This window comes from Chiroxiphia lanceolata, chromosome 1 (assembly GCF_009829145.1).
Source record: "Chiroxiphia lanceolata isolate bChiLan1 chromosome 1, bChiLan1.pri, whole genome shotgun sequence".
Lineage (NCBI taxonomy): Eukaryota > Metazoa > Chordata > Aves > Passeriformes > Pipridae > Chiroxiphia > Chiroxiphia lanceolata.
This window is the reverse complement of record NC_045637.1, coordinates 24,342,957-24,465,200: the sequence shown is the minus strand read 5'-3', so window position 1 is coordinate 24,465,200 and position 122,244 is coordinate 24,342,957. Positions and strand designations below refer to the sequence as shown.

The 122,244-nt window shown below is 42.5% G+C and overlaps 5 protein-coding genes across 15 annotated transcripts; 3 read left to right on the top strand and 2 right to left on the bottom strand.

Moving 5' to 3' along the window:
* Nucleotides 1–3,586: 3,586 nt before the first annotated feature.
* On the top strand, nt 3,587–4,696 carry LOC116779907 (protocadherin-8-like). The gene has a single exon (XM_032674428.1). It carries the CDS (start codon nt 3,587–3,589, stop codon nt 4,694–4,696), a length of 1,110 nt encoding a protein of 369 aa, XP_032530319.1.
* A 12,744-nt stretch (nt 4,697–17,440) lies between these two features.
* On the top strand, nt 17,441–59,952 carry LOC116799488 (neural-cadherin-like). Its single transcript, XM_032712676.1, has 32 exons — nt 17,441–17,610; nt 18,071–18,296; nt 19,587–19,791; nt 20,189–20,300; nt 24,401–24,650; nt 25,518–25,660; nt 26,008–26,180; nt 26,526–26,694; nt 28,403–28,573; nt 31,804–31,976; nt 32,105–32,272; nt 33,171–33,420; nt 35,899–36,026; nt 37,215–37,401; nt 37,558–37,701; nt 39,379–39,662; nt 40,589–42,206; nt 43,565–43,658; nt 45,219–45,403; nt 45,985–46,217; nt 47,247–47,524; nt 49,137–49,351; nt 50,299–50,426; nt 51,254–51,381; nt 51,540–51,663; nt 51,746–51,926; nt 53,717–53,883; nt 54,550–54,814; nt 55,691–55,871; nt 57,342–57,595; nt 58,503–58,657; nt 59,082–59,952. The coding sequence occupies exons 1-32, from the start codon at nt 17,481–17,483 to the stop codon at nt 59,481–59,483; spliced, it is 7,521 nt and encodes a 2,506-aa protein (XP_032568567.1). The 5' UTR covers nt 17,441–17,480; the 3' UTR covers nt 59,484–59,952.
* Nucleotides 59,953–61,407: 1,455 nt separating this feature from the next.
* INTS8 (integrator complex subunit 8) lies at nt 61,408–85,915 on the top strand. Its single transcript, XM_032692490.1, is given in 28 exon segments — nt 61,408–61,624; nt 62,887–63,061; nt 67,146–67,286; nt 67,710–67,781; nt 68,886–68,937; nt 69,166–69,348; nt 69,880–69,987; nt 70,620–70,775; nt 71,265–71,365; nt 71,709–71,850; nt 73,344–73,414; nt 73,553–73,707; nt 73,710–73,727; nt 74,580–74,713; nt 75,345–75,455; nt 76,084–76,285; nt 76,840–76,961; nt 77,516–77,700; nt 79,055–79,088; nt 79,744–79,800; nt 79,883–79,944; nt 81,002–81,120; nt 82,941–83,044; nt 84,234–84,284; nt 84,920–84,993; nt 85,075–85,139; nt 85,233–85,276; nt 85,564–85,915. Coding segments are annotated over 28 exon segments (2,985 nt in total). The 5' UTR covers nt 61,408–61,494; the 3' UTR covers nt 85,681–85,915.
* CCNE2 (cyclin E2) lies at nt 85,720–99,977 on the bottom strand. 8 transcript variants are annotated; one of them, XM_032692505.1, is made up of 12 exons: nt 99,900–99,977; nt 98,149–98,187; nt 97,957–98,065; nt 97,719–97,778; nt 95,641–95,792; nt 93,717–93,852; nt 91,171–91,317; nt 89,875–89,970; nt 89,023–89,157; nt 88,280–88,391; nt 87,475–87,629; nt 85,720–87,107 (listed from the first exon to the last, which is right to left on the bottom strand). In XM_032692505.1, the coding sequence occupies exons 2-12, from the start codon at nt 98,160–98,162 to the stop codon at nt 87,006–87,008; spliced, it is 1,218 nt and encodes a 405-aa protein (XP_032548396.1). In that variant the 5' UTR covers nt 98,163–98,187; nt 99,900–99,977; the 3' UTR covers nt 85,720–87,005. The 8 variants fall into 8 exon arrangements, with proteins under 8 accessions (XP_032548396.1, XP_032548423.1, XP_032548414.1 ...); XM_032692532.1 differs by having other exon boundaries at nt 97,957–98,062; nt 99,900–99,945; XM_032692523.1 differs by lacking the exon at nt 99,900–99,977 and adding an exon at nt 99,591–99,645 and having other exon boundaries at nt 97,957–98,062.
* An 8,848-nt stretch (nt 99,978–108,825) lies between these two features.
* Nucleotides 108,826–120,859, bottom strand: TP53INP1 (tumor protein p53 inducible nuclear protein 1). 4 transcript variants are annotated; one of them, XM_032701519.1, is made up of 5 exons: nt 120,759–120,859; nt 117,351–117,633; nt 116,496–116,847; nt 114,808–114,841; nt 112,198–112,273 (listed from the first exon to the last, which is right to left on the bottom strand). In XM_032701519.1, the coding sequence occupies exons 2-5, from the start codon at nt 117,460–117,462 to the stop codon at nt 112,256–112,258; spliced, it is 516 nt and encodes a 171-aa protein (XP_032557410.1). In that variant the 5' UTR covers nt 117,463–117,633; nt 120,759–120,859; the 3' UTR covers nt 112,198–112,255. The 4 variants fall into 4 exon arrangements, with proteins under 4 accessions (XP_032557399.1, XP_032557403.1, XP_032557410.1 ...); XM_032701528.1 differs by having other exon boundaries at nt 116,496–116,844; XM_032701508.1 differs by lacking the exon at nt 114,808–114,841 and having other exon boundaries at nt 108,826–112,273.
* Between the last annotated feature and the right edge of the window lie 1,385 nt (nt 120,860–122,244).

Below are 122,244 nucleotides of genomic sequence, written 5' to 3'. Positions count from 1 at the left end.
GTTAGGTAAAACTTGTTGGTTTGGGTTGTTACATAGCTCCTTAAGTGGTAGCTCTGTAATCTATTTGTAGGATCAAGTTTCCTAGATTTTTCCATTTTTGCTGTGACTCAGACTATCATATTTCAATCCCTCTATGCTTTCAGGTTGCTTAGATAACAAATGTGATCAATATTTTTTAACAGTGATGAGATGCATCTCATTATGAATTAAATTGCATGTGTGTAATATGCAAATGTAAAGCAATCCTGAGTACTACACAACTATTCAGTATGTTATAACCCACCATCAGTATATACGTTTACTTTCAGAATTTTGAGCAGCTTTGCAATGCCTTGGAATTTCTTCCTGTTTCAAAGTTACAACTGTACTGTCTGCCATCGAGCCTTGACTCCTGCAGTTACTGTACTGACTGGTTATAGAAAGACCCAAAACATACTAAGACTGATTTTTTTTTTACACTGTTGCAATAAATACCAGAATAGTCTTAAAATGAGGTGAATATGAAGTGATGCCTTAAGCCATTCTCCCCTCTGAAATAAGTTGACAAAGGATGGGTAAGAATGCAGCTGCCTTCTCCTCACTGCACCATGTTACGCTCTCAATGAGACCCCAAGCACAGAAGCTGTGGTCTCCCTGGAGTAATTGCTGGATGCTGTAAAGAGTGCCTGTGGTTTCCATGGCTGATCTGACTTCAGCTCCAGGCAATAATACAAAATCAGTGCGGCAGAAGTGATTAAACCATTTATGCAATTTTAGAAAGGTGCATTAAGTCTGTTTTTCATTTCATCATGAAAACTTATTTCTGAAACTACATACACTGTCATTTGCATCTATTTCAGCATTGTTAGCACCCAGATAAATGCTGCTGCTTTTTTTTCTTTATTTCTGGTTGGTTTTTTCCTCCTCCCAGGTTGACCCATTTTATGACAATCTGAGCTGTAGTCCAAACTGCTGGTTGCGTTCTAGGGACTTGTCCCAGCTGCAAGGGCGGGACAGAGGAAGGCTGTTGGGCTTGCTGATAGTTTGGCCTCTGAATAGCAGTTCTTAGCTTTAATGGTTACATTTCACAGTCCTTGGTTCACTAGGTAAGGTTTGATAGAGAAAAATCCCAAAACTTAATTTTGATTCTTTGGCAATAGAAGCTGGCAGTGTCCTGAAGATACCTAGGGAGTTTATTTTAAATAATAATATGTATTTATTTCCTCTCTGTGTTGTTTCCTATCAAAGTCGAGAGCCATCTCTGCTGTCCTTACTGAGATCACCTCTTGGATTAACCCTCTATCAATCTCTGTGGATTCTGCTTCAGTTTTGCAGGAACAGTCCTTTGGAAAATCTGGCTACACTCAAGTGTGTTTGTATCTCTTTAAATTGTAGGGTAGGATCTGCTAGGATCTGCCTCCACAAATATATATACATTTGTTTTGTCATAGCACTGGTTTTGTGTAACTGAATGTTGCAAATAACAGAGTTGTGTTACTGAGTGTCTGCAGTGGCAAGGTTTTTGCTGGTTCTGCTCTGGTTAATACATCTTAGTTGGGGCAATGGGAGTGACATGCAGCAGAAGCCGGAATTTGCATCACCGAAATGCTGTGTTAACGTATTAACAATATATGGGTGTGAGGGAAGAGTGTGAATAAAATCCAGTTTATAACTTCACAGGCTGTAGGCAAAACTGGATGTTTCTAAATGCTTGAATATAAGAGAATAGAAAGGGTAGTGGAAAGTGTAGTGTAGGATAAAAATGGGTACTTGATTTTGAGAGGATTTAATTTGCTTGTTGGAAGTTTTTATAAGGATGCATCACACTTAGAAGAGGGAATGCTGCACTGTGTCTCCATACTGATCTAAGCTTGTCCTAAACTGAACATTTGTTTGCATGGTCTGGCTGGCTCATTAAGTGTTGTAAGTTAATGAGGTTTCTAGTGCCTTTGTGAAGGAAGGAATTATGGCACAAAGAGCAAAGATAACACACTCAAAGCTTGCTACAGCACATTAACCATGGATGGATCTTGATGGTTACTTTCCTGTTGCTACTGGTAAACCATTCCGTAAAACCATTCAGTTTTACTTTGCGGTCCCAGTCTGAGATTTCACATGATGCTGAATTTTAGAAACTATCATCCCTTCCCCTTGCTGCGGTAAAAATAAAGGCCAACAGCTTGTAATAACAGGATGTGATCTCCCAACGATTACCTCTCCTTACACTGGTAATTGCCCGAATGGCAGAGGTGCAGATCTAGCAGCTGGTTGTCACCTTTGACTGTTGCCTGTAATATTTGACTAAAGCTGAGTGAAGTGGGTTCTGGCTTTCTGAGCAGAGCTTCACTTCCAGCCTAGATATGTCATCACTGAAGTCACAACACAGCTGGGAACAAACACCTCTCCCTCCTAACAACCTTCTAGTAAAACTAGCAAACCCGTGTTCAAAACAGGAAGAGGGGATGTTTCTGTTGGAACAACACTGACACAGTTTGGCCAGCTGGGTGCAGAGGCTCAGCAAAAGGCTGTTCCTGAGCTTTTACTGTCATTGTGTGAAGGGAGATACTGTTGATCTTGTTTATTAGTAGAAAGATGGTTTGATGAGTAGCAGGGAGTGATTGACATTGCGGTGGTCTGGCTTGGATTCATGCTTCCATTGATCACAGATTAACCAATGCAATGATTCCCATGCCCAGACTGTTTTATGCATGTTTAGCAGAACTGATACATTTGCTTGCTGAGTTTAGAAAGGACCATTTTAGTGTTGCTCTCAACAGTACACACTGTTCTTGTTCCAAAAATATTTTGCCCAAAGACTGACATGTTAAAAGTGATAATTGGTGGTGGTGTTCGTATTGTATGCTGAGACATGGTTTGTTCTTCCTCCTTCTGCTAAAATTGCATCTTTCCTTCCGGAGCAGCAACCTAAATGTGCACTTCTAAGAGGCCAAGCTTCCAAGACAAGCTCAGCTTACATCAGAGAAGCACTTCTGCTGGGTCACAACTATTCTTCAATGATTCAAATATCCCAAGACCCACTATCCTTTATGCAAGTGTTTTTTCCTGTGTTTCTCCTACTGGTCACTCTTGTAGCTTGACTGGGGCTTTTTTTAAACACAGGCTCAGGAGAGCAGGAGGCTGCCGTTTTACACGAAATTGCCCCCTCCCCCCTTAGAAGGCACAGTTCCTTATCCTGTGCCCCCTCCTGTGGAGGAGCGGGAGCAAGCAGCTGGATGCATGTGGCATGTTTGACGTCGGCTGAATGCCAGGCACCCACCAAAGCTGCTCCATCACTCCCCTTCGAAACTGGACAAGAGAGAGAACATATAACAGAAGGTTCATGAGCTGAGACAAGGACAGGGAGGGATTACTCACCGATTACCGTCACGGGCAATGGGGAAAGGGGGAAGATAAGCGATTGACCCGGCAGTGTTGTAGGCTTTGCCACGGGCGGGCGCCCCCCTCGACCACACGGGGCGGGCTCGCCCCGTCCCGCCCATGGCCGTCACTGGCCGGGGCTGCTCGTGCCGTGGGTGCCCGCGGCGAGAGCGGCGCAGAGAGGCTTCGTGGGGTGCTGGACTCCGCTCGGTTCGGCGGGAGCGGCGGAATGGGCCGGGTGCGGCGGGGCGGCTGCGGGCTGCTCCCGGTCCTGCTGCTGCTGCCGCTGCTCGGCGGGGCGGCGGGGCCGGGCTGCGGGGGCTCCCCCCGCCTGCTCCGCTTCTCCGGGCAGGTGCCCGAGAACAGCCCGGCGGGGACCCGGGTGCGGGGCTTGCGGGTGCCGCTGCGGAGGCTGCTGGGCCCCGGTGAGCCGGCTGGGGAGTGGGCGCTGGAAGGAGACGGCGCTTCGCGCTTCTCTGTCCAGCGGTGGCCGGGCAGCGGGCCGGGGCTGCTGCTGCTCCTCACGGCCGAGCGCCTGGACCGGGAGGCGCAGCCCGAGTACGGGCTCTGGCTGCGGCGGCGGGCGGGACGGTCCCCCCGGGAGGCGCTACTGCGGGTCCGGGTCTTGGACCGCAACGATCACCGGCCGCGGCTGCCGCCGGCGCGGCCGCTGGAGGTGGACGAGCTGGCCCCGCTGGGCACGGAGGTGGCCCGGCTCCGCGCCTCGGACGGTGATGAAGGCGCCAACGCGCGCCTCACCTACCGCCCCTGGCCGCCGGGCGCCGGCAGCCGCCTGCTCTTCGTGGTGCCCCGCAGCGGGCAGGTGCTGACCGTGGGCTCGCTGCTGGGGCTGCGCCGGCTCCGCCTCTGCGTGGCCGCTCTCGATCACGGGCGGCCGCGGCCGCTGCGCAGCCCCGCGCGGTGCCTGCGCTTGGCTGTGCGCGGGCGGGGGGCGGCGGGGGGCGCGGGGCGGCAGCGGGGGCCGCGCTCGCTGCAGCCGCCGGGACCCGGAACCCGGCGCTACACGGCCCGACTGCCCCGCGGGACCAAGGTGGGCGACACCGTCTTCACCGTCCCGCGGAGCGGAGACCGGGCGACCGGCGGCTGGTTCGAGCTGGTCTCTCCCGGCAACACCCCTGTGGCCGTCGACAGGACATCGGGGCGGCTCTACCTGCGGCGGGAGCTGAGAGCGGGCGGCCGGGCGGAGGTGCTGGTCAAGGTGCACCGCGGCGGCGAAGCAGGTAGCGGTCTGGGACGGGCGGCGGGGACGGGGTCGCTTTTCCCTGCGGGTCTGACCCCGGTGGATTGGGATGGCCGCGAAAGGGATGGGTGGGGATGAACGGTCGCTCCGAGGGAGGGGGATGCTGATCAGGCACGGCCGTGCCGGGCACTTGTCACTTGAGGAGACGCGGCCGCAGTGATGCTGCGCTCCTGGGACGCGGGAAGCCGCAGGCAGCTGTGGGAGCTGCCCCCCCCGGGCTTGGTAGGAGGTGTGTAAATGTGCCGGCTCTTTCCCGGTACCTCCCTCAGAGCTTTTGCGTCCTGCCTTTGAAGGAACAGCTGAAAACGTAGGGAATGGTGTTTTAGTTATGTTGTTTTGTAAGGAATTCTTGTCACAGCAGGTTCACTTTAGTAGGACCGGAGGCGTCCGGTCAGGGGTTAACAAATGGTTAAAGCCTGTTAAAAAAGGGGGCACATCAGGATAGATAGTTTGTCTATTGTGGGAGCAGTTAGCAGAAAACCTTTTCTGCCGCTGTGGTCCTCGGTGACCTGGGAAGGGAGAGGTGACACTGCCCTGGGTGTGGACGCTTTCAGACCTGCAGCTGCAGCCCCCTGCGCTGGAAGAGCCCTCTGCGCCTGGTCGCTGAACTGCACCGAATGATGCTGGGGGTCAGCTACAACTCTGGCAGAGCAGTACATGGGAGGGGAAAGGAGTTGCTGCAAAATAAATGTCAATGATCTTAGGACAAGCAAAACCCAAAAATTATCTTAATCTAGAATCCTAGGAGTTGGCGTGCAGAACTAAATGGAGATACCTTTATACAACTGTTTAGGTCCTCTATATATCAACAGCTTGTATACCGTGTATGGTTTTACTAACACAGCAAGGAGAATGGTTAGATTTGATAAACTTCTTAAACTGTGTTAAACTCGAGATATGTTGTGGGTTCACAAGCCATCCTTTCCATGTGTTACTTTTGTATTATTCAGAGCAAGTTTTATAGTGTATTTGATCAGGTCTCTGATAACATTATTGATTATCATTTGCTTGGGGTTTGTTTTGTATTATTTGCTTGGGTTTTTTCTTAGATATTTGCAAATTTACTATAGAGGGAATATTTGCTGTTTTCTATACATGGATTTTACAGCCTAGTGCTCAGAAAATGTGAAACATAGAGCTGGGAGGAAAATAAACGTGCTGAAACATGCTGGGGGCTGTGACCTTTACCATCACGTGCTGTGTGTGGTCTCAGAATCCTGGAGTCACCTGCCTGAGAAACTTATTCTTTCAGGAATGTGATGAGTTGTGCAAGTGACAAACATTTAACATTAGAAAAACTCTGCACAGTATTTCTAGCTACTAGCTTTAAACAAATCACCCAATATTTAAAGAAGAACTTCTCATTCAAGTTAAAGATGGAGTTGGAAAGGGGACACGTTTCTTGACCATCTTGCTTATTTATAATGAAAGCAAATAACCTTGTGAGCAGTGTTCAACAAATGATTAATTGTGTTGTCCTCTCCAATCTGGTGGTGTACAGCATGTTTTTACCACTGTCTGTGCACTGATAATGTATTGATGAGAGATGAGCCCCAGGGAGAAAGGAATTCGATGATCAAGTGGGACAAGGTCATTTAGACACTCCTTTAAGCTACTTTGAAAATCAAAACTATCTCATAACTTTGTACAGTAACAAACTTGGGATCTTTTTCTGGCTGCTTATTTTACAGAATTATGATGAAATGCTGAGAGGATTTGAGCATCCATTTTTTTTATCTGAAGAGACCTGGTGAACTGTCAAAAGTCAAATGGAATTAACTTTGGTCTGCTCCTCATTTCTCCTCATGCCTCTTACTAAATGTAATTAACAGTGAATCACATAGTAATCAATATTATGGAGCATGTGCCAAAATTTTAATCGTCTCTTTAATTGAAAAACAAAGCTATTGGACCCTTATTAATTGCCATTTCTTATGTAAGTCATGAATGCACTTAGGCATTTCAAAGTTGCTGCTTCTCCAGGGGAGCATGTCTTGGGGTTTTGGAAGTCTTGGGGTTTTTTTGGGGGGTGGTTGTTTTGGTTTTTTGTTGTTTGTTTTGGGGTTTTTGTGGGGGTTTTTGGGGTGTGGGGTTTTTTTTAGTTTTTTGGGGGTGTTTTGGGAGGTTTTTTGGTTGGTTGGTTGGTTTTGGTTTTGGTTTGGTTTGGCTTGGCTTGGGGTTTTTTTGTTGGTTTTTTTTTTTTTTTCCCCAGAAAAGCAAGGCTTTTTGGCTCTTAAAAAAATAACAAAACAGGAGGTCAGATAGTATCTTAGTGCACTGTTTCTTGCAACTGTAGTCCTAGGAAGAGAGGGTATTTATGTGAACAGTTGAGACACTGAAATAAATTGAATGTAGACTACAATAACTTTCTGAATCTTCCCTGCTGCTCAGTGGCACTTATAGCAGTGATAGGTAGGGGGCTATTATCTCTTTTGTGGGTACACTATAGCAGGCACTGTGAAAACACAATTCTTCTCCCGTTGAATATACACTCGGTACATGGACCGTGCATTGCAAAGAGGTTTGCACAACTTTTTTGGCTTGTCTTACCTACATGGAGCAGTTTGCGTCTTCTTTAGGAACCTGGCAGCAGGTTGCCTTTGTCTGCCTCTCAAAGCCTTGCTGTTCTGGGTTCTGTGCATGAGTGTAGTTATGAATCGGACCCGGAGTTCAGAACAGTGTGTAGTCTGTGGAAAGGCTGGGGGTGGTGAGGAAGAGTTGAAAGGGCTGAAGGTCCATTCCTCTTCTAAGTCTTCCTCTGTTCATGCACACCTGCAAGTACCTACCTAAGTCCTCATACTTTTTACCAGCTTACACAGGGTGTGACGTGTGTGGCTGCACAACTATTTCCTCCTCTGCCCCCACAGCTGTCCTTTCTGAAGCTGGCCATAGGTACTGGTGCACACTGTGTAGAAGCTTTACGTTTAGAACTTTGTCTATCATGCTTCAAAAAGGGAAGGAACACAATTTCTTAGCCCTGTTCTTCAACTCTACTAGACTTTTAGCTCAGCAACTGGGGGCTTTTTTGTTTGGTTTGGGGTTTTTGTTGGTTTGTTGTTTGTTTTTTTTTTTAACCTTGAGAGCCTGCTACAAAGGGCTTGTAGAGTGCACACCTTGGCTCGGAATAGTGAGACTCAGTGGGTGATATCCATATTCCTGCACACACCAACACTGCAGTCTCATCCCACATGATATTAAAGTGAAGACAACTGTGTAAGAAGTCACTCCATAATCTACAAAGGTTATTTTTATTTGACAATAGGGGAGACTCAAAAAAAGCATGGTGAGACAAATCTCTTCCCCTCCCCTACTGCTGCATTGTCTGAAGAGTTAAGGGATTGAGCTCTGGGATGCCTCAAGACATCAAAGTGATGTCACAGCAGGTAGTTTATGACTGAAATGAATAAAGCAGTTGCAAGGCTGTTAAGTATTTTCTTGTTTTGGAAATGAGATGAATATCTTATTCCCTGTTCTCTTTCAGGTGAGATAATTATTTACTACTGTAACTGAATTCCAAGGAGATAAATCTTAAATCTGACTGAGGAGGCTGTAGCAAAATGCCATTCCTTCAGTGTAGTGTCTTATGGTAGAATATGATCAGTGTTGAACCCTTATGACTCACTGGAACCAAACTATATTTTAAAGAAACAACTGTCAGACCTGCTCCTATAACTGTATGCTTCTCCCTGACCTGTAAGTTACTGATGGAATGACCTAAAGGTAGTGCTTGGTGGCAGCAAAGTAAGGACTCATTCGTTCCTAGAACTATGGATGTGCTTGCATTGCATCAGTTGGGGTGCTGAGCTTTTGCCTGAGTAAAGAAACACTGTGTATAGAACAGACACTGCTTTGTGAGAGAGAAGCAGCAAAGTGTCAGGGGCTACTTCTGTGGAAGGGGAAGAGGATCTGTCTAGAAATTTAGTATATAAGGAGAACTGGAAGGTAATCTAGCAGCTCTGTCTTTTCTGTGACACAGCATAGCAGCCAGCACACCACTCCTTTGGAGGCTGCAACCCCAAACACACCTCTGAATGCTGCTGCCCACCTTTACCAAAGGGGCATCTGCATCTGAGGTGCTTCTCACAACTGCATCAAATGATGTTAAAGTGAAATATTGCTACAATGTTTTTTGGCACCTTTTTGTACAGATTGAACACATTTGCTATTCCAAAACTATTTGTATTTTGCTGGTGATAATAACTTTTTAAGTGTTTGGGAAAAGTTAATACACTCACAATATGGTCACAGGAACAGCTCTTACTGCATAAAGCCTCAGCAAGCAACTTTTTATTTTAAAAACATTTAAACAAACCTCAGGGAGTAGAGACTTAATTATGTTAAAGAATAACACTGATAAATGCCTGTAGTTTTTCCACAGAAACACTGGGGATGGAAGTGAGGTGATTACTAACCACTGGGGCAATCAGATTCTGCTACAGCCTCTCAGGAATAAGATTTTTTTATGTCCCACACAAACTACTTTAAACTTAATAAGTTTAGCCACTTTAATAGTCACTTTAATGAGGAAGAAAAGGTGCTGTGTTGGGTGGGATGACAGGAAGACAGAGGCAGCAACTGGGAGCTTGTCCAGTTATAGTCTCCTCAAAAAATTTGGTTTCTTAAGTGATGCTTCCCTTATAAAAATGTTTAGAACTAGTTTATGACTAGACATTTTATGCCCTTTTTTGGCACCCAAAAAAAAGAGATCTTGCAGGTAATTTCACTTCAGTGATGTAAGTACAGCCTTGTATCTGTTACTGGGGTGTTCTGTAGCACACAAATGTCAATTTTGTCTGTGTCATTTCATCTGCCATCTGAAATACTGACTGAAGAGTGGAAGGCAGAAGTTGTGGAGGATGGAAACAAACCTAAAAAAATTGCTTCTCCTTCCTCTCAACAGTAAAAGCTGAATGATCTGCAAAGAGCGCAAACTTTTGAATGCCACAATTGTAGCTGTGTCTTGCTGCACTTTCCTTCTTTAAAAAACATAAAAATTCCCCAAAACCCCTCTGTGTTGCTGACTCCTCAGCTATTCTTACTATGTCAATGTGATCTGACTTCGTCACCAACTGATGGGCCTGCAAATAATTATGTGTTGTACAGTATTAAATAACATTTATAATGGGAATTGGTGGGATGTTAACGTGGAAAACTGTAATAAAAAACTTGTTTTGTGAATCACAGAATCATAGAATCAGCTGGGTTGGAAGGGACCTTCAAGATCATCAAGTCCAACCCTTGATCCGCTACCGCTGCGGTTACTAGGCCATGGCACTGAGTGCCACATCCAGTCTCTTTTGAAAAATCTCCAGGGACGGAGAATCCACTACTTCCCTGGGCAGCCCATTCCAATGCCTGATTACCCTCTCTGTAAAGAAATTCTTTCTAATATCTAACCTAAACCTCCCCTGGCACAACTTGAGACCATGCCCTCTTGTCTTGCTGATAGCTACCTGGGAGAAGAGACCAACCCCCACCCGGCTACAACCTCCTTTCAGGTAGTTGGAGAGAGTGATGAGGTCTCCCCTGAGCCTCCTCTTCTCCAGGTTGAACAGCCCCAGCTTCTTCAGCCTCTCCTCATAGGACTTGTGCTTGAATCCCTTCACCAGTTGCCTAGTTGCCTAGTGAAGAATCCTATCATATGGAAGCTTTCGAGATCCTGTAAATACTTGTACTTCCCATCTTCTCTGTGATGCTGTGTGTTTCTAATTCTCCTGGTTGAGTGGTAACAAGGGGCTGTTGGCAGATACAGTAGATTTAAGGGTTGAGGTAGAGGTGCCACTTCCATGATCACAGGTCTGAGAGTGCTTCAGAGCTTTCCTCTGGAAACAAGCAACAAAATTAAAACATTTTAAAAACTAGAGGATGACACCACAATCAGGCTTTAAAGGCTAGGGATGTGGCAGCAGTAAAGAAAAGATGGATTTTGAAGTCCTGTTCCCCACATCTGTCTGAAGCTTTTCCTGTGATGTACAGATATCTGCCTGCAGTGATGTCTTTGCTACCCAACAAATGTCATGGGTGTCTCAAACACCCAATGTGGTGGAGGTACCCGCAGTAGCTGTGCATCCACACAGAAAGTGAAAAATTGGCTGAAGATTTATCTTTGTTACTCATGTGTGCAGTAGCATCTGCAATTGCCTTTTAGCTCCATGGTCCCACTGGATGAGTCTACAGGTAGTATTGAGAAAAGCAAGACCTTGCCTCCTAAAATTATTGAGGTGATGTATGAGTAGAAAACGTGCCCAGGGGCTGGCGTATTTTAAGAAATAGGTCATGAAAATAATGCAAAGTGATCTCTGCATGCTGCTCTGTCAAGCTTGCTGGTTGTGGTTAACCAAGAAGGGAAAATTGAAACCCACTCTTATAGCTTTAGACGAGGCAGTTGGTATAATCACATTGCCCAGGTGTACTGTGGCTGTGGGCTCTTCATCCACAAGTTGATGTAGTTGTTTGTGGACTGCCAAGGGAATAAACAGGCCTATTGCCATAACTGTGATAGTAAGGGTATTGCTTTGCCTTCAAGATACAGCACTCTGTACTTGGTCAACATGAGTCCAATCAGTACCACAGTGTGTTGCAAGAGGATATGATACTCCTGAGCATTGTATCCAAACCTTATGTGTATTTGTGAGACCAGATCTGTTATTTAACAGAAACGTCACCCTCTGGAATCTCATCAGTGTTTGAGGTGGAGCTGACATATCATGTTCATGACAGAGTAGCTATACTAAAGGTGCTTCCCATGCCAATTTTTGTACGAATTGGAGAAAAGAAATTCATAAAATTAAGCCTTTAATTTTGAAGGGGTGATCTGTATCATGAAGGCTTTCCCTGCTGTGAGAGCTCCTTCATGCCCCTACACTTCCGCCACTGGGAGGGACAGCTCATGCTGGGGCAGAAGCGTGAGCATCATAGGTGTTGCTGACTGGACTACTCCTTGAGACCTAGGAAAAGATGCTTTCTCTTTTCCTTTTCCTCAGTGAACACCTTTATTTGGGATGCCCATCTTCTGGCCAGCTGCTGATGTTCAAGTTTGTAAGAATGAATTTGCCATGAGACTCAAAAGCTTGGGCAGGAGAGAGAGGCACAGTGGACAGCATGATTGTGTAAATATCACTAGAAGTATCACTAAAATGCTAAAAAGCATTTCTAAGAGTAATAATGAACTCTGTTTAAAGATTAATTACTGCCTTCTTTTTTAAGTTTAAATATCCTTAAGTAGATTGTTCCCATCTATACTGTCTTACAAAATCTGAGTGAGAAAAGTGAAAAGTGCTTGAAAGAAAAAAATAATTTAAAAATTAAAGAGAATTGACTGTCTATAGCTTTAAAGGAGCATATAAGCTGCCTCTCAGTGCCTAAGCCTAAACCATCACACCTGTGGTTTATATAACTCTGCTTGGTGTTCCAACCCTTTTCTAGCCCCGTTGACTTGCAGAAATGTCAGTGATGGTAGCCAGAGGCCTTTTCTCTGCTCCCCAGAAGAGCAGGTGGTCTTGTCTCCTTGTCCTCTTCACTGGAGCCTCTTCAAGGGGATAGGGCTGCTACCTAAGGGAAGGGAAATATTCATCGTTGTCAGTGGCTTATCTTTAAATTATTCTGTGTTGGGGAGGAGGTGTGAAATGTAGTATCTTTAAATTCAAAGGATTGTGGTTTCCAATTTGTCTCATGTTTTCTCTTGCTTTTGCGCACAAATCCCCTTTGTTTTCCTTCCCTTGATCTTTCTTGAGGCTCCTCAGATCTGTCATATCTTTAGGAGACTGGAGCATGAGCTGCACGTTTTAACCTCTGATGACTATAATATTAAACATAAAAAAAAAAAATCCAATTTCTTGTGGCAAGCAGACAGTCTGATTTCTGCTACAGATCTTGGAAATAGGGGGTGGATCCGCCTATTTCACGTCCAAGTGCAGTGTTAATGCATCATGCTCTGGCTGCAATTTTTAATTTGAGGAAATACAGCTCATTTGAAACTAATTTTGTGTTTCAATCCTGAAGATGACAAGGGTCTTTTAGCATTATAGTAACCATTTGTCGGGTGTAGATTTACTGGTTGTGATTCAATAATGAGCCAAACTCCTGGTATCTCGCCCTACCACTGAAGACTAATGGTGTAGCCTGACACCACAATGAGGGGCTTTGTAGACATCCCACCTTGGTGTCCTGTCAAGCCTGGTACTTCAGAAACTTCTTCAAATACCACGATGTCTCTTTTAAATTCAAATGATTCATTTTGACAGAGGGAACAGAAGCACATTTTTTACTTCTCAACTTCCCAACATTAGTCCCATCAAACCCACATCGGTCAGTGCAGCTCTAATCCTCATCTCAGGAAAAGAAAATTACTTCTATCAAGTTTCCTCCTTTTGTTAAGGGAGAAAACTACATGATTAAAGGAATGAGGAATTGATACAGACTTGCAAGAATAGCCACTTGAAGTTTCAAAACCTTTTCCAGTTCTTTCTTTGCTTTCATGCTCTTGTCTAAGGATGGTGCAGGTATATCTGCTCTGATCTGGTGAAGTGTGTTTAGCCCTCAAAGGCAGAAACCTCGCAGCTCATCACTGCTTGGGTGGCTGTGTGGTGAGTTGCCCCATTCTTGCACTTTCTACATCCTAACCTTTTTACTTAGGTTCCTCTTAACTGGTGACTGGTTGATATCCTTTTGTTAACATGCCTTTCCTAAATGTTAGCACAAGTTAAAGCTGAGGCCTTGGGGATACACCAATACCTCCAGGGAAATCAGCCCTCCTTAATATTATCTTCTGGACTGATCATACCAAGACTCTTTCCAATGTGTGGTGCCAGGTGTTTTATCCTGTTGATTGTCTTGTTTCACAGGCTATAGAGCCTGGTTTCCTGATTATTTCCTTCCTTTCAGCGGGTGATTCATATTGACAAAATGGGTGAGCTGCAACATAGTGATGTTGCATTTTGATTTAATCGGATGTTGTGGTTGTGTCAGGAACAAAATAAAACATTATTGATTTGTTGGCTTGATCTGTTAACGTCTTTCCAGTTATGGCAGCTGAAAAAATAGTGCACTGCTGGGGAAAAAATCTACTTTATCCAGACTGGTTTTGTTTCACTGATTTGTTTCAAGTCAATGTGGTAATTTTCCATAGTATTTGATTGTCATGTGTCTGTAACATCTTAAAATCCTTGAGTTTCTCACATCTGATGTGTGCGTAAAGGGGAGCTACCAGAACAGAAATGTCCATACTCGTAGTGCTGCTTCTGAACAGCTCTTTCTGTGTGATAGGGGAACTTCGTGCTGTTTGACTGACCCCGTCTTAGTCTCCAGACCATGTTCAACACTGCTTTTTTAGGGTTTTGGACTTGCTTCAACTACGATCTGCTCTTTGTAACTATCTTTTCTTCCATTTATTCCCTGCTAGAATTAGAGCTCTGATCTGTGTGCATATAACCCAGGCTGTTTTGTCAGCATGCTTGCAGGTTGCTTCAATTTAAATTTTGTTTACTTGTATGGAGGAAACAGCTTCAAGCCTGAAAATCTGAAATAAATGCTGAGGGTATGAAGGAGTGAGCCAGGTCTCAGCTGCAGAAAGACATTCCTCCTTGCTGCTGTACCACAGCCCTCCAGGTTTGGCCTCATCCCATGTCTTTCCTTTCATGTGTGGTACTGGATGTTTCTAGAGTGGTGTTTGCTCCTTCCCTCACTTCTTACCCTTAAGCAAACAGCAAAATAAAACACATGGTCCAAAGAATGTTTATGCTGTGAGTTCCCTCAAGCTGCAAGCGAATGAGTGGCATGTGGACACGTATGCCTCAGAAATCAATGAGATGCAAAAGCTGAAAGGCAGGGAAATTAATGTATGATGGAAAGGATTTAACAGTCTTGCTGGTACTGTGCCCCTGCCTAGAGGCAGGCTTTGCAACAACAAAATGATTGCCAGAAGATATTTGTTTAGTCAGGTCTTAAAGATCTCAATGATGGATGCTGTCTCACCTCTCCGGACACTATCAAATGCTCCATTATCCTTATAATGAAAAACATGCTCCAAGATCCCACTCACAACATCTAATGCCGATGAGAATGAGAGTTTGTTACTTTTTGGTTTGCAGATTGGGGAACAACTGACTGACTTCATACATCAGTCTTTCAGCACTTTATAGCAATGTTGGCATACTTCTTGTAGTCTCCTGAAAATCTCCATGTCTTTCCACCTCTCCTGATGTTTTCTGTTTGTGCTCTTGGCTCTTCTCTGGACACTTGGCAGCTGGTCCACATCTTTCTTGAAATCCAGTCCTCAGAACTTTAGTTCACTGGGTTGCTCAGGGAGGTTTTGGAGTCTCCCTCCTTGGAGATATTTAAAAGCCATATGGACATGGTCCTGAGCAGCCAGGTCTAGGTAGCCTGGCTTGAGAGTGGTTGGACCAGAATGACCTCCAGAAGTACCTGCCAACCTCAGCCACCCCATGAGAAGGTGATCCGAGGCTTTCCTAAGTGTCACAATTTTACCAAGGTTCGTAGAGGGCTGAACATGAGCCAGCAGTGTGCCCAGGTGGCCAAGAAGACCAAGAGCATCCTGGTCTATATCAAAAATACCATAGCCAGCAGGATCAGAGCAGTGATTCTTCCCCTGTACTTGGCACTGGTGAGTCCGCAACTCAAGTTCTGTGTCCAGTTCTGGGCTCTTCACTACAAGAAAGACATTGAGATGCTGGAGTGACTCCAGAGAAGGGCAACGGAGCTGATAAAGAGTCTGGAGCACAAGTCCTGTGAGGAGAGGCTGAGGGAGCTTCGGTTGTTCAGCCTGGAGAAGAAGAGGCTCAGGGGGGACCTTATCACTCTCTACAACTCCATGAAAGGAAGTTGTAGCAAGGGAGTGGTCACTCTCCTCTCAAGTAACAAGTGACAGGACAAGAGGAAATGGCCTCAAGTTGTGCCAGGGGAGGTTTAGATTGGATGTTAGGGAAAAAATTCTTCATGGAAAGGGTGGTCAAGCATTGGAACAGGCTGCCCAGGGAAGTGGTTGAGTCACCCTCCCTGGAGTTATCTAAAAGGGATATGGCACTTAGGGACATGGTTTCATAGAATCACAGAATCATTAAGGTTGGAAAAGACCTTTAAAATCATCAAGACCAGCTGTCAACCCAACACCACCGCCATGTTCACCAATAAACCATGTCCTCGAGTGCCATATCAACTTCCAGGGATGGGATTCCCAGGCTTAGTTGTGGACTTGGCAGTACCAGGTTAATAGTGGGACTCGATGATCTTAGAGGTCTTTTCCAACCTAAACTCTTCTATGTTTCTACTTAAATACACATTTCAGAGAGAAGGAGGGTGAATTTTTTTTAAAAGCCCAGAAAATCATGGTTAATTTGAACCACACACATATTTCCCCTGATTTGGTGTCCTGAACTCAGTGAAATTTTTTCCCTTGTCTGTCTTTTTTGAAACAAAAAGCTCTGTTTTAGGGCAGACTTTAACTGGGTTTTACAATTCTTACAGCAGGATTAGGACCTCCTTATTAAATTGCATTTAACACTTGGATCACCTACATGAAGAAATATTAAGGAATAATCTGTATAATTATAATTTTTGAAATAATTCTCTAGGTTTGACTAAATTGGAAAAATGCTTGACTAGATGTTCATCTCTGCAGAAATTAGAACTGCCTGAATTAGACCAATGAATGAACAAAAATATCTTTAAATGCTCTGTGCCTAAAAGCTTTCATTCTGTTATTTGGCTGTACCGAAAGGATGCTGTCTGTAGCTGGCTTAATTAAGACGTGTTTCTCAGCCCCATCTCTCAGCTATAGAAAAAATACTGACTGCTACAGCTGCTCTCATGAGCCACTGGCTCGTGCTGTGGGTTGTGCCTTGTCTTACACAACAATACAGAGAAAAAAAAAATTAACCAATGTTCCTGTGTAAGCAGTGTTGGCACATTAGGAAACCAGAAACCATGTAATCTAAGAATTTCCTTTAGCTGAAGAAACCATGTCTTAAATGATTTTATATGTTTTTAAAACCCCACAAAACTTCAATTAAGTCCTTTCCTTCCTGAGAATGATGACCTCTGGGAAATTTGCCCAGCATATATTTTTACTGTGGGGTAAGGCTGCTCATCAATACGGGTCTTGCCTATTAGCAGATGTCTCTGTCTGTGGGTAGTCTTTTATTTAGTATCAGATCCCTGAGGTCTACAGTTAAAATTATTTGGAATTTCTGGCTTATTTCTTGCTTTGATGCTGTTTTTGCCCATGTGGTCCTGTCTTCTTCCATTGTGTGTGAAATGTGGCTTTGGCTGAAGGCAGAGATCAAGGATTTCCTGTATGAGACACAAGTACACCGGTGGGTGTTTCTTTTGATAGTGGTATAGTCCTTAACAGACCTGCAACCTCAATGCAGTTTGTTCAAGTATGTGATGATATTTTTTCAGACAGAAGACATGCATTTCTCATATGTATTTCCTACTCCCCCCTTCCTACATTTAGTTTATTTTTTCATTCAAATTTATTTTATATATTCGGTAATATATTCATTTTGATTTGAAGTCAAATCCCAAAGCCTCTTTTGGAACACAAATGTGCTCAGGAAAATTTCTTCAAGAAGCACATATAAACCTTTAGCATCTATTGGCGACTTGATGTGAGTCCAAAAGGTTTGAACTTAGGTCTCCCTAGAGGTAAAAATACTGTAATTAATTATCCATGGGTTCTTTGCAGTGGAAGATTTTTACAGATACTAATGAATAAGATCAGAAAATTCCTGACTAAAGTTTGTGAACAAGCTGTCCAGAAATCCATGCATCTTTTGCAGATAATGACTGGTACCTCTGCCATGTGACACTCTTTGCCCCAGAAGATGAACTCCTGTCCTGGGCCATGTACCCATACCCCTACCTGGCACGTGTGGATCCAGATGCACGAAAGGGCACTCTCATCTACCAGCTTGTCGCACGCCACAGTAACAATGAAAATGCCAGTGCTGGGATAACTTACACACTCATTGCAGGTAGGTCTATTCTGAAGAAAAAGGTAAAATTCTGTTAAGTTGCAGATGTTTCTTAGCAAGTTCCCATTTTACAATTTAATTGATAGATTTTTCCCTTGGGGAATCCTTAAAGATACAGTAGGTACAGAAAGTAGAAGCTGCAAGTGCTTTAAGTAAGAGTTACATGGATGGGAATCTTTCTTGTTGCCATTTTCTTTGCTTTACTTGTATTTTTAAATTGATTGCAGCCTTACTGTTAGCTTAAGGCTTCATTTCTTACATGTTCTTTTCTCTTTTACACTGCACTGGTCACCAGAACACAGTGTGGGTGACAGATAAGGTACACAACTGGAGAGGAAAAAAGAAATGCATGCAGGGACACAGGCAGATGATTTGAGGATAGTTTACCTTAAAATGGTGAAGATGGAAATGTTCTTGCTGTGGGGCATTTCTCAGACCAGCTTTGTAAATGTATTGACAGGTGGTGAAGAACGATTCCAAGTGGATAAGGGTACTGGCATCATCATGACGACTGGCTTGCCTTTGGCGTGGAACAAGGAGTATGTGGTTACTGTGGAAGCCACCGATGAGTACGGCAACAAAAGCCCCTATGCCTCCATTTCTATCCTGGCAGGCTCCCGACCTCCACAGTTCACTAACATGTCCTACAGTGTGTTCGTGCCTGAAAATACTCCAGCAGGAGAAAAGTAAGTTGTACTTTGTTAGGTGAGCTCCCTCCCTGCAGTCTCAGAGGAGCTTCAATTTAGAGAGAGCACAGTAGAGTGAAACTTGTAGTTTTGCTACTCAGGGCTACAAGTATGCATTTGCCTATTACACTTTTGAAATAACATTGTGTTTTCTAAAAGTTATGCCTGTTCTGGTGTTCCAGAGTCTCCAGTGTGGAACATGGGATGTAGTCTGGGATGCTGGAATTATTTTAATGTTTCTGGGATCTTAGCACATTGCATTGTGAATTAGAACAGCCAACCTACTGGCTATGCATCTCCTGGAGATATAAATGAATGTTTGAAAAGTAGACTTTTAATTAACTAGATTTGGAGTTGTTCCTGTCCCATTTGACTTGAATTTTTAGAAAGACAAGTTGTTGCCAGACTCTTGAGATAACAGCACCAGTGTGAAGTGCAAATAGATAAAGCTGAGTCTTCAAGGGGCTCTGCTGTTGCGTGAAGAGTAGCTACGCCAGTTCACAGTGGGGAGATGCTCCTGAGCTGGCTCTGGCTTTATTGTCACTATTCAGCTGCTTGAGAGCAGAATAGGCTTTAAGGCACCAAGTAGCAGGTGGAGCAGTGCCATAGGGCCTTTAAGGAGTAGAAAACCTCAAAATAAGCTGATGAAGTAGGAAAAATTGCTGGAGATGCCCCACTTAAAAGGGACTGAATGGGGAGGAGGAGGGAAATTTTTCTCCTTCCCTGGAGCTTCCAGTGAGACGAGCTGAAAGTGTATTGCCATGACGGTCAGAGACTGGTATGAGAGGTGGAGCTTCAAAACCTAAGTCACTGTATGGAGGCAAACATATCTTTCATGTCCTGCCAAGGTGGACAGCAGGATCTGAAAAGCTCTGTGCTTCATGGGTTTCCCATCCATCTCTGAACCTGTTCCTTTTCTGAATATACAACTTCAGAAAAACTCAGAAGTATAGTGGGTCACTTATCTCTGAAACTGAAGGTAAATTAGTTACTACTGTCAAGTATTTAGAAGGGTACAATAGGAAAGAAAAAGACGTTTTAATGTTAGTGGGGGTTAAAATGGGCTGTTATCCCAGCCCTGCTATGTCAGCGGATAAGTTTGGTGAGAGAAGAGAGGGTAGGTCAACTCTCTGTAGCATAGGGATTTCCAGTCTGAATGCAAGCTGAGGCAAGCATCAACAGAGAGGGAGCAAGACACCTTTCCTCCTCCTCATCTTCCTCCTCTAGGTGCTCAGGAGACAGCTATTGTTGTTGTCTGGAAGCAAAGAGTTGTTCTCTCATTCTTTACAGAGTAGCAGTTGTTGAGGCTGTTTCTTTCCAGAGCCAGCCTCTTTCGTACACTCTGCTGACAAATCCCTCTGGGCTCTTCAGGGTGAGGCAAGAGAGCGGAGAGCTCAGCCTGACCCACCCTGTGGACTACGAAAGTGAACATCATCTCTATCATCTCTTACTGAAAGCCATGGAAGTTGAGAGCACTCTCAGCAGTGTGACTGAGGTACATGAATCACTTGGCATCCTACCCACTGTCCCTGCAATCTTTGTTAGTTTACTAGTGGAACCAGTTACACTGGTGGATAGCCTAGGACACTTGAGAGGATGTTGGGGAGGAAGGGGACCTTATAGAACAGGAAGAAAGCTGGGGTTTGACCTAGGTTCAGATCTATGCTCTGCAAATACCTTTTGTTATTTCTTTTTGGCTTTGCCTCCCATCTGCTTGGAACTGGAGAAGAAAGTAATTCTTTGTGATACAGGAGTAATGTAAGAAAAATAGTATTGGAGGTGTAAGGATGGGAGAGCAAAACACTAACTGCCACGGCAGTGTCTAGAACAAGGTGCCCATTTTCTGAAGTGTAGAAGCTAAAATCTCCTCTCAGCATGTCCTTTTGTCTCAGGTCATGGTCCATATCACCGATGAAAATGACTGTTCTCCTGAATTCCAGCGCTCCATTTACAGCAGAGACAATGTTCCCGAAACCATTCCTGTTGGCACATCTCTACTGCAAGGTGAGGACCATTCCACTGCCTTTCATTTCAGTCTTGCCACAGACCTGTTAGTTTGTTCCGTTTTCATGTTCTTGCCACGAGTAAGTGCTCACTGCCTTTGTAAGATGTGGATGGCAGCTTTCCTGGAGGTAATAGATGGCTTTTAGATATCCTGGAAGTAGAGTTGTGAGTGTCTTCATGTGAGGATCACTGTGCTGTGCCCAAGGAAGGTTCTTGTGGTACCCAAGAGACATTAAAGCAGCTGATAGGCAGTGACTTAGTGGATTGCCATAGCTTGTTTCCTTTAAATGTTGTAGCTGTCTTTCAACTAATCTTGGTAATCTTTTTGTGTCCCAGACACAGCTGCAACTAGTTAAGAAAAAAAGTGTTGAGGAAAAGAATTTTTTTTTAAATAGGCAGATAGTTTTATCAAATAGGTATTAATGCTGTATGACTGACTTGCAAAGTGTTAAAAGAGAAAACTTTGGAAAGCCTGTGAACTTTTACTTATGATTGTGGCTTAACAGTCATCATCCCACATTTGCTGCGTTTAGCACAGCTGAGTGATACTTGCACATAAAACCTGAGTACACAGATGACACTTTAGAGGCTAGAATAGTATCCTGCTGAAAGATTAGAGCTGTTGGAAATAACTTTAGCTCCAAGGTCCAACAAAGTCTTCAAGGAAATACCATGGTTGCGCAAATAAAGAGTGAACTTGGGTGATGTTGCATCTCTTCTGTCAGTCCCGAGAGACCAACAGGCAGGGAACAAAAGCCCATTCTCCAGCCTGTTTTACTGGTGTCAGTTAAATGCCTTCAAGATGTCTAAAGATCTGAGGTAGTCTGATGTGTTGTGATACATACCATAGCTGTATTCTGCCTGAAACAGGGAGAACACTTACAGGTTCACTGTCAGCGTTCAAACTGAAAGGAGGGGCAGGTACTGGGGTAGTAATGGGAAGAGAGGCTGAGACCTTGAGGGTTATGAACTGTGTGAAAATGGATATGTGTCAAAGCAAGACTTAGCAAAAATTTACGTCTAACATGTCTTCTGAAGCCAGTAATGTAAATTTCTTAAATTTGGAGCTTAAGTCTGCAGGTTGTAGTGGTGATAAGAAACTTAGCTTCCTTGTATAAGGGGGCTACAGGGTCTGATTTCTCTAATGCTTACCAAGAGAGTTCAGAGCTTCTTGTACTTCATTTTTTGGTTTAATGGCTCTTGGGAAACAAGAAGTTGATCAGGATGATCAACTCCTAATTCCTAAGCATGTGATTTTCCTTAAAGAGATGAATGCTCTTCTCTTCAGGAAACTTGTAAAGCTGATCAAAATACTCTTAGTTGCGGGGAGAAAATGTGTGCACGATGTCCAAAGCAAGCAGAATGGCAAAGCTGTGCATTTGCATCCCATTTTGTTGTCTTGCCACATGTGCAAGTTTTCAAGAGAAAGAGCCATCTTAAAAAAGAAAATGTGAGGTGGAAGTATAGTGATGCTATTTTCACTGTGGAAATGAGTGGAAATGAGCGTGTGAACATTCACTTGCCGTTGAAAGGCTGGACAGGGTTGTTAGTGGCTGCAAGGAAGCTGTATGGGCAGTCACCTGTACCCTGTGCTGGATGAGATCTGTGCCACTAACTCTGACTGCCAAAAAAAGTATTATCTCAGGGGGGGAAAAAAAGACAAACAGCTCTTACCCTGGATGTAGTTCCTTGAGGGGTGGGATTTTGCAACCTCAGAATGTTCCACAAACAAAAATAAATACAAATATGAGACAGCCTTTGCCATTCTGGGCATTTGTGAGTTGCTGTTGATGGCAGTGAAGAAGGTAGTGTGATATGTGGCATTTGTTAAAACTGTTAGTAATGTAAATGTAGGTTTTAATTGTCAACCATTTTTATTTTAGCACACTTGAAGTCTGGCTTGTATCATGTTTGTAGTGCAGATGCTATGCTGAGTCAATCCATCTACTTAGTCATTATGGGCAGGTTTGTGCTCACTGTGTGTGCTTTAAGATTTCTGGATGCAAACATGCTATGATGAGAAAAGTATGGAAGGGTGTTCTCAGCAGGGATTAGTGTACTCCTTCAGCCTCATCACTATGCCAGCAAAACAAGGCTTAGAGTTGGAGCTGGCAACTTTGTACTAACACATGAGGCTTTGAGCTGGAGCTAGCTTGCACTAAACTAGCTCAGAACACAGGCAAAGCCAGCACAGACCTGCTTGTGGCTGCTATATGATCCTCAAAATATCTTTGCAATGTACATCAGTTTGCAGGATGGAATTAAATGGAATGGGAATAGAATTCCCAGTTGCTATTTGGAAGTAAGGCTTGTTCCTGTAATGTACAAGTAAGTATCACATTCCCTATTTCCCAGAAAACATCTGGGTGAAAGGAAGTATGATAGTTAAGCACATAAAATATATTTTTGTGAATGGTTACAATGGCTCACTAATGACTGTAGACTAAATCAGAACTTTTCAACTCAAATATGTCTTTCTAAAAACAATACTTAACCAGATTTAAGTCACAGTCATTTCAAACTTTCTTGAATTTTTAATATATTTTGTCTTTCAGTACAGCAAGAGAGTGATCAACTCTAAAGCCCCTGATTTTGTAATCTGTAACACACACAAACGTTTACACAGCAGGATTTGGAGAGATTTTAAACAAAGTGTTACAACCCCCCTAAATGTCCTTGTACACAAAGATGAGTAACTTTCCACAGGCAGATGTTGCTGAGGTTTTTTGCAAATAAGTAGAATAGTATTTGTGTACTTTTGAAATCTTTCTCTCTCCATTTCCTATTTTGAGTTAATATTCTGATAGAGACAGGTTGTTGTTTCATCTGTGGATGACACTGCAGCTCCCTGCCAGGGTGTCCACACACTGCAGTCACTGGTCCACTTCCAGAAATCTGTGTGCTACTGCGGTGGCTGCATCCTCCTGGTAGAATAAGGAGTGGGGGTATGATGTGAAGCCTCCTGTTTGGCTAGAAAAATTGCAGGGTAATTGGAGATGTCTGGATCCCTTTCCCCCCGTGGCGTGGGGCGGCCCAGTTCTAGTTCCATTTCCATCTGAGGAACCATTCTGACGTCTTGAAGGATAGGGAAAGGGAACTCCAGCATCAGGGATTTCTTCAGGTCCTGCGCCTGGAGGGGAGAGGTGCCCTCCCCTCCTTCCACCACCCGCGTGGTTCCATGGCCGGCACAGAGACAGCACACCGGTGTGGAGAGGAGGCAAGAGGGAGTTTATTGTTGGGGGTGTTACATTTATAGGCTTAGGAGGATTCACAGAGTAACCAATTACAGGTTGCAGGAAGGGGTTAACAACCAACAGGAAGGGTTAAAAGGGGCCAATGAGAACACCTCAGGATATCTTCTCAGGACATTCTTGCATGGGATAACACTTGTCATGGGGGGTGTTGGGAAGAAGAAGCATGTGTTTGCAAAGAGACCACCAAAAGCCATTTTAAGACATGTTTAAACAACAGTTTTTCCATATAATGTAGATTTACTGCCACAGAGATGTGAGCTCCCACTCTTAAAAATCACATTTGATGCCATGCTGTGAGCCCTAGCTCTTTGTTGTGCTGATTTGCTGCTTCTGAGCAGATGGGACACCCAACATACTGAATAAACACTTACTGGGGAGGAATGTTTAATCACTCTTTGTACCTTGAAGCACCAGGTAATTAAAAAGTACTTTATCTGTAACATAGCTGGAAGCTAATTAAATTTGAACGGCATCCCCAGAGACAGTGACTACACAGTTTATGACTGATAATATTCAACCAACGTGCATATTGATTGTGTGGTAATTACCAGTGTTGACTGCTGTTTGTACAAAACATGTTGTGCAGTATTGGGATCACAGCTCTTTTGCAAACTCACCTAGCTGTGATCACTCAGGCTGTGTTGAAGGGGATGGAAGAATTGTTTTGATTTTTTACTCCCAGCCTCCTGCTAAGCTTCCAGACTCTAATCATTAAAAAGAGACTTTTATGGATGAAACAGATTTAGGTGATGCCTGTTCTCAAAAACAAAGAGTTGACTTTATAGGAAATAGCATAACCAAACCTCTTTTACAGTATGACTAGTCTGTTAAATGTGTTCTCTTTAGTACTTGCAACAGACTGCGACTCTGGTTCCAACTCTGAGATCACTTACTTCATCCAGAGCACTGATTTTTCCATCACGCATCACGGGGTCATCAATTCTAACCAGAGGCTGAACTTTGAGCGAGCAAACCATATGTATGAGTTTGTGGTGATAGCTGTTGATAAAGGACACCCTCCTCGGACAGGGACGGCGTCCGTGCGGATTCGAATGGCCAACGTGAATGATGAGGCTCCCGTCTTCTCCCAGCCTGTGTAAGGCTTCGTGAACTCCTGCTTTGCGTTTAAAAGATGCTGTTCATATGCGTAACCTTAATAATACTTGGCTAAACAATCACTTGTTGTTTTGTGCAACTATAAGTACCACTGAAATTGGAGGGTAATTTCTATATAGAGAGGCTTTAGTAGTTGGACTTTCATTTCCAGATTGTATTAAAAAAAAATACACCAGTTGTGATACCAGTATATTCACTTTATACTTACAGAGGGAGAACAGAATAAATCAGAGACCTGATTATGCAGGGAATGATTTTGATGACGTTGACTTCTAGATCTCTAAATGATTATCCATGTATGAATAGATGACAGATAACAATGGTAGTTAGCAAACACTAAAACTTAATTTTACCATCAACAGATTGTATTGTAAGCTAATTTCATGAGGCCTTGCTTGTTTAAGATTCCTCTTTCTTTCCTGTCGATAATACGTATATTTAATTACAAAACATCAATTTACATTCACCTCTGTAGTATCTGATGCTTTCCATTAATATATAGGGACATAAGAAACACATTATGACAGATGTCCTTTTTCTCAGCTTTAGGAGGTATGTGATCCTGATTTGCAGTACAGTGTAGTATGGTGCATATTGATATCTTCCAAAAGATCTTTGGAATTTATGTATACTAAAAGTGTAGGATTGCAATCCTAAAGTAAGTACCCTATGCTGAACAAAGAAGACCAAAGTTGCATCTTAAGCCAATTAAAGATTTCATGAATGCATGTCCAAAGCTTGAAAAAAAACCACATTCATAATGAATGTATAATTTTGTCTAATGCTTACCATGGCAATGGTTCATCTGATACTGTACATGCTGCCATTGCTCCTGTATGTCCATCAGTTACAGAACCTTCCTTTCGGAAGATGCTGGTCCCAGCACCTTGGTGGCTACTGTTCGGGCAGAGGACCCTGATGGAGATGGGCTGCTGTATCTGATTACAGGAGGCAATGAGGAGGGCAACTTTGAACTGGATAGCCAGAAAGGTAAGGAAAGAGGTTTTAGAAAACAGTTATTTACCATCTAATCTCTGTTGACTCTGCTTCTCCTGTATGTCAAAAACCATAAGAAAGCACCATATTCGTATAATCTGCAATTGGGAATGCTTCGTATCAGTGAGGATTAGTTCTTTGATATGATGGTTGTTATACAACTATCACCCAAAACCTAGGATCCTGGCCCAAGGCTGTGCAGACTAGGATGATGGATTCCCATGCTTTGCAACCAAAATACAAACTGAACCAACAATACAGTGGCAGAGAAATGTGATGCTCGCTTCATTTTGTTTGTTTACTGCCTAAATTAAAATGACGCTTTATGCTTCCAAATTTAGGTATCATTAAGCTCCGCAGAAACCCACCACCCAACCTGAAAGGGCCACAATACACCCTGAACATCACTGCGATAGATGACAACGCCTCAGGGGGACCCACCCCTCTCAGCAGTTTTGCTGAGGTTATTGTAGGAGTTAACGACATTAATAACAACAAGCCTGTCTTCAGAGAGGTAAGACGTTTTTCTGCAGATACTCTTTTCCCATCCGTAACTGGAGTTCTAGACTTTCCTTAGCTACTGGTGATTTCTGGCAGGCTGAAGGGACTGTGTGTGCAGAGCAGAATGAACTTCTAAGTGAACAGCAGTCAACTTTCTTCATACAGAAAATGTAAAGTCTCCATTCTCCTTTTTTCCTTCCTCTCCCTTAGAGATTTATTTCTTTGTAAGCATAAGTAATAATAGTGATTTTCTTCTGAGTTTTCCTCAGGCCTGCTGGAAAAAAAACATTGACACTGTGCAGCAATTTCATGTGGCTCTGTGTAATATTTAGGGTCAGATGTTTGGGTGTGTTTTTAGTGCGCTTACTACAGTGACAGCACCTGGGTTTTGGAGAATCAGCCTCCAGGCACATACGTGCTACAGGTAGAAGCCTATGATGCAGACCTTGGCGTCAATGGAGAGGTGAAGTATGGGCTAATGCACCGAGATGGAGCTTCCCTAGGCTTCAGCATTGACCCAGACACAGGTCAGTAGCTTCGGGTTGCTGAGATAAAATGAAAATGACATTTTTTTGTAATGAAAATGCCACTGTATGAGTGTGTTCATGTGGGCTCATGCTTTAGCAGTGTAACTGCAGGGTTAGCTGTAACAGTTTATAGGATAAACCCTTGATAATGTTCAGAGTATAAGGTTAGCCATGCACACAGATTAGATTAAATTAAGGTTGTAATGATTCAAATCATTAGAAGCATAGAATGGTTTGGCTTGGAAGAGATCTGAAAGATCATCTAGTTCCAATGCCCCCGCCATGGGCAAGGACACCTTCCACTAGACCAGATTGCTCAAAGCACCATCCAACCTGGCCTGGAACACTTCCAGGGGTGGGGCACCTACAGCGTCTCTGGGCAAACTGTGCCAGTGCCTCACCATTCTCGCAGTAAAGAATTTCATCCTATTCTCCCTCAGTTGAAAGCCATTACCCCTTGTCCTATCACTACATGCCCACAGAACCTCTCCAGCTCTCATGTATGTTCCCTTTAGGTACTGAAAGGTTGCTATAAGGTCTCCATGGAGCCTTCTCCAGGCTGAAAAATCACAACTCAGTCTGTTTTCATAGGAGAGATACTCCAGCCCTCTGATCATCTTCATGTCCCTCTTCTAGACTCATTCCAACAGGTCCACTTCCTTCTTATGTTGGGGGCCCCAAATGCAAATTAAGTAGGGAAACAAACCCCAGTTCAATAAGCAGATAAAAACCTGTCACTTACCTTCCTATTGGATCAAGTGTAGCTATGAAAGTGCAGAGCAGAAAGTGTGATTTAAACAGTCCGAGTTTGTTCTTCCCTTCCATATGGCCACAGTTTATTTCTCATCTCATGCACAAATAGGAGATCCAGTGCAGTGGAGGCAAAACCCTCATACCAAAACACGGCAGTGATGTCTTGATGTATGATGTATTTCAAATGACAAAGTCATAAATTTCGTTGAAGTTTCTACAGTTAAAACAGTAAAATTTGGTACTGGCATGTCCAGTACTGTACAGGACACTGAAAGGGCCTACAATAGAGCTGCAGACCTCTGGACCTGAGCATAGTAGACATGTAAGTCTGGAAGTGATCTCAAGAAGGCCAGTTTGAAGTCTGTTAACCAGAAGAAAATAGTAGAGACAAGGAGAGACTTGATTAGTAGGGAGAAAAAGTGGAAAATTTGGAGAAAATTGTTTGATTTATCCATGGAACTATGTGATTGATGGAGCTGCCTAATTTTAATTTGTTTAATGAGACAGCCTCCAACTCCTGTAGTAGAGATGACTTTGGCCACATCACTTGTGCCTTCTGTGGTGCGATTCTTCCTCAAAGCAGTAATGAGTTGATTCAGTTACTTGACTATCATTGGAATAAACCTAAGAGAGACCTTTTGATGAGAAGGAGAAAGCCCTTCTGTGCTCCAAGAGCCATGAGATCACAAGGTGCTCATACTGAAGCTCCTTATCAGGGCAGCAGGAAAGAAAGCTGTTGACTGCTGGCAGCAGGTGACATATGAGGAGAGGAGAGATGGGAGAATTGGATTTGGTCTTGTCCAAGATGTGCATTGCAGGGTTGGTGTGGATTAAGCTTGTCAGTTCTGTTGCGTGCAGTCAGAGCTTCCTCTTGTGCAGGAGATGTGCAGATCCCTCTCTGCAAATTCAGTCCCAAGGCTGTGACATGCAGAACAGGGAGTGTCTGTGTTCCCAGGAGTCATCAGAACCATGCAGAGTTTTGACCGGGAGAAGCAGAGGGAGTATATGCTGTCTGTTACTGCTACTGACCAGGCACAGGAGCCGCTGATTGGCGTGTGTCAGATCACCGTCCTCATCGCTGACATCAACGACAACGATCCCAAGTTTGAGAACAGTCGCTATCAATGTGAGTGTTGCTTAACTACCTGTCCCAGTACTGCCGCGTGAGCCTGGTTAGTAGTTCCTTATAGCAGTGGTCAGTTTTTTAGGTGACCAGTCTTCCTCTGTTACCCACTAAGCCGGTCACTGCTTAAACCATCACCAGTGCAAATGCACAGAATTGATCAGTCCTCTTTATTCATTGCAGTTCTCAAAAACATTGACTGTCTTCACTCCTAGAGATGAAGCAGATCTGATCCCTTCCCTTTGCAGCTTTTCCCAGCCCAGCTTTTCTCCATGCTGAATCTTTATTTTATGTTCCAAAACAAAACATGACATCCTAGCTGGGAATTCATCAAACCTGACTAGAAGTACAATTGTCATCTGTGTCTCTTTAGCAGAGCACCTCTGCTTGAATAGGGTGAAGTGGCATTTATCTCTTGTCAAACAGCCTGAAATCCTTGCTTTCTAGGCTGCCTTTGGTTGGGAGCCCCTTATGCCTCCTGTAACTGTACTGCTGAGCTAGCCTCTCCCGTTTACCCTGGTGACATTCCCTTCTTCATCCCCACACAATGTGCTTTTCGTTTGTCTTTCATTTAATTTGACTTGATGTTTCTCCAGTAGAATCCTGCACTTCATTACACTCGGACCCTCTAATGTCATCTACAAATTATGGGCATACTCTCTAGCTGTTGGACTAGAACAGGCCCTTTCTTGCATAATTGCCTCAAAATGGCAAAAAATTGATGATGAATGTGACAACTCCATTTTGTAGATGTTTGCAAGTTGCATGAAAATGTCATGGAGGGCAAAGTGGTGACCAATACCTTACTAAAATGAAGGTGGCTCACAAGTAAGTTGTCTTCAGCATCACAGAGGCCAGCATCTTAGCGGGGTTCAAAAACAGATTGGATGTTTGACAAGGAGGAGAAGTGACCTGCTAGGAAATAGGTAAAATATACATCCACACTTCAGAGTTATGCAGAAGGACAGAAAGAATATTGTGTTGCATTTTTTAGAGTATTTTGCAGAGACTAACTCCAAGTGCCAAACTGGTTAAAATGTGCAGATTGGGAATAGCCATTTCTACATTCCTACCAGTGTTTTCTGCAAGCCTGGCCAAAGCAGCACTGAGAAATTAAGTAGAAATGATCTCTGAGAAATATTTTTGAGCAGAGCAGACAAGTCACTGAGGTAAAGACAATGTTTGTGCAAAGATCAACCTTTTTCTTCTACTGTCAAATGTCCTTCGGGTGAAACTGCCCAGTATTTTTACTTCAAAAGCTGTAAAGCTGAGAGGTTGCATTTGGTAACTATGATCGATTCAGCACTTCTGAGGAATGGGCAGTTTTTCTTTCTTTTTCCATGAACACAGGGTACCAGCAAAGGTCCTGAAGCAAAGGCAGCACTTTGAGATGGCGAAACTGCAGATAATGAGGTCACTTTATGCATAGCATTTTGCCAGCATCTATACATAAGTAATCAATACTTGTACGTCACAGAATTAAAAATAGCTCCTTCTCTAACAAGATCAAATGCCATTAGTCAGAGGTTTGTATTCATTCTGGAAACTGCTGGTTCTTTATTCCTCAGCACTAGGATGTTGGTCAAATCCCTGATTTAGCCATGCATCTTATCATCTGCCTGCAAAACAGACATTAAAGAAATGCTTAACTCCCTGCAGTAGGGATGGTGTAGTAAATGTTAGTTATGCCAGCAGCAAGCAAAGCACATGAAATGAGAGAGTACAGCCCTTTCAAGTAATTTTGTATTTTTTCTTACAGTGCAATTTAACAGAATTTGACTGTTAAACACAGCATAAACACACAAAGAGTGGTATTTTACAGTGTTTCTTAGCAATTAATTCAATTTTCATGAATCTATTTTAGTGCTGGTAATCTCTTCTGAGATTAGCTTTAGCTGTTACTGACATACCAGGGACAAGAATCCTAGGACAATTAAATGACACAGGGGCTAAGAGAAGTTAATTTTTGTTCGTGAAGAAAGTAGTTGTTGTGGTTTAAAGTTTTACTGCTCCACTGCCACAGACTGCAGATATTAAGGGAGAAAGCCAAAACAGAAAACGTGACCGCTCCACTTTAAGTAGTATGCAGCTCTGATTGTCCCACCTCAAAAATGCTAAAGGAGACGCATACAAGGGAGATCAAAGATATGAAACAGTTTCTGAGCAAGCCATGATTAAATAGACTGACTGGGTTGTCTAAACCCAACTGCATGAGCCTTCACCCTGTCAGGACCATTTCAATACACTGAGCTGATGGAACCTTAGTACATGGAAACGGCTCAAAACCATGACCAGGCAAGCACCCATAGCTGCTTGGACAAGGAATTGGGACTGGATGGCTGAGAATGGAGGGAAGAACAAGACCAAAGTCAGATGAGAACAGTGTAAAAATGTGAGTGTGGAAGAAAGACAGCCAGCAGGGATGCAATAGCTTCATATAAAGTTGTGCCTTGCAGAGTGGAGTAGGAACTGACTGCTCATGAATTCCCATCATTTTGTTGATGTCCCTTACAGGAATCAGGCTTTAGGAAGACAAACTTAATTACTCTTTTGTGCAATGAACACTTCAAATGTGTGACTCTTTGCCACCAGATTTTTAGATACAAGCAAGTCCAAAGAAGGAACGGTATGCCTAGAACTCTGGGCACAAAGACATGATCTCTGTGTCAGCTGTATTGCTAGGAATAGGGAGTGAGACCTAAAGAAAGAGACAGGTATAAAATGATCATTGCCCTTGCCCTGGGGGGCTTCTCCAAAACACTGGGGTGTTGGAGGCCTCTTTGGCATGACCTGAGTCTTCATGCTTTGTGGTTACCTACTGCCTCCCACTGGCAGTGCTGCTGCCACCACTGATATTCAGGATTAATTCAATTCACACAGAGTTCCCTTTGATGCCAACCTGCCTTTATCATCAGCTGGGCACAGCAGCCTGGGCTGTGATCCGAAGCAGCAGGCATGCAGCCAGCTGTGGAGACGCACAAGTGCTGGCAGCAGCAGTGTCAGTAAATCTGCATCACTAGCAGCTCGCTTAACAACCCAGCATGGCTGGGGAGAGGGAATTTAAAAGAGGACTTCAGACACTCTATTGGTGACAATACTTTGTAACCTGCCTCATTACAGAAACATTTAATCTGCCATGAATGGGACTATGACGTTTTACAAGGGTATTTCTTTACGCACACAGCCTGGTAAACTAGATCAGACCTGCTGACACTACCTTTGTCTTTTCAAAGACTTCCTTAGTGAAGACACTCCAGTGGGGATGAGTTTCCTCCGTGTTGCAGCTCATGACAGTGACCAGGGTGTGAATGCTGCTGTCACATACTCAATGTTAGAGCATCAAGTGGAATACTTCCAGATCAACCCCAGCACAGGTTGGGTGTACGTGAACTGCCCACTACCCCAGGTAATATGAGACTCTGCTTGGAACATAGCAACCTCCAACCCCTCAAATCCACTGCAAATCCACTAATTGCAATCTCCTGTTTTGTACAAAATGGTTTGCAGATATTGTCTGATTTCTTTGTTTCGTAGACAACTCGCATTAGCCGCTATATTGTAGCGACAGATGGCGGGAACAGGAGCAGCACCGTGGAGCTGACGGTCACTGTCACTAATGCACTCAGCCAGCCACCACGGTGGGAGCAGAACAGATACTGGGTAACCATCCCTGAAAACACCGTTCGTGACACCAAGATAGTGGTATGTTAAAAATGTGATTACTTCCCTCCCTCTTCATTTCAACTTCTTCCTCTGTTTTGTTCTGCCCACTCTTCAACCTTACTCAATCGCAGTTCCTTTATCCGCCTTCACTGCTGTGTGTCCTGTTAGAGTTTGTGAGGAGCACCTGTTGCAGAATAGGCTGGCATTTCAGCTGGCAGCAGTTTTCCCAGTGATTTACTTACACCAATGGCCACCAGGGTGTGCTCCCACAGAAGCAAAACCTGTGCCCTGCCAGTGTGGGAAATCCTTGGGTGTTCCCACCGAGGGCCAGCTCCTCCATCCTCCATCCTCAGTGGCCTGTGCTACCTGCCTGCCTCTTTCCTGCAGCTTTTCTCATTCAGCACTAGAGCATAGAATGACTGTAATTTGCTTTGGGCTTTTTTTAACTCAAATCAATTCCTTTTTAACCCATACAGACTTACTCTTTAAGGACAGTGTCTTCCATAAATTGCCAGATAATTCCTGCCTTCCTCCTCCTGCATGTAATATCCAAGCAGTTGCAAACAATTTAGGTTCTTTTCCTGTAACGTGATGGGTAATATGTACAACTCGATGGAGAAATGGTCTCCTTTTGGATCGCTTTTTCTTTGGAAGGAGGAGAAAGAAGGGATTTCCTTTAGCCAGTGGTGCAATTCTTGCTTGGCGCACTTACAGGCAGGTAAATTTCTTGTTGATTAAAGACCTGCATCGAACCTAAATGTTGTAAAATGAAACTCAGCTCTGTAAACTCTTTCTCTTTTGTCTGTTATCCAAGTCATATAGGCGTGTATGTTCTTGGAGGACATATGTGCATGTGTGTTCTTGCCATCAAACTGAACATGTAACATTTGCAATCCTGTGCTTCATGAACATATGTCGTGGCTCTTTTCTTCTTCAGACCATCAAAGCCACATCCCCTCTTGGTGATCCCAGGGTTACGTATAATCTGGAGGAGGGTCAAGTTCCAGAGACTAACATGCCAGTTCGTTTCTATCTGAAGCCAAACAGAGCTGATGGATCTGCTTCTCTTCTAGTCGCTGAACCACTTGACTTTGAGACAACTAAGTTTTTCACCCTGACAGTCCGGGCACAAAATGTAGCAATGACTCCTTTAGCTTCCTTTGCCACTGTTTGTGTGAACATAACAGGTAAGCTTTGCTGTTATTAGAACAGCTTATTCAGAACAATATTCTTGTAATTTTTAGTATAATGTCATGAATTAAGGTAACATCTATGAAATGCCAAGCCACCTAAGAAGGCTTTGTACATTTCTGTACTGTAAAAGGTTGTGCAGTAATCTGAAAGGTGTATTTAAGATGATTTCTAAGTACCACTATCAAATGTGGAAATGTGATAGTGCAAAAATGGACTGTCTGAATGTTTAGACAACTGATTCTATAAATCTAATTAGAAAGAATTTCTTTTGATAGGAGGAGAAATCTAATAGTTGTTCCCAAGCTATTGAAAGGAAATGAATATTATTGGAAATAGTCTGTGCTATTGAAACAGCATAGATAGGCTGGGCTTGTGTTGGATGTCTGTTTAGGGTTTTTTGTTACATACAGAATTTTCTATTGCACACTGAGATTAAAGCTCTAGAAATAAAATTGTGAGGGTTCTTACGATAGGTGCAATATTCAAAAATTTAATCCTTATAGTAGCATCTTTTGGTAAGGCTCTACTCCTGTAGATCCACATAAAACTATAAATCTGATATTAATCCCTGCTTTTTGAAGGATTAGTGGAGTTACTTTTGATAGTAGACATTCAGATGAAAATTTGAATAAGTGAAGTCCCCCTGGTCAGTGCCTCTTCGTAGTTTATGGATCCTATCTCAAAAAGTTTTTCCTACAGTGCAGTTATCGGTATCAGAATTTTTCAGAAAATTCATTTTATTTACAAGTAAAAATCCTTTTTGAGTAACCTAGTATTTTGTACAAAAAAGTGTTTACACATACACATATACATTAGTGGGAGAACAAAGTAAGGTAAACAACTTTGAGAGAAATAACCAGCAGAAAATTTCATATGCAGAATTGTCCTTTATTTATGCACAAGAACACAGAAAAGGAAGTTTTTTATATCATCTTATTTTTCTTATCTTGCTCAGTGAATTTGCTGAAGCATTTCTCTAACAAGACATATTCTCTTCTGTAAAATAGGGGAAAATAAATAGACTTTTAGAATAGAAGTTTCCACAGGCAATTATGCACATAAGAGAGAAAGAAAATTGGGATTTATGGGAGCCCACACTGACAACTTAAAAAAAATTAACTTAAGACACTCATTCTGCAAATAGATGTTAGAATCAATGGAATCATGTGGCAGTAGTAAAACAAAATGTGTGCTTTAGGGTTTGCAGCATGAGATGTTAAATTTTTTGTCTGCCCTTGACAAAGAGAGATGGAGCCAAGGAACTGTCATTACAGCTCCTCTGTCTTGGCACTATGCCACGACACAGGAAAATTACTTTCTCCAAATGTGGCTGTTAAACTGTGAGAAGTGCAAAAAGATATAGGGGACTGTGCAGCATTTCTGAGTTTAGTCACCTTACAGACAAAGAGGAACCTGGACCGATTTGCTGTGGGTTCAGCAGGAGGATGTGATTCCAGTGCAGTTTAAATGGATTTGAGTCAGGGCTGCCATGGTTCTCTTGCGTGTCCTTTGTGCTTATCTTGTCCAACACAGCAGTTTTATGGAGAAAATGTGCCAGAAACTGGCCCTCCAAAATACTGGGCATGCCTTTTCGATTTGGGTCTCCACAGGGGTCAGGCAAGGAAGACAAGCAAGACCAGCACTGATATGAGCTTAACATGGCTTTGCCTTGTGCGTAATCTGACCTGACTGCAGGTCACCACTATCAGATCAGCCCATCCTTTCCCTCACCTGCATAATTTCACCACATCCCTTGCATTGGATCTGATGATCACAGAGCTGCAGAGCGTGTCAGGTCACAGCTAGCCTTTTCTCTCAAGAAATTCAGTCTCACTCAGAGCAACCAAATGAGCACTGTCAACACAGGACCACATGATCCAGTTCATGGGAAGGGGGATACCATGGCTTGGAGCAGGATGACAGGAGTGGAAAGATCAGCATGCTTCCTTTGGACATTGGCCAGTAGTTAGATGAGGGGAGGCTAATGTGCAATTGCACCCTAAATAATCATTAGGTCCTATAGCCTAACATAACACTGGCTATACTGCCCTGCAAGGGCCAGGAAACACATTCTTTGACTACTCTATAGAGTCTGCAATTTTAATTTTCATTGTATGTTAATCTTATTAAAATACTGAAATTACCTACTGCTGTAGATAACCAGCTCTTTACAGACTGGTCCTGGTCCTGGCATTCATGGACTTAGTGTAAGAATATTGCTGGTCAAATCCTTAGCTAGTATCTTAGCTGAGATTAGGCCACTATCTCCCAGAAGCTGCTCAATGTCTTTAAAAATTCCTCCTGTCAGCTACCACAAGAATGGGAAGACCCAAAGTAGGATTGCTTCTTGCTATGAACAATGTGAGTTCTTTCTCCAAGTAAAATGCAACTGCAGGGGGGAAAAAATCAGCACAGTAAAACAAAGTCTTCAAATATTTTCTTATCATGATCTTCATCACCTCCTTTTGCAGATGTCAATGATAATGTTCCATTCTTCATGTCTTCTAACTATGAGGTGTCTGTGCCAGAAGGAGCTGATGTTGGCACATCAGTGGTTCAGGTGTTAGCCACGGACTTGGATTCTGGCCTACATGGAGAGGTTTGACCTTACATCCAATTCTTTTCCTCCCGATAGTCAAGTTTTAGTATTGTAATTAGTGAGAATGTGTAGCCAGCAGATGACAGGATAATGAGCCACCAACACTTCTTACAGCACTTGTCAAGCATTTGTCTAGCATGTGCCTGATGTGCATAATTTGGGAGGCAGGCAGAGAAGATGCTGTTCACTATCTTCAAATCCTTCTTCATAGCATCTAATCCTGATCCAGCAACCATGATAAAGCACTGCTGCATGATTTGCAGGGTTGCTCCTGTGACAAGTGGATGTGGCTGCAGGCCATGTTTCCAAACTCTTGCCTCTTCAGCTCATTTTTTAATTGATTGTCAGTGATTGTTGTCAGTTATTCACTACCATTTAAATATGGCCAATTAAAAAGCATTTTATTTCATTATCATTGGTCAAATGGTTGGTCAAACCAACATTTGACCATCATTGTCATAATGACCCAACCCTAGGAAAAAGCAGAATTCTGAAAGAAATTGCTCATTTTCTGTGTATTTTCCTGAGCCATTTCCAAAAATGTTACTAGCTCTTCTGTGAAGAAACTCTGGCTAATGGAGATCTGCTGTTCTTGAGCTGTCGTTTTGCAATGTCTGAAGAGCAACCTGTAGAACTGCCTGGTGGTGCTCTGGGCATGACCTGGGGGTGGGGATGGAAATGTTTTTCTTTTCAGAGAGCAAATTTTATTAAAGGCAAAAATGTGGATAACTTTCATCAGTGGAAGTTTTCATTTATTCAGTCCTGTTGAACAGGACCCAAATTATCAGTTAGCTCCAATTATTTTTTTTTTTTTTTTTGAGATCAAAACCACAGTGGATTGCTAGAAGCTGAGGAGGCACCAGGGAAGATGTCATTCCATACATTTTGTTCTCTGTTACTCATGGTCTTTCTTAACTGCTCCTACCGGCCCCTGTTGGAGGTTGGATACTGGGCTTGATGGGCCTTGATATCACCTCTTCAGGTGTTCTTCTCTCTGAAAGTTCTGGGGTTTTTATATAAAAATGAGCAAAAGACTTAGAAAATCATATTCACATGATCTGTCCTTCCTCAGAGTGTTGCTACATTGCAGACAGAACCGGAAGGCTGCTGAGGAAGGGGAGGTCACAACACTTGCACATATAAATGAAAATCAAAAATGTTAACTTCTCTTAACTATTTCCTTTTTAGGTTCACTACTTAATATTGAAAGATTCTAATGAGGATTACCAGTTCTTCACCATTGAACCTGAGACAGGAATTATTTCCACCCGTGCATCTTTTGACAGAGAGAAAAGAGCCTCTTACTTGATTGAAGTTCAGTCTCAGGACTCTTCAGAATCTGCTAGACCTGGTGTTCATGGGCAGCCCAACACAGGTAAAACTAGTAAGGAATTCTGTATTGGTTAAAAGATATCAGAGATTGAGTTCTTTAACTTTTATAGACCTGGGTGGTCTGTGAGCTGTCTGGAATAACACAAGGTATTCCACCTCTGCCATTTCTAGTCTACATGTTCCTCTTACATCTCCTCAGATACAGCCTACGTAAGGATTTTTGTCAGTGATGTGAATGACAACGCTCCGGCATTTCCTCGGTCAGTGTATGAGGTCAGCGTAGATGAGGACAGGGATGTTGGAAGTCCTGTTGTGACAGCAATAGCAGATGATGAAGATGAGGGTGAGTGGACCTTGCATATCTTTTCAAGTCCTTAGTGTTAATTTGTGCTGTGCATAGGGCTACTTCCTTCATGGGCAAACAAATCTCTGCATCCAGGAGATGATTACAGATTTCAAGTATTTTTTAAAAGTGAGGAGAGAAGTTCTGGGCACATGTGAGCATTTTCTTTTATTAGGTGCTCAGGTTTTCACTGCAAAGGTTAAGCTAGCTGGCAATCTGTTTGGGACAGAGTGAAATCACCTGGAATCACAATGCTGCTGTAACTTCATAATAGGTAACATAAAAACGCACTCCTGAGCATGTACTTGCTTTTTGCCAGATCCTGTGCTTTCTAGATCTTTCTGGGAGTCAATTTTACTTACTATCATTGTAAGAAAACCAGACCTGTGCGCTTTTTGATGATTTAGTGAATATAGTGAATTAGTTAAATATGCTTGTGGAAGAATCTGACAAACAATGGATAATCTGGGATGGCATGGTCAGAAATGAAGTCAGGAAGGAAAGGAAAGCCAGACTTTCTGTTTGGGCTCACACTGACATTGGCTATGATGGTGTGAAACTGCCCCTACAGATGGGCTGAGCCAGTCCAACAGCATATACCATCAGTCAGTCCCTGACTTTGCTTCTGCTGTGGCTTTTTTGCTACTTTCATGAGCTGGGCCAGTAAAATTTGCTCAAGAAAAGCAAACTCATTGAAAAAAAGAAGGTAAGCTGATGACAGAGTCCAAATGAGAACCAGAGGAACATGTTTCCAGGAGCAGATCGGAGCTGGTCAAATGGCCTCTTAACATCTCCCTTGTGGGCACTAAGAGGCACAGGCATTACAGCACTGCCAGTGGAAGGAATGACCAGCTCCCAGTTGCTGCATTTGGGAGAATTTGACAAAAGTGAGTAGAAGTGATGCTCAAACTCTTGCTGCAAAGGCAGCCAAGCTCTTCCAAGCAGTAATGTTGAGCACAGCCTTTTCACTTTCTTATCATACATATTGGTTGCTCTAGTCTTCTCATCCACAGCTGACTATAACTTGAAATGCTGAATGTTCTTTCTACTCCTAGCAGTTTGCCTATTTAATTTGGGAAATGATTTTCTATACTGGAATGCAATGTCACGTATTTTTTACCCTTTCAAATAAGTAAACAGGAAGCACTAAACAATTTGTTGTTGTTGTTCCTAAAAGTTTTGCAACAATCAAACAGCTGCTGTTGTACAGGTGGAATGTTCTTCTGAGATGAATTCCTGCTCAAAACAGAGGACTTCTGTTATATTTTAGCGCCACCCAGTGGTTTAAAAAAATTAAAGGAATATTGGCGTTTGAAATGAAGCTTAGGAAACATTGAGTAAAAGTAGCTTCTAGTATTTTAATAGTATGTTACTTTTTTGTTATTGGCAAATGAACGAACAACAAATTAGAGGTATACAATTCCTTCATTATCAATCAACAGACGCTTGTCCATGTCTGCAAATATATATAAATGCAGACATAACTCACAATCTACCACACACAAACCCTTCAAATTACATACACACATCATTTTGTTTGTGGCTGTGTCTGTTTTATCTCACACACACTATAACAGTCCAGGCAAATAAGGTTGCTCTTGGATATGTGTCCACTGGGCATAGCTGGATTAAGCATTCATAGGGTGAACAGGCAGCAATTGTTTCTTTCTCTTGTAGGTGCAAATGCCAAACTAAGGTATCAGATCACATCAGGAAATCTGAAAGGAGTTTTTGATGTGGAACCTGAGATTGGAACTGTCTTCATTGCTCAGCCTCTTGATTATGAACAGGAACAACATTATGAGCTCAGGCTTGTAGCTTCTGATGGAAAATGGGAAAACCACACTCTTATCATCATCAATGTTGTCAATAAGAATGACGAAGCACCAGTCTTCACTCAGAATGAGTATCAGGGTGGTGTCTTGGAGGAGCTCACAGATCTACCTGTACTTGTCTTAAAGGTAAAACAGTTCGCACAAAGCAGGGCAAAACCTGACTTTGTGTTCAGCTCAATCCCATCCATTCATACAAAACCAAAAAGATAGTTTCTTTAGGGTAGGTGAAGCCTACCTGATATTAGGACTTAGCTAGCAACTTTCTGTAAAGAACAGAATAAAGAATTTGAGTGGTGGACTTGCTGTCTTGAACAAGATAAATAACAGTTGGATTTGATGGTTTTAGGGATCTGTTCCAACCTAATTCTAAAATTCTGTGATTCTAAATGCTGAAAAGTGTGATGGCTTTCCTTTACAAAGCAGAGTTGGCGTATTTTGAGTGACTGTATAAGCATAGCATGATTGGCATGTGTACTTCCTGCATGTAATGCATACTACCGAATAAACATTACCAGGGATTGGTTTTTGACTCCAACTCAATCATTTTCATTGTTTTGCTGTTAGAGCAATTCCCGGTTGGCCCAACTGGCAGTGTCACAAACAATCCCTGGATGCAAATCAGGAGCTGGGAGTTCTCTCTGGCCCATGCTGCTCATCAGCTTGGATGTACAGCCTGTTTTCACAGCCTTCTGTTTGCTCAGAGAGAAACAGCCCCTGCTTGTCTTTGTATTACAGATCCAAAGAGTTTCACAAGAAACATTTGCTCATCAGATCTGCTGTTATTTCCACTTGATTCTTCCTACAGTTATTTCCTCTTTCCAAAATATACTGGGAAATAGAATATATTAATCTGCCTAAATGTCATCTTTTTGTTTCTCTAGGTGTGCATGATGTTTATTGAAAGAGTACTTGAATGACGCAAACCAATAGATGCTTGCTGTTAAAATGCATGGTATTTATTTAGCCAGCACAATACCAGCTGCCATCAATAAGAGAACAGTGATTTCCTCTTTTCTTTTACATAAACACTACCCTGCTGTGGCTTGTTCCAGGTTTCCGCAACAGACCCCGACCAAGCAGCAGATCAAAATGCCATTAACTATTCCCTGCATGGGCAGGGGGCCAGTAGTGAATTCAGCATCAATGAGAACACAGGTGAGATCAGTGCAAATAAAAGGTTAGACCGTGAGAAGAGATCAACGTGGCGCTTTCTTGTTCTTGCAACAGATGAGAGTGGAGAAGGACTGACTGGCTTTGCAGATGTGATCATAGAAGTGAGGGATGTGAATGACAACGCACCCCTTTTCCTCTGTGTGTCGGATGGCTGTTTCACGGGCCACGTCCCTGAGGATGCACCAGCTGACAGTCCTGTCATGGAAATGACAGCAGTGGACCTTGATGACCCGAAGGCTGGTATGAATGCTGTGCTAACATACAGTATCATTCAGAACGTCAAAAATGAAATTAATCTGGACTTGTTCTCAATTGACTCAGTCAGCGGCACAATCTGTACTGTGCTTGGGTCCCTGGACCGGGAGAAGGAAGACAAGTACCTCATAGTGGTTGAGGCCAGAGATGGAGGAGGGCTCACTGGGACAGGCACTGCCACTATATTGGTGACTGATGTAAATGATCATGCTCCAGTCTTCCTGCAAAGGATTTACACAGCCTTTGTATCTGAGAATGCGAGCATTAACACTGAAGTGGCAGTGGTGTCTACTGTGGACAGAGACGAAGGAGAAAATGCCATGGTGACATTCAGCATCCTTGATGGGGACAATGACCACAAGTTTTCCATTGAGACAGATGAAGTCAACAACTGTGGGTTTATCCGGCTGCGAAAACAGGTTGACTTTGAGAAGCCTCATGAGAGGGTATTCAATTTGACTGTGAAAGCAGAGGACATGAATTTCTTCAGCATTGCTTACTGCGTGATCTATGTGGAGGATTCAAATGATCATGCTCCTGTCTTCTACCCCCAGTTCTATGAAGTGGCTGCCCTGGGGGAAGACGTGCCAGTTGGCACCAAAGTTGTTCAGGTTTCTGCTGTTGACTTGGATTCTGGCCTGAACGGAAGGTTTTCTTTCCACCTGCTACACAAGTCTGACCCAGGTGGCCAATTCTCTTTGGCTAATGATGGGTGGCTGATGGTTGCAGGGCTTCTGGATCATGAGACAGTGACACAGTACCAACTCATTGTCATTGCCACTGATATGGGGCAGCCCCCTCTGACTGGCAGTGCCACTGTTTTAGTGACTCTGCAAGACGTAAATGACAATGGGCCAGAGTTTGAGGCTCATTATAACCCAGTGGTCTGGGAAAACACAGCTTCTCCACAGGTTGTCCAAATGAATGAGACCTCCACGCTGCTGTATGCAAAGGACCGAGACACTGCTGCGAACGGAGCACCTTTCTCCTTTCGCCTTCTCGGCGATTTTGATAGTCTGACTAACTTCAACTTGCAGGACTTCCACAATGGAAGTGCACTGCTCACTGCACTGCATACCTTTGACAGGGAAGTGCACAAGGCATTTTACCTGCCCATCCTGATCACAGACAGCGGGATCCCACCAATGAGCTCCACCAACACACTGACTGTGAATATTGGGGACCAAAATGACCACCCACACTCTGCTGGCCACATGGAATGTCTCATTTACAGCTATGATGGTAAATCATCCCTGATGTTTGCTTCAAAGTGTCACAGTAAGGTCAAAAGAGTCAGCTGTGAGATTCACAACAGGATTCTGTCCTGTTTCACATAAGCTAAGATCTTAGTAGAGATGCTACTGAAGTTTGCTTAAAGCCCAACGAAGAGTAGTAGGTGTGTAGAGTAGGACTCTGGGCCACTTGATTTATGGCCAAGTCAGCCTTGAAGGAAGAGCATAACTGGCTGCTATTCTTTACATGTTTCTATCAGACCTGAGTAATGATCTCTGGGTTTCAGATGCAGTTTTCCAGCAGCATTAACTTTTCAGGGGAAAAAAATGACCAAAGCTCATAATATTGCTGAAAAGAGATGAGTGTGAATGCTGAGAACCTTCTTTCTCCTCCTTAAGACTTTTTCCTCCTGCAGACTGAACTGAGTTTTAGTGAATACACTTAAGCTGAACGCCCATGTAAACCGCCTGAGACATTCATCTTAAGTCTTTGGCTGACAAATGCTGTTATGGTGGAATTTTCTGTGAATGCTGGCTGCAGGCAGTGTGAGAGAAGCATCTTTCCCTTCTTGCTTTGGCAATTAGTTAGCAGTTTTCTTGTGATCCAGTGTGCCCACATAATAAGCCCAAGAGCAGAATAAGTCACACAGGTAAAAAGATTTCGGGGTGCTTGTATCCATGTTGGTTCAGGTCATTCCTTCCTCTTCTAGTCTGCTGTGTATCATGTGGTTTGATAGCACATTAAATAGATTATCTATTGTGGACACACTAGAAGCTTCTGAGTAGATGCTGTTGACCTTTTCTTAGAAATAGATTTTGTAAATTCAGAATATAACAATTTGTGAGCTTTGCTGAGAGGATGCAAAACCAGCAGAATACATTCTGCTTTCCATCTCACCCCAAAGTCTCACCATCTACTCAAAATAAACCTGATTGCTGTGTTTTGGACATCCTCTCTGTCTTGCTCTAATTTCCTCCAAATTGCCATGGGTTTTTTTGCCCTCTGTAACACAGTCTGCATTTTGGTTGTTTAACCTGCTGAACACCAATCTCTGTCTAAAACACTTTGTAAGTTGGTTGGATACTGCAGATAAAACAATGAAAATTTTCAGAGGTGGATTTTCTTTTTTCTTTCCTATTGCTTTTCATTACAGTCACTTGTAGAATTCAATCTATGAAGCTGTACAGCAAATATTCAATAAGCAGGGCACCATGTGGCATTTGCAAACTGGCACACATCTTTGGGGACTATCGCAGATATTTTTGTAGAGGTCTTAGACTTCAGTTTAAAGTAAAACTTAAATGACCAACCTGTTTGTGTACATGTGAGAAGTCTGACTGTGACACTTACATGCTGTGTCTTCTTAGGTATTCTCCCCACGACTGTACTGGGCCAGGTCCGTGCCCCTGATGCTGATGACTGGGATCACAAAATCTACCAATTTGAAGGGAAAACATCAAGGTATTTGGAGAGAAAAATGGGAGTTGTTTAGAAAGCTTGCCCCACCCCCAGCCCCTCACCCTCATATTGTAACAAGTGTTTACCCTGCCTTTTTTTAAAAAATCAGAAGTGCAAAAGCATTTTCTTGGTTAGACACTTCTGTGTGTAGATCTCCAAAAACCCTGCTGAATGTGAGGCTGCAATAAATAATGCTGCATGCCAAACCAGGCTGCTTCCTGTTGCCTGATGGGCCAGAACACTGTTCTAAATTCCTGTTCAGTAATACCCATAATCTGTATCAGTGAGCCACTACAGAAAAAATACCTATTAACTTCCAGATTCCTTCATCCAAGCTCATGGAGAGTTGTTGTTTCCATGTCACCGCTGGTTTTAAGACCTTATTTGTACTAGATGTACACGCACAGGAGTGTCTGGATTGCGACTAGGGCTGAGAGGTACATGTGCCATTCAGAGGTTTCAACAGAGGTGTCACTCTCAATGAATGTATCTGCACTAGGCTTTTGCACTGTTTCCAAAGTTATGGCTATTGCGGCCTTAGTCTTCCTACACAGTTAATACAGCATAGCAGCAGAAAGAAACCTTCATGATATACTAGTGAAGAGTTACTAGGAGCCAACAGGAAGCAATGCAAAAAAGTTCTTATCTGCTGTGTCCCTTCACGAGGGAACACATCTACTTTCTCTAATCATACAGTCATAGAATCATAGACTCACAGAATCAGCTGAGTTGGAAAAGACCTCCAAGATTATCAAGTCTAACCCTTGATCCAACACCACTGTGGTTACTAGACCACGGCACTAAGTGCCACATCCAGCCTCATCTTAAAAACCTCCAGAGACAAGGAATCCACCACCTCCCTAGGCAGTCCATTCCAATGTCTGATTACTCTCTCTGTAAAAAATTTCTCCCTAATACCCAACCTAAACCTCCCCTGGCAGAGCTTAAGACCATGCCGTCTTGTCCCACTGCTGGTTGCCTTGGAGAGGAGACTGACCTCCACCTGGCTACAACCTCCTTTCAGGTAGCTGGAGAGAGTGATGAGGTCTCCCCTGAGCCTCCTCTTCTCCAGGCTAAACAACCTCAGCTCCCTCAGCCTCTCCTCATAGGACTTGTGCTTGAGTCCCTTCACCAGCCTTGTTGTTCTTCTCTGGACCTGTTCCAGCACCTCAATATCATTCCTAAACGAGGGGCCCAGAACTGGACACAGTACTCCAGGTGTGGCCTCACCAGCACAGAGTACAGGGGAAGAATTACTGCCCTGTTCCTGCTGGCCTCACTGTTCCTGATCCAGGCCAGGATGCCATTGGCCTTCTTGGCCACCTGGGCACACTGCTGGCTCATGTTCAGCTTCCTGTCAATCCAAACTCCCAGGTCCCTTTCTGCCTGGCTGCTCTCCAGCCATTCTGTGCCCAGACTGTAGCTCTGCAGGGGGTTGTTGTGGCCAAAGTGCGGGGTCCAGCACTTGGCCCTGCTGAATCAGAAAAAACCATCAGTGATGATAATTAGTACCTAGCTTTTGAACTTCTCATAGCTTGTTCCTTGGCTTAACTCTTATTACAGGTACTTTATCCTTAATGATAACTCAGGTTTGCTGACTATTAAAGAAGGAACCCCACCAGGAACATACAACATAAGAGTTAGAGTCGTTGATGGAGTCTGGCCAGATGTTATCTCAACTGTAAAGGTTATAGTGAAAGAAATCAAAGATGATGCCCTCCATAATGCTGGTTCCATACGAATAAAAGGTAAGCAATGTGATCAAGTACGGTAAGATCGTAGTACTGAAATCTACTTTTTTAATTTTACTGCTGTGATACTTAGAATTCTAATGCTCCTAGACATGGAATAAGAGTTAATAGTTTTCTAGGTAAGGGTTTGAAAATGCATGTTTATTTGCGTGGTTTCTGATGCTGCATGAGTAGGAGAATCTATGGAGAAAAAAGACAGCAAGAAAAAGCTTGTCTGATTTCTACACCAACTTTTTAAGAAAACAGCAATTCATATTTCAGAAGAAAAACTATTTGAACAAGTATCTGCCTGAAATACAACAAATTGTTTCAACCTTTGTGGAAAAGTAAAATCTTCTTAAACATGTTTCTGATTTAAAAAAAAATAATTTAAAAAAAGAAAGTAATATAAATCAAAAAAGTTTCAGAACATACACCCTTAGCAGAAGCCAGCATGGAAAATTTCAGAGCCTAACAGTGAAAGTACTCCTGAATTTGCAGTTGAGTCCACTTTTTGTGACATTCTGTGGTGCTCCTCTCTTCCATTGCTACAACACTTGCAAGATACATGTATTTCAGTTTTTCAACTTCTATTACAGATATCACACCAGAGGAGTTCATATCTCAATCCCCTGAAAAACAGAGTAAATACTACCAGATGAGGAAGCTGCTTTCAGAAATTATATCAGTCCAATTGGAAAATGTTCACATTTTCAGTGTATTAAATAGTCCAAGTCCAACCCAAGGGATTGATGTTTGGTTTGCTGTTTATGGTCCACCTTATTATAAAGCAGAAAAACTCAATGGCAATGTAGCAGCCTCCAGAGCATGGGTAAGTATCCATCCTATATATGAAACCACAGCATCTTCCCGTTGTGTCTGTTCAGATAATGTACATTGCCTAGTGAATGTGCACATTTAGAATGACTGAGGGAGTAATGTATGAGAAAAATTGATCATTTTAATCAGTAAAGTCAATCAATCTTCTAGCATCATACTAAAAGTTTCAAATATGAATGTTTTCAAAGCCAGCCTATAAACACATATAAAGTCAACCAAACACAATGAGCTTTTAGGATTGTGAACATGTTTTTCCTATTAAAAAGACTGTAAAATTCTGTATAAAGGATGTTTTTGGGTGTTGCCTTTCTACACAGTGCCTTAATGTTTCAGTTTTTAGTCCTCTACATAGAAATGTTTTGTAGTTGAGACTCACAAACCAGTCAGAAGTTTCAACTTTCTAAGCTAAGAGGGCAAAGCAATAAAAGAGGCATTCTCCAGAGGAAAGCCAGGTTGGAAATGTGTGTTGACAATTTAGTAAAGTTCCTGCCCCTCTTGCAAAAAAAAAAAAAAAAAAAAAAAAGCATGATAAGAGTTAAATGACTCATTCTGTTGGAATTGTATCTGTTGGTACACAGAGGCTGAAATCAGAAATAATTTTAGAATCAATGCTTCTGAACCAACTCACTCTTGCCAGACAAGGTATCTCTTCATTGTCCAATGCCTTTCCACTCTTCCAGTATTTTTAAGGTGGAAGTTCAAATAAAAAATACAGCTCAGATGCTACGTAAATAATCCATCAGAATAATCAGTGACTGAAATTTATCCACTTGGTCTCTAATGAATATGACAGTATTTTTGCCCCCTAAGTGCATACTCATGCTGTAATTGACTTACACCTTGGCTTTGACCTTAACAGATGCCAGACTGAGCTGCCTTTGGCTGGATAGGGTGAGATTGGAAGGAAGTGGAACAGCACCCAGTTTTGAAAATAAATAAGACTTCTGCTTTTCATTGCTGTCATTAGTGAGTTTTCTCTCTGTGGAAAAGTGAGATGAATGCAACTAATTGTTCTCCACAGCTGGAAAGCATCTTGGATATAAGTATCACCCAGATTGGCATTGATGAATGTGTGACTGCAAACTGTACTCACAGCAGCGGATGCAGCAGTAAGCATGAACAGAAACATGTACCAACTGTAACTACAACTGAAAGTGTTTCACTGGTGTCTGTGACAGTCCTGAGTCATGCTGTGTGTGGCTGTGCAGCTCGGGAGAGTCCTCATCTTTCCTGCTCCTCATACCAGACAAACCCTTGTCTCAATGGTGGCACATGCACGGACACTGATTTGGGCTACAGGTTGGTAAATTTTTGTCTGGTGTGCAAACAGAATGCATCCAGTTCAGTCTGTAAGGAGGATGAGTGGAAGCTTTCAGAAGCATCGTGTGTCTTCTCACTGTAGCGGATATGAGTTTTGTTATACTTCATGCACAGGTCTTGCAAAAGAATCTCTGCTTTCAGATACGTACTTAGGTTCATCCCAGTCTCCAGGAAAACCTTGGGAAGTTTCCAGGCTGCACCAGTTCATTAATGCCACCCTGCAAAATGCTCTCATTTTGTCCAGCCTACTTTAATGTTTTTCAACGTTTTAATCACATCTCTTATGCCACTTAATAACCTCTTCTCCACATTTCTTGCCTCATTATTTTCTTCCAAAAATTAGATCTCATAGATAAAATAGAATAAAGATGAAAAAAATGATGAGCCTAGTACCCTTCCAGAAGTCAGCCTTAAGCATTTTTGCTTAAAAATGATCATCCCAATCCAGAAAAGCAGAAATGCTGACCAGCCTCTTCAGAGTACCCTTGACAGGACTCAGACTGAAGCTGCAGAAGCCCTTGTTATTCTAAAGTTCTGAGTCTGACATTGCTGCTCCAATGTAATCAACTATGGAAATTTTGCTACCCAGAAACCCATGGTAGGCTCTGCCACCCATCACTTGCTCAATTCCGAAGTTTTTTTGCTTCTTCTCCATTTTCAGTAGTTCTGTGAGTGATCTTCTCCTGCATCCTACCCCTGTCATTCTGCTCTCAGTAGGCACTAGCAATCTATGGGAAGCAGAAACTAAGAAATAGGAGACCAGCTGATCTCCCTCCCTGTCCTCCTGCCCATTTCTGTTGTTTCTTTGCTTTCCCACTTACAGGTTTTGTTATTGCCATGCTATGCTGTGGCTACTCTTTTCTACAGAATCCACAGAGTATCAAAGAAAGAACCCCAAGCATCTATTTTTGATAGTGTAAAGGAAATAAACTAGCAAGTAGCTTTCAATAAGAGTGAAGATGTCAGACCTCTTCTCACTTTTTCTGGGTGATATTACCTTCCACACCCTTCCTGGAGAGACTCTGATTGGACACAAGCAGAAAATTTTTCACAATAAGAATAATCAGCCATTGGAATTATCTCTCTAGGGAAGTGGTGGTTTTCCCAACATTGCACACTTTTGAGATTTGGCTGTCAGAGTGCTGAGTCATCTTGTCTAGACCATTCTTTTGCCAAGAAAGGTTGGACCAGATGATACTTGAGGCCCTTTCAACCTGGTATTCCATGATTTCTTTGCTTTCCCTTTGCATCATTGTCTTCAAACAAGCTGATAACTAAGCCTAGTGAAAAGCAGGTTTCTTCTTCTTTTTTATGATGTTTTCATGGGCTTTGTATATTACAAGAACTCCATCATTTATTCACAGAATATTCTTGCATAGACATATTATCATTTTGAAGTAAATCTAAGTTCTGTTTGTATGAACAGGTCAATGGGGAACATTTTTTGATGGAAGTTTTGCTTGTGCTAATCTTTGCTGTGTCCTAGGCAACATGGACTCCTGTATTTTAAGTGGAGAGTCCTGCTGTCAGAAGAGCTCTTTGCAGCTTTTCTTGGATGGTGGATATTTGCTTTTAATTTTTTATTTAACAGATGCAAATGTGCTGCAAATTTTCATGGACCAGACTGCCAGCAGACAAAACACAGCTTCAGAGGCCATGGTTATGCCTGGTTCCCTCCTCTTCAGCCTTGCTTTGAGAGCCGCATCTCCTTAGAGTTTATCACTGATGTCGCTGAAGGCCTTCTGTTGTACCATGGACCAGTGGCACGAGGGCAGCCTGAAGAACAGGAATACTTCCTTGCTTTAGGTTAGCACCTAACAGAGTATTTATTTGTGTTTGTGTGAAGGTGAGATTCTATTTAGTTCATAGAGGTTATTTTTCAAAAGAGGTTCAGAAAGTTATTTTTGGTGAATATGAGTCAGCAGTGCCCTGGCAGCCAGGAGGGCCAACCGTGTCCGGGGGGGCATCAGGTAAAGCATTGCCAGCCAGTTGAGGGAGGGCATTGTCCCACTCTGCTCTGCACTGCTGCAGCCTCACCTTGAATATTGTGTGCAGTTTTGGGCACCACGATACAAGAAATATATTAAGCTACTAGAGAGCATCCAAAGGAGGGCAACAAGGATGGTGAAGGGCCTCGAGGGAAAGCCGTATGAGAATTGGCTGAAATCACTTGGTATGTTCAGCCTGGAGAAGAGGAGACTGAGGGGAGACCTCATGGTAGTCCACAACTTCCTTGTGAGGGGAAGAGGAGGGGCGGGCACTGATCTCTTCTCTGTGATGACCAGTGACAGAACCCAAGGGAATGGCCTGAAGTTGTGTCAGGGGAGGTTTAGGTTCAATATTAGAAAGAGGTTCTTCACCCAGAGGGTGTTTGGGCACTGGAAAAGGCTCCCCTGGGGAAGTGGTCACAGCACCAAGCCTGACAGAATTCAAGAAGTGTTTGGACAATACTCTCGGGCCTATGGTGTGACTCTCGGGGATGGTCCTGTGCAGAGCTGGGGTTTGGACTTGATGATCCTTGTGGGTCCCTTCCAACTCAGTATATTCTGTGATTCTCTGATTCTGTAATGAGAATGCAGAATAGGTCACCAGGACAGCCACCTTGTATACCTGTGGCACTTTGCTAAAAGCTGGATTTTTTTAAAGCTGTCTAAAGAACTTTTCCAACTAAAATCTAACACCAACAGTTGTTTCAAGTGAGTGTGACTGGGAACATGGTCAATGCGTATTCAGTAACAGTCTTTCCTTTGCAGAGCTCTCTGGGGGTGTCCCGTCGCTGACCCTGAGCCACAGCTCTGGTGAGCTTTTCCTGCAGCTCTCACAAAAAGTTAATGTTGCAGATCGCCGCTGGCACAATATTAAAATTATAAATGATGGAAAGGCAAGTGTAAATATGGGAAGTCCTGTGGAAGCACTAATTCATATACCCAGTTATTCCTTCCAAATCCTTCCTCCCTTCTGTAGAGCTCTTTTATCAATCAGTCTTCCATCACTTCTGAAACAGCAGGGATAGAAGTTTGTCAGTTCAGATGTCCCCTTAGTCTTGAAGCAGTGAAGCACAGCAAGGGCTGGAGAAGTCTGATCCATTTATGAAACTGGCCAGGCTATTTCTTTGGTTTAATTATCCTACCTGCTGCTTAGACAACAAAGTTGTGATACTCCGGGGGCTAAATGCTTCCTGGACTGATTGAGTGAGATATCCTTAATTTCTCTGAGTGAAAAGCCCTGCCTCACCACGGGACTTTAGACGTTTAGCACAAAGGAGATAGATATGCTTTAGTGTACAGGGAATATCTTGCTGATATAACACTGCTGGTGGCATCTGCTAGGCTCCCTGTTCCTCTCCCACGAGACAAGCTGAAGGGCATGCCAGCATCTGGGATAGGAGCCTGGCAGACTTTCTACTCTGCTAGATTGTCTCTCTGTGTTCTGATTTGGCAGAAAACTCCAACAAAATGTTATATTCCCTCTACTGTGTCAATAACTTGGCATGATTTTTTAGGGTCAGATCTTTTCTTTTGTATGGCTCCTTAGCCATATGCAGTGTGCAATAACCTTCCAGATTAGTATGTGGAGTGTCTTATTATTTTAATAAAGTTTCCTGCACTGTAATTGCTAGTTACCCTTCTCCCATCTGCTAAGTGAAAAAAAAAAGTCATTAAAATGTATGCATGTCTCTGGATACAATTAAGTAATGCCTTTTTCTAGGAAGTGAAGATGATTCTTGACCACTGCGTAAATGTCTCAGCTAGAGACAATGACATTGTCATTAAGAAGAACTCCCAAATGGATCTGTCTGCCTGTGAAGCCTCTGGAGAGATTGTGGGATCTCAAAGGTAAAAATCCAAACCCAAAACAGCCAACAACAAAAATTGGCAACGTAACTACTCAAAATAGCTAAGGAAAAAGGCAGGGGTGGGGTGGTGAAATCAGCCAAGATGCTGTATTTTGCATGCCACTAATTCTTTCTTTCTCTCCCCTTCAACATGGGTAGGCTATTCAGCAGCCATCAGCCTCTGCAACTGGGTGGAGTTAAGAAGACTTTGCCTTACCACGATTCACAAAGGCACTTCAGAGGATTTGTTGGCTGCATACGCAATGTCATTGTTGATAGTAAGGTAGGGCCACAAAAACCACTCTTGGGTTTACTGCTGTTAACTGTAGGCACCCGATGTGATGGTTCTCTTTGACCTTTTCCAGGTCTATGATTTAGAGCACCCTGCAGAGTCCCTGAACAGCGTTCCTGGCTGTGTCCTTACAGATGAAGTGTGTCAGAGTGGTGGGATGGCCTCCTGTGGCACTCATGGCAAGTGTGTTGGTGGTTGGGATTTCTTTCACTGTGACTGTTCCTCAGGATATGCTGGACCAGCATGTGAAAAAGGTACTGCAGGTTCTAGGGAGAAATTCGTGGTGAGGATCTGTGAGAACAGCATCAAATATACTGCTCTAATGTTCAAAGTCAAGCTACCATGATTTTGAACTGAGCAGTGTAATAAGACCTTGCTGTACTCTTGGAATGATTTAGATCTGCAAAGATGTAAAGATCCTTTAAACTCTTGTTGAATAAAGATACCATCACAGATGAGGGCCATCTGTGTTGAGAGCTGCTTTACTTTGCAGGGAAGGGAAGTGGTCAAACAGGTTGTTTTGTCCTTTTCATTGCGATATCTTATTTCTCAGTGGTGAAAGGTGAAACATTCTGCGTTGTGCCTCCTTCCTCTGATCGTGCTGATCACAAAATGAACTTTAATGAACCTGTTAAACCTGAGGACATAATTCTCTTGTTATCTTCAGGCCCAATTTTTCATCTATAAAATGGCGATAATTACATTTGCAAGTTGAGCAATGCCCCTAGACCACAGCAGTGAAGGCATGTGGGGGCATAATATCAGGCTGTCTGCAGCAAATGTTATTCTGTACAAAATCAGCATGACATATGTATCAGAGAACAAAGGCATGCTGTGGTGGATAATGAAAACCCCAGAGATACTGTAAGAATGTGCAAAATTTCAGCACAGTTCAAAAATTTAGGAAATAAATAATTTAACTCCTACTAGCCCATAGCCATTTCAGGGGACAGTGGACATACACTTAAAGCTGGCTCTGTCCCCCTTATCTTAAACCTTTCATCAGCCCAGGTGAAATCAGAAGTGAGTCGCAGGTGTTTACTGAGACTTTACCTGCCCTGTATCTGCCTTCTCCCTCTAGGTACAAGGTACAAATGATGAGGTTGATCATAACAGTCTGTAATGAGCACCAGTGTCCCATAACTTTGGGGGCTTTTGATGGAAGAGAATTAGCCCCCTCAGTCCTGTAGTTTGAGTGAGCTGAGCTACTGGTGAGGATGAGCAGCAGTGAGGAGCTGGAAAGGAGCACTTGCAAGTTAGCATTCAATCAAGGTATTAGGATTAATAGATAGTATTGGCGAGGAATTACACATATCCTGTCAGCTCAATGCATTTACCTTTCCTTCTTGTATACGGAAATATAATACCCTATACAGGCAGCCAGTGGGTAGTTTAGTGGTGTTTGATTTCTACGGAAGTGTGCAGTGCAACTTCATCAGACTCTCTACTGGATCCTGGACTCCCCCGAGAAATAAGGAAATAATTAGGTTCAGTGAATTTTCCTTTGTTAAAATAATAAACAAGAGAGACAAGAGAGACTTAATCTCTCTTTGTAATTAAAAAAACCCTGAGGTCTTCTTTTGTTCCATTGAAAGGGGAAGTAAAGTGCGTATTTTCTGACACCGAGGGTTAGAAAGAAGCATTTGATTATCTTTTTTCATTTGGTTGGGTTTTGTTTGGTGTTTTTCTTCAGATCAATACCAGCTACTTGACTGGAAGATATGTTTCAGATTTAAAAAAAAACCAAACACTTTATTGGGCCCAGTGTAGGAGTGACTGGGTAGAATGTACAGCTTGTAACAGAATGTTAGAGACAGTATCTAATTGTCCCTTTCCTGCCTAAATTCTGAATCCTTGATTTGTTGTTTTTCTCTTAATTCTTTTTGCAGTGGGGGGTGCTTTTCACAATGCTAGATTATGTAGCCAAAATTTCTTAAGAACTGAAACTCTGGCATTCAGAAGTGGTTAATTCTGAAGGAGCAGAGATCTGAGGGAGCAATTGTTTCTGAGATTTTTGCTTTGGTTTTGTGTGTGCTGCACTTAGTTCTTCCAGAGTGGGCTTTTGGAAGGGACAGCTGGATCCATTATGAGCCAAGAAGCATCCTCAGCAGTCGTAGCACTAGGATTCAGCTGATGGTACGCACTCGTATCTCCCACAGCACCCTTCTGAGCTTGGCCTCTGCAGATGGGAACGGATACATCCGACTGGAGGTGAGCAGTCCAAAGCCTGTTCTTTGAGTGCTCTTCATTTTCATGGACTACCCTAGTAAGAGAAAAAGACACAGTTTCTGATTAAGGACATCTGTTCTGTAATGTAATAAAGAGCAAGAATTTTCCATATGAGGGTAACTTCTCTCATTTGTGTTGCCCTTCTGGGTATTACTCTTTCATGGCATAAATTCTAGTTGTTTCACTGGCTGCAAAATGTACATGTGAGTGCATGTGATAAATGTGAATGAGGAAGACTGTTTTGCCCTGCTTGTCATTTACCTTCGCTTCTCTGTGCACTGTCTATAAAACTTGTCTTTACAGTTTTGTTGCTGCTGAAAAAAGCTGTCTGGATTATGTTAGCTAGAGAGAGGCTAATTATTCTAATTGTAACAGGAGGGTCAGCTGGAAGACTTAGAGGTAGATATCAGTAAGGAGAAGATTGATAAAAGGATTTATGTGAGTTAGAAGAGTGGCCTGTAAAGAAAAGAGCTGATAATTCCTGCATCTGCAGTTTTCTTGTGGTAACATTTATCTGGGAATAAAGCACTTAAAAACAATAGTGCCATTTTAATTTTAAAAACTCAGGTCCATTTCTTGAGGCAGGACTGTGTAATAACATTTCAAAGTGTATTTCTGTTGTTAAAGGTCTTTATCATCTTCCTCTAGGTGGTTGAGGGTTTCTTTAGCATTAACTTCAGTTTGGGGGACAAAAATCACTCTCTGAGACTGAAGACATTACACATAAACAACGGCCAGTGGGTTCTTCTGACCATGGAGCGCTACAACAATGAATTTACCCTGCGTGTTAACAGTGGTGGAGGTGATCATGAAATCACCTCTGTCTTGGGTACAAACAGATGGTTTGAAACGGATTGGGCAAGCATTGTGCTAGGAAACCGCCTTCCCAGTCATTCAGAGAGCGATTTCCAAGGTAAGTGATATTACAGATTCCTAAAAGGAGGAAATTAAAGCCTGAAAGAGGCATCTTTGAGTGTATTGGAGAGTCTAAAACCCAGGAAATAACTCCCATATAGATTATTATGCCCCTTCTTTTCTAGGAAATTCAAAGCCAATGTTTAACTCTGTTTGCCATTGAACCTGATTCTAGTGAAGATTTGAAATTGCCTGTAAATATTCAAAAATAGCACTTCAGATTTTTATGTCATAGAGTCACAGAATCATTCGGGTTGGAAGAGACCTTAAAGATCATCTAGTTCCAAAGCCTCTGCCACAGCAGGGACACCTTCCACTAGACCAGGGTTTCTCATGTCAAAGGCCCCAAGTAGCATATTCATGCTGTGATCTTCACTCCTTTTTTTGCCTGGGAAGGGTTTAAGGTACAGACACAACACCTCCTGGCATGAGAGAAGGAGTTGCAAGACATTTGTAGTGCTCTCTCCATTTCCTGGAGTGGGGTACGGAAGCCTTGAGATTGTGACTCAATAGCTTTTTCCATTTTGTTGCTTCTTATTCAGCCCCACTTTTAGGATTAGATCTTAAATCTAGATTAATTTAGTGGAGCTGTTCTGATTCATAGCACAGTTCTACTGAATTGTTGCGTTGGTACAAAGCAGCTGTCCTGGAGAAGTATTGTCGATCTCTAGACTGACCGGAGCACAAAAACACATGTTCTGTAGCTCTACTTCTAAAATAAAACAGATAAGGAGTATAAGGATCTTTTAAAAAGATATACTGAGTTTTCTACAATGCTCTAAGGTCTCCTGCACATGTGCTGGGGGCATGGCCTTGGGCTGGAAAAGTAGCTAAATTAACGTACTCCTCTGCACACTGCTCTGCTTTGATGCAGGTTGTATGCGTGATGTCCAGCTGAACGGTCAGCCACTCCTCTTGGAAGGCAGAAGCACAGAGTTTGGCTTAATTCTGAGGCGGCAAGGAGTCACCATGGGATGCCATTCCAGTGCCTGCAGCAGCCAGCCCTGTTACAGCCCCTTCCTTTGTGTAGACCTGTGGAGAAAATATGAATGCCGGTACATTATGCTTTTGTTTTCATCTGGGAATGGCTGGGAAGCTCTTTCTTTGTACCTCAGACCAGGCAACTTGCTTCTAACAGTAAAACTACCTGTGGCTGCTGGCCAGAGAGGGTCATCCCAAGGACAAATCCTTCTCTCTGTCTCATCTCCCATCATGGGAGATGATGGGACTTGCTTTTTTTCTGCAAGTCTGATATGGAGCCTATTTATTCCATCATTTTTTCCATAGTGAGAGAATCACAGGCCAGCAAGAAAGTGAAATGTCCTTTGATAAAAGGTGGTTTGCAAAGCTTTGGTCTCTCCTCTGTATGAAAATATGAATATATTCTTATAGTGTATATATATAGAGTGTGTGTATATACACACATATATATACACATATATGAATATAAAAGATACATATTTTATACATAGATGTATAAATATATGTATATAACATGTACATGTATTTCTATACATATAAGTATTTATTACAAATACAATACATATTTACATATATTTTCTGTAAAGAAGTCGAAATTAATCATAATTTGTAGGAAACAATTGGACTTTCAAAATTAGACTGTCACAAAATTGGATTCAAAAATTGACTGTCCAGGGCCAGAGCCAAAGCCCAACAACTGTTATCTTACACAGTTAGTTTCTTGGAGAATATCCACTATTTAAAGAAAATTTTCAAAATATTTATTCAAACATCCAACTCAAAGTACAGGCATTTCTATTAAAAAACCCCAAGCATAAATACATGCAGGACTGGTAGAAGAAGCCGCTTGAATTCTTGGAATTCAGCCAAAATTTAGCACTTCTGATGCCTAGTGATTCTTTAGTAGAAGAGGCTATGAGATGGTTTGAAGTGTGCCTTGGGACACTCCTTTCTTCAGTCTGCTTGTGAAAGAAAATACGAAGTTTCTTACACTTTTTCAGTAGTATTTCTACTTTGGATTGCAGAAAGCAGGTCTGTGACCTCATAGTATTCCTCCAGGGCCTCTCCAACTACACATCAGAAGAAATCAGTCCTAAAAGACAAGATGGACCATTCTAAGGTTGTCAATGACATTTCTCCCAAAGGTCCAAATGAACATGACAAAGCTTACACCAAGTTCTTGATAGCCCTTTTCCAATTGATCTCGGCTATCCATTTCCTTTTAGAGACTTTGATTAGAACATGGCTGTAGGAAAAGGGATAGTCTATTCAGAAACTGATGGATCTCATTTTTAAGAAAGGAGTGAAGCTCTTCTGCATGTCTTCTGGATAGGGAAAACAGAATATGTGTTCATGTTTTTGTAAGCCTACTAGCTCACTAAGTTGGACTTTACATGTATTTCATACTCCCAGTGTGGATTTGTGGTTTGCTTGAAAGTAGTTAAAATTTGTTTTAAAGAAACAGTAACAAACTGTGTACAGAACAACATACAGCTCCAGATGCTTTGCTCGCTTAAAAGATATCACCTGCTTTGATTGTTCAGGTGCCCAGCTGGGAAAGTAGAAGTGACTGACACCCTTACAGGGCTCAGACACTGTAGCTCATCCACTTGTGGACGCTGGACCTGTAGAAATGGGGGTACCTGTGTGGCTCAATCCCAAGACAAGCCTATCTGCCAGTGCCCCGAAGGTTACAAGGGAAGATGGTGTGAAATTAGCCAGGTGAAGGCTGCAAGACCTGTTGGACTCAGCTCTGGCTCTATTCTGGCAATCAGCATGTGCCTCCTTGTCTTCCTAGGTAGGAAATAATGTACCTTTTGTCCTTCTTTTAATCTTGTACCTTGTTCCATTAAATTAAGTCTGGTTTACCCTTGGATTTTGTGATGAGTGTTTCATCTTTCCTGGACATCAGCAGCTGGGAGTTCATTTCAGGATGCTAAGAGACAGCCAACAGCACATAGTCACAGTTTACTTGCTTTGAAGCCAGTTCAAGCAAGTTTAGGACTTTCTTTTTCAGAATCACTTATTTTGAATCCTTCTTAAGTAAGAGCTTTCCATCTTTGTGTGCAACTCTGTGTGCAGCCATATCCTTTTGAAACTCCCACATGCCCTGAGCCCTTACTTTTTTAATAGGCAGGACCTACAGTTAGTACCCACTCCTCACGTATTAGGAAGGAAGAGATCTTTCTCTAGAAAGTTCATGATATTTACAGGGAAACCTCATTAAGAGTGTGGGGCAGAGGGAGATGTTCACAGTGTCCAGTTTCAGGTGCACTTTAGCTGATAAGTTAATAACACCACAAAAATGTGTTCATGTTGATAAACTGCATACCCATCTCAGAACAGTAAAGACTCCATGATTATATTACACTTGTAACCTTCATTAAAACAGTGGTTTACTTACTTTGGGTATCTTATTTACTCAGGATTGGTGAAAGGCCAGAGATTGGCCAAAATGCCCTCTATTTAAATGGATTCCTTTAGGTAAGTAAAATACCCTTTTAATGAAGTTTATGATGTAATATACATAGATTATTTACATTCATGAATTTATTTATATATTAAGAATTACTCATTTCTTACCTGCAAATTTGGTAGTCAAATTAAGACTTGTTGTAATATCTCAGGAATCATATAACTACTTTTATCATGCATCATGCTTTTTCATATGTCATGTAACAAATATGTGTTTTTATTTCTTCCAGCACTCTTGGTTTCCTACACAGTGTGGAGTCAGTGGGGAAGTTCAGGGTTTCGGAAAGGAGGAATTTACCACATTCCTGAAGAGCGTGAAAGCTGGGAGGATGTTAGAGAAAATGTCTTAAATTATAATGAAGAAGGAGGTGGAGAACATGACCAGGTATGATGCAGCTTCAATACAGTCTTTGCAAATCCAACCTCCCCTCACTTTTCTTTTTAGCTAACTAAATGTCATTATCAAATTGGCCTTTTTTTTTTTTTTTGCTTTTTTTTTTTAACCTGAAGTACTCTTAAGTGGAAGGCTTCTGTAACCCAATCTGTACCTTTCACGATGCTGGTCATGTGTGGCCGCCTTTGATGGAGCTGCTCTGGACACAGCATTGTTGCTTTAACTGAACACTATAATTATGCAATAATTATGTGTGTTCTGAACATAGCCCTCTGAACTAGGCCCTCTTTTCTTCAGCTTGTAGAAAATTCACAGAATTCAGTATTGTGTGGTCCTGTGTTTCAAAACATTTTTTTTTGAACCTGTTTCCTTTTAGGTTGTTTCTCTCTGATATTTGCATTCTTTTTGTTTCCAGAATGCTTATGATATAGATAAACTGAAGAAACCTGTCCGTAAAATTCCCCACTTCTCCTTGCGGGCAGCTGCTCCACACTCCAGGACACGAACTGGCCCAAAAAGAGACTCATTCCCAAAACATGCACATCAAAAACAATCAACATCAGCTGCTACCAGCATCCTGGACTTAAAGGAATATGTTTCTCAAATCATCCGGGATGCAGACAATGATCCGAAGAGTCTTCCAGCTGACACTATTCATTTTTACTGCTTAGAAGGGCAATGCTCTCTAGCAGGGAGCCTTAGTTCCTTAGATTCCATTAGCAGTGATGAAGATCTAAATTATGATTGCCTCCAAGAGTGGGGGTCGAAGTTTGACATGCTTAAAGAACTCTATAAGGTCTCAAATGAAAATTTGTAACTAGAGTTAAAGGAACTTGACACATTGTCATGATGTATGGACACTGCTTTTAAAAATGTCCTTTTTTATATATAAGTTACATCAAGTAACTTATGTGATACAAGGTTTTAGTTACAGTAGTATGATATACTCACTTTTCCCAGGAGTGATAATCTGAGTGATCTTTTTATACGCACTGTACAGTTATTTAATGATAGAAGTGCAAAGACTTTTAAAGCATGAATTTTCTTGAAAACTTTGGAATGTAGGATTTCTATAGAATAGCATTGTAATATCCTTTTTTATTTGTGTAGACCACATGACTCACTGGAATTATCAGGAATGCAAGAACTTGAATTATTTTCTCCCTAGCATTAATATGAATTCTATTGTGTGGGTAACAATGGGCAGGGCATTCTTGTTTTTTAAACTGAATTCATTTTAGACTGTGAAATAATTATTAAAAATGTTAAATATAAAATATTTTGAATTTCTGGTTTCTTGTCAGCTCCTGTTGTATTCTTCTAAGCTGTACTCTCCCTTGACATCACACATGCCACCTAACTCACTATTACAGGCTGCCCAACTGTGTGAGACTTTTTCTGTCTGACTCTCTTTCTAATTACCTACCATGAGGGGAAGAGAATAGAAAGATCTAAGCTGTAAATAGTATTTTGCTTCTGTGACAATTTTATACCCATTGAAAGAAGTTGTAAGATCTGGGAAAATTTTCTGTTCCATAAACTTTTATGTCCAACTCTGCTTTTCACATGGAACCCTTCTTCAAAGTCTGAGCTGGAAAACAGAGAAGGTAGAAGGGCATCCAGGCAAAAATTGGAACTGAACTCTTTCAATTAGGATAGTCATTGTAAAAATTAGGATCCTCAAAACAGAAAGCATGGGAAACCTACCCCCTATTCCTACTCCCACTCCCCCCAAAAGGACTGGTTTTAGCACAGAAAGGGACTCAGAAGCTTCTGAAATCTGGCATTGACTGGAACACTCCCCTCTGTGAACATAGGTCCTCTCCCAGAGGATTATTTGGTAATTCCTATTCTGAAACTGAACATTTTCCATATGGATGCATTAAACAATAACTCAGAAAAGCTGAAACAGTAGTTAACTTTTTTCCCTCAGATAACTTCACACACAAAGTAGCACACATGAGAGAACGTAACAAATTACATTTAAATCAGGACATGTAATGGACTTCTGTCCTCGTGGAAAATGAGAAAAAGGAAAGTTCTTCTGTCTCGTTGGCTCACTCTGTAGAGGGCCTACAGGGAAGCCAGACAGGGACTCTTCATCAGGAACTGTAGTGATTGGACAAGGACTAATGGGTATAAATTGAAAGAGGGGAAATTTAGGTTAGATATTAGGAAGAAAGTCTTTACTGTGAGGGTGGTGAGACGCTGGAACAGCTTGCCCGGGGAGGTTGTGGATGCCCCATCCCTGGGAGTGTTCAAGGCTCTGGTATGGAGCCTTGAGCAGCCTGGAGGTGTCCCTGCCCATGGCAGCGGGGTTGGGACTAGATGATCTTTGAGGTCCCCTTAACATTCTATGATTCTGTGATTCGTATCTGCCCTTCTCCATGGATCGAGGTCTTGATTTCTTTGCCCTTTTATAAAGCATTAGGACGTGCATGGGCATGAGGATGGAGGGTGTGCTGTTTATCGGCCAGAGGGCTCGCAGGGGGTGCCCTTGCTGGGACTGGACCACGGCGGACACGCCGGTGGAGGGACGGCGGGGGTGACGGGGGATATGCATCCAACCAGTGACCTCGAAAAGAAAAACGCCGATTTCGTAGGGAAGTCAAACTGCTCTCCTAACAGGTCCCCCAGCCGCGAAACCGCGACGGCTCAGGCGGGGCCCGCGCTGCCCCACAAGCGCCCTGTTCCCGCCCCGCAGCGGGCGGGGCCGCAGCTCCGCACTGCCTCCCACGGGGCGGTGCCGGCCGCCATCTTGTGTCGCTGTCGGGGTCTGAGAGTGTTGTGCCGTTGTTGCGGGACTCCTTGCGGGGCCGGCGGCCGCGATGAGCGCGGAGGCGGCGGACCGCGAAGCCGCTACCTCCAGCCGGCCATGCACGCCACCTCAGACCTCGTGGTTCGAGTTCGTGCTGGAGGAGGCGCTGCTGGAGCAGCACCTGCAGAAGCCCTCTCCCGGTGCGTGCCCTGCTGGCCGCCGCCTCGCCGCGGCCTCTGGCGCGGCCCGGCCCCACTCCCCGGCTCCCCCCGGGGCAGGATCGCTCGGAGGGGCTGTGAGGTGGCGGTGGGTGCGGGGAGCTCTGCTGCGGTGCCGGGGGAGTCGGGGGCAGAGGGAGCCGGGCACTACCCACGGCTCTGCAGCAGCACTTACCGCAAGCGATAACGCGGGTTTTTTCTCGCTTTACATTATCTTTACTATTTAATAACTTCATTTCTCTGTCTTTCCTGTCTGGTAGATCGCTTTTCCTTTCGCGGATGTGAATTTTGTTCCGGAAATGTTTTCAGGTTGTTTATTTGTGCAGTGCGAAGTGCTGTTTGTAAACATCATTACAGTTTGCAGCTGGTTTTCTCCCATTAGAGTCTTGCTAACGCCTGGAGCTGGAGTCCACCTAAAGGTTCAGTGCTGAACTTGCTCTCTGGACCTGAAATAAATAGAAATCTAGTCTGATGTGGTATAAGAAAGTGACCATATTTAAAAACAGCTGATCTTTTGACGTTTATAAGTGATAATCATCTTTTTCAGTACCTGAATTCTATGACGAGGTAGAGGAAACAGGAGAACCTGGGCCATTGTTGCCTCTACGAAAAGTAAATTTAAGCATAGTCAGGCTTAGATCTTATACTCTATATTGCAATTAAGTAAATTATGAATACTTCTTTTATGTTTCACAGAGTTCAGTGCAAGTGTAATAGTACAGGTTGGCTTCTTTTTTCAAAAGAGCTCAAAGATATTGGAGAGTGTGTCTTATTGTAAGGGAGAGATTAGAGTGGGGTTTTTCATTGTTTTTTAATCAGTCTGAAAGTATTTTCTAAATGTATTCAGAAGTACCAGCAGTTGCTTGTAAATGTATTTTAAATACAGAGGAGAATTACAAGTAGATATATATTTTTTTACAATAGCTGACTTTTAATTTCATTATGCGACGTTTAGTTTCAGTAGGTGCAAGTACTGAAACATAATTAATACAAAATAGTGAAAAGAAATAAAAATGTGAGAGTGTGGTTACCATGGTCAAGTAAACTTGAAGGTTAAGGAAATATACGTTAATAGTCTGATTTGAGTCATCATAAGCAGGACACCCTTGGGGATTAGAGGCTACTAGGTGACAATGTCAGCAGTATAAATGACAAGAATGTAGGAACCCTGTTCATAGCTGCAAAAAAAAAAAATAATTTCTGGATTTACAAAGAATTTGAGGAGTGGCTGTGGTTTTTTGCAGATCCGCCACCTGTGCAGCTGATTGTTCAGTTCTTGGAACAAGCTTCAAAACCATCAGTGAATGAACAAAACCAAGTCCAGCCACCACCTGATAACAAAAGAAACCGCATTTTAAAACTTCTTGCTCTCAAAGTTGCTGCTCATCTGAAGTGGGATTTGGATGTATTAGAGAAAAGGTATGATCTGTACATTTTCATGCTGAAATTAGTGAATTGAAGTGGCTTGAAATCTTTATTTTAACAAATGGAAATCTGTCTTGCCTCCTCTGACGGTATCCTTACATTACGAAGAATCTTGGGTGCAACAATTGAAATAATTTGATTTCACCTGTAAATTAGGAAAGGGGTTTGATAAAGGTAATGTCTCTGAGCAAATCAATATTGTTTATAATTTAGAGAGGAAAAATAGTGTGTCTTAGACATTAAGATGTATACACATAAACTGCATAAATATGAATTGGAGGTTATGTTTTCTTCACTGACAAAGTTTCCTCATTCTGACATGCTTGAATTTGGAGGTCTTGCTCTGGTTTTGTTGAAGAACTCCATATATTTGCAAACTAGATCACTGAACTAACTGTGGCTTAAATAGACAAACTCCAGCTTTGGATTTTTTTCACCCAAATAATGTCATCTGCAGAATGGTCTGATGAGCTAGAACAGTTAGGAACTACTTCCATTCTGGCAGTGCGAAGCACATCAGGGAGCTGTGCTTCACAGAATCACAGAATGGGTCAGGTTGGAAGGGACCACAGTGGGTCATCTGGTCCAACCTCCCTGCTCAGGCAGGGTCATCTTAGAGCACATGGCACAGGATTGTGTCCACATGGTTCTTGAATGTTTTCAGTGAGGGAGACTCCACAGCCTCTCTGAACAGTCTGTTACAGTGCACAGTCACCCACACAGTAAAGAAGTTCTTTCTCACGTTCAGGTGGAACTCCCTGTGCATCAGTTTCTGCCCATTGCCACTTGTCCTATTGCTTGGCACCACCCAGAAGAGCCTGGCTTCATCTTCTTGACACCCTCCCTTCAGGTACTTACAGACATTGATGAGTCTCTTCTTAGGGCCGAACAGGCCTAACTCTCTCAGCCTTTCCTCATAAGAGAGATTCTCCAGTCCCTTCATCATCTTTGTTGCTCTCTGCTGGACCTGCTCCATGAGCTCTGTGTCTCTCACGTACTGAGAAGCTCAGAACTGGACACTGCTCCAGATGTGGCCTTGTTACTGATGTATTTGAAGAAGTCCTTGACATCCTTGGCCAGATTTAATTCTAGATGGGCCTTGACCTTCCTTGTCTCATTTCTGCTTACTCTGACAACCTCTCTATATTAATTCCAGATCGTCTGACACTGCCTCCATCTCATGTGTATTTCCTGCTTACGCTTGAGTAATGGCAGGGTTCTTTATTCATCCACACAGGTCTCTTGTCCCCTTTGCCTGCAATGTAGTGTAAAATCTTATGGGGGCAATGCTTGCCCCAGTTCTAACTTGCATAGGTTGTAGGATCATTTAGGCTGAAAAAGAGTTTTAAGACTATCAAGTCCAACCATTAACCTGACAATGCCAAGTCCAGCACTAAATCATATCCCTAAGTGACACATCTGCATGTCATTTAAATTCCTTCAGGGTATGATGGTGACTCAGCCACTTCCCTGGGTAGCCTATTCCAATGGCTGACCACCCTTTTGGTAAAGAAATTTTTCCTAGTATCCAATCTAAACCTCCCATGGCACAACTTGAGGCCATTTCCTCTCATCTCTTGTTACTTGGGGGAAGAGGCTGACCACCCCCTTTCAAGTAGTTGTAGAGAGTGATAAGGTTTCCCCTGAGCCTTCTCTTCTCCAGGCTTAACTCTCCCAGCTCCTTCAGTTGCTCCTCATAGAACTTGCGCTCCAGACCCTTCCCCAGCTTCGTTCCCCTTCTCTGGACTAGCTGCAGCACCTCAGTGTCCTTACTGTAGTGATCAGCCCAGAACTGGACACAGCACTTGAGGTGTGGCCTCACTGGTGCCGAGTACAGGGGGGACAGTCATTGCCCTGGTCCTGCTGGCCACACTATTCTGATAAAGGCCAGGATGCCACTGGCCTTCTTGGCCACCTGAGCCACACTGCTGTCTTATGTTAAGCTGCTATTGACAGGCACCCCCAGGTGTTTTTCTCCCAGTCTCCTTCCAGGCTGGAGCGCTACATGAGGTTGTTGTGGCCCACATGCAGTACCCGGCATCTTGCCTTGTTGAACCTCTTACAGTTGGCCTCGGCCCATCAATCCAGCCTGTTCAGATCCCTCTGCAGAGCCTTCTGACCCTCCAGTAGCTCAAACACCTCCACCCAACTTGATGTTGGCTGCAGACTAGCTGAGGGTGCACTCATCCCCTTGTCCAGGTCATTGATAAAGATACTAAGCAAAATGTTTGGCTTGCAGCCACCTTGGAAGAAGAAAGGATTTCATTAGATAAAAGTTACATTGAGTATCAGTGTGTTAAAGTTTCTTTAAAAAAAAAATCATGTTGTATTGCCTTAGTTCTCTTGAGTTGTTTTGAGTCATGTTCTTTATTATGTTATATAGATTTATTGTTTTTTTTATTTCAGAGGCATTTTGAAAAAAAAAAAAAAAAAGTTACTGCTAGGGCTTTTTTTCTTCCTGTATACTTTTACTTGTATTTCTCATTTGTATTATATTATTTTTTTCAGTAATGTGCTAAAATAAACAGTAAAAAGGCTTAGAATGAGATATCTTTGATTTTTACCTATGAAGTTCTCCTATTACACACATGCGCATAATATTTTTGTGTTTTGTTAGGCTATGTCATATTTGTCTGCCTTAGTGAAGTGTTGTGAGGCAGGATTACTGCTTTCCAAAGTACCTTTTCAAGATACTGCACAGCTGCAGAGAATCAACAGAAACCTTTTATTGTGGTTAGTTGTGAAAATGTTGTATAAACAAAAATATCTGGTATACAGTAGGGGTGTTTTATGTATACTTTAGTTTTAAAAGCAGTTGTATGTGTATGTGTACAAGAGAGCTTTTTTTGTCTGCTTTCCTTCCTGCAGGAGGAATTTATTTTGAAGTATATTTGTGGTGTATTTTCTGTCAATTAGTACCTTTACTTCCTAAAACGCAGGTATAATATTGATTCAAAAATCAGCCCTACTGTATGACACTATTGGGCTGATGTGGGGTTTTGTTAGGATTGTTTTGTCCGTCTGGTGGGTTTTTTGAGAACCAGTCTGAAGTAATTTCAACTACTAATTTACTATCTCTATATAGTAATTAGAGTTCTTGTTCTGTTAGCTTACGAAGGCTAAGATTGTTTTTAATTAAGAAGCAGGCTTTTGTTTTTTAACTGGTTGTACCCAAAGCTTCAGTCATGGTAGTTAAAAGGAATAAAATAATGCCTTGAGCCAAGCTTTTTTCCTAAAACTTATACCGTTGTAAACAATTGAATGGTGTTCTACTTTTGCCAATGAAAACAAGATTCCTTGACCTCAAGATAGTAAAAACAGCATTGGTTAGTTTAAAAGGGTAGCTTGATGAGAGACCTGGAGTCTGATATAAGGCAAGACCTAAAATTTGTTAAAAGTGTATTTTGACTAGTTGTTTTCAATACTGGTTGCAAAGAATGCAGATTTTTCACATGAGCAAAGGTACTTTGCAGGAGCTGATAACTTCTAATTTCAGATAATGTCTAAATTAGTAATAGTGTTTCAGTTGTGTTAAATTGTACCTCAAAGGCTTGGAATGGTGCAGTCCAGCCTGCATGTCTTCTCATTTTATCAAAGAGGGTTTTGTCCATCTCTGTATATTTTAGTCTCTATTCCAGTTTCTAGTCTTAATTTACCATTTGCTCTACATGAGTGAAAGTCCACTTGTGATGGAAATGTGGTTGTTTATCTTCTGGAAGTATGGCTGCTTCGAAAGAATTTATTAGTTGGATCCTGCTGTTAGAGGTGGCAGGATTATTCTGGGGAGGTACCAGCATGGACTAATGCAGTGGTGTGTAGTAGTAGTTGAGCTGTGAGGCAACCATCCACCTGGGCGTTGTCTGTGCTGCTCATACCGGTAACTGCGTTACGTACCTGATCTCAAATACCATCTGATGCAGAGCACTTTGTTATGCTGAATATACACACTGCACTTACATCCACGGGGTGTTAAGTAATAATATAGTACTGAATAGTAGTGTATATTATTTCACATCCCAAAAGCAGATTTACTATATGAAGTATGTGATTCTCTCTCTCTTTTTTATTGTTGTAATAGCTTGTCAGTTCCTGTATTGAACATGCTACTGAATGAGCTTCTGTGTATCAGCAAAGTTCCCCCAGGAACTAAACATGTGGATGTAGACCTGTCCAGCTTACCCCCAACCACTGCAATGGCAATACTACTCTACAACAGATGGTAAACTACTTTTTGGCAATAATCTAAAATCATGATAGAACAAAGCAGTGTTTTCTTTTATCAGTGTACTTGTATGTAGAAGGAGAAAGAATCTCAAATTACTAATAACATTGTGGTGTGTAGGTGGGTTATAGTGAGGAGCTGATTTGAAAACTATGTCTACAGCTGTTTTTTTTCCCCTAAAAGATAGTCAAGGTGGTGGTTTGAACAGTCACCTAATAAGTATAAAAATCTTACTGTCTTTTAGCTTTTTATGGACATAAGAGCATTTCTTCACTACTAGATGTGCTCTTGAATAGAGGATGTATTCTAATGGTATAATGTATCTGAAATTATAAACTGTTATTAGTAAGAGGCCTGTAATCTGCTTTTTACAATTCTGAGGCTAATGTTGTTCTTCCCTTAATTTTTTCTCCTTCATAGGGCCATAAGGACCATTGTTCAAAGTAGTTTTCCTGTAAAGCAAGTGAAACCTGGTCCACCTCAGTTAAATGTGTAAGTTACAGGTATAATTTATTTGCATTTCACAGGTATTTTATAATCAGGAATTTAATTTCTAAGTGGATTAAATCATGTTAGTCACATACAGTTGCTTAAAATAGCTGGCAGTAACATGGAAAACTTGCATTTATTTCAAGTATATTCTCATCTTCCTATCAGATATGCTTGATACATATATGTACTTGTCTGTTGTTCCACTCTTTTAATGTTAGAATCTCTGTAGCAGCATGAAAAACCATGGGAGAAAGGGAGACGACAACTTGCCTTGGCAGAATGCTTATTATCTAGTTTAAACAGGATATATTTCTTGCATCCCTTTTTGACTTATGGGATTTTACTTAATATAGTTGTTTCATTATACTGATTCAACACATTCTGAGAAATAATGAGGGCTTTTTTAATCACTTCATTAGGCAGTAATTTGTAATTTCAAATCAATTTCGCATTCTAGAAGTTGTTTGGCTTTACTAACAACTTGTCCTTGGAATTTACTTTTATGTCATAAATTTCTCCAAAAGTTGGAATTATCTTGGTGGTACTTTTCATGTGTTTTATGTTAATTTTATGAGAGAGTCTGTTGAATATGTTGATTAAAAATACCACTACTGCTTACTTTACTCTAAATCTTGTATTGTCATATATGTATCAGAGTCTTATCCTGAATCAAAACATTCTATATGGGAAATAATTTAAAAATACTTTTAATTTTTACATAAATGTGTGAACATACTTCTTTCCCTGACACATATTTCAGAAGATTTGAATAATGAAGCTTCAAGATACTTGAGGCTGTGGAAGCTGATACCTTCATGATTGTTTTGCTAATATTTTGCTGATATTAGCAATCTAATTTAAAAAAAAAGGCAGCAGAAACTTTGTAGCTTCCATTTTATTGAACCACATTCTCATGTAAAACTATTGTCATTATAGAATTCTGTATTTCAGATAGATAGATAAAAACAGTCAGTGGTCCTGCAGAATGATGTTTAAAATATAATTAAGCAAAACTTAGTATGAACAAATGTTGTGAGCTAGAACATGAAGTAAAGTAACATGAAGGTCTGCTTTATAATTGAGATCTTCATCTCTGTTTTGCAGGATGAACCAGATGCAACAAGAAAAGGAGCTAACTGAAAATATTTTGAAAGTGGTGAGACTCTTTTCCCATCTTATTTTTGCTCGAATTTACATATATAAGGATTTCTTTATTGTACAAGAAATATAGAAGCAGATATTACATGACAACAGGACAGTTGTATAAGGACTACTTGTTTTATTATCCTTTTAGTGCATTGTTACATTTCTAGTGTTAATTTAAACCCAGAATTAAACTCAAAATCAAGAAGTTAATTCTTCTAATGTGTTTGAATTATTACAGTTGAAAGAGCAGGCTGCTGATTCCATCCTGGTCCTAGAAGGAGCACTGAAATTAAACAAAGATCTTTATGTCCATACTATAAGAACTCTGGATTTATTGGCCATGGAACCTGGTATGGTGAATGGAGAAACAGAGAGTTCCACAGCTGGACTGAAAATCAGTGCAGAGGAGATACAGTGCCAGGTAGCTTACATTGTGTACTAAAGCTTTCAGTTTGTGTCAGTTTCTTTAGACAAAGTGTTAAGTAATAGTTTTGATGTAAATTGCAATATTTTTCTATTAATGTTCCTTTGGGTTTTTGTTTTGGTTTGGTTTTTTTTGTAATGCAATGAGATATTACTGGCTTCATTTTTACATTATTAGAACTTTTTTCAACACTGTAAATATTGTTGCTTGCCCCCTAGCCTCTCAATGTCATCCTCCCCTCTCTTCCCTGAAGCAAACCATTATATGACAGGACAGCTTATTCCTTTCAGTGACTATGTAGAAATCATTCTGTAATTTTGTAATGCTTGTGCAGAATTATTCAGACTGAGACTGCAGTTAAAGAGAAACTAGTTGAAGTATATGGGGAAAGGAGTGAAGTGTATGTTGGTACCTTAGATAAAACTAGGAATAGTTTAAAGTACATGCAATGTTTTGAGCTGAAAGACTTGACTTAAAATATTATGTAAATACCCAACACAATGTGTTTTATGTCAATGCTGTTTGCAGGTTTGCTATGATTTGGGTGCCATCTATTTCCAACAAGGATCAACAAATGTAGCTGTTCATGAAAAGGCTAAAGAAAAGTTTTTCAAAACAAAGGAGTTGATTGCAAAGGTAACAAATGTTCTATTAGCATGTATAGTCAACTCTTCTATAAAAAACTTGTCTAAATTATTGCTTCCTTCTTCAGCAATTTAATAACTGTTACTGGTACACATAGTTTTGAAAAAAACTTCATGAGGTTTTGACAGCAGTTTTTATTGGTTTGGGGGGTTTTTCGCATTGTGCCTGGTTTGAAATTATATTAATTGGTTGCAGTATATTGCTGCTTTGTTCTTTTACACAAAGTATATTGATGCAAGAAATGCAAAAATAGCATCTCCAGTACTAATATTAACTTGACTAAACTGTACATTGTCTGTCCATTGTGGTGTTTTTGATGAAGGTAACCGTACAGCACTTCTTCTTTTTTTTAATCTCTTTTACTCGGAAATCAGATTGTCTGTGTTCTAAGAATCTTTTAAAAATACATTTTAATTTATAAGTAAGGTATGTTTCCTTGTTTTGTTTCGTATTTATATCTCCAAAATTGTGGAACTCCAATTTTTATTTAAATAAAGTGCGTACATGCACATTCTTTTGTTGTTTTGCTGTTAATTGGGGAAATTGTGAGTCTCTGTGTTTCTGAATTACCCATTTTTCATAATACTTTGGCCACTAAGATCTGATGAACTCTTGCTTTTCAGAATGGCTCATCATCACTTCATTTTACCATAGATGAAGAACGGTTAGCTGGATATTGTCAAGCTTGTGAAGTTCTTACCTCATCTTCTGATGATGCATCCCAGCAGGCAACTCCATATAGTCAAATCCACAGCTGTATGAAATCTGGCAACTATCAGGTAGGATGTTTTGAAGGTGTTTTTTTTTGTCATTCCGTGTGGATGATTCCACCTGAACTTAAAAGGATTTTGATAAATTTTAAGTGTTACATTTAACCATTAACATACTGTTTTAAACCCCACATGTTTAGGAATATAACATACTGTGGTACATAGCAGATTAAAATATCTTGGACTCTATACAGTGGAAATAATTCCTGCCAGCTGAGGTATGGAATTTTCAGGTAGACTCTAATTCTTTGGGTTTCAGGGAATATTGCTGCTGAGATGTGCAAGTTTATTTTGATTTTTGTTTACTTTGTTTGATTTTTCTGATGATAGAGAACTTTTTTTGTCATTTGATCCTTCCTGGTGATTTAATGAATTTTAGTATTAAATATGGGTACAAGCTGTTTCCATTAGTTTGATTGGTTTTTACCAGATAGAAAATTGCTTTATCCGTTTCTTTTACATTATGCATTGACTATTCCAACTGTGTTTGTGTTACAGGACATAGTGAAGATATTCCTTGAAGATAACCTAACCCTCAGTTTACCTGAACAGTTCAGGCAATCGGTGTTGAGAGAACTCTTCCAAAAAGCTCAGCAAGGGTGAGACATTAAATAATGATCTATTCAATCGTGATGAAAAGCAATTTTCATTAGTTATGTTTTTCATGGAAAGTATGCAAGATATTTTAACAACAAATTATTTACATCCAAGAAACTTCAGCCTTCATTTCTGTTAGCCAATAGTCTAAACTGCATCTTCCAACTAAGGAGTAACTGTGTGATGTATGTCACTGTGGCCATATATGGAAAAAAATTAATGAGCATTAGCACTTAATTTTACCCCTTTACTGATTTTTTTCTTTTAATTTTTTTTTACCTGCTGTGATATCCACTCTTTGTTTGTCAGAGATGTTCTGTGATGTTCAGTTTTGTGTTCCTGCAGGAATGATGCTCTGGATGAAGTCTGTTTCAAAGTCTGCGTGTGCAACACAGTCTGCGATGTATTGCAGGGTCGAACAATTGATATTCAGTTTTGTCAGCTGTTCCTGAAACCCAGCAAAGAAAAAATAGACTTCCTCCTGGAGGTAAAAAATTCATCTGAAATTAGAAGGGAAAACGGTATTTAGTGAGTTACCTCTTTCCTCATACAACTGTATTATTGTTGCAAGTAATGCTCAAATTTCTGAAGCAGAGAAAGGTAACTTCTCAAACATTATTCAGCTTGTTTGCAATTAGTACAATTGCACTCAATATCAGTCCTGTATCTATGTCCATAGCTCTGTTTCCATGTGTTGGGGAAGAACTGGTGGTAAGTTGTTGCTTCACCTTGTATTTGAAATTGCTGCTATTCCTGACATCATTAAATTATATAAAGATATGTTGAATAGTTGGTTTCAAGGAAAAAAGAATCAATTATCTAAGACAGAGAGAATAGAAATAGAAGTATCTGTTGAAGAGGACCACTGTTTCCTCACCAGCTTTGTTGTAAAAGTTAGTATGTCATAAAATGATTCTGAGTTACTGTATGTGTGAGACCTAGACTGTTACCCTTACTGAAACTTTTTAGGAAACTATTATTGCTCAAACTAAACCTAATCCTTTTGTTGCTTTGCTGTTATTTTAGTATCTTTTCTTAATATGAGCGTTGTTTTTGCTTGTCTCTTAAGGCACATGGTAAAAAATGACTGACAGTACTCTATTCAAAAGCAAGTGAAAGCTCTTCCATCAACTGCTCATATTAGGACTGAAACATATTTCTAAAAAAAAAAAATTCTTGCAAGCTGTCAATTAAATTCAGCTATCTAGTTGTCTTTCAACTGCTGCTTTAAAAAAAAGTCCTAGTGAATCTTAGTGTTTTGCACTTATAGAAGTGTTTCATTTTTAAACTCATGCACTTAATGATCTTGGGAGGCTGACTGATGTGGCACTTGCCATCAGTACACCTATTTACCAGAGCAGTAGGAAAAAGGAATGTGAATTGTGTCTGAGGGAAGGTCACAGTTGTCCGAAACATCCTGCCTTGTATACAGATTGACAGAAATTCTGATCCACGTGTGATGGCTACAGTGTTTATCAGGTTTCCTCAGAGGTAGTCTTATTTCTAACCTTGGAGAGGTGGAGAGGAATTTTTTGCATGGGCGTGGAAGGACAGGACAAGGGGTAATAGGTTCAAACTGAAAGGGGCAGGTTTACATTAAATATTGGGAAGAAATTCTTTACTCTGATGGTAGTGAGGCCCTGGCACAGGTTGCCCAGAGTAGCTGTGGATGCCCCATCGCTGGAAGTGTTCCAGGCCACTGGAACAACTGTTGGGTTGGCATTTGAGCAACCTTTTCTAGTGGAAGGTGTCCCTGACCATGGTATGGAGGTTGAATTGAATGGTCTTTAAGGTCTCTTGCAATCCAAACCATTCCATGATTCTGTGGTAACTTTGTTGCCTCCTTTGAAAGAGAGGTTTACTGGCTGATACTAATTGTGAGACAGAAAGCTGGTCAGTAACAGTGCTAACAGTGTCTGTAACTATGTATTTTAAGCCTGCAAAGGGAACTGCTTAATTCTTTTCTGCTTTGTTTCCCAGGTTTGTTCTGGGTCAATAAATTTGGAAAATGCTTCTGAAGTGTTGAAGAGAAAAATGGCAGCATTTCTCAAGTATGTAGCCTTGTTAAGATAACATGAATTTACACTTTGTAAGCAATGTAATTAAGCACAACAGATATTTTGAGAACTTATAACTGGAAAAATAAGCACCACCTTCTTGCTCATGTATTAACTTTTTTATTTGTTTAGAAACTTGTGTTTGGGCATGGAAGATCTTCAGTTTGTCTTCATGATTTCATCTCATGAGCTGTTCATAAAACTGCTGAAAGATGACGAACGGAAGCAGCTCATTGATCAAATGCGGAAGAGGTCTCCTCGAATCAACCTGTGCACAAAACCTGTGACTTCTTTTATGATATCCCAGGTAATTTTCACTGTTTCCATGCTTGAGGTTACTAAGTACAGGTCTGTTCTCCAAAAAGTTTAGGGAGAATGTTTCTAGAGAGAAGACTTCCCATTGTTTGTTGGTGCATGTCCTGCTTGTGCAAGAAGGTGGCTGTTACTTGCTTGTATCTCAAGTGAATATAATAGGTAAGCTCAAATGAATGGGCCCCAGGTGACCAAGCGAGAGAGGCGTGGTGTTAGTTTGAACCAATTGTGGCTGTGGCAGCTGTTCCCAGAAAGGGAACCCTGCCTCTGGACTTTTACACTAATGATTGTGTGACTGTGTGGTAAGCTGGCCCGGGAGTACCATCTGAATGAGGTTTTAAACCTACCAAAGTAAAACACAGATCTTTTCAACCAGTTCATTTCCCAGCTATAGCTGGCTGGCTGTGCAGCTGCCCAAGTCAAAGCTAACAGGGGACATGTGAGATGGTGACTGGAGTCACCACGGAGCTGGGAAGAACTTATCTTTTCAGCTCTAATGCAGTCTTGCAATGACTTGAGCCAGTTGAGAAAGTGCATATTTTCACTAAGGCACTATAGGAACCCCTTTTTAATGCAGAGCTTAAAGCTACTGCTTTACTGTAGCAAGAGTACTCAGAGATGTTGGAGTGAGAAAAGGGGACATTACAAGCAACCTTTTAGGTCAGGGATCTGGGAATCCTGGAAACAAGGTGTTTATGGAATGGCACAAAAGGATGGACTGGGCCTATGCAAGCATCAATGTGTCCGCTGTTCTTACTGTGTTATGATTGAAGTGTTGTATATTAAAGAAATAAAAGTATCTACATTGAAAATAAATGCACTGGAGACCTGGCTCCTTTTCTTCCAGCTTCAGCAAGTGTCAATATTGGCCAACTTGAACATCAGCTCATACTGTCAGTAGATCCTTGGAGGATTCGCCAGATCTTAATCGAGCTGCATGGTATGACTTCAGAACGCCAATTCTGGACAATTTCAAATAAGGTAACTTGTTTCACGTGGTCATTAACCAGTCCTTGAATTACAGTCTCTAGGTATCATACTGCAGTGAACAGTAAACATTGTCTCATAGATCCTCAGTGTGGTTTATCTTTTCCCTCTCTGCATAGTGGTGGTTTAATAAGAATGATGATTCATATCTAAACTCACATTCTGTGAAAGTATCACAACAAAACCTGTAACCTTTGTTTTAAGGAAATACTGGCTGTAGCTCAGGCTTTCCTTGTGAGAAAAGATGTTTTTGTAGCTTTTGCTTTCAGTGTTCTGACTAGGTAGCAATATTGTTTTAGCTGAAATTTCTGTCATTAAAGGTGGGAGCAGGAGAGAGGAAGATTTTTTTTTTTTTGTTGCTTTTTAAGTTAAGGTCTCTTGTCTTTTATTTTGGTTCCCCCACCATAATTGTTGCATATTCAGAATGTGAGCAAAGGGTATCCAGCTGTTTTTATTGTATTTCTACATGAGCAATACATTGCTTGTGATTAGATGTAAAGACAAAATAGTTGGCATTTAGATGGCAGTCATTTTCAATATTTGGGGCTTGTTTATAATGTTTTAAGCAGTGATGTGAATTCTAAAACTTGTTTCTGTGCAAATGTCCTATGCATTTCTCTCCCAGTGGGAAGTACCAAATGTTTACGGCAATGTTATTTTAGGAATCAAAGACAGTCTGACTAGGGATTTGGTCTACATCCTGATGGCAAAGGGACTGCACTGCTGTGCAATTAAGGTGAGCAAACCATCTGAGGTTACTGGCTAGTTTGGGCAATTGAATCTTAACAAAATGAAAATATGGAAAGCCCTTTTTGAGGGAAAAAACCCTGATAAATGAAGAGGTGAGGGAGGTGGTATAAAAAGCTCTGTGTGTTGCATTTCTGTCTCTCAAAGCTCCATCAGCAGAGCAAAGATAATGGCTTTCCAGTGTATTGAGCCTGGAGATCATTTCATTCATATAAGGTTTTGATTATGATATGGTGATTTGACTTACTGATATGAAGTGCTGTTCTTTTGGCTAAGTGTTTTACATAAGGAATTTGTTGGAATGCTGTTTTATTTTCCTTGTAATTGACAAGTTTGCTAAACTGCAGCTAAACCAAAATTCTACCAAATGTGCCAGTAGTTACTTCTGGTATGTTTTTGCTTAGACTTCCTGTTTTGTTTGAAAAATCTGGAACTGTTAAGCTTAATAGTGGGTCCAAAGGATTCGTAAATAGTCATTGTGAGATACTTGAGCAATGCTGATGCTTATGGATGCCAAGGCTGGTTCAGCCAGGATAGAGCTGAACAGCACTTTAGCTCTTGGTATATTCCCTTACGAATCCATTAGGTATCAGTAATGCGTATAATTTTTATTACAGGATTTCATCCATGCAAAACAGCTTTTTGCTGCTTGCTTGGAGCTTGTGACAGAGTTTTCTCCAAAGCTCCGTCAAGTCATGCTGAATGAAATGCTACTTTTGGACATTTACACTCATGAAGCTGGAGCTGGTGCTTCTGGAGAACGTCCTCCTTCTGATCTTATAAGCAGAGTCCGAGGATATTTGGAAATGAGAGTACCTGGTAAGTACATTGCTGTCTTTCCTGGGATGCAGAGAAGAACAAACCTTGAGAGAAGAGGAAAAAACCCACAACAAAATGAAAGAACTCTGTATTGCAGACTTACCATTTAGATATATACATGGAAAACCAGCAGTGACTCTGACACTGGTTTTAGTAAGTCTTTAAAAGTTTGATTCATTTTTAGAAGCTGGAAATGAGAGCAGCCTCATGATGCCTGCATATTGCTGAACATTACCAGTTTCTGTTTAGTACCACTTAAAGGATTTGGAACAGGATAAACATATTTGCACTTTTACCTGAGAAGTTTTGCTAGTTCTTTAAGCTTTCCTCAGGGTTTCACCCCGAGGGAGTAATGTAATACTGTTGTGGTTAGAGGAAACTCTTGTTGCTTCTAATTTCCAGAGGTGAGGTCTCTTTTAGGGCTAAGCATCATGTTTCCCTGGAGAGCAGTGGAACAGAAATGGCTACTTAGAGGGAATAGAGTTTGCTTGTTTTCATACAACACTGTTTTCTCAAAAAAAAAAAAGTTAAGCAAAGAATCCATTTTCTTTTAGATATTCCTCTTCGACAAGTTATAGCTGAAGAATGTGTTGCCTTCCTGTTAAACTGGTGTGAGAATGAGTATTTGACCATGCAGGTTCCATTACCTCTGGTTCAGACTAATCCTTACGTGAAGGTAATGAGTGCTCCATCTCAAAGCTTATTCAGATGTAATTGACTTTTTTCCTGTTGAAGTCTTTTGTACTTTTCAAAGCATGTGCTCTTCAAGACTGTGGGGCTTTGTGTCTGTAATGAATTAAGTCTGAGGTAGAAGAAAGCAAGGCTAAGCAGCAGGTGTGTTTAGTGGTTGACAATGTTTTTGTATAACATCGTGCCAGTTGCAGTTCAGATTAACTATTATAAGGAAGTGAAGTGAGTTCTAGAGAGTCAGTCTCTGTAAAACTGTATTTTATGGGGTTTAGGTTTTATGCGGTATATTTAAGTTTGTTTTCTGGAGCCTGTAGTAATTAAACATGAACTAGGGAAGCCAATGAAGGGAAAAATGGTCTGGTTAATTCCTATCTTCCAGCTTCTTAATCAGTGTTCTCTGCTGCAAAGTTTAGTGACATTGCTTTGTAGTTTGTAACCTAAAATCAGTTGCTTAGCTGTTTTAAACATCATTAATTCCTTTGCTGCAATCAATATGCAGAGAAACTACAGTCACTGTATTTTTTCCCTTGCATTGCATAGCTGGGCCAGTTGCTGGCTGCTACATGCAAAGAACTTCCAGGTCCCAAAGAAAGTAGGCGCACAGCGAAAGACCTCTGGGAAGTTGTTGTACAAATCTGCAGTGTATCCAACCAGCACAAACGGGGGAATGATGGCAGAGTGAGTTTGATAAAACACAGGGAATCTACACTGGGCATTATGTACAGGTATGTTTTTCTAAAATTATTTTTAAAGATGGTTTGAATTCTGTGTTTGACTCCATGTTCCCTTCAAAAATTGTCTGGATTCCACTATCAGAGTGGTGGGAGCAGCTGAAGATCACTGTGTAAACATCCTGTCCACTGTGGGAGTTGGGTGTTAGTGGTGATATGCTGGCTTTCCTTTTCAGAGGCAGAAAAGGAGTGTGTGGAATTCAGGTCACCATGTAGACACTGATGTATATATACTTATGCTCCCATTATAACCAGTGTAGATCTTCCAATAAAGTCAATGGCATCTGTAGGGTGGTTTAGCTGATGGGCTGGAGGTGTCTGCTTTGCATCAAATAGAATTGTTCTGTAAAGCTAAATGTATTCAATTTTGAAATGAAGTTATTGTTCAGCTAAACTCCTGGGAAGAGGAAGGAAGAAAATATTCTTGATCGGAGTAATTTCATTGTCAGTCACCTGAGCACTGCCAGCCTTAGCCTGAGCTGGCTGAGTGATTCAGGACTCTCTTGATTTGTCCTCTCAGTGTTCGCAGCCTCTTCTGAAGTCCAAACCTGATTATAAGTTGTCTAATACAGTAAATTTTGGAATGTATGATTATATTGAACAGCTTTCCATGTTAAGCACTTGGGAAAGGTGTCCCCACCAAACTTTTGACTGTTTCTTTGCCGTCCTTGAGCCAGTCAGGTTACTGTGTGCCTCAAGGCCAGCTGCTTTTGCTTACGCTGCTGTGGGACGGGTGTAGGAGGGTACGTGCGTGCTGTAGGTTTCATTTGTGTACTCTGGCAGGGAAAGGGAAGCAGTGCAGGTGTACTTCAGGTTACTGAACCTCTTGTGACCCCTCTGGTTCAAACAGTAAAGGGCAATGACTACTCTTTATTAGCTGTTTTTGTTATGGAAAAGAAGCAGTGAAACCTTTTCTAAACAGGCTGATGTGCATGACAAGGAAATCAATGTACATTATAAATGATCACTGTGTACTCTGTTGCAAGTCTGTAGGTCATTATTGCAATCCTAGCTTAGGGAATTACAGTACAATTCATTTGCTTTCCATTTTAGAGTCAATGGTTGACTTGCTACAAAGCAATTTTCTTTCATGCCTTTTATAGCTCAATGGAATATCATACCCCTTTTTAAATGTTTTAAATGTAGAAATAAAACTCACTAACTGTATTAAAAGTGAATGAGTTGTTTAGTGTTTTCACTTGTATACCCTATGTTTGTAAACTTAGAGGTGAAGGGGTATTTTGGCAGATGAAGAATTTGCTTTACTGACTATTTCTAGGGGTTTAAGTTTGCGTATGTTCTTTGTTGTAAATTATTACTTACATGGGTACTTGTGTCCCTGATTTAGGAGTGAATTGTTGTCCTTCATCAAAAAGCTTCGGGTAAGTCACAGTGGTGTTGAGAACATGTTCTCAACCAGAACTTCCTTTTGGTATAATATTTTTCTGGACTTTTCCTGTTAAACTCCAGAAAATCTAACAGATATATAAGTGTTTTGTTATTTGTTATACCTGGCATACAGCAGTGTGGAATAGCTTTTTGAACAAATTATCCTGAATTCTGACAGTGGAGACCTGTTAACTTTGGGAGTAACTGCAGCTGTCATGAAGCAAAGCATTCCTTTTGGAAGGAGCAGGAAGCTGCTACATGCATTATACTAAGCAGCAGAAGTAAGAAGAAGGGAAATTGGAAATTGTTTATAGCTTGTGGGTTTGTAAATACATAGAAAGTTGTAGTATACCCAGCTTGAGTTTAGGGTTTAGGCAGTAGCCACAGAAACAACAAAAAGATGTATAAAACCAAAGTAGAGTTTATACGAAGGAGTTATTTGGGAAAATCTGAAGTAATTAAAAAACTTCCTTTAGAAACTTTCTTACAGTATCCTTGTGTTGTAGGTCTCCTAACAAAATATTTCCCTATTTCAGTAGGGAATTGTAATGATGTCAGAACCTTTTACATAGTTTTAAAGCTTACGGAAGAAAGTGGAGTTTGGTTGGTTCATTGGAATACTCTTTTTTTTTTTTTTTTCCCCTGCAGGAACCACTGGTTTTAACCACAATATTGTCTTTGTTTGTCAAACTGCATAATGTTCGGGTTAGTATATATCACAAAAATCTTTCTTGGTTTCTTGAAGTGTTTCTTGTTGTAATTTCTCTTACCATCTATCTTTTCTTAGGAAGACATTGTGAATGATATTGCAGCAGAGCACATTTCTATCTGGCCTTCATCCATTCCCAAGTAAGATGATGATTAAAAATACAGTTTTCAAAATATGCATTTATGTAATGGGTTTGGCTCCAGTTACTGTGTGTTGTGTGATTTCTGCCATATAAGGGCTTGACTGCCCCTATTCTGTCCATGGAAAGGTTGGTCTGCTTGCATGGATGGTTTTGCTCCTTATTTGATGTTCCTAATGGAGATATGGGGAAGAAGAAAGAGAAGAAGAAACTGAGGGGGTTTTTGCTGTTTGCTTTATTAAGCTATATGTAACTGTGTGAACTGTTACTGTATAATACTTTAATATGAAATGACTCATATTTTTTGAGGTGTGTTTCAGTAATAGCCAAAATATGAAGTAGCAAATGGTATGTACTGATTTGTTCTGGCTGGATTGAACTGTGTTTCTCCAATGAAGTTTAGAGGCTCTATGGGGGTGGAACCTCATAAACTGCATTGGAAAAAATTACTCTTGTGAGAGTGTGTGATGCATAGTGGGATTAATTTGTTTGTAGCTGGTGTGACTGCACAGTCTCGTTACTGATGTAGATTTCAGTGTATACTATAAGGTCAAGCAGAAGAAAGTTGTTTTCATCATTACCAGAATTTAGCAGGAAGGTGAAAAACCCCCATATTTTTAAAAATGGAGATTGCATGTAAACTTTGGGAAAGGCTGCCCAGTGTGCCAAACCATTCCCAGCCCTCCTTGCTGAGCTATTTCCATAGTTCTCCAGAGATTGCTGTCTCTGGCCATTCGTGCAGGTACTGGGATAAATTTATAATGGTTTCAGATGTTGTCTTCAAACTTCTTGAAACTGAACATATCTGCACAGAATCTTTTCATAGTGTCACCCACTTATGAAGTTCTGACTTTTTGTCCAAGTCTTGTTCTATCAGATTTACTGTATTGGAACAAATCAACAGTAGTCTTGGTCAACACTAAATCTTTTCTGGAGTTATTTTTGCTTGACACTTAATGCAAGGTGCTTTGGACATAAACTAGATGGGAAATCAGATTAGTGGTTAAAAAGCCCAAAGCAATCATTTAGGAATTACTTTTCTTTCTTTTTTCCTTTAGTCTTCAATCAGTGGACTTCGAAGCTGTAGCTGTTACAGTAAAAGAGCTGGTCAGCTATGCGTTGACTATCAATGCAAACAACCACTTCTGGTTAATTATTCAGGCAGATATTTATTTTGGTAAGTGAAACCAATGTCTGTTTTTAGCATATGTGTAGGGGTACCTTGCTGCTCTGGGTTTTGCTTGACATAATCCTGCTTGTATTTTCTCTTATGAAAAGTAAGTTTAAGTGACACATGAGGTTAAAATCTTCAGAGGCGATAGTGTAGGTGTATTTGGGAGGTTGTCTAAGCCCACAGACTGAGCTTCCAATGGGTCATGCAGACTTGCTTTTAGGGTAAGGGGAGCTTTAACAGTTCACTTCTAATTTACTTTTGTAGTGCAATTGGTTCTTGAGTGGTATAATTGTGCAAACCCCTGACAATTGAGTGTTTTATAAATGAATGGAAAGTTGTGAATAGTGGTTGCTTTTAAATTTGGAGATCAGCTTTGCTGGAGCAGAAGATGAGCAGAGTGGAGAGGATCTGTATTTTATATAGAGAAGTCTCTAGGCTTTGTAAAAGAGGAAGTATGAACTCCTGATCTGGTATTGGTTGTAATGGGAAGTGCTTTCCTGTCATTCTGTCCTCATTTGCCACTTCCTCATTATTCTTGCCCCTCAGCTGGGAGCAGCCAGCAGAACTAGGACAATACAAAGAGTTTCAGGTTCTGGGCACCGTGACAGCGTATCCAGACCACACCAGGGCAGCAGTTGCCTGGGGAAAACTTGCCCAGCCTGTGTGATACTGTGCTCTGTTAAATTATTCCCCAGTCTAGAGTCAGTTCCTGGGGCTTGCTTTATAGTGTGAGTAAATAGAGCAGAGGGGTAGGTGCAGAGGAATGAACTTCCTGAAGACAACCAGACAGGTAGGGTACTGCCTGTTGTATGTGCTAGAGAAGGACATGACCATAGCCAAACTCAAAGGTAGAGTAACCATCCTTCCACTTAAATTATCTGCTGAAACCACTTTAGTAAAATTTAGCTTTCAAACCAGATTGTTCTTTTCTGGCCATAAAATGGTATTTTCTGTGCCTCTGGCATCTACTTGCCAATGCTTTGGGCTATCACAGTGTCAAGGTGCAAGTTTCCAAATCTTTTTTTGGACTGGAAGGATGTCTGTGGTGTACAGTAAGATGTAGTGCAGAAATGCGAGTCTGTTGCTCCCAAAGGAGACCCATTTGGCTAGAAGATGCTTTATAATCCTTGGGGTGAGGGGAAGGGTCTAATCAAGTGTTCAGTGCTGTCACCTTATATATGGGAGAACGATTCAGGGTTATAAACTGGCAGTTTACTGCTTGTACAAAGTGCAGCAGCATCCCAGAAGGAGACATTATGTAGGGATCCTCAAATCCGGTGCCTGAAACAACAGTTGTTGGAGCACTCCTGGCATGTGCCAGGTCTGTATTTCAGCAGCAATGTGGACAAGCTGCTCCTGCCACAGAGCCCCTGGAGGTCTTATCCTCAGTTCAGGAAGAGCTGGGAGTAGAACTGGTGCTGAACCATGAGAGGCCTGTGGTGGCATCAGCTGTTCCTCTCACTTCACCAACTAAACTTCTTTACTGCCACTGTGTGTGTTAAATTCGCTGAAGGCAAACTTCTTTTCCGCTCTTACTGCTGATGGATTCAAGATCAACTACCTGAAAAAATTAGAAGTATTTCTCAAAAGGCAGAACTTTGTGTGTGATACTAGTTTTCCTGATTATGTAGTTTCCCATCCATCCATCACTGTTTTACCACCTGTGTGTCCATGCTTTTTAAACAATGGTACACAAGTCACTTCCCCAGTAGAATTCAGCTATGAAATATATGCATCTGATTAATTCTATAAACAGTTGATCTGACTACTAAGTAACTGCTGTATTTACTTTTAAGACCTTATTTTACTTTTTTCCATGGCAGCAACGAATCAGTATTCAGCAGCCCTTCACTATTACCTACAGGCAGGAGCTGTATGCTCAGACTTCTTCAATAAGATGGTGCCACCAGATGTGTACACAGACCAGGTGAGTTAAAGTGGGATTTAGATTTACAAAAATCCCTGTTTGGATTCAGTCAACATCCTGATTCTACATAGAGACAAAACTGTTCAGCATACACACATTCCTGTAGCCTCTGGGGTTTTGTATCTGTGCTTCCAGTGCTGGTATCACATGGACGGAGCCTGCTTGTTTCCACCCGTGGTGCAGGCAAACTTTGTGTCCTGTCTAAATGCTTCTGAAATACTGTCTGCTCCGGTTAACATGGATGAGGGTAAGAAGCATGGATCACATTAGTAGTGAGATCCAGACAACACTGGCTCCTTTTCCCATGCACTGGTATTTTTTCCCAGACTCTGACTGAGCAGAGCTGCATCAGGGCTGTGCAGGGTTGTCTAGAAAGGGGTGGGATTGTAGTTTACCCTTGTCAGGGCGTGCTGGAGGCACAGCAGAGCAGGTATCTGTGCACTTTGCAAGTGGGTGTAACAAGTGGCTTGTCACTTGCAAATGGGCTGTGAGTGAGAGCCCCATCATCTCTCTGTGTTCTGGGGGAATCCTCAATCCCAGACACAGCATGTTCCAGTGACATCGTGCAGGATGTCACTTAACCTTTTTCCAGGCATTTGCTTGTTCATTAGGAAACCATTGCATTCCTTGTAGTCTGTGTTTTGGTAGGCAGTAGGAAGGAACTGTCTAGACCCAAGCAAGGTGTCCTATCCGATTACTATTCCTTTCATGTTCTCATTTATAGGGCCAGTGAGAGCTCCAGATGCCATCTGGAAATCCTGAATGTTCACAGCCTGGTCTAAGCTGTGCCTCGTGCCAGGCTGCCATGGTGCAGGAGTCCCAGCTGGGACGCCTGTGCTGTCACACAGCACCAGGGGCCTGCCTTGGTGTCAGAGCTTTGTCAGTGCTGGTCCCACCTGCCAGGCCTTTCCTGTGGGTGGCAGGAGGTAAAGGTGAAGCTTTTTGCCAGAGCAGGGCCTGGCTGCCTCACACAAACACAGGGTGCTGCTCCTCAGCACATGCTGACCCTTGGGACATCTCCGAAGTTGATCAGTGGATATGCTAAAACCCCAAGGTTAGGGGGCTTAGAAGAATGTAAATAGCTATTTAGCTGGTCCCTTGCATTAAAAAAAGAATCATAAAAATTGCTGTTTGTGTTCCAAAATGAGCATTTCAGAACTTGTGTTTTGTGTTTTTAACCTTTCTCTAGGTGATAAAAAGAATGATCAAGTGCTGCTCTTTACTAAACTGTCACACCCAGGTGAGAGGTGAAACATGGCATTAAGTAAAATATTTGTTAATATTTTGATGATAAAAAGTGGGGAGAACTTTTTTAAAAATACTAAATCCAACTTTCCTTGGAAATGCAATCTGCAGTAAAGTAGATTTTGTTGTTACCTTTGCTTCTAGGACACACAAAGGACTGAAATTAATGAGTAAATAAACATAGATTTGGAAATATTCTAAAAAGTAGTAGTCTGTGAGTGTTTTAGCCTACTTTTCTCTTATAATGCAGATTGTTTTTTAGAGAAACAGTCCAGTAGCTGTGGGGTGGTGTTCTTCATGATAACAAGGGGTGGCTGTTGCTGTTCAGTGGGATCGTTCATTCTCCAAGAAGTAACAAGCTTATATTTGGCTCTGATTTAAAAGCTGTTAAATGCATTTAGAAACCTGGAAACCAAGTCAGTCCCTTCAGATCTGAGTAAATTCCTCTTAGCTATTGCCACTGTTGATGTGTCAGAACAAGCCCTATTCAGGTGCTCAGAATTTGCTTGCTGTGGAAACAAAGACTAGATTAGGTCCAGAAAGGCACTGGGATTAGCAAGGTGTTGTGTGGAAGGTTTCAGTGTGGGGGGAATTCAGGCTGTCAGAATCACTGTAAGTCTTTCCTTACAGGTAGCTATTTTGTGCCAGTTCCTCAGAGAAGTTGATTATAAAACTGCATTTAAGGCACTGCAGGAACAGAACAGGTAAATGTTACAACAAAGTTTACAGATGCATAAACCCAGAATGTGAATGTGTCAGTGAACCTAACCTGCCTTGTCCTTCAGTCATGATGCCATGGATTCTTACTATGAATACATCTGGGATGTCACCATCTTGGAGTATTTGACATGTATCCTTTTGCTGGAATGCCACTCATACTGGATGTTCGCAGCTGGAATAAGTCTGTTTCCTCTCTAAGTGACTTGCCTTGACTGGCCCTCAGATCTCCACCACAAAAGAGGCGAGACAGACAAGCGGCAGATAGCAGTAAGTTAAACTGGGGTGCTCAGGGTGCTGGGATTTCTTTAGAGAGTCTTTCCTTCCCTGAAACCACATTTAAAAAGAATTGCCACTGCCAGTTTTAATTTTATCACACAATTCTTTTAGAGTCTGTGTGCTCCTGTGAAGCTGTGGCTCTAAAGTTGTAGGGATGGGGTGGCAGAGCATGTTACAGAAATAAATCACCCATGGAACTAGTGCTGAAAATGCTTTGAAATGAAACAGCTTTACTGGAAGGCCTTTTGCTAATGGTGTCTCTCCTCTTCTGTTTCAAGATAAAAGCCATTGGCCAGACAGAGCTGAATGCCAGTAATCCAGAGGAAGTCCTACAGCTTGCTGCGCAGAGAAGGAAAAAGAAGTTTCTTCAAGCAATGGCAAAACTTTACTTCTAGGCAAATGCTGGAAGACTTATTATAAAACATGTAAAAGTGAAAAAAAGTCTTTCAAGACTTTATTATTTTTAAAAACGCATTTAAATTTTTATACAACATTTACAGCCTAGTATCTTTCTTCTTAGAAATAGATGAAATCTTATAATAAACCCCTTATTTTTACAAACTGTACAGAAGGCTGGAAGCAACTTCAGCTAGTTCCACAATGGCTTGTTTGAAGAAGACATGAATTCAAGTTTGTCAAGTTGGTGTGAGTGTAATGTGGATGTGGGTGGCACCTGATGCTCTAGTGCAGCTTCAGGGGCTGCTCAGTGTCATGTAACACTTGTCCCTGGACGTGAGGCACAGGTAGAAGCATCATGAAAGAGGGAGGAGGACTGATACCCATCTTTCCCAGTACTGCCCTTCATCACAGAAGTGACTCAGAGGTAGTGAATATTCCAAGAAAAACACAGTAGTTAATGCTGTTTATAAAACACTGATAACTTACAGCTCCACAGTTTAAAATACTGTTCCTATGACGGGAGTGGTTGTAGAGTACCTGCAGCTCACTTTATTCCATACCTTCTCCAGTTCTCATTATGTTCTTTTTGCAAGTTGGTGGCTGGCTCATATAGGACAGAACTCCTTCCTTCCAGGACTGTACTTCCAGTTATGGTTACTTCAGCAGCAGGTCCTTTGCTGATACTCTTACCTGAGGTCAGTGATAACATTTAAGCCTGCCGTAAACTTCGGTTTTAATGGCTGCCATAAATTTATCAGCCTCCTGTGGAGCTGGAATTTGATACAAGGCTGGCTACACTGTACTGCACCCGAAGAGTGGTTTCAGACATAAACTGCTTACCCACAGGCCTCTGTAATACTGCACCTGAGCTGGGGGACTAACTGACAGGCAGTGAGCTCTGACTTAGCAAGAGAAGAAAAAGAACAAGTCACGAAGTGGTAATCGGTACAAGCTGTCAATAAGTTCTCCTGCACATCTAGCCCAAATTAAAGCAAGTGTGACATGTAAGCTGAGTGGACCAATTTTGCCACTAGGCACTATTAAAAAAGTTCTTGACATTAATAAGTTAGGAATGGTGAGAATTAAACTAAGTTGTGTCAGAATGGACCAAGGTGGTCCGGGCTCCTGTGACAGCAGGGTGGAATGCTCAGCTCAACTCTTTTTGTTAAGTCTCAAGGATGATGCTGGTCTCAATTTCCTGCTGCGTCTTTTACTGCCAAAGTCTTGAATAGCAGTAAAGAACGTGAGTCACCTTTAGTGTGGTCTTGTTCTGAAGCACCAAGTCCTGTTTCTGAATCTGTTAATGATATTTGACTGTATTTCATTTCTTCTCTGTGCTTTTGGGAGGGGTTATTATTCCACCTGTTGACACGGGCGATAACTGACCTGGGGCACTGGACACTACTCCACTGTTCACTTCTTCCTGTGAATGGGGGGAAGAAGACACCAGTTAGTACCCACCACAAGGTCTGCTCTTTTGTGTCACTAGTCAGCAGTGCCACCTCACACCACTCATACAATTCAAGTACTCCAGAGTTAGGATACTGAGTAAAGCCAGGGTGACATTACACAATGAAGTAAAGATTATTATCTTAGGAACACCTCTCCAGTACTGGTAATCCAAGTGTTTGCTTATGGCCTGGGAATGTTACATTAAAACATATTGTTTACAGCATCACTGGTTGTTGGGCACCTCTGACCACACTGGCTGAGAGAAGCCAGGCCAGGTGTGAGAAGGGATGTGTAATGTACCCTCAGCTGTCTGAACTGCACATCCACAGACCACCTACCAGCATGTCCAAGTAATTTGTGTGTGTCTGGATATTATGTCGATCTTCTGCTGCAACCTTCTTAAAGTTCTTAAGCTTCACAGGGAATCTTTTTGCCACGTTCACAAAAGGAACCATCCATTCTACACACTCTGAAATGTTGTCCCAATCTAAGCCTAGGGAATAGAACACAGGAATATATTTAAACATTATGAAGGAGTTGCGGTGTTCCAAAATGGACATAAGTTTAAAAAAAACAATAAATAATAGTGCAGATAGAAATTCAGAAGCATCCTCCCAGAAACTGGCAGCATTTTCTTATGCTTGTTACATGAAAGGGTAGTGGCTAAGGATGGTGAGTACAGGTCACAAAGGTTCTCGGTGCTTTCCAGGGAAGGCTGAAGCAACTTTCAGCTTCAACAGAAGGTTTTGGGTCATGCTATAAAAATATACACTGGGTGCTGCTGAGAGACATGACTGCTTGGGAACTACATTTTAGGAGAAAAAGTAGCCAAATATATAGCTAATGATCCCTCAAATAATGGGAAATAATAGAGCAAGTATTATCCCAAAACCAAGAACAGTAAATCTGCCTCATTTCCTTAGCAAAGACTGCACTTCTGAAGGGGTGTCCTTCTTTTTTGAGTCTTTGTAACATCTGAAATGGTAGGAAGTGAAATTAGGGGGAAAAGAACAAACTATTAGTGTCCCTGTAGCTTTTGCTCTTTAGCAGTCTGGTAAACCAATACACTCCAGCTGCCTTGGGCCTGTGATAGCTTCCAGAACTCCCTGCTCAACAAGGCCAAGCTTTATAGCCGTGTCTTACCTGAAGCTTTCTTAACTATTTCAATTGAGGTATAGTGGCAGAGCGCTGCAGCAGCTAGTGTTCTGTACTGGAAATCCAAAGAATTCACATCCAGAATACACAGATCTAAAAGCTGAGGAAATGAAGAGTAACAAATTTTAACAGCTGATACTTTAGCATAATCCTGTCTCAGAGATGGCTGTGCATACACATTCCTACAGGTTCTGCCCTGGAACAGGGCTGAGCTCCAGGAAAATACTTTCATAAATTTAAATACTACCTAGTGTAGTATTTACATCACTGAGCTACCCAGCTTCAGTAAACCTGAGATTAGGCACAATACATGCCCATGCAAACTGAACCACACACTCAGACAAGACACTCCCCAGGCTGCCTTCTCAGCAATTACACAGAAACACAGTTAGGGGCAACACAGTTAAAAACAGCCAACTTTCTGTAGGGTCCTAAATTATCCACCTTCCTCTCAGAGCTGTTGCTGCTGTGTATAGTAATTAAAAAAATAACAGATTTTTCCAGGGTACAGTAAAATTTTAAAATATGTGAGAGCAGAGAGACAAGAAACAGGGGTGCTTGTCCTCAAAACTGAGTATGAACTTCGGTGGTAGAGTCAAACTTGCACATTCTTTAAAAAGTAACAGGTGAGTGTAAACAAGGGAACACTTCCTTTCATGGCTTTTGAGGTGTAATGTTCAGTTTTTCTTGTCATCACTCCAAGAAGCACTTTCCAACAGTTTACTACCTACCTGTGCTATCTGAATGAATTTTTCCTGAGAATACTGAGGTAGCAGCACTTTTGGAACATCCTTCAGAGCATCCACTTGAAGATAGAGGTTCAGCCAGGAGACAATTGTCACTGGACAGAGTTCCCATTTTAAAGCCTGCAAATATTTACCAAACAGTTAAGTGCCTTAAACCACTTGAGGATAGTTTTCTGCTCTGACTTCTTCACATACCCCTCCTTCTGAGATTATTGCACAGATCGTTAAAAGACCCTAATGATCATGTACAATTTCAAGTACAAACAGTCACTTTGGATTGCATTCTCACTGCTTTTTGAACAGGGTTTGCTACGATCAGCACAAACATGTATCCCTATGCCTTTGCAGTTGGATCTTGTGTACTTTCCCCATTCAGAAGCTGGGAAGTTAAAGAGTATTTCCTCAAGCCTTCAGGCTAGCTGCCTGAACCTGCAGCTCATATCTGTTAAGGAAGAACAGATTTACAAAGTGTTCTGTGCTGGTAAGGATGGATCCTTGCCAACATGAGGGGCACTGAGTAGTATCAGGTCTTTGCCTGGCTCTCTAGAGACCCCTGTTCCTGCACAGCAAGGGACCTTGGGAAGCACAGTGCATTACACTGACAGCCTTCTAGCCTGCTCCAGTAAGAGCCTTTATGTTCATACAAGCATGAGAAACCTGCTTGACTTCTCACAGTCAGGGACTGTACCCTAGTCAGGGGCTCTCAGAGGTCCACTGCACATACAACAGAAACAGGGACGTACTAAATGTGTTCTCTTTCTAAGCAAATAAGTGACATTAAAACACAAGGCTCAGCTGGACAGTCTTCCAACCAGCACTTAAAACCACAGCTATTACCTTTAACATAATAAGTTCCATTCTTACAATATCATCTTCACTGCAAGCACCATCAGTGACGTAAGCAAATTCCTGTATTTTAGGAGCATAGATTTCCTTTAAAGGGAGAGAGGGGAGGGAAAGTGAAGATTAGAGTGTCTTACAGTTCTAAGAAAGACTGAGAAAATACTGGCAAATACTCTTCTGTCCCTATCAACATGTTAACATTTCTTATGCTACAATAGTGTTTTTCTCATATAACCTACTTGTTTTTTAATATGTTGTAAAACACAATGGAGTTATAGCAACTCTTTTAGCTTTTGGGGAAATAAATGCTGACCAAGCAATCAGAATCCCCTTTCATTTATACTCTTTCTACTCAGCCATTCCAACTGATGTGAAAACATGCACCATCCTAATTCTGGTACAGGACACTGCTGTGCTAGAAATGGGTGGCTGGTACAGGTTACCTGCAACGTCAGTGCTGAGGTAGATGCACAGATTAAAAAAAAACAAACATTAAAAAGCTACAGAAAGATGAGAGAAAATGCCAGCCACTCTAACTGGCAAAATCCATACTGCAGAGATGGTTAACAAGGAAATTTGCCAACCCAGTCATGCCAGTTGGGACCAAGCATAGCTAGGTGTGTTAGTAAAAGAGAACATGCCAGCAAAACTCCTCCTATACCAGCTGGTTCTGTGGCCACTCTACGGCCCCACACACTTCCTTAGGACAGGTAGCACAGAACCTTAGCATTGGGAGCAACAGGGAGATCTGGGGATTCCCAGTATTAAAACGTAATATCCCAAGTGTTCCTGGCCTACCATGCACTACACAAAAATATGCTCTTGGCTCAGAGCTGTAGCACACAATGTAACATGTCACCATTGCTGCACTTTAAAAGATTAAAACTCCACTAAATGGGTTTATAAGGATATCAGCCTGATGTAAAGGCAGTTTGAGACTTAGGTTTGGTTTTGTTCAAGTCCCACACCCATTCCTGAGACTGTTTGCCAACTGCTGTATATTTGAAAAAAGACAAGACAAAACAAAACAAAGCTACTTCTAGCACGTTTGCATGCCTTTTAAGTTTATGTGGTCTCCTTCCCTGCTGCTCAGGAAAGGGAGGACAAAGACTACACTCCAAGAGATTGACATACACACAGCTGAAGGAAGACAAAAAAATTTCCCCTTCTGACCCTCGGTATTGTACATACACCATCAAGTTCAAAAGACTCAGACAGAAGAAATAAATGTTATCACTGTCCTTTTAGTTACTCCAAATTCAATATCCTCCCTGTAAGAGAGATTCTTACCTCAAGTTTGGAGGCAATGAATAATGAGGTAATTCCTATGAGCTGAAGCATGCTCTTGTTAATGTTCTTTTGTGTCAACATGAATCTATCAAAAAAGTCTTGAGCTAGATAGAAGGTTTCCCGGTGGAGTGCATACACCTCGCACACCTACAACAGGAAAAAAGAAACCAATTCAGTTTTCTGTTATAAAACTCTGTGTACACACATTGGAGTATTCAAGCTTTAATAGCAAAACAAAACGTGCACTATTTCATCTTTTGCATACACAAACCATCATATACCTACGTGTGGAAGGATGCAATGGTTAGTATGGGACTGGAAAAGGCATTTCCCATTGCTCCCATCCAAACACAAATTGCCTATGATATACTAACACACTTTGAAAAAATACTTTTTCCAATTTAAATAGCAATCATTTTTCCTAAAAATGCATACAGTTTCTCACTCAAAGCCTTGTTGAGGGGAAAAACCCAACAAAACAGCAGCGTGTGCACGCACACACACACACAAAGAATACTAAGGGCTCAAACCTCAAGTTGAAGTCAGTGAGCAAATCCTCCCTGTATTCCTAGTAGGTCTGTCTCAGGGTAGAACCACTAAAAAAAAAATGAAGTCTTTGGCTCTACAGCAAACGAGCCTGGAAGCTGCTGCTGGAGGGGCCTCTGCTGGCAGGCCAGGAGCGCTGCCTGCAGCCCTCAGGCTCACTGACGGCCTCACTAAGCAGGAACAAAACTGCAAGAGCGACCATCTGCTCCATCCCAGTGCGTGTTTCCCTGGCAGGGAGAACTTTTAATACTCGCATTGTATCAAAGTGTTTCAAATGTCAGTTCAACAAAAAAGGCGAGGAGACTGCCCAGGCCTGGAGATCTTAAAGGGAGCTCTACCTTTTCATACAATCTCTAATTGAATTTGGGTGGGACTACCACAACTGCATCTTATCTGCAACTCTATATCCCTTCCACAACTAGAAAACAGTTAGATATCTATAAATTACTTACAATCTACATGCAGTAAAGAACAGGAACAGAAAAGAATATCCAAGAAATAGATCCTAAGTGTCATTATTTTACTTGGATACTATTAGCTATTTCCCAAGATAAGGTTGGAGGCTCATTTGCAAATTAAAACCCTTCCTGACCACCAAAAATTCAACTGGTTGGCAGAAATAGCACAGCCCATTCTTTTAGACCTGATATTATATTTACCAATTGCTGTGCTACTCTGATATTATTTGTTCCAAAGAAGATTCAGAACCACAACTGTACAGATCAGGCCCACTCATACATAAATGGCATCATTATTGTAAAAGTGTATTGTCCAAACATAATAATGCTTATTGTAAAAGTGTGTTGTCCAAACATTAAACAGTATCTCAGTTATAATATAACAGAAGACAGTGTTAGGAGTTGCTGGGATTTAAATCCACTGTGGTGTGTTTAAATCCACCAAGCTAGACAACAGCAAGGCCCTTGCTGACATTCTTATTTGGAAACTGGGTGATTTCCTAAGAGTTCAAGACTTCAGAAAAAGTGCAACAAACCAATGTAATGGTAGTATGTAAATTACACTTTAGAGAAAGTAGAAGCACACAACTAGAATAGTTTTTATATTCAGTCCATATTATTAAAACAAAACAAAACAAACAAACACTTTCCTTTTTCTTGAAATTCCCTGCTCTTAGCACTGGCTGCTCCACCAAGACAGTGAGAGTGCCACCATAACATCTGCTTCCTTGGAATACTTGATATGGAACTGATAATCCTGCAAGGACTCTTCTGCTGATGGACAAGGATTGCATGAGGCAAAGATTGCTTTTGGCAGTGGTGACTGAATTTGCTCAATATAAAGTTCTTGGAAACACCTCCAAACCATACCTTTCTATTTACAACACTGATACTCCTTCACATAGGCTGCCAAGATTGAGAGCTTTTATTGGACAACTAGAATAGTCTTAAGTAAACCAATTAGATCAGAATATGGATATGATTTATTTGTAGACCTTTCACATAGGGATCTGTCCATATCAAGAACCTTCAGCTCTCAGCCACTGATGTACTACTTTCTTCTGCTCTCTTCATATGATACAATTAAAAATTCCCTATGGAGTCAGTAAAGAGCACCAGGGGCTGACACTCAAAAGCTCTTGACAGGGACAGGGTGATAACTCAAGTCCTCGATACAGATGTTTCATGGCTTAGATACAGTCTAACACGTAAAGTCAGAGTTCCATACCTGGTCTGTCTGTAGCAATTTCACTACAAGTCTCAAAATTAGATTTCTCTCCCTTGCAAGAAGTAGTATGGCAAGGGCAAAAGTTAAGTATTATTGCTCACTGTCCTGTGTGGAACATTCAGCATCTCCCTGCCAGGGAAGGCCTGGATGTAGCTCACCAAGGGGATCAGAAGCAGTCACTGGTTCTGTTGCAAAATAGTTTTGCTATTTTTTCATAACAGAATGTGTTGCTATTAGATATTTATATAAAAGCTGTGCTTCTACCTGCCTACTTCACAGGCACAACACATGGCACAGTAGCTAAAAGAACACACCTCCAAGAGCCAGTCCAACAGTATCGATCTCATGTGAGGCTGCAAACTGGAATGTAGTGATGTGAAGTGTTTGCAGTGAGCGTATCTGTTCTCCTTCATCAGGATGTTCAGCCAGATATCTTTGGAGTTTCCCCAGCTATAGAACAGAATTACACAAAGCATTATTAAGTATATATTCAGCTCACAAAAGGAGAATAAAAACACTATTTATTGTTTACAGACATTCAGAAACAAAAATTCCACATACTACAAGATCTTTATGGTAATCGCAAAACTGCAGGTATACTTGAGACATTTTACACCACCACAACAGCAGCCTGCAAAGATCATCAGCAAGTCCAGTTCTATAGAACAGACATTAAAACTGAACATGTGCCTCCCAAAGTTGCACATGCAGGTAGTTTCCTATTTTGCCTAGTTGGGTTGCTGTTCAAAGAGCGAGATAAAACCAAACTCTCCCCATAAAAAAAGGTAACACATCCCCTCCCTAAGAAAGAGAAGACATACATGAAGTTGGTCCAGCTTAGTTTGAGAAAAACATTTACAGATGGTATTTAAAAGTCACTCATCCATCCCTTTATTGCCTAGCCTACTTCAAGGCTCAGAAGCAGGCTACTGAGAGGAAAACTGAGTTCCTGTTTATTGCTAACATTTATCAGCACTCCGGTCTACTTGGGAGGATGATGCCCATATCATCAATATGGTTTCTTTGTATTTGTTATTAATTGATACGGGCTTTTTCTTAGACGTACTTCTCATGCTGCAGGTACTAAGAGGGACAGCGTGTTAACCAGTGAAATTATGATTTCCTACTGAAATTTTCAGAGCTTTATATTTACCTTTCCCCAAGCAGAAGTAGAGAGACAGAGCTGACCACAGGTATTGCCTACAAATTCTAAACCACATCAGTTTCATTCTGCCATCATAAGTTAAAAGCTGGAGAGATACTTGTTTGTTTAATGCACAAGTCCCCCAGTTTAAGCAAGCAAGCACTGAGAAATCAATTACGATCTTCCTACAACAATTAGGGAAGCGTGAAGAAGTCAGGAAAAGTAAATCATCCTCTTATTCAGCTAATCAGAAAGGATGGAGGTCAGCTTTACCAGATGCCTATCAACAAGAGGATTAAACACCTTGCATGGAATTCTGTATCTGACCATGTCTTTAAGGCAAAACATCACCAGGCAGCATCTCCCAGTTCTGATCAAGTTTTGGCCAGAACAAAAAAAAACACCAAAGTGTATCTAGAAAGTTTCTCTTAAAGTAATGCTTCACATTCTGCTTCTTTTCTCATTCACCTCAGCAGAAGTTTTCCCTAATGCATTGCAGTAAATTTACCACCTCTTTCTTTAAACCCCAGGCTGATACAAATAGCAGCTGATACTCATCTAACACACCTGAATGTCTAAGAAATTCTGAAACTGAAAACTATGATTTAGTCATATAATCTACCCCTCTGCAGAAGGGAAGCTTTCTAGAATTGTGACTGCACTAAGCATACTGTACTGCATTAGCAAGCTATTTGTGATATTGCCACAAGTTTATTTTGAACATTTTAAAGTTCTCAGTGAAAATTCTGCTTCATATTTTTTGGTCACTCAGTTCTAATAGTACTGAAAAAGTTTAGTTTAACCATTATGTGCCTCTTAACCACTTGGAGTCTCCAGTGTTAAATTATAAAAGGACAGCTTTGAAAGATGAAAATTATCTATCTGGTAAGACAAAATAAGGTCAGGGAAAAAAAAAAAAAAAAACAAACCCAACACCAAAATTTCTATCTTTTTTTTTTTGAGACATTGAATTTTTTGTGGAATGAGGAGACAAGCAGAGGTGTGTATTATACAAGCACAATGCAACAGATTTTACTGCAGTAGTTTAGCATATTTGACAAAACATCAACAACTACTGCATCCAGTAAACTTACTTGAGTTCAGGCAAAGGCGACGGATTTATGAAGAGGTTACTGAACCTGTACTTTTTGAATCTTGAGAAGTCAGTGGTCACTGATTCTTTGTGAGGTGTTTCAATAATTATGCAAGGCGAGATGCCTCCAGTTATCGTGGGCGGCCAACAACTCTGCAAAACAAACAAGGTATCTTTAAAATGCTGGTTTTACTGTGAGAGTAAGAAAGGCATGAAGTAGATTATAGTAACAGCAATATATGTAAAGTATATTAGTCTTTTTGGATCTCAGCATCAGTTCAGGCACCAAAACCAAGAAAGACAAATCAAATGCCAATAAAACCTTTCACAGTAAAGAGGGAACATGTATAAACAGATTTGATGGATTTGGGGAATTCAGCTTTGACAGAGACAACTGTCTGTAGTTCATGAACCCACAAGTAACCTATTTGTTGCTTGAGTTGCTCAGTTACAGTACAAAAGGCAAAGATACTCATTGGTACTAAAACACAAGACTGTAGGTTGCTAGTCCTATCTACTTATCTACTCAGAGGGAAAAGAAAGGAGAGGGTGGAGGTTCTACTGTCTCTCAGTGGAAATTCAGCAACTTGTTATCTTCCAATTAAGTGCTCCAGAGAGGAGCCACCCATCTCAGCTCCAGAGCTAGATACCCACTACACAAGCAGCAGCTGTTAATATCTCTCAGCCTGCAAATGCCAAATATGGGATGCAATGACTCAAAAGGAAAGAAGTGCAAAGGTATTCATGCAGAAAGCCTCAGAGAAGGAATTCTAGATTACTGTAGTTAACTAACCTGTTTCACTAACACTTATTTGGCTCTACATAACCAATACAAGTGAGGAGATATCAAATCCAAGGAGCACATGCAATGTTGTAGTAGCTGACAACCTTCAAAATGGTGACACAGATCTTTAATTGTGTGGAGTTGGGGGAGAAATCCCATTCATAAAGAATGGCAACAACAGTCTCTGAACACAGAAACTTTTCCTATATAGTTGACTTGCAAGGTAAACTACACAGGATTCCCTTAGTATATCCAAACCTATTTATAGCCAGACTTCAGTATCCCAAGAGTGAAGTTACATATTCCAGCAGAATTGACCTTAAGGTGCAGCCTAGAGAAAAGGGAGGTCCTACTCCTCTTTCTCTCCTGTGGTCCTCACTGCCCAAGTCCACCCCTTCCTTCTTTGGTCAGCTCTGATGCTTGTCAGACCCTCTGCTGGGTTGATTCAACTCACTAACCTGGCAAAACATGAACTGAACCTGCATACTGCTTCATTCAAAGAGAACCAAAAATAGAGCAAGGCAGGGGATGCAGTGCATGGCCAGCTATCCAGGAAGGAGACAGGAAAGCGGTATTTCCCCTTTTCAGCAAAGGTAAGTTGTGACACGCAGTTTCACTCCAAGTACAGCTGATGTATTTACACAGCATTTTTTCCAACTCAAGGTTTACAAAGATAGCCCCACAATCAGAAGAATTTCACTTCACCATAGCTGTTAAGTCTCACTTACTTTACAAACAGAAAAACTGCCAACAAGATTGTTTGCGAGAGAAACTTACATTATTTTACTAATCACCTTTAAAATAAATGTCTGTAAAGCTCCTCACTTGTTTTAAGAGTAGCCTGTGTTAGTGAAAACAGATTCCTAAATTGATTTAAATAATCAAAAGAACTGCTAAATGAAAGTAAAGACAGCCTGCATGGTTATGAGACAACTAAATGGCCGTGAAACCACACCTAAAGTTAAAACAAGTGCAATGATCTTGTTTAGACTTGCCTCTAGGCCTTACCTGCTCTGCATGTGGAATTGTTCTGAAATATCTGGATTTATTCTTTTACACCTAACCTACTCTGCAGTGGTTTTTACATTGAAGGATCCTTTATCTGCAACAAAGTCACATGTAAAAAAGGCAAAAACATATAAAGAGGTGCTAAGCTCCCACAGCTTTTAATATCTGAAGATACAAACTTCCCCTATTCAATACCTTCTGGTGTCAAATGCATGATTTCACGCCCATCAACATAAACCAGATGGAGTCCCTCACCTAGTTTGAACTGGTATTCAGGATTGAATTACCTTAATCTCATATTGATGTTTTTTAGCAATTTTTCCATCTTCTCTTTTCTTAATCTCCTGCTGAGAAGAGACACACGTCAATACACTGACAGCGAGCAGCACACCCACCTCTAGAGCTCAGGTAAACTCTTGCTACCCCATCCCACTTTATAACTTGGCAGAGTAAAGACTGTCCCATCCAAATGCACTGGAGAACTTTCGGTATTATTAAACTTTTCAAGTTGCCCAAATAGGTCACCTCTGCTGTTCTCCTTTTTCTGGTCTGGAGATATTCTAGTGTTTTCAGTTCTTGTGGAGACTCTTCTTGACAGGACAGTGGCTGCTGCTGCTTGGCTTGCAAACGGCTACTGCAAAGAGCAAAAAGACATTAGACATTGGGAGAGCAGCAGTTGTTGGATGAGTACAGATAATCTTGGCACTAACAGCTTACCTGCGTCTTGACATCTTCTTTGGGTTTTAAGATCTCTACCTGGATCAAAGGAATAAGATGAGCTCAGTTAGTGTATTATCACAAAACTAAGACCAAGTTCCCTACTTTGCATCATGAACTCATCACAAAAAGCAACATAGTTTACACAGCTCAAACAGAAGGGCGCAAGTACTCTACTGGCCTCAGGAACGCCTGAGCAGAGCATGACTGTGGTATATAAGCACACACAGCTCCATGTCCTGCTGCAGGGTGCCCAGGTGTGCCAGTGGCCAGTGTGACTCAGGCTGGATGGGGGTGTGGAGGAAGTTGTAAAGGGACATCTCCCACACAAGAGGATGTGGGGGGTCCACGGGGCTGTGACCCCCTCCACTCCAGGTACCCCCACCCCCACAGCCGGTGCTGCCGCTCCCCCGGGTGGATTCCCCCCCACACCTGCCGGGTTGGCGGTGCCGCGCTGGGACGGGCCGGGCCGGGCGCCGCCCGCGCTCCCGCCGCGCCGGTTCCGCGCCAATTTCCAGCGAGCGGGGAGGCGGCGGCGGCCTTGCCGGGATCAGGCTGGGCGGGGGGCACCGCCGCTCTCCTGCGCTCCCCCTCCCGCGGGGCCGATCCAGCACCCACCCGCTCCTGAGAGTGCTGAGGGGACGTGTGAGGGGACAGGGCCACCGCCCCGCCTCCCCGCGCTCCCGCCTGACTGCGAGTGCGGCTCCCTCCAAAACCTGAGGGGAAGGAAGGGGCTGCCGGGACGGCGCCTCACACGCGGGACACCCACCCCCTACCAGGACACCCCTCACAGGGACCCTCCGAGGCGGGGACTGGGGCTTTGAGGGGATGTCCCCACGAGCACCCCACTCCGAGGGCCGAGGCGGGGAAGTGGGGACCAGCCGGGTGCAGCGCGGGCGGCAGTCGGGGTCAGCCCGCCAAGCGGCTCGGCCGGCATCCCCGCCCCCAGCGCGCCCGGCTCCCTCCAAAACCGGGCAGCCCGCCCCCCGCGGGGCTCTCCGAGAAGGGCGGGGGGCAGCCGATGGCGGGATCCCGCCGACAACCCGCGCTGCTCCCGCCGGGTGCACTCGCCCGGGCCATCGCCGCTCACGGCTCCCTGGGATGGGGCCGCTCGTGGGGACATCCTCCCCAGCCCGCTCTCCTCAGACGCTCTCCCTCCAAAACGCTGCCCGAGCAGGCGGGCAGGCAGCCCGCCTTACTGCTCCCGGTCACTGCTCCCGCCTCACCGCTCCCGCCTCATCGATCCCAGCCACTGCCCCGCGCCGCCGCCAGTGCGCCCCTGACACCCCCCAACACCGGCACCGGGTCTGCCGGTACCGTCACCACCACTACTACCAATCATCACCACCATTCTAACCACCACCACCAGCAGCGTTAGCTTCACTATCATTATTATCGCCACGCCAGCCACCCTCCGTCCCTCCCGACAGTACCCCGCGCACCTCTGTCGCTGCCGCCCGGGCCGCACTGCTCAGCTGGCGCCGGCGCCAACCCGCTATATAGCGCGCCGGGCCCGCGCTGCGCATGTGCGAGGGCGGCAGGCGGCTCCCCTGCCCGCCCGCGCCCCGCTCGCCCCAGCGCCGCCCCTGGGCCGCGGGTCCGCGCCGACCCCCGCAACCCCCGGGACACTCCGCGTCCCGCTCGCCCGCCCCGTCTCTCCCGGCAGAGGCGTCCCGGGAGAGCGGCGGGTAGCGCCGGCAAGAGCGCTGCCGCCGCCCGCTGCCTCCCGCTGCCTCCCGCTGCCCTGGCACCTCTCCGCCTCCCAGGGCACACCCGGCACCATCGCCCCGCTCTGCTCCACCGGCCCCGCATCCCGCCGGGACGGCCGCAGCTCCGCCGGCGGCCGCGCGCGCCCCGCGGGGCTCGGCCTGCCCGCCCCGGGGCGGGGCCGCGGCGGGGCCGCCAATGGGAGCGCGCGGAGCGGCGGCAGCGTGCGGCGGGCACGGATGTAAACACGGCCCCGCCCCGCCCCCCGACCGGGGCCGCCGGCGCGGCTGTCAAGGCACCGCGGCACCGGCCTCCTGCCCCCCGCACACCACCCCGCTGCTGCGGAACCGGCACCCTGACACCCCGCCGGCTGTGACATCCCACCGCACACGGGTGGGCTGAAGAGGAGGCTCAGGGGTGACCTCGTCACTCTCTACAACTGCCTGAAAGGAGGGTGTAGCCAAGCAGGGGTCGACCTCTTCTCCCAGGCAACCAGCAACAGGACGAGAGGACGTGGTCTTAAGCTGCACCAGGGGAGGTTCTGGTTGGACATGAGGAAAAATTTCTTCACAGAAGGGGTAATTATACACTGCAATGGGCTGGCCAGGGAGGTGGTGGAGTCACTGTCCCTAGACGTGTTTAAGGAAAGACTGGATGTGGCACTGAGTGGCACAGTCTAGTGACATGGTGGACTTTAGTCAGAGGTTGGACTCAATGATCTGAGAGGTCTTTTCCAACCTGATTGATTCTGTAATTCCGTGACTCTGTGAAGGGTAGCCTTCACCCCACTGTGCTCCCAGGGGCCTGGGCTCTGCCCCCATAGCTCTGGACCTTCTTGTCCAAAAGATTTCCCCAAGGTCCCTTCTCTCCCCTTCCCATTTTTGCACTGTGTTTAACCACAGAGAAATTCATCCTGGCAGAACACAGGCCTCTCCTGAGCACAGCTTCCGTGGTCTCCCTTGGACAAACTCTATCCCCTGCCCAGCAGCTTTCCGCAACTGCCAGCCAGGCCCACCACTGCACCTTGGGGTCCCACCCAGCCCCAAGGCTGCAGTGCCCACCGTGGGAGCACCCTCCCTGCAATGCCCTTCTCCAGCAGAAGACAATGCTGGAAATTACCCTCAGTGCCATGCATGCCTTCCAGTCACTGCTAACATCACTCAAGAGTTGCATGGAGTTTTTGTAACAAATATCCTAAAAAAAAAAATCCACACTACCCCAAAAGCAACCAAACCCCACAGCACCATACACTTAGCAATGCTTCAAGCCCACACTTTTCTTTAAAACACCCAGGATAGGGCACCTGCAGCCATTTTGCTGATGAGGAAGAATTGGTGCTTTCTCGCAGTGCAGAGCACGCGTGCTGCAAAACGGCACAAAGAGAAGCCATGGCTGCCTTCAAGTAAATCCACGCTTTCATCATCTTTTTTTCACTTCTGCTTTTTCTTTTCCCAAGTGCAACACTATTAAAGAGTAAACGTAGTTTTCACCTCCAGATTACAGTAATTAAGCACAATAACTAGGTCTTATTTTCTTGTAGCTTTGCCATTTTAAAGGGTGAGAGAAGAGAATGGATGCCTCCTTAGTGGGGATGAGCGTAAAAGAGAGAAGATTTTTTCTTTTAAGTTTCTGGAAGTACACTACAAGTGCTGGGCAGTATTTGTGCTGGGATCTGACAAATCCTTTTAGATTAGTCTAGTGGGTTTCTTTTTTTTTTTCCTAATCACCACTTCTATATATATTCCAGATAAGGTGTGAAGGCCTTCCTTAAAAGTTTACACAGCTGATGTTGGTTTCCTTGGTTATCCTTTCATGGATCTATTTCAAGGAGCCTGGAATCTACCAAGGATCTATAAAGCACAAATGAAGATCATGAAGCCATGAGGATCAGTCCAGCTACTGACTCTGCTCAATACTGCTCTTCTCCCAGAGTTTTTGAATCCACTTTGTTGTTTCCAAGAGAGTGAGCAGTATTTAATTATAACATTTGCACACAGCTCCATTGTGATCTGGGCACAAAATGACAAGGAATATTGCCTGCCATATTCTTCCTACCTTGCAGTAAATATGGTCATCTGCTTGTGCTGCCAGGCTTTGTCCTTTTGAGTCACATTTACATTGTCAAAGCTATTCTGTAATTTAGTTAGGGGAAAGGCCTGCTCCAGGACTCTTGTGTGGATGAACTTCACTGTTTTTAAGAGGAGTTTTAAGGTTATTTATTACAAGCTACAGCTACATAGCCTAAGCCCCATTAAAACTTTATACCCCTCCTACAGAGGAATACTTTAGTAGGAAGTTGCACACTTCCCAAACTGTACTTTTTTTCTGTTGAACATCATGAGATAATCTGAAACCCTGAGGTTTGAAAAACCCTTGTTTTCTATTAGAACCTATAATATTCTACTTTCCTGCTTGTTTCATTCAGAGACTCTTTCACAGAATGGGTAAGGTTGGAAGGGACCACAGTGGGGCATCTGGTCCAACCTCCCTGCTCAAGCAGGGTCACCCTAGAGAACATGGTGCAGGTACAGGATTGCATCCAGATGGTTCTTGAATATCTCCAGTGAGGAAGACTCCACAACCTCTTTGTTTTCAAGCAAGGCATGATCCAGTTTAATACACATTAAGGAATATTTTTAAGACATAAAAAGATTGATTTATTTTGTGGTTGGGTTTTTTTTCAACCCGTTATGATCATTGAGTCCAACTCCTGGTGCTGCACAGAACAACCTGAGAGTCACACCATGTGCCTGAGAGTGTTGTCCAAAAGCTTCTTGAATTCTATCAGGCTTGGTGCTGGAACCACTGCCCTGGGGAGGCTGTTTCAGTGCTCAGCCATCCTCTAGTGAAAAACCTTTTCATGATATCTAACCTAAACCTCCCCTGACTCAGCTTCATGTCATTTCCTCGAATCCTGTCACTGGTCACAAGAGTGAAGAGAATGGTAATTGTCCCTCTGCTTCCCCTTGTGAGGATGTTGAAGATCACAAAGAGGTCTCCCCTCAGTCTCCTCCAGGCTGAACAAATCAAGTGGCCTGAGCTACTCCTCATATGGCTTCCCCTCCAGACCCTTCACCATCCTCATTGCCCTCCTTTGGATGCTCTCTAATGGCTTAATATTTTTCCTATATTGCAGTACCCAAAACTGCACACAATATTCAAGGTGAGGCCGCCCCAGTGCAGAGCAGAGCGGGACAATCCCCTCCCTTGACTGGCTGGCAATGCTTTGCTTGATGCCCCCCAGGACACAGTTGGCCCTCCTGGCTGCCAGGGCACTGCTGACTCATATTCAACTTGCCATCGATCAGAACCCCAGGTCCCTTTCCACAGCATGGCTCTCCAGCATCTCATTTCACTGTCTGTACATACATCCCAGGTTGTCCCATCCCAGGTACAGAATCCAGCACTTGCCCTTGCTAAACTTCATGTGGTTGGTGATTGCCCATCTCTAATTTGTCAAGGTCTCTCTGCAGGGCCTCTCTGCCCTCGAGGGAGTCAACAGCTTCTCTTGATTTAGTGGCATTTGCAAACTTATGTAGTATTCTTTTGAGTCCTGCATCCACGTCATTAATGAAGATGTTGAAAAGCACAGGGCCTAAGATGGAGCCCTGTGCAACCCCACTAGTGACCGGTCACCAGTCTGATGTTACCCCACTCACTATAATTCTTTGTACCCAACCTGTGAGCCAGTTGCTCACCCATTGTGTAACATAGTTATCCAGCTATGTGCTGGACATTTTCTCCAGAAGGATACTGTGAGAGACAGTATCAAAAGCTTTGCTAAAGTCCAAAAAGATTACATCTACTGGCTTTACTAGATTAGCTACGTGGGTTACACTGTTGTAGAAGAAAGTCAGGTTTTTCCCCTCATGAAGGTGTGCTGGCTGTGACCAATGACTGTGTTGTACTACAGGTGTTTTCCAATACCTCCCAGAATAATCTTTTCTATGATTTTACTGGGTACTAAAGTGAGACTGACAGGCCTGTAGTTTCAGGTCCTCCTGCTTGAAAATCAGGACGTTTACCAGCTTCCAGTCAGCTGGGACCTCTCCAGATTCCCAAGATCTCTCAGAAAGAGAGAGGGTTTGTAATGACATCAGCTGGTTCTTTGAGGATTCTTTGATGAATCCCATCAGGCCCCATAGATTTACAAGGAACCAGCTAGAGCAGTAGATCCCACACAAGTTCATGGTCAACTGCCCTCCAGCACAGGGCACTGAGACCCCTCAGTCTATCATCCATGTTGAAGACAGAGGAGAAGAATGCATTAAACACCCACATTTTTGGGAGCTTCAACTCCAATTAAGCTTCGGCTGCACAAATTTTCTCCCTACAGGCAGCATCTCCCTGGCAAGCAGCATCTCTGTATTCTTCCCATGTCACCTGGCCTTGCTTCTACTGGGCATAGACCTTCTTTTTTTGCCTTATCTCCAAGAGAAGATTCCTATTCAGCAAAGCTGACCTGCTGTTTCACCTGCTTGACTTCCAACATTTGGGAATTGCCTGCTCCTGTGCAGGCGACGTTTAAAAAGTTACCAGCACTGGTGGACCCCAGCTCCTGCAATTACATTTTTCCAGGGGACCTTAATTACTAGTTCCCTGAGGACCCTGAAGTCTGCTCTTCTCATGTCCAGGGTTGAAGTTTTGCTGGCACTTTTCCTCCCAGAAGAGATTTTAAACTTGATCATTTCATGGTCACTGTGGCCAAGACAGCCACCCATCTCCACTTTGCTCATGAGATCTGCTCTGTTGACAAGCAGCAGATCAAGGAGGGCATCTTTCCAAGTCTGCTTCCTTAGGACCTGTTCCATAAAGTTGTCATCCAGGTTTTTTAGGAATCTCTTGGCCCAGGCTGTACCAGCTGTGTGACGCTCCCAGCTAATTTCTGGCAATTTAAAGTCCCCCAGAAGGACAAGGGCAGTTGACTTTGAAGTGTCCCTTAATTCCTCAGAGAATAATTAATTGGCATCATTGTCCTGGCTGGGAGGTCTATAGCAGACTCCCACAATGACAATGGCATTATTTGTTTGCCCCTTGATTCTTTCCCAGAGGCTCTCAACTGTGCCATTGCCAACTGTGAGCTCCATACATTCCAGCCTCTTCATTACATACAATGTAATTATACATACAATGCCATGCTTCCACCTCTTCTGCCCTGTCTGTCCCTCCTAAACAGCCTGTAACCATCCAGCCATGTCAAACAGTACCCCAAGGTCCTTTTCCTCCAGGTAGCTTTCCAGCCACTCTTCCTCCAGCCTGTAGTGCTGCATGGGGGTGTTGTGGCCCAAGTGAAGGACCCAGCTTTTCACCTTATCAAACCTCATACCGTTTGCCTTGGCCCATGAATCATTTTCAGACTCACACCACAGACAGAAGAACTAGAGCTGAAATTCACTGTTAGGAGTAGACAAGGGGATACCTCTGCCCATATCAGTCGCCCCTGTCTTAATCTCATCTTCTTTATTCACCTTGCAAAAATTGACAGCTGTTGGCCAATACCCACAAACACCCAAAGCCTGAGGCCTCCCTCCTCTTTCCCACCTCTCTCTGCTGCTACTAATTCTCTACAGAGCCCTGTTTCAGGGAATCTACAATTCTTTTAGCACTCAGACTTATTTTTGGGCATAGTGATATTTTTTTATTATACTGTCTAACTAGGTCATCTTGCTTGGACACAACAATTTGAAGTCTATACAGGAGAAATGTAGACTTATGGCACAGCCCATGTCTGCAAGTTGAGATCTGAAGCCTGCTTCTGGCCACTAGCCTAGTTTTGTTACTCTTATCTGTTTTGTTTTGGTGTTTGGGGGGGTTTTTTGTGTTTTTTGTTTGTTTGTTTGTTTGTTTTTTGGTTTGGGTTTTTTTGCTATTATTCCTTTTCCTTAGCTTGCTCATGAAGTTACGGTACAGTTATCTGCCTCATTAAGGTATTTGAGTGTTCAAATATCAATCTGTCCACAAAACTTTCAAAACAAGTCAAGAGATGAACTTTTGAAGTATTAGTTATACAGCAGTAATTCCAGGACAGGATTTTCATAAAGAAAAAGGCTAGCTCAGAAACAAAATGTTATACACATCCTGTTATGTCTCAGTTCAGTTTCATTTACTCTAAGACTGATATATCATGACCACACTATGGGAACAACAGTGCCACAGCAGCACCAACGTATTCTTTTGATGAATTATTTCTACATGTGTCAAAAAGCCTGAACCTTCCTTGCAAGTATCATGCAATAGCAGAAGTCACAACATTTTGTGGTTATAAACATGCACCAGAAGTCAATGAGACAAAGAAAGCAGATACTGAACAACTTGATGAGGAAAAAGAATGACTTCATTAGTGTTAAATGTTAGAGAGAACCATAATAACTACATTATCTTCATCAGAGACATACAAGAATTTATATAAACAGGAAAGCTAGAATGTGAAGCAAGAACTTTAACCAGTAGAGTTACATTGATATAACCCTTTATACGAACACTTTTGTCTTGGCACAGAGAAGTTTTGAAAAACAGTAGTTCACGGTATGTTGGAGAGTGTCCAAGCTAAATTTAAAAAGCTGCATTAGGCCTGAACTAAGAGCCCTCAAGAGGAACAGTATCAACTTAGTTGTGTTAGGTTATCTGCACAGATACTGTTATATAAGCATAATTGATCAAACTTTCTTCTGAAGAATACTGTACAGCTCTTAGCACAGATTTGGTGTTTTGATAAATGTATGGGACAAAACCTACATTTGAAAAGGAAAGATTTTACTCAGTGCTTACTCTGGGAAGATGGATGCTTTGTTGCACAAATTCCTTTTCACGGCTGTCAGTTAAACAGATCATTCTGTCACCCCGTTTGTTCGGTGGGTGAGTTAGGAACTACTTGCAACAACTGAGCCCATACAAATCCATGCAGTGCAGAAGCCTGTATCCAGTATGCTGAGAGAGCTGGCTGATGTCCTTGCAAGGCCACTCTCCATGATTTTTGGAAAGCCACAGAGATCAAGGATCCCTGATGACTGGAGGGAAAAAAAAATTCACATACAGTTTCAGAAAAAGCCCAAATAACAAACTGGAGATCACTGAGCTTATTTCTTCCATTCAAGTGGAATTTCCTGTATTTCAGCTTGAATCCATTGCCATTTGTCAGGCACCACTAGAGAAGAGCCTGGCTCTATTGTCTTTTACACTCTGTCAGGTTATACACCTTGACAAGATCCCCCGAGACTTTTCTTCTCCAGCCTAAACACTAACTCTCATCCTCTCCCCCTTATTTCAGTCTTCCATCCTATTATCATCTCCTTGGCCTCTTGCTGGATACTCTCTAGTATGTCCATGTCTCTCTTGTACTGGGGAGCTCAGCACTGGACATGGCCTTCAGATGTCTCACCAGCTCAGGGTGGACCAGCAGGATCACTTCCCTCCACCTGATGGCAACACTAAGCCTGATGCAGCCCAGGAATCTGAGTTTTTGAGGCCACGAGAGTGCACTGCTGGCGACACACTCAACTTGGTGTTCACTGGGACCTCCAGGGGCTTTTCTGCCAACATGCTTTTCAGTCATTTGGCTTGGTGCCTGGGGTTATTATTGCTCCAGATAGAAGACTTCATACTTTCCCTTGTTGAACTCCACAAGGTTCCTGTGAGCCCATTTCTCCAGTCTGTTAAGGTCCTTCTGAATGACAGCACAGCCCTCCAGTGCATAACAACTCTGCCCCATGAGCCAGGTCCTTAATGAAGGTTTTTAACATGTAAGAACCTGTACTGATAGGGAGCACCAATGAAAAAAAAAAAAAGCTTTCGGTTAGGCTTCAACTTTGAGCACAGCAGTTCAGCCAGCTCTCAATACACCTGCTCACCATCTACTTTACAGTCCATAACTCATCAGTTTGGGAGGATGTTATGGAGGACAGTGTTAAAAGCCTTGAAGTCAAGATAAACAACATCCAGTGCTCTCCCCTCATCCACTGAGCCAGTCATCTAACTGTGAAGACTGTCAGGTTGCCAGGCATGCCTTCCCCTTCCATAAATCTATTCTGGCTACTACTAATTACCTTATTGTTCATCTTTGGTTTCCAGGACTATTTGCTCCAGTACCTGCCCAGAGATCAAGGTAAGAAATGCTTGAAGAGGTGGGCCATACACAGATCTACAGCACACATCCATGACTGCTGAAGGAGCCGGATGACGTCATTGTGAAGCTGTTCTTAATTATCTAAAAGGTTATAGCAATGGACAGGATTCCTGAATGATGGAAGAAAACAAATGTCCTTCCTATCTTAAGGACAGACATGAAGAATAGAGGGATCTACAAGACAGTCTTACCTTGATCTTACCTTCTCATCCAAGGGTTATTCTTCCTTGCTGTAGCATTTTCCACTGGCCTCAAGGGCCCGCAATCCCAAAGGCTGGTCTTACCACTAGAGACCAAGGCAAAGACAGGAAGTACCTCAGCCTTCTCCATGTCCTTTGTCATGTGGATTCCTGTCCTGCTTGGCAGCAGGGCCACACTTCCTCTAATATTCCATTTGCAGCTGCAACACCTGTTGTCCTCCACATCCCTTGCCAGGTTCAGCTAGGTGGATCTGCTTTGGCTTCCCTAGCCCCATCCTTGGACATTTACACAGGATCTCTACATCCCTCACAGGTTACCCATACCAGCAGCCTTCCACACAGACTTTCTCATGGTGCATGGCAGGAAAAACCTTCCACCCACCCCATGCCTGCTTCATGTGTTTTTATGTCTGTTCTGTTCTCCTACAGAGCTCCCACATGCTGATCAGGAAACACAGCAGTTGGCAGAGATGTGTAACAGCGCTCAGATGCACGTTATCACTTGATCAGCAACGCAAACCCATTCCCAGAGTAACTTCTGTACTAGAGCACACATTGAGACACTCAGTAGTTGTGCCTGCTACCTGAATGGGGTGCTCAGGCATTTGGATTTTGACCAACCTCTAATATTAAAGAATAGACTGACAATTTTTAATAGGCCATTTTTTATTGAGAGTTAAGATCATGTTTCCCCATGGTGCACAGGATGCACGATGAAAACAAAATACAGATCACTTTAGTAAATACACACTGGTTAAGCAATGCTACTTTTTGGCAAAGTGCTATATTTTGTCTGTTTTCAGCTTGTGTTAAACTATTAAAAATAAGAGCCAGACATTCTTCCATATCAAAAGGACTGCTACAAATATAGAAGTGGCTCTGGAGAGAAGCTGCCATATATGCATAGACTGATGTACAGTATTAATCCTAACTGAAATGTCCCTTTTGAATCTTCAAGTTTGCTGTGTAGAAGGCACAGTTTAAAATGCAAATCTGTCCATTGACCAATACGTGTGAAAATACAATTTCAGCAAAATTCATGAATATCAATCAGTATGAGACAGTGCAAGGCCTCCACTTTTACAAGAAAAAACACACTTTAATACAACTTAAAAAACCATATAAAAAGCCACACAGCTCACTATTAAAACAGAAAACCAAAACAAACCTAATTGCCCAATAGCTCCAGGCACAAAACAGGGCTAGACCAACATAAATACGTAAAACAAATTAACAAAAAGCCATTGATGCAGTACTATCTCACACAATAATATGGTTTCCAATATTACAAATTGAGAAGCACAGCTTTGTGCAACAAAATAGTTTATATCCTGAAAGATATAGGTTTTCATCACCAGAAAGTCATCTAGTAATGTAGTATAAAAAGATCAGTATCTCCCAATTCTAGGAGCAGTCTAAAGTTGCATTTATTTGCCTACTGAGAAGAACAGACCAAGGCTCTCATTGTAATGCCTGGGAGCCTTTTACCCTCAACTCCATCTCCCTGTTAAGAGCTAAGGAATTACTTACTCCTTTCAACATAGGGAGGTGGAGACTCCATCTTCCTTCATTTCACTTTAAGAAAATTAAAGCTGAAGGAAAGTATTTACTTTACAGAAAGAAAAGTAATACAGGAAAGCAAAGAATTTTCCTGAGCTAGAAAGTTGGCAGTGAGGAGACGGAAGTTTAAGCCAGACAAAAAGCTGGAGTGATAAAGGTAGATAATCTGAGGCAAGTAAGAGTACTTGTGAACAGGTAAGAGACTGGTGAAACTACAGCTATCTGCAGATAAACCAGAGTATTTGGACCAGAACAGAATTGTTGTATAGACATGGGCACATACTGCTGAAAAGAACAGTAACAAAATTTCTGTTTTGGAAACTCACGATGTGACTAATTTTATTTTCTTTCAGTGTCCATGTGAATTCAATGTGTCAAAAAACAAAACAAAACAAAAAAACCCAAACCAAACAAACAAAAAAAAAGAGACTAGTGTGTCCAGGAAAGCACCTCTTGCTTTTATACATTTAACTATTTTTCAACATCCCTTTGCAACACTCCTAACTAGTTTCAGTGAAGCAGCACATCTGCAGTGAAATAGAGGTTATAAATGCTGTTTTCTGTATGCCAAGTAGGTTCCACTACAATTCCAGCTGCAGAATGTGCAACAGTACCACTGTATCAAGGTCAGTCTGAATTGTTGGGGTTTTGCTTCAGTGAAATTGAAGCATTTGGCTGAATTTAAAATACTTCATAGGTCTGGAATAATTCACATTATCAACCTCACCTGATTTCAATGACTCCCCACGTGACTCCTTATACCAACTTCTGTATAAGGACTACTGGAAGACACGGTTGAGTGTAATGTTAACACTTTAATGCCCTAGGCACTAAACACAAGGGAAAACACAGTAAGTCACATTAAGCACTGAAAGAAAGGAGGATAAGCTTACTTATCATTCCCCCCTTCTTTCAGTGCAGATTTCTGCTTCCTCACCTCCACGCTCATTTAACCCACTTCCCAGACTGATCTATCAGGGTTCAGCACACTGTATGGCTGCTGTGGAACACAGTTTTTGTTTACAGGTGAACTTTACTTCACCTGTAGTTGTAGTTAGCAGTGCCTCCCAACTTCCAAAACATCTTGCACAGTGTTCTTAAGAAAACTACTTGTTAGTTTTGAATGGCTTTTCTTTCTTGTTGGCCCCAGTCCTGCCTCCAATGGGCTAGGAGAACCACCACTGCTGATCAATTTTTACACACCCTGTTATCGCTGTGTTTAGTTCTGTAAGACTGTTTTCCAGCATCTGCTTCTCCCTGCCTCACACTGCCCTTCATTTCAAGTCCCCATTAACTTGGACTTCATTTTCATAGAGAGAAAGACAGAAAATTAGGAGAACTTCTAATGAGAGTCTCCTTCTAGCTATTTTTGGGCTACTCTCAATCTGTAAATATCAAGACAATCTAACAGCAACTTGTAGCTCAGAAATAGCTGTCCATCAGCAGTCAGCTACTGATGGGACTAAAAGAACAGTCAAGCCACCATCTTCTTTCTTTAACTAGACTAGAGATTAAATGAGATAGGATAAGGGAAATACATGTATCAAAACCAGAAATAGTTAGAGGAAGGAGTAAGAACTCAAACTGTACCAAGTAAAACCCAGTTCAGTTCTGTGTCACGCATCTGCACTTTACCCATAGGTCCACTTATCTTTCCACTCCACTGTGAGGTACTACATCTGTAACACCGGTGCTATATCATACTGCAACAATATTGGGGGGACATTTAACCCTCTTCCAATATCCATATCAAGTACCCAACACACCTGCACAGACTCTACTAACACAAGTAGGTACTAGGCAATTTAGATGAGATGTCCTTCTTGCAACAGCTCAGCACAGCTATGTAATATCCACTGGCAGCTATAGAATTTCCTTGTTAGAAAGTAATCATATATGCTGAATACAGACAGATACACAAGCTGTCAAGTACTGGTCATTAAAGCATACAGCTAACCTCAATTTTTCTAACTCCATTTTGATTAATGCAAAATGTAAGTTAAGTTTCTTTAAAATACTAAGAACCCATCTATACATCATAGTTTATAAAACAGCACACAAACTATCGTACTGATAGGCTTCCAAGACATTGATATTTAACATCAACATTCAGAACTCGCTGCAAGATGTTTGGAGATTTATGTGTCTTTTCAAAACAATGCAACACTAGTTATGATTGTGTTTGAGGGATTGACAATCAGCTTCAGATTGACTACACTTACCTACACATGAAAACAAGAGCAACCTAAAAAACAATTAGACCATAGATTAAAACCACAAGAACCATCAGTAATTGAACTGACGCTGGCAAGGCTGGTGAACAAACAGTCCGTTGTGCTTGATTTGCCGAGAGTGGCAATCCCTGGTAAGATTTTGGCGACGGAGACTGTTTCTATTGAGACAGTGTCTTTCATTATGTTCTTTTATCCAGTGGGTAGGACGAAAGCTCTTGTTTTTTTCCAGAAAAGTTGAACGAGTAGCAAGAGCCGTGACATAGCAGTGAACATGCTGTCCTGTTTCATTTCGGGCCTCCAGTCTAGAAATGTAACAACAGATATCAGTCATTACAGAGGTGCACTGGAAAGACAAGTAAAATAAAGGGTAGAACGTGGAGATCAACACCTAGCATTTCAAAAGGGTACCCTTATTCTACTGGACATAGATTTGGGCTGAGGCAAGGTCAAGCCACTTACCACGCTGGTAAGTAATGAGTAGTGCTGCCAATTCACTTTCTGTGTGAGGGCTCCACAACAGCCTTTGGACTTCCACCATCTTACACTATCGTGCTCCTCCTTACCCACCCCAGCTCCCTAAGCCCAAGATGCAATACACATCAGAAACACAAGGCAATGTGTGTCACACTGCTCCAGCTTTAGAAGACTTGGAGTTATCCATCAGGCAAAGTTTGGTTTTAAATCATCTTGAACATAGGTGGTTCAGCCTGAAAACAGAAGCACACTAATGAAAGTGCATTTCAACTGCCAGCCACACAAGTAAATCCAAACAATGTTCATGCAGAGGAATGGGAAAGATAGATCAGTTGTGACACACACAGGAAATAACTTAGAAGGATTGTTCCTCAACCAGCCCTCTAAATTTCATGAGCAGAGAGTCAGCAGTTTTGGCAAACCCTTCCTTCATCATGCAACAGTGAAAAACAAACCAGCAGCCTATGCAAGCAGGGACTGACATATTGAAAAAGGACTTCCCTACTTGACAGAACAATCACTGGCACTTCCTGAAACTTCAAAAGTAAAGTTAAAAATAGCCTGGCCATTTTAGCAAAGCAAAACCCAAATCTGAGTGCTACAGCTGGTGCAAGACCAGTGGCATCAGAGTTGCTTGCCTTCTCTCTTCCCACCCAGGACCCAACAACCAGCTGTCAATTGGCAAGCGTGCTTAGGAAAGATGTCTGCAAGACCAGGAACTTGCTGAGGCACGAGCAAGAGGTCTCTTGGGAAGTCTGTTTTTCAGCACTACCATGTCTCTTCTGGAAGAGCTTAAATTGCATTTATCGTATGCAGTCTCTGTAGACATAAATCGGGTCTGCCATGTCCATGGTATGCCCTTTGCAGCCTTACTCTTGGGGGGCTGACACAGAAGTGATCTCTTCTGCCTCCCACCACTCCACACTGGAGGGAATTACTCCTTGTCAGCAAGGGAATACTCCCTGCCTTCTACCTTTTTTTTTATTTTAAATATCCTAATCTTGCTTTTAGATCCTTGGGTAGTTGGATATGACTGACTGAAGACTAGACACAGCAGAACAGCCAAATATGACATGCTGATTTTCCCATTTATTCACTGGATATTGTCCTAAACCTAGCACTTAAAATATCAAGCAAGAAATAAGTGAATAACACAGCACCAATCAATTCACAGTGCACTGTAAATATGTTCTATGCAGATTACACCAGTTTAATAGAGATGAGGGTACCTGCAAATATGGGGCTACTATTTTCTATATGGGGCGATCCCTTAGCACAATCAACAGTGCTAGAGGTGGAACTTCAAGTGAAGCTGTTCTGGGGAAAGCTGTAAGGAGCCAGGAAGCCACAGCACAATTATTGCAACCCATATTTCCTAAGCAAACTCTTAAGCTAGCAAAGGGCAGCAACTGCTAATACAAACTGTTGTGGTTTTGTTATGGAAAAATATGACTAATCTGACAAACAGGGGGAAGTTTATACAACATCCTTTTGCTTTGAATGGAATTTAAAATGAGAAAATAGATTTCCTCCACAAAAGGAAAAAAACTGGTTTAAAGTTGCAGGTGGAAGATACTTAAGCTTATCAAATACCCTTCCAGCACTGGTTTGCAAACCAACACTCTTCTATTTGTCAACATAAAATGAAATTGGGATAGCACAGGTGGTTTGAATTGGCTAAAAGGCCACATACTTTTCCAAAATGTAGCATTTTGGTACCTTAGTTGCCTTTGGTAGCCTGGCACTAGCAAGCCCTACGCACTGAGAGAACAGGGCTCACAAGTCTCCATTGATATTGTCAAAATGGAGTTTTAGAGGGGCTGTGTCTTAAGCCAGACCATCACTATATACATTCACTGCTGCACTCCCACCATCTATTCTGCTAGAAAGCACAGTATAGTATGGCCAGTCTTCGCGAACGAAGATTTGGGAAGGGTCTTTACCCTTCGAGCCTGCGCAGTGGATTTTTTAGGTGAGACACAGTGTGCGCTGAGCTGAGCCCACCCTTTAATCCTGAGGTTCATCTGCCGGGGCTGAGCAAGCTTGGACGGTGGCAGTGAGGTCCTCAGGACGTAGGTTTGTAGAAAGCACAAGTGTTCTGCTAATTGCACTACAGAGCCAGACCTCACAAGAAACATTAAAGGCTTCAGACCCCCACCCCAATTAATATTTCAGTAATTTTTCTGCACTTAGCATTTTGGCTTGTTAAAGCAGATGTAGTTAGGCTTGATCAAGTAACATCATTTGGCACAAAGGTTAGTCCTAAAACCAGTATTGCTTTGGCAGACAAGGCTCTAGAGGAAGCAGTGTTGCTAGCAGCCTGATCAAACAAAAAGCACTGTCCCAAAACAGTAGTACTTACTGTGCCAGTGTGCCTTAAGCAGCTTTTCTTGGCCCTATAATGTTAAATGGCCAACCATTAAACCACTAGAGACTTCAAAACAGCTTTTGAAACTTACTGCAAAATCAGTGTAATCAATGTTCCCAGTTTCTGCAGTCTACCTCAGCTTTAGACTTGTCCCGGTTCTGCCACCCAAAGTAACCAATATAAGAGCCTAGATTTCTGACAAAGCAACAGCACAGAATTCACTGTGAAGAAACTTAATTACATGCCAGCTGAAGATCATCATACCTTTAGCTTCCCCCCACATTAAAGTAGCTTAACTGTACTGTATAATATGAGACAGGATTATTCTCCAGAAGAATTTATACCAGTATCCCTACTTCAAGTCACTGAAAAGTCAGTATCCAACTTTGAGTGTTACACTGCAAATTGGTATTTTAGATAAACTGGTTTACTGTGTTTTTCCAGGGCATGACTTGCAGCCTCCAGTTCTTCTGCAGATTACTTCAGACCCTCACTTTAAAGGTGCTGTGTGCTCATAGTTTCTCCCTGTTTAAGTTAAGCTAGACCCCCTGATGCTTAACATCATAAACTGCCCTCCCCAATTATACAAATCCTCCACCGAAAGACCAATAGTATCAGCACTATACTTCAACATTATACAGCAGCACATCGTCTCAAAGTCATATGTTTCTTTGAACTAAGAATTTAAAATACAGCAAGGAGCTGATCAGAGAAGTCAGTAGGCCTCTACCTGCAGCAACTTCACCCTACGCTCATTTCTTCCTGTATATCAAACCTTCGTATACTATGATCTTTTCTCCTTTTATTTTTCTCTGTTTATTTTGTTCTCTTTTTTATTATTGCTTCTAGACATAAGCAAAAATAAGCTAGGATGAAAAGTCAGTCTTTGTTATTAACTGGGATTCACAAAACACCCAATTATTTCAAAATCAATGAATGCATGGGCACATGAGGGGTCATAATGGCAAAGAAACAGTGTTTGCATACATCTACGTATACTATACTTGTATAGCTGTACACACAAACACCAAAGAAGCAGTGCATGGCAAACATGCCTCTGCAATAACCCCACATGGTCAGATTTTTAGGACCCAAAACCAAAAAGTACAACTTCTTACTTTGCTAAAAGTAGAACTTTACAGCACAAAGTTTTGTGAAATATTTTGGGTTGCTTTTGTTTCACAAGCTGCTTGTGGAAAAATTTAATCCTATCCTTATCTATCACTATGTTCAGGAACAAAAAACACCCAAAAAACCCCATCCAAAACCCAAGCCCCTAGATTTCATCTCACAAGGTGACTAAATGGGTATTAATCAGCAGTTATGAAAGAAACATAGAGCTGTGAAGGGGGCAAAGTGCTTTCATATGTACATTACTGGATATACAGTGAACTGCCAGCAGTTTGAACACGACTGGAACATACTCTGCAAGGGAGTAATTAGGCTCCATCAATATTCATTGTAGTATCAAAATAGCATACCCAGCTGTTTCCTGACACAGTCATCTTGTATTAACATTTTTCTAAGCAGGCAGGCAGCCCTGACCACCTTGTGTAGTATTCATGCTTTATTCACCTGCTCTGAAATACGCTGGAAAATTCAGTATTAAGTGTCTAAGTTGATCAAGTAGAAACCAGATATTTTCAGGAACAGAGCTGCTTGACAAGAGAATTCACACATACCTGGGACTACCTGGGCTGTGAAACTCCTCGTCTCCACATCCAGTCTCATTAAGGCTGTGACAGGCATTACGGACAGCATACACAGACATGCTGGGATGCTCTATTAGCAGGTTCTCCATCGGACTGGTTTCCACTTTGATAGTGGTCAATCCACCTGCAGTAAAACATGGGGGAGGGGTAATAAACCAGCTCTCCTCCATAGGACATGACTCAAACTGGATGAAGCAAGACTCGCTGGCCTCCGGCAAGTGTTCCAAGGGAGACGATAAACAAGAGAAGACGGGTGAGCCATCCGTGGCTGATTCTTCAACAATGTCTGCTTCCTCCACAGAACAATTAGTGCAAGTGTCTGCTGTAGGTGACCATTAGTCAGTGGAGAGGAACCCATGGATGTTGGTGATCACAGGAGGTCAAAACCAACAAGGTTGCATGTAGTCAGAAACAGAACATGAAAAGAAAAAAAAAACAAGAAAAAAACCAGAAATAAACCTCTTATTAGCACATACACAAGTTTTTACTTTATAAAGCAAGAGAGGAAAAAAGGCAAGCCATGTTAGACATGTGAAGCAACTGTTATCAGTAAAGCTATATAATTGCGTAATAAGTCAAATATACTTTATCTGTACAGGTGGTTCTGCTGAACCTGTGTCAGGCTTATAAACCTGACATCATTCTTCTCACCAGTTTACTCAACATATTTTAGTACATTTGTTTGGAAGACACCCTATACTCTAATCCCACACTGGTTTTACTTAGATAAAGGTTCTCCAAGCTACTGGTTTGTTCACCTGGAAGTAAGACAAACAAAAGCCAGAGCATGACAAAGGCAGAGCTTATGTCTGACAGACATCTTACCTATAAAGTCAACTAGAATCCACTCGTCGTCTTCTTTCTCACTGAACTCTGGCTCTTGGCTGGACAAGCTATCAATCTCTCCCATGAGCATGTTATTTAACCTCTGAAACATTACTAAGGCAGGAACAAGACTTTGGCTGGTAGGTCGTTACATCCAAGGTTCAAGGCACAGCTAACACTGTACTAGCAGAGTGGCACAGACTTGAGATTAAAGTGCATAGATGCTTTATCAGCTTAGGTACGGGACATGCAGAGGCATGACTTGTAAACAGTTTATGTGAACCTGCAAAAAATGATGACAAGGGTCTTAATGACAAAGCAACAGGTAACAACCCTGGGGAACAAGTTAAAAGCCCTCTTGTTAGTGTAGTCGGAGCTACCAGTGAATATTTTCCTCAAAGAGGAGAGGCAGGTTCACTGGTATTCACAATCCCCTTCCAGCTAGATACGTATTAAAAAAACCCCAAAAACGACAAAAAACCAAAAACCAACAACACCAAAAAGGTCTCCCCTGGGAGCTGATTGCCTTCCCCTCAATCCTTCTCCCCATGGAAATCCTTCTCCCAGTTGTCAGTCTCACCTTCTCCTAAGAGAGGGGAGGACTCTTGTACGAGAGCCTTGTGTCTATGCTCACCAAGGTGCTCTCCCAGCTCCCTGCCTGTCTTCCTCCTGGTCAGAGAGGGATGTGAAGGGCAAGTGCATATTTTCTACTCCAGACAACTCATCTCCTTTGTTTACAAAGAGGAGCTCCTGTGAAGGCTCCCAGGGAAGCTTAAGGCAGTGTTTCTTCTCTCTCCCATCACACTCAGTTCAGGGCCACTGCTTACAAGTTAACAAAGTAGGAAGGCACATCCTGTCTTCAGGTTCAAAGTGCACCAGTTACCAGTGGGATCGTTTTCACAGCAACCACCCAACTAGTCATGTATGGTAAGTCTAAGGAGCATGGAAAAGTATCATGTATGCTAACTAAACCCAATGCTTATTTCTCAATACATTTCCCTAAATCTACATGTAATTGGTCACCATAAGCCTGAACTCTGCATTTGGCAATTAAGATGAAAAATCCCATTAGTACCAAGAAGCTGAATGTTCAAACACCTCAGATCAGCATGCTTACAGCCTTTGATATTTATATATGAGCCAATAAGGAGAAGTCATTAAAGTAGCTAAGAAAGTAAAGACTATGGGAAATACATCCACTGATTTAACGACAAATTAATTTTGCCATAGTAATATTTGAATCATCACAGCATGTCAGAATCATTACAGATTAAATACCTGTTAGATAATTTAACAGAGAAGAATATATGCAGGTAAGAGAGTATGAGTGCCTGCATTCAGAAAGAGAGAGAAAACACACTACACTAGACAAACTCAAGCATTAAAAGAAGACATAACCCATTAAGATTATTATTTAAGGCCAGTAATCCCTTTGTCACCCTAGAACTTTCAGGCCACACTAAAGGGTCATTTGGGCCTCCTGTGTCATCTTATCCAGGACACCAGACCCCATCACCTACTTTTTCAATGCAAGGACAAGCACCTGCTCCATACAGTACTGCTTCTGTACACATTTATGCAGCTTCCTCCTTATTCAAATAGTACAAAAGAATAGGAGTAGAATTTAAAGTAGTCTTCAGCAGCAATATGGAAAGGTACAGCAAAACTCAAGAAGTTGTGCACACTAGTTCCTCAACAGAAACTATCAACTACAGGAAAAAACAAGACCAGAAACAACTGGCTCAGCTGCAGTTGTGAAAAAAGTCTATTTTTAAGGACCACACTTAAAAATGAAACGTCAGGGCTCTCTTTAAGAGAGCTACAAAAACGATCAGAAGTCTAAAGAAAACTGATAAAATTTTAAAAATGGAAAGGCTTAACAGAGGGCAGGCAAAAATTACAACAGTAGTAAATTATGTGAAGAAAGAGGCAAACATTTATTGCCGCAGAGCAAGCAGAAGTGACTTTAAACTGCAGTAAAGTTCAGCTTTCAGTGGTTACTGGCAGGAAACACTTTTAACCATTAAGGTTGCTAAGCCCTGGATGGGTTACCTAAGGAAATGCCAAATGCCCACAGTGTTCCTAAGCACCTTCTTGAGAAGGTTTGAGTGCTTCAATTATAGGCAGAGCTTACCAAGGATACGGAAATGAACTCTGAGTGAATGCTTGAAGTCTGTAGCTTTCCAGCTACCTTCCACTTCTTTCCCTAACACTCCCCTGGCACAAGGCCTACAAAGAAAAGAGTTTGTTTTTTTTTAAGCTAACTAGCAAGCCACCGCACAGCTGCTGATCAGCACTGGCTTTCCCTGTACTCCCACACACATGTGCTGCCTCCTTCCTAGATCAAGCCTGAAGGTACCTTCGGGCAGAGGCTGTCTTTTTGTTGTTCTGTGCAGTGTAGAAAGATGAGAGCTGACACTCCTATGTTAAGTCTCGAGGCATCACAGCAGCATCAAGTAATTAGCTTCTAACAAGCAAAGGAGAGATCACTGTTCCTGAAAACATAAGCTAAACAAACATCAGCTTTTGATCCACAACTGTCTTTCTATAGATCAAAAGCAGTTTGCCCCATTTTCCCCTTCCCCCACCCCAAGGAGGATCCAAAAAAACATCTGAATCATTCAGAGACCGGTTGATGTTTTGACATCCTTTTGGACAAGTGCCTTTAAAAAGGCCACGCTCATGTGCTATTGTGCAAGTCAGAAGGCGACCAAGAAGTTACACTGTTATCCAGGGCCACCGTTTGGGGAGGAAAACGGAACAGAGACCGAGAGAGATTTTCAAGTTCTTAGGCAGGAACTATCAGCTGCAGGAAAACATAAGGCTGGGAAGAACTGAGTCAGCTGTAGCAATGATTAAGAGGCTGTTACAGATAACATATCCAATGAATGTCAACAATACAGTATCGCTGCACTAAAAAGAAGTATCTTTTTTCTTTTTTTTTCCTAACCTAACAAAGGAGATGCGGTACGTGCTAAGCAAAAATCAAACAAAACCCAAAAATGACATCCCCAAGTCACTGTGCAGTTCTCTGCCAGAGCGAGCCGAACCCTGATCCCCCCGTGCCCCACCTCACAGCTCTTCCACTACCACCAGGAGGCTCCAAAAAGCCGCTCCGAGCGGCGCCGGGGGTGACCCGGCAGCGCCCGCAGCAGCTGCGCACCTTCCCGGCCGCGCTCCGGGGCTGGGCGGGAGGCACGGAAGGCACTGCCGCTGCTCCACAGACGGGAAAACGCCAAACACTTCCCGGCCCTGGCGCCTTCCCGGCAGAGAGAAGCCGGGATGGACGCACGGGGAAACGGGAGCTCCGCTGCTGCTACTGGTTTTCAGCGCTCAGAGCGCAGGACACCAGCACAGCCGAGTCAGCGGCAGTGCCCGGTGCCCGCGGTGCCCCCACAGCGAACTCACCGGACCGCAGCTCCTCCACTCCGCGTCCCCGGCGCCTCCTGAGCCCTTTGTTGTCACGGCCGCGGCGCCGCTGACGGACCGGCCGCCGGCCACGCCCCCCGCGCCTCCGCCAATGGGCGCCGCCACCGCCTGTCGCTAACGCACGTGACGGGCGGGTGGGCAGCGGAGGGGGCGGGGCCAGCCCGACCAGACCCGCCCTCCGCCCGCCCGGCCCCGCCCCCGCGCTGAGGGCTCGGGATGGAAGGGACTCCAGAGATCGTCCCATTCCAAGCCCTGCCCTGGGCAGGGACACCTTCCACTAGACCAGGCTGCTCAGAGCTCCTTTCAACATGAACATGTCCAGCAATGGGGCATCCACAGCTTCTCTGGGTAACCTGTTCCAGTGCCTCGCTACCCTCATTGTGAAAATCTATAAGGTCTCCTTGGAGCCTTCTCCAGGCTGAATGACCCCAGCTCTCTCACACTTTCCCCACAGGAAGTGTTCCACCCTACTAATCCTCTTGGTGTCCCTCCTCTGGAGCCACTCCAGCAGGTCACAGAATGACAGAATTGGTCAGGTTGGAAGGGACCACAATGGGGCATCTGGTCCAACCTCCCTGCTCAAGCAGGTCATCCTAGAGCACGTGGCACAGGATTACATCCAGACAGTTCTTGAATATCTCCAGTTAGGGAGACTCCACAACCTCTCCAAGCAATCTATTCCATTGTGTGGTCACTTGCACAGTAAAGTTCTTCCTTATGTTCAGGTGGAACTTCCCGTGCACCAGTTTCTGCCCTTAGCCCCTTGTCCTATTGCTTGGCACCACGAGTAGAGCCTGGGTCCTTCCTCTTGACACCCTTCCTTTAGATACTTACAGACGTTGATGAGATTCCCTCTCAGCTGTCTCTTTCTGAGGTTGAACAGGCCCAGTTCCCTCAGCCTGTCCTCGTAACAGAGATGATCCAGTCCCTTGATCAACTTTGTAGCTATCTGCTGGACTTTCTCCAGGAGTTCCATATCTCTCTTATGAGGTTCATGTCCTTCCTGTTCTGAGGACTGGACGTAGCACTCGAGGTGAGGTCTCACAGGAACAGAATAGAGGAAAAGAATCACCTCCCTCAACATCTGTAAGGCTGAAGCACCTTAGTTGGGCTGTAAAGTTTCCAAGTCACACACCTGAAGCCCTAGAAAACTTGTGTATTAGGTCACTTACCCCTTTCTTTTCTTTTACGAAAAAGAAGAGGCAATGAATGTAAATGCAGCACTTTTCCTTTTAGCTGCACATCTCTCTGAAAGGAATTTCCAGGCAGTGAAGTTACTGCCCAGGAGAGCTGGTGTGGCCGTGCTGCACACCTTCAGTCACTTAATACAAACTCTGAATATATCAGACAGTTAATAGTCGCTTCAGATTGCAGTGAATGCTGGACGGGCAAATATCTGTGTCCTTCAGAAGATGGTGAAATGAATCAGTGATGTCTAGCCATAACAATTTAGGATTTTTCATGG

Excerpts from the sequence above, each read along its gene's own strand:
- CCNE2 (XM_032692505.1), bottom strand. Across the intron at positions 97,779-97,956 it reads GAAAAAGGAGAACAGCAGAG|CAGGAGATTAAGAAAAGAGA; the intron begins GTGACCTATTTG and ends GTCTCTTCTCAG. Across the intron at positions 87,630-88,279 it reads AATAGTTAAGAAAGCTTCAG|GCTTAGATTGGGACAACATT; the intron begins GTAAGACACGGC and ends TCTATTCCCTAG.
- LOC116779907 (XM_032674428.1), top strand. The coding sequence starts at position 3,587 with ATGGGCCGGGTGCGGCGGGGCGGCTGCGGGCTGCTCCCGGTCCTGCTG.
- TP53INP1 (XM_032701508.1), bottom strand. The coding sequence starts at position 117,462 with ATGTTTCAGAGGTTAAATAACATGCTCATGGGAGAGATTGATAGCTTG. Across the intron at positions 116,848-117,350 it reads GATTCTAGTTGACTTTATAG|CAGACACTTGCACTAATTGT; the intron begins GTAAGATGTCTG and ends GGTCACCTACAG. Across the intron at positions 112,274-116,495 it reads CACAGCCCAGGTAGTCCCAG|ACTGGAGGCCCGAAATGAAA; the intron begins GTATGTGTGAAT and ends TTACATTTCTAG.
- LOC116799488 (XM_032712676.1), top strand. The coding sequence starts at position 17,481 with ATGTACCCATACCCCTACCTGGCACGTGTGGATCCAGATGCACGAAAG. Across the intron at positions 18,297-19,586 it reads AATACTCCAGCAGGAGAAAA|AGTAGCAGTTGTTGAGGCTG; the intron begins GTAAGTTGTACT and ends CATTCTTTACAG. Across the intron at positions 50,427-51,253 it reads AAATTATAAATGATGGAAAG|GAAGTGAAGATGATTCTTGA; the intron begins GCAAGTGTAAAT and ends GCCTTTTTCTAG.